The following is a 144,179-nucleotide window of genomic DNA, read 5'->3' as shown; positions in this document are numbered from 1 at the left end:
CAAATGTGCCTAAAATGCTCACAGGAGCATGCATATGATGAAACTAGCTGTTTTAAAGCATATCTAGCTCAGAAAAGCGTTTCTGAGAGAGAATTGCATATTTCAAGTGGCAATGTAACTTTTCATGCAAAAGTGAAAAAATGTGCCTAAAATGCTCACAGGAGCATGCATATGATGAAACTAGCTGTTTTAAAGCATATCTAGCTCAGAACAGCGTTTCTGAGTGATTTGTGCATATTTCAAGTGGCATTGTAACTTTTCATGCAAAAGTGACCATTTAGGCCTAAAATACTCACAGGAGCATGCAAAGGATGAAACTAGATGTTTTAAAGCATTTCTAGCCCAGAACAGCGTTTCTGAGTGAGAATTGCATATTTCAAGTGGCAAAGTAACTTTTCATGCAAAAGTGACCAAATGTGCCTAAAATGCTCCCAGGAGCATGCATATGATGAAACAAGTTGTTTTAAAGCAAATCTATCTCAGAACAGCGTTTCTGAGTAAGAATTGCATATTTCAAATGGCAATGTAACTTAATGCAAAAGTGACCAATTGTGCCTAAAATGCTCACAGGAGCATGCATATGATGAAACTAGTTGTTTTAAAGCATATCTAGCTCAGAAAAGCGTTTCTGGGTGATTTGTGCATATTTCAAGTGGCAATGTAACTTTTCATGCAAAAGTGACCAAATGTGCCTAAAATGCTCACAGAAGCATGCATATGATGAAACTATCTGTTTTAAAGCATATCTAGCTCAAAAAAAGCGTTTCTGAGTGAGAATTGCAGATTTCAAGTGGCAATGTAACTTTTCATGCAAAAGTGCCCAAATGTGCCTAAAATGTTCACAGGAGCATGCATATGATGAAACTAGCTGTTTTAAAGCATATCTAGCTCAGAAAAGCGTTTCTGAGTGATTTGTGCATATTTCAAGTGGCAATGTAACTTTTCATGCAAAAGTGCCCAAATGTGCCTAAAATGTTCACAGGAGCATGCATATGATGAAACTAGCTGTTTTAAAGCATATCTAGCTCAGAAAAGCATTTCTGAGTGAGAATTGCATATTTCAAGTGGCAATTTAACTTTTCATGCAAAAGTGACCATTTGGGCCTAAAAAACTCACAGGAGCATGCATATGATGAAATTGCATATTTCAAGTGGCAATGTAACTTTTCATGCAAAAGTGACCAAATGTGCCTAAAATGCTCACAGAAGCATGCATATGATGAAACTATCTTTTTTAAAGCATATCTAGCTCAGAACAGCGTTTCTGAGTGATTTGTGCATATTTCAAGTGGCAATGTAACTTTTCATGCAAAAGTGACCAAATGTGCCTAAAATGCTCACAGGAGCATGCATATGATGAAACTAGCTGTTTAAAGCATATCTAGCTCAGAACAGCGTTTCTGAGTTATTTGTGCATATTTCAAGTGGCAATGTAACTTTTCATGCAAAAGTGACCATTTGGGCCTAAAATGCTCACAGGAGCATGCATATGATGAAACTAGCTGTTTTAAAGCATATCTAGCTCAGAACAGTGTTTCTGAGTGATTTGTGCATATTTCAAGTGGTAATGTAACTTTTCATGCAAAAGTGACCATTGGGGCCTAAAAAACTCACAGGAGCATGCATATGATAAAACTTGCTGTTTTAAAGCATATCTAGCTCAGAACAGCCTTTCTGAGTGATTTGTGCATATTTCAAGCGGCATTGTAACTTTTCATGCGAAAGTGACCATTTGGGCCTAAAATACTCACAGGAGCATGCAAATGATGAAACTAGCTGTTTTAAAGCATATCTAGCTCAGAAAAGCGTTTCTGAGTGAGAATTGCATATTTCAAGTGGCAATGTAACTTTTCATGCAAAAGTGCCCAATTGTGCCTAAAATGCTCACAGGAGCATGCATATGATGAAACTAACTGTTTTAAAGTATATCTAGCTCAGAAAAACGTTTCTGAGTGAGAATAACATATTTCAAGTGGCAATGTAACATTTTATGCAAAAGTGACCATTTAGGCCAAAAATACTCACAGAAGCATGCATATGATGAAACTTGCTGTTTTAAAGCATATCTAGCTCAGAGCAGCGTATCTGAGTGATTTGTGCATATTTCAAGTGGCAATGTAACATTTCATGCAAAAGTGACCATTTGGGCCTAAAATGCTCACAGGAGCATGCATATGATGAAACTAGCTGTTTTAAAGCATATCTAGCTCAGAAAAGCGTTTCTGAGTGAGAATTGCATATTTCAAGTGGCAATGTAACTTTTCATGCAAAAGTGACCATTTGGGCCTAAAAAACTCACAGGAGCATGCATATGATGAAACTAGCTGTTTTAAAGCATATCTAGCTCAGGAAAGCGTTTCTGAGTGAGAATTGCATATTTCTAGTTGAATTGTAACTTTTCATGCAAAAGTAACCAAATGTGCCTAAAATGCTTACAGGAGCATGCATATGATGAAACTAGCTGTTTTAAAGCATTTCTAGCTCAGAAAAGCGTTTCTGAGTGATTTGTGCATATTTCAAGTGGGAATGTAACTTTTCATGCAAAAGTGACCATTTGGGCCTAAAATGCTCACAGGAGCATGCATATAATGAAACTAGCTGTTTTAAAGCATATCTAGCTCAGAACAGTGTTTCTGAGTGATTTGTGCATATTTCAAGTGGTAATGTAACTTTTCATGCAAAAGTGACCAAATGTGCCTAAAATGCTCACAGGAGCATGCATATGATGAAACTAGCTGTTTTAAAGCATATCTAGCTCAGAACAGCGTTTCTGAGAGAGAATTGCATATTTCAAGTGGCAATGTAACTTTTCATGCAAAAGTGACCAAATGTGCCTAAAATGCTCACAGGAGCATGCATATGATGAAACTAGCTGTTTTAAAGCATATCTAGCTCAGAACAGCGTTTCTGAGTGATTTGTGCATATTTCAAGTGGCATTGTAACTTTTCATGCAAAAGTGACCATTTAGGCCTAAAATACTCACAGGAGCGTGCAAAGGATGAAACTAGATGTTTTAAAGCATTTCTAGCCCAGAACAGCGTTTCTGAGTGAGAATTGCATATTTCAAGTGGCAAAGTAACTTTTCATGCAAAAGTGACCAAATGTGCCTAAAATGCTCCCAGGAGCATGCATATGATGAAACTAGTTGTTTTAAAGCAAATCTATCTCAGAACAGCGTTTCTGAGTATGAATTGCATATTTCAAATGGCAATGTAACTTAATGCAAAAGTGACCAATTGTGCCTAAAATGCTCACAGGAGCATGCATATGATGAAACTAGTTGTTTTAAAGCATATCTAGCTCAGAAAAGCGTTTCTGAGTGATTTGTGCATATTTCAAGTGGCAATGTAACTTTTCATGCAAAAGTGACCAAATGTGCCTAAAATGCTCACAGAAGCATGCATATGATGAAACTATCTGTTTTAAAGCATATCTAGCTCAGAACAGCGTTTCTGAGTGATTTGTGCATATTTCAAGTTGCAATGTAACATTTCATGCAAAAGTGACCAAATGTGCCTAAAATGCTCACAGAAGCATGCATATGATGATGAAACTAGCTGTTTTAAAGCATATCTAGCTCAAAAAAGCGTTTCTGAGTGAGAATTGCATATTTCAAGTGGAAATGTAACTTTTCATGCAAAAGTGCCCAAATGTGCCTAAAATGCTCACAGGAGCATGCATATGATGAAACTAGCTGTTTTAAAGCATATCTAGCTCAGAAAAGCGTTTCTGAGTGATTTGTGCATATTTCAAGTGGCAATGTAACATTTCATGCAAAAGTGACCAAATGTGCCTAAAATGCTCACAGAAGCATGCATATGATGAAACTAGCTGTTTTAAAGCATTTATATCTCAGAACAGCGTTTCTGAGTGAGAATTGCATCTTTTAAGTGGCAATGTAACTTTTCATGCAAAAGTGACCATTTGGGCATAAAATGCTCACAGGAGCATGCATATGATGAAACTAGCTGTTTTAAAACATTTCTAGCTCAGAACAGCGTTTCTGAGTGAGAATTTCATATTTCAAGTGGCAAAGTAACTTTTCATGCAAAAGTGACCAAATGTGCCTAAAATGCTCACAGGAGCATGCATATGATGAAACTAGCTGTTTTAAAGCATATCTAGCTCAGAAAAGCGTTTCTGAGTGATTTGTGCATATTTCAAGTGGGAATGTAACTTTTCATGCAAAAGTGACCATTTGGGCCTAAAATGCTCACAGGAGCATGCATATGATGAAACTAACTGTTTTAAAGTATATCTAGCTCAGAAAAACGTTTCTGAGTGAGAATAACATATTTCAAGTGGCAATGTAACATTTTATGCAAAAGTGACCATTTGGGCCAAAAATACTCACAGAAGCATGCATATGATGAAACTTGCTGTTTTAAAGCATATCTAGCTCAGAGCAGCGTATCTGAGTGATTTGTGCATTATTCAAGTGGCAATGTAACATTTCATGCAAAAGTGACCATTTGGGACTAAAATGCTCACAGGAGCATGCATATGATGAAACTAGCTGTTTTAAAGCATATCTAGCTCAGAAAAGCGTTTCTGAGTGAGAATTGCATATTTCAAGTGGCAATGTAACTTTTCATGCAAAAGTGACCATTTGGGCCTAAAAAACTCACAGGAGCATGCATATGATGAAATTGCATATTTCAAGTGGCAATGTAACTTTTCATGCAAACGTGACCAAATGTGCCTAAAATGCTCACAGAAGCATGCATATGATGAAACTATCTTTTTTAAAGCATATCTAGCTCAGAACAGCGTTTCTGAGTGATTTGTGCATATTTCAAGTGGCAATGTAACTTTTCATGCAAAAGTGACCAAATGTGCCTAAAATGCTCACAGGAGCATGCATATGATGAAACTAGCTGTTTTAAAGCATATCTAGCTCAGAACAGCGTTTCTGAGTGATTTGTGCATATTTCAAGTGGCAATGTAACTTTTCATGCAAAAGTGACCATTTAGGCCTAAAATACTCACAGGAGCATGCAAAGGATGAAACTAGATGTTTTAAAGCATTTCTAGCCCAGAACAGCGTTTCTGAGTGAGAATTGCATATTTCAAGTGGCAATGTAACTTTTCATGCAAAAATGCCCAATTGTGCCTAAAATGCTCACAGGAGCATGCATATGATGAAACTAGCTGTTTAAAGCATATCTAGCTCAGAACAGCGTTTCTGAGTGAGAATTGCATACTTCTAGTTGAATTGTAACTTTTCATGCAAAGTAACCAAATGTGCCTTAAAATGCTCACAGGAGCATGCATATGATGAAACTAGCTGTTTTAAAGCATTTCTAGCTCAGAAAAGCGTTTCTGAGTGATTTGTGCATATTTCAAGTGGGAATGTAACTTTTCATGCAAAAGTGACCATTTGGGCCTAAAATGCTCACAGGAGCATGCATATGATGAAACTAACTGTTTTAAAGTATATCTAGCTCAGAAAAACGTTTCTGAGTGAGAATAACATATTTCAAGTGGCAATGTAACATTTTATGCAAAAGTGACCATTTAGGCCAAAAATACTCACAGAAGCATGCGTATGATGAAACTTGCTGTTTTAAAGCATATCTAGCTCAGAGCAGCGTATCTGAGTGATTTGTGCATATTTCAAGTGGCAATGTAACATTTCATGCAAAAGTGACCATTTGGGCCTAAAATGCTAACAGGAGCATGCATATGATGAAACTAGCTGTTTTAAAGCATATCTAGCTCAGAAAAGCGTTTCTGAGTGAGAATTGCATATTTCAAGTGGCAATGTAACTTTTCATGCAAAAGTGACCATTTGGGCCTAAAAAACTCACAGGAGCATGCATATGATGAAACTAGCTGTTTTAAAGCATATCTAGCTCAGAAAAGCGTTTCTGAGTGAGAATTGCATATTTCTAGTTGAATTGTAACTTTTCATGCAAAAGTAACCAAATGTGCCTAAAATGCTTACAGGAGCATGCATATGATGAAACTAGCTGTTTTAAAGCATTTCTAGCTCAGAAAAGCGTTTCTGAGTGATTTGTGCATATTTCAAGTGGGAATGTAACTTTTCATGCAAAAGTGACCATTTGGGCCTAAAATGCTCACAGGAGCATGCATATAATGAAACTAGCTGTTTTAAAGCATATCTAGCTCAGAACAGTGTTTCTGAGTGATTTGTGCATATTTCAAGTGGTAATGTAACTTTTCATGCAAAAGTGACCAAATGTGCCTTTAAATGCTCACAGGAGCATGCATATGATGAAACTAGCTGTTTTAAAGCATATCTAGCTCAGAAAAGCGTTTCTGAGTGATTTGTGCATAGTTCAAGTGGGAATGTAACTTTTCATGCAAAAGTGACCAAATGTGCCTAAAATGCTCACAGGAGCATGCATATGATGAAACTAGCTGTTTTAAAGCATATCTAGCTCAGAAAAGCGTTTCTGAGTGAGAATTGCATATTTCAAGTGGCAATGTAACTTTTCATGCAAAAGTGACCAAATGTGCCTAAAATGCTCACAGGAGCATGCATATGATGAAACTAGCTGTTTTAAAGCATATCTAGCTCAGAACAGCGTTTCTGAGTGATTTGTGCATATTTCAAGTGGCAATGTAACTTTTCATGCAAAAGTGACCATTTAGGCCTAAAATACTCACAGGAGCATGCAAAGGATGAAACTAGATGTTTTAAAGCATTTCTAGCCCAGAACAGCGTTTCTGAGTGAAAATTGCATATTTTAAGTGGCAATGTAACTTTTCATGCAAAAGTGACCAAATGTGCCTAAAATGCTCACAGGAGCATGCATATGATGAAACTAGCTGTTTTAAAGCATATCTAGCTCAGAAATGCGTTTCTGAGTGAGAATTGCAAATTTCAAGTGGCAATGTAACTTTCATGCAAAAGTGACCATTTGGGCCTAAAAAACTCACAGGAGCATGCATATGATGAAACTTGCTGTTTTAAAGCATATCTAGCTCAGAACAGCGTTTCTTAGTGATTTGTGCATATTTCAAGTGGCAATGTATCATTTCATGCAAAAGTGACCATTTGGGCCTAAAATACTCACAGAAGCATGCATATGATGAAACTAGCTGTTTTAAATCATATCTAGGTCAGAAAAGCGTTTCTGAGTGAGAATTGCAAATTTCAAGTGGCAAAGTAACTTTTCATGCAAAAGTGACCAAATGTGCCTAAAATGCTCACAGGAGCATGCATATGATGAAACTAGCAGTTTTAAAGCATATCTAGCTCAGAACAGGGTTTCTGAGTGATTTGTGCATATTTCAAGTGGCAATGTAACTTAATGCAAAAGTGACCAAATGTGCCTAAAATGCTCACAGAAGCATGCATATCATGAAACTAGCTGTTTTAAAGCATATCTAGCTCAAAAAAGCGTCTCTGAGTGAGAATTGCATATTTCAAGTGGCAATGTAACTTTTCATGCAAAAGTGCCCAATTGTGCCTAAAATGCTCACAGAAGCATGCATATGATGAAACTATCTGTTTTAAAGCATATCTAGCTCAGAAAAGCGTTTCTGAGTGATTTGTGCATATTTCAAGTGGCAATGTAACTTTTCATGCAAAAGTGACCAAATGTGCCTAAAATGCTCACAGAAGCATGCATATGATGAAACTATCTGTTTTAAAGCATATCTAGCTCAGAACAGCGTTTCTGAGTGATTTGTGCATATTTCAAGTTGCAATGTAACATTTCATGCAAAAGTGACCAAATGTGCCTAAAATGCTCACAGAAGCATGCATATGATGAAACTAGCTGTTTTAAAAGCATAATTAGCTCAGAACAGCGTTTCTGAGTGATTTGTGCATATTTCAAGTGGCAATGTAACTTTTCATGCAAAAGTGACCATTTAGGCCTAAAATTAGGCCTAAATGTGCCTAAAATGCACAGGAGCATGCAAATGATGAAACTAGCTGTTTTAAAGCATATCTAGCTCAGAAAAGCGTTTCTGAGTGAGAATTGCATATTTCAAATGACAATGTAACTTTTCATGCAAAAGTGACCATTTGGGCATAAAATGCTCACAGGAGCATGCATATGATGAAACTAGCTGTTTTAAAGCATTTCTAGCTCAGAACAGCGTTTCTGAGTGAGAATTGCATATTTCAAGTGGCAATGTAATTTTTCATGCAAATGTGACCATTTGTGCCTAAAATACTCACAGGAGCATGCATATGATAAAACTAGTTGTTTTTAACCATATCTAGCTCAGAAAAGCGTTTCTGAGTGATTTGTGCATATTTCAAGTGGCAATGTAACTTTTCATGCAAAAGTGACCAAATGTGCCTAAAATGCTCACAGAAGCATGCATATGATAAAACTAGCTGTTTTAAAGCATATCTAGCTCAGAACAGCGTTTCTGAGTGATTTGTGCATATTTCAAGTGGCAATGTAACATTTCATGCAAAAGTAACCATTTGGGCCTAAAATACTCACAGGAGCATACATATGATGAAACTAGCTGTTTTAAAGCATTTCTAGCTCAGAGCAGCGTTTCTGAGTGAGAATTGCATATTTCAAGTGGCAATGTATTTTTTTCATGCAAAAGTGAACATTTGGGCCTGAAATGCTCACAGGAGCAGGCATATGATGAAACTAGCTGTTTTAAAGCATTTCTAGCTCAGAACAGCGTTTCTGAGTGAGAATTGCATATTTCAAGTGGCAATGTAAATTCATGCAAAAGTGACCATTTGGGCCTAAAATACTCACAGGAGCATGCATATGATGAAACTTGCTTTTTTAAAGCATTTCTAGTTCAGAACAGCGTTTCTGAGTGCTTTGTGCATATTTTAAGTGGGAATGTAACTTTTAATGCAAAAGTGACCAAATGTGCCTAAAATGCTCACAGGAGCATGCATATGATGAAACTAGCTGTTTTAAAGCATATCTAGCTCAGAACAGCGTTCCTGAGTGATTTGTGCATATTTCAAGTGGCAATGTAACTTTTCATGCAAAAGTGACCAAATGTGCCTAAAATGCTCACAGAAGCATGCATATGATGAAACTAGCTGTTTTAAAGCATTTCTATCTCAGAACAGCGGTTCTGAGTGAGAATTGCATATTTTAAGTGGCAATGTAACTTTTCATGCAAAAGTGACCATTTGGGCATAAAATGCTCACAGGAGCATGCATATTATAAAACTAGCTGTTTTAAAGCATTTCTAGCTCAGAACAGCGTTTCTGAGTGAGAATTGCATATTTCAAGTGGCAATGTAATTTTTCATGCAAATGTGACCATTTGTGCCTAAAATACTCACAGGAGCATGCATATGATAAAACTAGTTGTTTTTAAGCATATCTAGCTCAGAAAAGCGTTTCTGAGTGATTTGTGCATATTTCAAGTGGCAATGTAACTTTTCATGCAAAAGTGACCAAATGTGCCTAAAATGCTCACAGAAGCATGCATATGATGAAACTAGCTGTTTTAAAGCATATCTAGCTCAGAACAGCGTTTCTGAGTGATTTGTGCATATTTCAAGTGGCAATGTAACATTTCATGCAAAAGTAACCATTTGGGCCTAAAATACTCACAGGAGCATACATATGATGAAACTAGCTGTTTTAAAGCATTTCTAGCTCAGAGCAGCGTTTCTGAGTGAGAATTGCATATTTCAAGTGGCAATGTATTTTTTTCATGCAAAAGTGAACATTTGGGCCTAAAATGCTCACAGGAGCAGGCATATGATGAAACTAGCTGTTTTAAAGCATTTCTAGCTCAGAACAGCGTTTCTGAGTGAGAATTGCATATTTCAAGTGGCAATGTAAATTCATGCAAAAGTGACCATTTGGGCCTAAAATACTCACAGGAGCATGCATATGATGAAACTTGCTGTTTTAAAGCATTTCTAGTTCAGAACAGCGTTTCTGAGTGCTTTGTGCATATTTTAAGTGGGAATGTAACTTTTAATGCAAAAGTGACCAAATGTGCCTAAAATGCTCACAGGAGCATGCATATGATGAAACTAGCTGTTTTAAAGCATATCTAGCTCAGAACAGCGTTCCTGAGTGATTTGTGCATATTTCAAGTGGCAATGTAACTTTTCATGCAAAAGTGACCAAATGTGCCTAAAATGCTCACAGAAGCATGCATATGATGAAACTAGCTGTTTTAAAGCATATCTAGCTCAGAACAGCGTTTCTGAGTGATTTGTGCATATTTCAAGTGGCAATGTAACATTTCATGCAAAAGTAACCATTTGGGCCTAAAATACTCACAGGAGCATACATATGATGAAACTAGCTGTTTTAAAGCATTTCTAGCTCAGAGCAGCGTTTCTGAGTGAGAATTGCATATTTCAAGTGGCAATGTATTTTTTTCATGCAAAAGTGAACATTTGGGCCTAAAATGCTCACAGGAGCAGGCATATGATGAAACTAGCTGTTTTAAAGCATTTCTAGCTCAGAACAGCGTTTCTGAGTGAGAATTGCATATTTCAAGTGGCAATGTAAATTCATGCAAAAGTGACCATTTGGGCCTAAAATACTCACAGGAGCATGCATATGATGAAACTTGCTGTTTTAAAGCATTTCTAGTTCAGAACAGCGTTTCTGAGTGCTTTGTGCATATTTTAAGTGGGAATGTAACTTTTAATGCAAAAGTGACCAAATGTGCTTAAAATGCTCACAGGAGCATGCATATGATGAAACTAGCTGTTTTAAAGCATATCTAGCTCAGAACAGCGTTCCTGAGTGATTTGTGCATATTTCAAGTGGCAATGTAACTTTTCATGCAAAAGTGACCAAATGTGCCTAAAATGCTCACAGAAGCATGCATATGATGAAACTAGCTGTTTTAAAGCATTTCTATCTCAGAACAGCGTTTCTGAGTGAGAATTGCATATTTTAAGTGGCAATGTAACTTTTCATGCAAAAGTGACCATTTGGGCATAAAATGCTCACAGGAGCATGCATATGATGAAACTAGCTGTTTTAAAGCATTTCTAGCTCAGAAAAGCGTTTCTGAGTGATTTGTGCATATTTCAAGTGGGAATGTAACTTTTCATGCAAAAGTGACCATTTGGGCCTAAAATGCTCACAGGAGCATGCATATGATGAAACTAACTGTTTTAAAGTATATCTAGCTCAGAAAAACGTTTCTGAGTGAGAATAACATATTTCAAGTGGCAATGTAACATTTTATGCAAAAGTGAGCATTTGGGCCAAAAATACTCACAGAAGCATGCATATGATGAAACTTGCTGTTTTAAAGCATATCTAGCTCAGAGCAGCGTATCTGAGTGATTTGTGCATATTTCAAGTGGCAATGTAACATTTCATGCAAAAGTGACCATTTGGGACTAAAATGCTCACAGGAGCATGCATATGATGAAACTAGCTGTTTTAAAGCATATCTAGCTCAGAAAAGCGTTTCTGAGTGAGAATTGCATATTTCAAGTGGCAATGTAACTTTTCATGCAAAAGTGACCATTTGGGCCTAAAAAACTCACAGGAGCATGCATATGATGAAACTAGCTGTTTTAAAGCAAATCTAGCTCAGAACAGCGTTTCTGAGTGAGAATTTCATATTTCTAATTGAATTGTAACTTTTCATGCAAAAGTAACCAAATGTGCCTAAAATGCTCACAGGAGCATGCATATGATGAAACTAGCTGTTTTAAAGCATTTCTAGCTCAGAAAAGCGTTTCTGAGTGATTTGTGCATATTTCAAGTGGGAATGTAACTTTTCATGCAAAAGTGACCATTTGGGCCTAAAATGCTCACAGGAGCATGCATATAATGAAACTAGCTGTTTTAAAGCATATCTAGCTCAGAACAGTGTTTCTGAGTGATTTGTGCATATTTCAAGTTGCAATGTAACTTTTCATGCAAAAGTGACCAAATGTGCCTTTAAATGCTCACAGGAGCATGCATATGATGAAACTAGCTGTTTTAAAGCATATCTAGCTCAGAACAGCGTTTCTGAGTGATTTGTGCATATTTCAAGTGGCATTGTAACTTTTCATGCAAAAGTGATCATTTAGGCCTAAAATACTCACAGGAGCATGCAAAGGATGAAACTAGATGTTTTAAAGCATTTCTAGCCCAGAACAGCGTTTCTGAGTGATTTGTGCATATTTCAAGTGGTAATGTAACTTTTCATGCAAAAGTGACCATTGGGGCCTAAAAAACTCACAGGAGCATGCATATGATAAAACTTGCTGTTTTAAAGCATATCTAGCTCAGAAAAGCGTTTCTGAGTGATTTGTGCATAGTTCAAGTGGGAATGTAACTTTTCATGCAAAAGTGACCAAATGTGCCTAAAATGCTCACAGGAGCATGCATATGATGAAACTAGCTGTTTTAAAGCATATCTAGCTCAGAAAAGCGTTTCTGAGTGAGAATTGCATATTTCAAGTGGCAATGTAACTTTTCATGCAAAAGTGACCAAATGTGCCTAAAATGCTCACAGGAGCATGCATATGATGAAACTAGCTGTTTTAAAGCATATCTAGCTCAGAACAGCGTTTCTGAGTGATTTGTGCATATTTCAAGTGGCATTGTAACTTTTCATGCAAAAGTGACCATTTAGGCCTAAAATACTCACAGGAGCATGCAAAGGATGAAACTAGATGTTTTAAAGCATTTCTAGCCCAGAACAGCGTTTCTGAGTGAGAATTGCATATTTCAAGTGGCAAAGTAACTTTTCATGCAAAAGTGACCAAATGTGCCTAAAATGCTCCCAGGAGCATGCATATGATGAAACAAGTTGTTTTAAAGCAAATCTATCTCAGAACAGCGTTTCTGAGTAAGAATTGCATATTTCAAATGGCAATGTAACTTAATGCAAAAGTGACCAATTGTGCCTAAAATGCTCACAGGAGCATGCATATGATGAAACTAGTTGTTTTAAAGCATATCTAGCTCAGAAAAGCGTTTCTGGGTGATTTGTGCATATTTCAAGTGGCAATGTAACTTTTCATGCAAAAGTGACCAAATGTGCCTAAAATGCTCACAGAAGCATGCATATGATGAAACTATCTGTTTTAAAGCATATCTAGCTCAGAACAGCGTTTCTGAGTGAGAATTGCATATTTCAAGTGGCAATGTAACTTTTCATGCAAAAGTGACCAAATGTGCCTAAAATGCTCACAGAAGCATGCATATGATGAAACTAGCTGTTTTAAAGCATATCTAGCTTAAAAAAAGCGTTTCTGAGTGAGAATTGCAGATTTCAAGTGGCAATGTAACTTTTCATGCAAAAGTGCCCAAATGTGCCTAAAATGTTCACAGGAGCATGCATATGATGAAACTAGCTGTTTTAAAGCATATCTAGCTCAGAAAAGCGTTTCTGAGTGATTTGTGCATATTTCAAGTGGCAATGTAACTTTTCATGCAAAAGTGCCCAAATGTGCCTAAAATGTTCACAGGAGCATGCATATGATGAAACTAGCTGTTTTAAAGCATATCTAGCTCAGAAAAGCATTTCTGAGTGAGAATTGCATATTTCAAGTGGCAATTTAACTTTTCATGCAAAAGTGACCATTTGGGCCTAAAAAACTCACAGGAGCATGCATATGATGAAATTGCATATTTCAAGTGGCAATGTAACTTTTCATGCAAAAGTGACCAAATGTGCCTAAAATGCTCACAGAAGCATGCATATGATGAAACTATCTTTTTTAAAGCATATCTAGCTCAGAACAGCGTTTCTGAGTGATTTGTGCATATTTCAAGTGGCAATGTAACTTTTCATGCAAAAGTGACCAAATGTGCCTAAAATGCTCACAGGAGCATGCATATGATGAAACTAGCTGTTTTAAAGCATATCTAGCTCAGAACAGCGTTTCTGAGTTATTTGTGCATATTTCAAGTGGCAATGTAACTTTTCATGCAAAAGTGACCATTTAGGCCTAAAATACTCACAGGAGCATGCAAAGGATGAAACTAGATGTTTTAAAGCATTTCTAGCCCAGAACAGCGTTTCTGAGTGAGAATTGCATATTTCAAGTGGCAATGTAACTTTTCATGCAAAAATGCCCAATTGTGCCTAAAATGCTCACAGGAGCATGCATATGATGAAACTAGCTGTTTAAAGCATATCTAGCTCAGAACAGCGTTTCTGAGTGAGAATTGCATACTTCTAGTTGAATTGTAACTTTTCATGCAAAGTAACCAAATGTGCCTTAAAATGCTCACAGGAGCATGCATATGATGAAACTAGCTGTTTTAAAGCATTTCTAGCTCAGAAAAGCGTTTCTGAGTGATTTGTGCATATTTCAAGTGGGAATGTAACTTTTCATGCAAAAGTGACCATTTGGGCCTAAAATGCTCACAGGAGCATGCATATGATGAAACTAGCTGTTTTAAAGCATATCTAGCTCAGAACAGTGTTTCTGAGTGATTTGTGCATATTTCAAGTGGTAATGTAACTTTTCATGCAAAAGTGACCATTGGGGCCTAAAAAACTCACAGGAGCATGCATATGATAAAACTTGCTGTTTTAAAGCATATCTAGCTCAGAACAGCCTTTCTGAGTGATTTGTGCATATTTCAAGCGGCATTGTAACTTTTCATGCGAAAGTGACCATTTGGGCCTAAAATACTCACAGGAGCATGCAAATGATGAAACTAGCTGTTTTAAAGCATATCTAGCTCAGAAAAGCGTTTCTGAGTGAGAATTGCATATTTCAAGTGGCAATGTAACTTTTCATGCAAAAGTGACCAAATGTGCCTAAAATGCTCACAGGAGCATGCATATGATGAAACTAGCTGTTTTAAAGCATATCTAGCTCAGAACAGCGTTTCTGAGTGATTTGTGCATATTTCAAGTGGCATTGTAACTTTTCATGCAAAAGTGACCATTTAGGCCTAAAATACTCACAGGAGCATGCAAAGGATGAAACTAGATGTTTTAAAGCATTTCTAGCCCAGAACAGCGTTTCTGAGTGAGAATTGCATATTTCAAGTGGCAAAGTAACTTTTCATGCAAAAGTGACCAAATGTGCCTAAAATGCTCCCAGGAGCATGCATATGATGAAACAAGTTGTTTTAAAGCAAATCTATCTCAGAACAGCGTTTCTGAGTAAGAATTGCATATTTCAAATGGCAATGTAACTTAATGCAAAAGTGACCAATTGTGCCTAAAATGCTCACAGGAGCATGCATATGATGAAACTAGTTGTTTTAAAGCATATCTAGCTCAGAAAAGCGTTTCTGGGTGATTTGTGCATATTTCAAGTGGCAATGTAACTTTTCATGCAAAAGTGACCAAATGTGCCTAAAATGCTCACAGAAGCATGCATATGATGAAACTATCTGTTTTAAAGCATATCTAGCTCAAAAAAAGCGTTTCTGAGTGAGAATTGCAGATTTCAAGTGGCAATGTAACTTTTCATGCAAAAGTGCCCAAATGTGCCTAAAATGTTCACAGGAGCATGCATATGATGAAACTAGCTGTTTTAAAGCATATCTAGCTCAGAAAAGCGTTTCTGAGTGATTTGTGCATATTTCAAGTGGCAATGTAACTTTTCATGCAAAAGTGCCCAAATGTGCCTAAAATGTTCACAGGAGCATGCATATGATGAAACTAGCTGTTTTAAAGCATATCTAGCTCAGAAAAGCATTTCTGAGTGAGAATTGCATATTTCAAGTGGCAATTTAACTTTTCATGCAAAAGTGACCATTTGGGCCTAAAAAACTCACAGGAGCATGCATATGATGAAATTGCATATTTCAAGTGGCAATGTAACTTTTCATGCAAAAGTGACCAAATGTGCCTAAAATGCTCACAGAAGCATGCATATGATGAAACTATCTTTTTTAAAGCATATCTAGCTCAGAACAGCGTTTCTGAGTGATTTGTGCATATTTCAAGTGGCAATGTAACTTTTCATGCAAAAGTGACCAAATGTGCCTAAAATGCTCACAGGAGCATGCATATGATGAAACTAGCTGTTTAAAGCATATCTAGCTCAGAACAGCGTTTCTGAGTTATTTGTGCATATTTCAAGTGGCAATGTAACTTTTCATGCAAAAGTGACCATTTAGGCCTAAAATACTCACAGGAGCATGCAAAGGATGAAACTAGATGTTTTAAAGCATTTCTAGCTCAGAAAAGCGTTTCTGAGTGATTTGTGCATATTTCAAGTGGGAATGTAACTTTTCATGCAAAAGTGACCATTTGGGCCTAAAATGCTCACAGGAGCATGCATATGATGAAACTAGCTGTTTTAAAGCATATCTAGCTCAGAACAGTGTTTCTGAGTGATTTGTGCATATTTCAAGTGGTAATGTAACTTTTCATGCAAAAGTGACCATTGGGGCCTAAAAAACTCACAGGAGCATGCATATGATAAAACTTGCTGTTTTAAAGCATATCTAGCTCAGAACAGCCTTTCTGAGTGATTTGTGCATATTTCAAGCGGCATTGTAACTTTTCATGCGAAAGTGACCATTTGGGCCTAAAATACTCACAGGAGCATGCAAATGATGAAACTAGCTGTTTTAAAGCATATCTAGCTCAGAAAAGCGTTTCTGAGTGAGAATTGCATATTTCAAGTGGCAATGTAACTTTTCATGCAAAAGTGCCCAATTGTGCCTAAAATGCTCACAGGAGCATGCATATGATGAAACTAACTGTTTTAAAGTATATCTAGCTCAGAAAAACGTTTCTGAGTGAGAATAACATATTTCAAGTGGCAATGTAACATTTTATGCAAAAGTGACCATTTAGGCCAAAAATACTCACAGAAGCATGCATATGATGAAACTTGCTGTTTTAAAGCATATCTAGCTCAGAGCAGCGTATCTGAGTGATTTGTGCATATTTCAAGTGGCAATGTAACATTTCATGCAAAAGTGACCATTTGGGCCTAAAATGCTCACAGGAGCATGCATATGATGAAACTAGCTGTTTTAAAGCATATCTAGCTCAGAAAAGCGTTTCTGAGTGAGAATTGCATATTTCAAGTGGCAATGTAACTTTTCATGCAAAAGTGACCATTTGGGCCTAAAAAACTCACAGGAGCATGCATATGATGAAACTAGCTGTTTTAAAGCATATCTAGCTCAGGAAAGCGTTTCTGAGTGAGAATTGCATATTTCTAGTTGAATTGTAACTTTTCATGCAAAAGTAACCAAATGTGCCTAAAATGCTTACAGGAGCATGCATATGATGAAACTAGCTGTTTTAAAGCATTTCTAGCTCAGAAAAGCGTTTCTGAGTGATTTGTGCATATTTCAAGTGGGAATGTAACTTTTCATGCAAAAGTGACCATTTGGGCCTAAAATGCTCACAGGAGCATGCATATAATGAAACTAGCTGTTTTAAAGCATATCTAGCTCAGAACAGTGTTTCTGAGTGATTTGTGCATATTTCAAGTGGTAATGTAACTTTTCATGCAAAAGTGACCAAATGTGCCTAAAATGCTCACAGGAGCATGCATATGATGAAACTAGCTGTTTTAAAGCATATCTAGCTCAGAACAGCGTTTCTGAGAGAGAATTGCATATTTCAAGTGGCAATGTAACTTTTCATGCAAAAGTGACCAAATGTGCCTAAAATGCTCACAGGAGCATGCATATGATGAAACTAGCTGTTTTAAAGCATATCTAGCTCAGAACAGCGTTTCTGAGTGATTTGTGCATATTTCAAGTGGCATTGTAACTTTTCATGCAAAAGTGACCATTTAGGCCTAAAATACTCACAGGAGCGTGCAAAGGATGAAACTAGATGTTTTAAAGCATTTCTAGCCCAGAACAGCGTTTCTGAGTGAGAATTGCATATTTCAAGTGGCAAAGTAACTTTTCATGCAAAAGTGACCAAATGTGCCTAAAATGCTCCCAGGAGCATGCATATGATGAAACTAGTTGTTTTAAAGCAAATCTATCTCAGAACAGCGTTTCTGAGTATGAATTGCATATTTCAAATGGCAATGTAACTTAATGCAAAAGTGACCAATTGTGCCTAAAATGCTCACAGGAGCATGCATATGATGAAACTAGTTGTTTTAAAGCATATCTAGCTCAGAAAAGCGTTTCTGAGTGATTTGTGCATATTTCAAGTGGCAATGTAACTTTTCATGCAAAAGTGACCAAATGTGCCTAAAATGCTCACAGAAGCATGCATATGATGAAACTATCTGTTTTAAAGCATATCTAGCTCAGAACAGCGTTTCTGAGTGATTTGTGCATATTTCAAGTTGCAATGTAACATTTCATGCAAAAGTGACCAAATGTGCCTAAAATGCTCACAGAAGCATGCATATGATGATGAAACTAGCTGTTTTAAAGCATATCTAGCTCAAAAAAGCGTTTCTGAGTGAGAATTGCATATTTCAAGTGGAAATGTAACTTTTCATGCAAAAGTGCCCAAATGTGCCTAAAATGCTCACAGGAGCATGCATATGATGAAACTAGCTGTTTTAAAGCATATCTAGCTCAGAAAAGCGTTTCTGAGTGATTTGTGCATATTTCAAGTGGCAATGTAACATTTCATGCAAAAGTGACCAAATGTGCCTAAAATGCTCACAGAAGCATGCATATGATGAAACTAGCTGTTTTAAAGCATTTATATCTCAGAACAGCGTTTCTGAGTGAGAATTGCATCTTTTAAGTGGCAATGTAACTTTTCATGCAAAAGTGACCATTTGGGCATAAAATGCTCACAGGAGCATGCATATGATGAAACTAGCTGTTTTAAAACATTTCTAGCTCAGAACAGCGTTTCTGAGTGAGAATTTCATATTTCAAGTGGCAAAGTAACTTTTCATGCAAAAGTGACCAAATGTGCCTAAAATGCTCACAGGAGCATGCATATGATGAAACTAGCTGTTTTAAAGCATATCTAGCTCAGAAAAGCGTTTCTGAGTGATTTGTGCATATTTCAAGTGGGAATGTAACTTTTCATGCAAAAGTGACCATTTGGGCCTAAAATGCTCACAGGAGCATGCATATGATGAAACTAACTGTTTTAAAGTATATCTAGCTCAGAAAAACGTTTCTGAGTGAGAATAACATATTTCAAGTGGCAATGTAACATTTTATGCAAAAGTGACCATTTGGGCCAAAAATACTCACAGAAGCATGCATATGATGAAACTTGCTGTTTTAAAGCATATCTAGCTCAGAGCAGCGTATCTGAGTGATTTGTGCATTATTCAAGTGGCAATGTAACATTTCATGCAAAAGTGACCATTTGGGACTAAAATGCTCACAGGAGCATGCATATGATGAAACTAGCTGTTTTAAAGCATATCTAGCTCAGAAAAGCGTTTCTGAGTGAGAATTGCATATTTCAAGTGGCAATGTTACTTTTCATGCAAAAGTGACCATTTGGGCCTAAAAAACTCACAGGAGCATGCATATGATGAAATTGCATATTTCAAGTGGCAATGTAACTTTTCATGCAAACGTGACCAAATGTGCCTAAAATGCTCACAGAAGCATGCATATGATGAAACTATCTTTTTTAAAGCATATCTAGCTCAGAACAGCGTTTCTGAGTGATTTGTGCATATTTCAAGTGGCAATGTAACTTTTCATGCAAAAGTGACCAAATGTGCCTAAAATGCTCACAGGAGCATGCATATGATGAAACTAGCTGTTTTAAAGCATATCTAGCTCAGAACAGCGTTTCTGAGTGATTTGTGCATATTTCAAGTGGCAATGTAACTTTTCATGCAAAAGTGACCATTTAGGCCTAAAATACTCACAGGAGCATGCAAAGGATGAAACTAGATGTTTTAAAGCATTTCTAGCCCAGAACAGCGTTTCTGAGTGAGAATTGCATATTTCAAGTGGCAATGTAACTTTTCATGCAAAAATGCCCAATTGTGCCTAAAATGCTCACAGGAGCATGCATATGATGAAACTAGCTGTTTAAAGCATATCTAGCTCAGAACAGCGTTTCTGAGTGAGAATTGCATACTTCTAGTTGAATTGTAACTTTTCATGCAAAGTAACCAAATGTGCCTTAAAATGCTCACAGGAGCATGCATATGATGAAACTAGCTGTTTTAAAGCATTTCTAGCTCAGAAAAGCGTTTCTGAGTGATTTGTGCATATTTCAAGTGGGAATGTAACTTTTCATGCAAAAGTGACCATTTGGGCCTAAAATGCTCACAGGAGCATGCATATGATGAAACTAGCTGTTTTAAAGCATATCTAGCTCAGAACAGTGTTTCTGAGTGATTTGTGCATATTTCAAGTGGTAATGTAACTTTTCATGCAAAAGTGACCATTGGGGCCTAAAAAACTCACAGGAGCATGCATATGATAAAACTTGCTGTTTTAAAGCATATCTAGCTCAGAACAGCCTTTCTGAGTGATTTGTGCATATTTCAAGCGGCATTGTAACTTTTCATGCGAAAGTGACCATTTGGGCCTAAAATACTCACAGGAGCATGCAAATGATGAAACTAGCTGTTTTAAAGCATATCTAGCTCAGAAAAGCGTTTCTGAGTGAGAATTGCATATTTCAAGTGGCAATGTAACTTTTCATGCAAAAGTGCCCAATTGTGCCTAAAATGCTCACAGGAGCATGCATATGATGAAACTAACTGTTTTAAAGTATATCTAGCTCAGAAAAACGTTTCTGAGTGAGAATAACATATTTCAAGTGGCAATGTAACATTTTATGCAAAAGTGACCATTTAGGCCAAAAATACTCACAGAAGCATGCGTATGATGAAACTTGCTGTTTTAAAGCATATCTAGCTCAGAGCAGCGTATCTGAGTGATTTGTGCATATTTCAAGTGGCAATGTAACATTTCATGCAAAAGTGACCATTTGGGCCTAAAATGCTAACAGGAGCATGCATATGATGAAACTAGCTGTTTTAAAGCATATCTAGCTCAGAAAAGCGTTTCTGAGTGAGAATTGCATATTTCAAGTGGCAATGTAACTTTTCATGCAAAAGTGACCATTTGGGCCTAAAAAACTCACAGGAGCATGCATATGATGAAACTAGCTGTTTTAAAGCATATCTAGCTCAGAAAAGCGTTTCTGAGTGAGAATTGCATATTTCTAGTTGAATTGTAACTTTTCATGCAAAAGTAACCAAATGTGCCTAAAATGCTTACAGGAGCATGCATATGATGAAACTAGCTGTTTTAAAGCATTTCTAGCTCAGAAAAGCGTTTCTGAGTGATTTGTGCATATTTCAAGTGGGAATGTAACTTTTCATGCAAAAGTGACCATTTGGGCCTAAAATGCTCACAGGAGCATGCATATAATGAAACTAGCTGTTTTAAAGCATATCTAGCTCAGAACAGTGTTTCTGAGTGATTTGTGCATATTTCAAGTGGTAATGTAACTTTTCATGCAAAAGTGACCAAATGTGCCTTTAAATGCTCACAGGAGCATGCATATGATGAAACTAGCTGTTTTAAAGCATATCTAGCTCAGAAAAGCGTTTCTGAGTGATTTGTGCATAGTTCAAGTGGGAATGTAACTTTTCATGCAAAAGTGACCAAATGTGCCTAAAATGCTCACAGGAGCATGCATATGATGAAACTAGCTGTTTTAAAGCATATCTAGCTCAGAAAAGCGTTTCTGAGTGAGAATTGCATATTTCAAGTGGCAATGTAACTTTTCATGCAAAAGTGACCAAATGTGCCTAAAATGCTCACAGGAGCATGCATATGATGAAACTAGCTGTTTTAAAGCATATCTAGCTCAGAACAGCGTTTCTGAGTGATTTGTGCATATTTCAAGTGGCAATGTAACTTTTCATGCAAAAGTGACCATTTAGGCCTAAAATACTCACAGGAGCATGCAAAGGATGAAACTAGATGTTTTAAAGCATTTCTAGCCCAGAACAGCGTTTCTGAGTGAAAATTGCATATTTTAAGTGGCAATGTAACTTTTCATGCAAAAGTGACCATTTGGGCCTAAAAAACTCACAGGAGCATGCATATGATGAAACTTGCTGTTTTAAAGCATATCTAGCTCAGAACAGCGTTTCTTAGTGATTTGTGCATATTTCAAGTGGCAATGTATCATTTCATGCAAAAGTGACCATTTGGGCCTAAAATACTCACAGAAGCATGCATATGATGAAACTAGCTGTTTTAAATCATATCTAGGTCAGAAAAGCGTTTCTGAGTGAGAATTGCAAATTTCAAGTGGCAAAGTAACTTTTCATGCAAAAGTGACCAAATGTGCCTAAAATGCTCACAGGAGCATGCATATGATGAAACTAGCAGTTTTAAAGCATATCTAGCTCAGAACAGGGTTTCTGAGTGATTTGTGCATATTTCAAGTGGCAATGTAACTTAATGCAAAAGTGACCAAATGTGCCTAAAATGCTCACAGAAGCATGCATATCATGAAACTAGCTGTTTTAAAGCATATCTAGCTCAAAAAAGCGTCTCTGAGTGAGAATTGCATATTTCAAGTGGCAATGTAACTTTTCATGCAAAAGTGCCCAATTGTGCCTAAAATGCTCACAGAAGCATGCATATGATGAAACTATCTGTTTTAAAGCATATCTAGCTCAGAAAAGCGTTTCTGAGTGATTTGTGCATATTTCAAGTGGCAATGTAACTTTTCATGCAAAAGTGACCAAATGTGCCTAAAATGCTCACAGAAGCATGCATATGATGAAACTATCTGTTTTAAAGCATATCTAGCTCAGAACAGCGTTTCTGAGTGATTTGTGCATATTTCAAGTTGCAATGTAACATTTCATGCAAAAGTGACCAAATGTGCCTAAAATGCTCACAGAAGCATGCATATGATGAAACTAGCTGTTTTAAAAGCATAATTAGCTCAGAACAGCGTTTCTGAGTGATTTGTGCATATTTCAAGTGGCAATGTAACTTTTCATGCAAAAGTGACCATTTAGGCCTAAAATTAGGCCTAAATGTGCCTAAAATGCACAGGATCATGCAAATGATGAAACTAGCTGTTTTAAAGCATATCTAGCTCAGAAAAGCGTTTCTGAGTGAGAATTGCATATTTCAAATGACAATGTAACTTTTCATGCAAAAGTGACCATTTGGGCATAAAATGCTCACAGGAGCATGCATATGATGAAACTAGCTGTTTTAAAGCATTTCTAGCTCAGAACAGCGTTTCTGAGTGAGAATTGCATATTTCAAGTGGCAATGTAATTTTTCATGCAAATGTGACCATTTGTGCCTAAAATACTCACAGGAGCATGCATATGATAAAACTAGTTGTTTTTAACCATATCTAGCTCAGAAAAGCGTTTCTGAGTGATTTGTGCATATTTCAAGTGGCAATGTAACTTTTCATGCAAAAGTGACCAAATGTGCCTAAAATGCTCACAGAAGCATGCATATGATAAAACTAGCTGTTTTAAAGCATATCTAGCTCAGAACAGCGTTTCTGAGTGATTTGTGCATATTTCAAGTGGCAATGTAACATTTCATGCAAAAGTAACCATTTGGGCCTAAAATACTCACAGGAGCATACATATGATGAAACTAGCTGTTTTAAAGCATTTCTAGCTCAGAGCAGCGTTTCTGAGTGAGAATTGCATATTTCAAGTGGCAATGTATTTTTTTCATGCAAAAGTGAACATTTGGGCCTGAAATGCTCACAGGAGCAGGCATATGATGAAACTAGCTGTTTTAAAGCATTTCTAGCTCAGAACAGCGTTTCTGAGTGAGAATTGCATATTTCAAGTGGCAATGTAAATTCATGCAAAAGTGACCATTTGGGCCTAAAATACTCACAGGAGCATGCATATGATGAAACTTGCTTTTTTAAAGCATTTCTAGTTCAGAACAGCGTTTCTGAGTGCTTTGTGCATATTTTAAGTGGGAATGTAACTTTTAATGCAAAAGTGACCAAATGTGCCTAAAATGCTCACAGGAGCATGCATATGATGAAACTAGCTGTTTTAAAGCATATCTAGCTCAGAACAGCGTTCCTGAGTGATTTGTGCATATTTCAAGTGGCAATGTAACTTTTCATGCAAAAGTGACCAAATGTGCCTAAAATGCTCACAGAAGCATGCATATGATGAAACTAGCTGTTTTAAAGCATTTCTATCTCAGAACAGCGGTTCTGAGTGAGAATTGCATATTTTAAGTGGCAATGTAACTTTTCATGCAAAAGTGACCATTTGGGCATAAAATGCTCACAGGAGCATGCATATGATAAAACTAGCTGTTTTAAAGCATTTCTAGCTCAGAACAGCGTTTCTGAGTGAGAATTGCATATTTCAAGTGGCAATGTAATTTTTCATGCAAATGTGACCATTTGTGCCTAAAATACTCACAGGAGCATGCATATGATAAAACTAGTTGTTTTTAAGCATATCTAGCTCAGAAAAGCGTTTCTGAGTGATTTGTGCATATTTCAAGTGGCAATGTAACTTTTCATGCAAAAGTGACCAAATGTGCCTAAAATGCTCACAGAAGCATGCATATGATGAAACTAGCTGTTTTAAAGCATATCTAGCTCAGAACAGCGTTTCTGAGTGATTTGTGCATATTTCAAGTGGCAATGTAACATTTCATGCAAAAGTAACCATTTGGGCCTAAAATACTCACAGGAGCATACATATGATGAAACTAGCTGTTTTAAAGCATTTCTAGCTCAGAGCAGCGTTTCTGAGTGAGAATTGCATATTTCAAGTGGCAATGTATTTTTTTCATGCAAAAGTGAACATTTGGGCCTAAAATGCTCACAGGAGCAGGCATATGATGAAACTAGCTGTTTTAAAGCATTTCTAGCTCAGAACAGCGTTTCTGAGTGAGAATTGCATATTTCAAGTGGCAATGTAAATTCATGCAAAAGTGACCATTTGGGCCTAAAATACTCACAGGAGCATGCATATGATGAAACTTGCTGTTTTAAAGCATTTCTAGTTCAGAACAGCGTTTCTGAGTGCTTTGTGCATATTTTAAGTGGGAATGTAACTTTTAATGCAAAAGTGACCAAATGTGCCTAAAATGCTCACAGGAGCATGCATATGATGAAACTAGCTGTTTTAAAGCATATCTAGCTCAGAACAGCGTTCCTGAGTGATTTGTGCATATTTCAAGTGGCAATGTAACTTTTCATGCAAAAGTGACCAAATGTGCCTAAAATGCTCACAGAAGCATGCATATGATGAAACTAGCTGTTTTAAAGCATATCTAGCTCAGAACAGCGTTTCTGAGTGATTTGTGCATATTTCAAGTGGCAATGTAACATTTCATGCAAAAGTAACCATTTGGGCCTAAAATACTCACAGGAGCATACATATGATGAAACTAGCTGTTTTAAAGCATTTCTAGCTCAGAGCAGCGTTTCTGAGTGAGAATTGCATATTTCAAGTGGCAATGTATTTTTTTCATGCAAAAGTGAACATTTGGGCCTAAAATGCTCACAGGAGCAGGCATATGATGAAACTAGCTGTTTTAAAGCATTTCTAGCTCAGAACAGCGTTTCTGAGTGAGAATTGCATATTTCAAGTGGCAATGTAAATTCATGCAAAAGTGACCATTTGGGCCTAAAATACTCACAGGAGCATGCATATGATGAAACTTGCTGTTTTAAAGCATTTCTAGTTCAGAACAGCGTTTCTGAGTGCTTTGTGCATATTTTAAGTGGGAATGTAACTTTTAATGCAAAAGTGACCAAATGTGCCTAAAATGCTCACAGGAGCATGCATATGATGAAACTAGCTGTTTTAAAGCATATCTAGCTCAGAACAGCGTTCCTGAGTGATTTGTGCATATTTCAAGTGGCAATGTAACTTTTCATGCAAAAGTGACCAAATGTGCCTAAAATGCTCACAGAAGCATGCATATGATGAAACTAGCTGTTTTAAAACATTTCTAGCTCAGAACAGCGTTTCTGAGTGAGAATTGCATATTTCAAGTGGAAATGTAACTTTTCATGCAAAGTGACCATTTGGGCCTAAAATACTCACAGGAGCATGCATATGATGAAACTAGCTGTTTTAAAGCATATCTAGCTCAGAAAAGCGTTTCTGAGTAATTTGTGCATATTTCAAGTGGCAATGTAACATTTCATGCAAAAGTGACCTTTTGGGCCTAAAATACTCACAGGAGCATACATATGATGAAACTAGCTGTTTTAAAGCATTTCTATCTCAGACCAGCGTTTCTGAGTGAGAATTGCATATTTCAAGTGGCAATGTAACTTTTCATGCAAAAGTGACCATTTGGGCCTAAAATACTCACAGGAGCATGCATATGATGAAACTAGCTGTTTTAAAACATTTCTAGCTCAGAAATGCGTTTCTGAGTGAGAATTGCAAATTTCAAGTGGCAATGTAACTTTTCATGCAAAAGTGACCATTTGGGCCTAAAAAACTCACAGGAGAATGCATATGATGAAACTTGCTGTTTTAAAGCATATCTAGCTCAGAGCAGCGTTTCTGAGTGAGAATTGCATATTTCAAGTGGCAATGTAACATTTCTTGCAAAAGTGACCATTTGGGCCTAAAATAAAGCTAGCATAGTGCTAATACGAATTAGCATGAAGCTAGCATGATGCTAATACAAATTAGTATGAAGCTAGCATGACGCTAATACGAATTAGCATGAAGCTAGCATGGTGCTAATACAAATTAGCATGAAGCTAGCATGACGCTAATAAGAATTAGCATGAAGCTAGCATGATGTTAACATGATGCTAACATGAATTAACATAAAGATAGCATGATGCTAACATGAATTAGCATGAAGTTAGCATGATGCTAACATGAATTAGCATGAAGCTAGCATTATGTTAACATGAAATAGCATAAAGCTAGCATGATGATAACATGAATTAGCATGAAGCTAGCATGATGTTAACATGAATTAGCATGAAGCTAGCATGATGCTAACATGAATTAACATGAAGCTAACATGATGTTAATACGAATTAGCATGAAATTAACATAAAGCTAACATGAATTAGCATGAAGCTACCATGTTGCTAACATGAACTAGCATGAAGCTAGCATGATTTAACATGAAGTTAGCAAGATTTATTATGAAATTAGCATAAAGCTAGCATGAAACTAGCATGAAGCAAGTATGACTTAGCATGAAGCTAGCATTAAGCTAACATGACCCAAAGACCCAACCCCCATGTCTCTATGATGTTCAGATCTAGAGATAAAAGGCTTTGTTTATTATGTTGCTAGGGTGCTCATATTTGGTTGCTAGGGGTGTGGCTTAATACCTCAATAAGAATCCTAAGAGACTGATTGAATGCCTGAGTAAAATGAGCCCACACCCATGTCTCTATGACACTCTGGTGCAAAGATATCCATCTTGGCTTTATATAATGGTAGTCTATGGGAGATGTTGCTAGGGTACCCAAAATTGTTGCTAGGGGCGTGGCTTAATAGCTCTGGGACAACCCTGAGAGACTGATTGGATGACTGAGTAAAATGAGCCTACCCCCATGTCTCTACGACACTCTAAAGTGAAGATATTCCATCTGGGACGCTTTTATTCCCTTATATGGGCATGTTTCCTGCCCCATTATAAGTCAATGGGAGATTTTGGGGGCCCCTTACACCCCAGGGGTACAGCTTACACCCCAATGTGATGTATGTTCTTACACAGCCTGTCAGACTCCTTAGATGTGGTAAGTCACAAGTTTCTACAAGTTTCTCACTCGCAGCTATGACCCGCCAAAGTTTGTCTCAATGTTAAGTCAATGGGAATTTTGGGGTCTTTGAGCGCCCCGTTTAGGAATTCGGAAGGTCCCATCAGTTAGAAAAGATATAGCAACTCGAGTCAGATCAGACTGAAGGTCTGACCTGAGTTTGGAGTATGTAGAGTTAAAGCTCTAGGAGGAGTTAGAATTGGAAAATTTTGGATCAGAAGAATAATAATAACTAGATAGTAAAGTTTGAAGACAAACTTTAAGTTGGCTTGAGAAAGCCTGGCCTGAAAGTTTATGAAGCAAACATAAGCTAGCATGATTTAGCATGAAGCTAGCATGATTTTACATGAAGTTAGCATGATTTAACATGAAGCTAGCATGATAATTTAATATCAAGCTAGCATGATTTAGCATGAAGCTAGCATGATTTTACATGAAGTTAGCATGATTTAACATGAAGCTAGCATGATAATTTAACATCAAGCTAACATGATTTAGCAAAAAGCTAGCACAATTTAGCTAGCATGATTTAACATGAAGCTAACAAGATGTAACATGAAGTTAGCATGATGTTAGCATGATTAGCATGATGCTAGCATTATTAGCATGAAGCTAACATGATGTTAACATGATTAACATAAAGCTTACATGATGTTAGCATGATTAGCAAGAAGATAGCATGATATTAGCATGAAGTTAGCATGATGCTAGCATGATTAGCATGAAGCTAGCATGATGTTAACATGATTAACATGAAGCTAACATGAATTAGCATGAAGTTAGCATGATGCTAACATGAATTAGCATAAAGTTACAATGATGTTAACATGAATTAGCATGAAGCTAGAATGATGCTTACATGAATTAGCATGAAGCTAGCATGATGCTAACATGAATTAGCATGAAGCTAGCATGATGCTAACATGAATTAGCATGAAGCTAACATGATGCTAATACGAATTAGCATGAAGCTAACATGATTTTAACATGAAGCTAACATGAATTAGCATGAAGCTAACATGATGCTAACATGATGCTAACATGAATTGGCATGAAGCTAGCATGATGCTAACATGAATTAGCATGAAGCTAGCATGTTGCTAACATGAACTAGCATGAAGCTAGCATGATTTAACATGAAGTTAGCAAGATTTATTAAGAAATAAGCATAAAGCTAGCATGAAACTAGCATGAAGCAAGTATGACTTAGCATGAAGCTAGCATAAAGCTAACATGACCCAAAGACCCAACCCCACGATGTTCAGATCCAGAAATGTAAGGCTTTGTTTTTTTTATGTTGCTAGGGTGACCATATTTGGTTGCTAGGGGTGTGGCTTAATACCTCAATAAGAATCCTAAGAGATTGATTGGATGCCTGAGTAAAATGAGCCCACACCCATGTCTCTATGACACTCTGGTGCAAAGATATCCATCTTGGCTTTATATAATGGTAGTCTATGGGAGATGTTGCTAGGGTACCCAAAATTGTTGCTAGGGGCATGGCTTAATAGCTCTGGGACAACCCTGAGAGACTGATTGGATGACTGAGTAAAATGAGCCTACCCCCATGTCTCTACGACACTCTAAAGTGAAGATATTCCATCTGGGACGCTTTTATTCCCTTATATGGGCATGTTTCCTGCCCCATTATAAGTCAATGGGAGATTTTGGGGGCCCCTTACACCCCAGGGGTACAGCTTACACCCCATTGTGATGTATGTTCTTACACAGCCTGTCAGACTCCTTAGATGTGGTAAGTCACAAGTTTCTACAAGTTTCTCACTCGCAGCTATGACCCGTCAAAGTTTGTCTCAATGTTAAGTCAATGGGAATTTTGGGGTCTTTGAGCGCCCCGTTTAGGAATTCGGAAGGTCCCATCAGTTAGAAAAGATATAGCAACTCAAGTCAGACCAGTCTGAAGGTCTGACCTGAGTTTGGAGTATGTAGAGTTAAAGCTCTAGGAGGAGTTAGAGTCAGAAAATTTTGGATCAGAATAATAATAATAACTAGATATTAAAGTTTGAAGACAAACTTTATGTTGGCTTGAAAAAGCGTGGCCTGAACAGTTTCACAGGATAATCGTAAAGTTAAGACGTTCAATTTAGTGTAGCTGGTTGTATGCATGATTAAGAATGAATACAGCTTGATTTATCATGAAGTTAGCATGAAGTTAACATGATTAGCATGAAGCTAGCATGATCCTAGCATGATTATCATGAAGCTAGCATGATGCTAGCATGATTAGCATGAAGCTAGCATGATGCTAGCATGATTAGCATGAAGCTAGCATGATGCTAGCATGATTAGCATGAAGCTAACATGATGCTAGCATGATTAGCATGAAGCTAAGATGATGCTAGCATGATTAGCATGAAGCTAACATGATGCTAGCATGATTAGCATGAAGCTAGCATGATTAGCATGCAGCTAGCATGATTAGCATGAAGCTAGCATGATGCTAACATGATTAGCATGAAGCTAGCATGATGCTAGCATGATTAGCTTGAAGCTAACATGATGTTAGCATGAAGCTAGCATGATTAGCATGAAGCTAGCATGATGTTAGCATGATTAGCATGAAGCTAGCATGATTAGCATGAAGCTAGCATGATGCTAACATGATTAGCATGAAGCTAGCATGATGCTAGCATGATTAGCTTGAAGCTAACATGATGCTAGCATGAAGCTAGCATGATTAGCATGAAGCTAGCATGATGTTAGCATGATTAGCATGAAGCTAGCATGATTAGCATGAAGCTAGCATGATTAGCATGAAGCTAGCATGATTAGCATGAAGCTAGCATGATTAGCATGAAGCTAGCATGATGCTAGCATGATTAGCATGAAGCTAGCATGATGCTAGCATGATTAGCATGAAGCTAACATGATGCTAGCATGATTAGCATGAAGCTAGCATGATTAGCATGAAGCTAGCATGATGCTAGCATGATTAGCATGAAGCTAGCATGATGCTAGCATGATTAGCATGAAGCTAACATGATGCTAGCATGATTAGCATGAAGCTAGCATGATGCTAGCATGATTAGCATGAAGCATGATGCTAACATTATTAGCATGAAGCTAGCATGATGCTAACATGATTAGCATGAAGCTGGCATGATGCTAGCATGATTAGCATGAAGCTAACATGATGCTAGCATGATTAGCATGAAGCTAGCATGAGGCTAGCATGATTAGCATGAAGTAAGCATGAGGTTAGCATGATTAGCATAAAGCTAACATGATTTAACATGAAGTTAGCATGATTAGCATGATGCTAGCATGATTAGCATGAAGCTAACAAGATTTAACATGAAGCTAACATGATTTAGCATGATGTTAGCAAGCTATATCATGAAATTAGCATAAGGCTAGCATGAAACTAGCATGAAGCTAGTATGACTTAGCATGAAGCTAGCATGAAGCTAGCATGACCCAAAGACCCAACCCCCATGTCTCTATGATGTTCAGATCCAGAGATATAAGGCTTTGTTTATTATGTTGCTAGGGTGCTCATATTTGGTTGCTAGGGGCGTGGCTTAATACCTCAATAAGAATCCCATTGAGACTGATTGGATGCCTGAGTAATATGAGCCCACCCCTATGTCTCTATGACACGCTGGTGCAAAGATATGCATCTGTGCTTTTTATAATGGTAGTCTATGGGAGATGTTGCTAGGGTACCCAAAATTGTTGCTAGGGGCGTGGCTTAATAGCTCTGTGGTGATCCTAAGAGACTGATTGGTTGCCTGAGTAAAATGAGCCCACACCCATGTCTCTACGACACTCTAAAGTGAAGAAATTCCATCTGGGACGTTTTTATTCCCTTTTATGGGCATGTTTCCTGCCCCATTATAAGTCAATGGGAAATTTTGGGGGCCTCTTACACCCCAGGGGTACAGCTTACACCCCATTGTGAGGTATGTTCTTACACAGCCTGTCAGCCTCCTTAAATGTGGTAAGCCACAAGTTTCTACAAGTTTCTCACTCACAGCTATGACCCGTCAAAGTTTGTCTCAATGTTAAGTCAATGGAAATTTTGGGGTGTTCGAGCCCCCCGTTTAGGAATTCGGAAGGTCCCATCAGTTAGAAAAGATATAGCACACTAAGTCAGACCAGTCTGAAGGTCTGTGGAAAATTTGGTGCATGTAGCTTGAAAGCCCTAGGACGAGTTAGTGTCAGAAATTTGGGGTAGAATAATAATAATAATAACTAGATAGGTACATTTCCTGAAGAAAATGTGAAGTGGTGCTTGCCGTGGCAAATTTCGGGGGACAGTATATGTTTATACTCCATACCACAAGTAAAAACAATCCAACCCCCGTGTCTCTACGATGTTCTGATACGGAGTTATAAGGCTTTGTTTACTCTGTTGCTAGGGTACTGTATTTGGTTGCTAGGGAAAATATTGGCATCCACTAGTGATTACATGCCGAGTCACGAGTAAAACGGTCCAACCCCTGTGTCTCTACGATGTTCTGATGCGGAGATATAAGGCTTTGTTTACACTGTTGCTAGGGTACAGTATTTGGTTGCTAGGGAAAAAATTGGCATCCACTAGTGATTACATGCCGAGTCACGAGTAAAACGGTCCAACCCCCGTGTCTCTACGATGTTCTGATGCGGAGATATAAGGCTTTGTTTACACTGTTGCTAGGGTACTGTATTTGGTTGCTAGGGAAAAATTTGGCATCCCATAGTGATTTCACTCTGAGTCACGAGTCAAACGGTCCAACCCACGTGTCTCTACGATGTTCTGATGCGGAGATATAAGGCTTTGTTTACTCTGTTGCTAGGGTACTGTATTTGGTTGCTAAGGAAAAAAATGACATCCCATAGTGATTACACTCTGAGTCACGAGTCAAACGGTCCAACCCCCGTGTCTCTACGATGTTCCGATGCGGAGATATAATGCTTTGTTTATTCCGTTGCTAGGGTACAATATTTGGTTGCTAGGGAAAAAATTGGCATCCACTAGTGATTACACACAGAGTCACGAGTAAAACGGTCCAACCCCCGTGTCTCTACGATGTTCTGATGCGGAGATATAAGGCTTTGTTTACACTGTTTCTAGGGTACTGTATTTGGTTGCTAGGGAAAAATTTGGCATCCACTAGTGATTACATTCCGAGTCACGAGTAAAATAGTCCAAGCCCCGTGTCTCTACATTGTTCTGATGTGGAGATATAAGCCTTTGTTTACTCTGTTGCTAGGGTACTGTATTTGGTTGCTAGGGAAAAAATGGCATCCACTAGTATTACATGCCAAGTCACGAGTAAAATAGTCCAAACCCCGTGTCTCTACGATTTTCTGATGCAGAGATATAAGGCTTTGTTTACTATGTTGCTAGGGTACTGTATTTGGTTGCTAGGGAAAAAAATGGCATCCACTAGTGATTACATGCCAAGTCACGAGTAAAATAGTCCAAACCCCGTGTCTCTACATTGTTCTGATGTGAAGATATAAGCCTTTGTTTACTCTGTTGCTAGGGTACTGTATTTGGTTGCTAGGGAAAAAATGGCATCCACTAGTATTACATGCCAAGTCACGAGTAAAATAGTCCAAACCCCGTGTCTCTACGATTTTCTGATGCAGAGATATAAGGCTTTGTTTACTATGTTGCTAGGGTACTGTATTTGGTTGCTAGGGAAAAAATTGGCATCCACTAGTGATTACATGTCGAGTCATAAGTAAAATAGTCCAACCCCCGTGTCTCTACGATGTTCTGATGCGGAGATATAAGGCTTTGTTTACTCTGTTGCTAGGGTACTGTATTTGGTTGCTAGGGGGAAAATTGGCATCCCATAGTGATTACACTCTGAGTCACGAGTCAAACGGTCCAACCCCCGTGTCTCTACGATTTTCTGATGCAGAGATATAAGGCTTTGTTTACTCTGTTGCTAGGGTACTGTATTTGGTTGCTAGGGAAAAAATTGGCATCCCATAGTGATTACACTATGAGTCACGAGTCAAACGGTCCAACCCCCGTGTCTCTACGATGTTCTGATGCGGAGATATAAGGCTTTGTTTACTCTGTTGCTAGGGTACTGTATTTGGTTGCTAGGGAAAAAATTGGCATCCCATAGTGATTACACTCTGAGTCACGAGTCAAACGGTCCAACCCCCGTGTCTCTACAATGTTCTGATGCTGAGATATAAGGCTTTGTTTACTCTGTTGCTAGGGTACTGTATTTGGTTGCTAGGGAAAAAATTGGCATCCCATAGTGATTACACTCTGAGTCACGAGTCAAACGGTCCAACCCCCGTGTCTCTACGATGTTCTGATGCGGAGATATAAGGCTTTGTTTACTCTGTTGCTAGGGTACTGTATTTGGTTGCTAAGGAAAAAATTGGCATCCACTAGTGATTACACTCTGAGTCACGAGTCAAACGGTCCAACCCCCGTGTCTCTACGATGTTCTGATGCGGAGATATAAGGCTTTGTTTACTCTGTTGCTAGGGTACTGTATTTGGTTGCTAGGGAAAAAATTGGCATCCCATAATGATTACACTCAGAGTCACGAGTCAAACGGTCCAACCCCCGTGTCTCTACGATGTTCTGATGCGGAGATATAAGGCTTTGTTTACTCTGTTGCTAGGGTACTGTATTTGGTTGCTAGGGAAAAAATTGGCATCCCATAATGATTACACTCTGAGTCATGAGTCAAACGGTCCAACCCCCGTGTCTCTACGATGTTCAGATGCCGAGATATAACTGTTTGAATTTTGTGTTGCTAGGGTGCTCAAAAGTGGTTGCTAGGGGCGTGGCTTATACCTATGTAAGTATCCTGAGAGACTGATTGGATGTCTGAGTAAAATGAGTCCACCCCCATGTCTCTATGACACTGTGGTGCAAAGATATCCATCTGGGCATTTTATAATGGCAGTCTATGGGAGATGTTGCTAGGGTGCCCAAAAGTGGTTGCTAGGGGCGTGGCTTAATAGCTCTGGGATGATCCTGAGAGACTGATTGGATGCCCGAGTAAAATGAGCCCACCCACTTATCTCTACGACACTGTAAAGCAAAGATATCCATCTGGAACTGTTTTGTTCCCTTATATGGGCATGTTTCCTGCCCCATTATAAGTCAATGGGAATTTTCGGGTGCCTCTTACACCCCAGGGGTACAACTTACACCCCAATGTGATGTATGTTCTTACAGAGTCTACCACCCTCTTCAAATGTTATAACCCACATGTTTCTACAAAATCCTCGAGCGGAGCTATGACCCGTCAAAGTTGGGCGCAATGTTAAGTCAATGGGATTTTTCGGGTGGTTTTTCGCCCCCCTTTCGGAAATCCTGCACCCGATCGCTTATAAAAGTCATAGCAGACGTGTCCTCAATAAGCCGGTCGTTTTGAGCCCTGTTTCATTGGTCTACGACAAACCGTGCGGGACGAGTTACGCGCCGAAAAAGTGTCCAGATATAAGAATAAATAAATAAATAATAACTAGATAGAAAAGTTTGTTGACAAACTTTATGTTGGCTTGACAAAGCCTGGCCTGAACGTTTAAAACGGTTTGACAGAAGTTTAGTTTAGTAGGCTATCTGGCTGTTAGTATATTTAAGTATGAAGCTAGCCTGATTTAGCATGAAGCTAGCATGATTAGCCTGAAGCTAGCAGGAAGCTAACATGATTAGCATGAAGCTAGCATCAAGTTAGCATGATTAGCATGAAGCTAGCATGATGCTAACATGAATTAGCATGAAGCTAGCATGATGCTAACATGAAATAGCATGATGCTAACATGATGCTAACATGAATTAGCATGAATTAGCATGAAGCTAGCATGAAGCTAACATGAATTAGCATGAAGCTAGCATGATGCTAACATGAATTAGCATGAAGCTAGCATGATGCTAACATGAGTTAGCATGGAGCTAGCATGATGCTAACATGAATTAGCATGAAGCTAACATGATGCTAACATGAATTAGAATGAAGTTAGCATGACGCTAGCATGATGCTAACATGAATTAGCATGAAGCTAGCATGATGCTAACATGAATTAGCATGAAGCTAGCATGATGCTAACATGAATTAGCATGAAGTTAGCATGAAGCTAACATGATGCTAACATGAATTAGCATGAAGCTAGCATGATGCTAACATGAATTAGCATGAAGCTAGCATGATGCTAACATGAATTAGCATGAAGCTAGCATGATGCTAACATGAATTAGCATGAAGTTAGCATGATGCTAACATGAATTAGCATGAAGCTAGCATGATGCTAACATGAATTAGCATGAAGCTAGCATGATGCTAACATGAATTAGCATGAAGCTAGCATGATGCTAACATGAATTAGCATGAAGCTAGCATGATGCTAACATGAATTAACATGATGCTAACATCAATTAACATGAAGCTAGCATGATGCTAACATGAATTAGCATGAAGCTAGCATGATGCTAACATGAATTAGCATGAAGCTAGCATGAAGCTAACATGATGTTAACATGAATTAGCATGAAGCTAGCATGATGCTAACATGAATTAGCATGAAGCTAGCATGATGCTAACATGAATTAGCATGAAGCTAGCATGATGCTAACATGAATTAGCATGAAGCTAGCATGATGCTAACATGAATTAGCATGAAGCTAGCATGATGCTAACATGAATTAGCATGAAGCTAACATGATGCTAACATGAATAAGCATGAAGTTAGCAAGATTTATTATGAAATTAGCATAAAGCTAGCATGAAACTAGCATGAAGCTAGTATGACTTAGCATGAAGCTAGCATGAAGCTAACATGACCAAAAGACCCAACCCCCATGTCTCTATGATGTTTGGATCCAGAGATATAAGGCTTTGTTTATTATGTTGCTAGGGTGCTCATATTTGGTTGCTAGGGGCGTGGCTTAATACCTCAATAAAATCCTTAGAGACTGATTGGATGCCTGAGTAAAATGAGCCCACCCCCATGTCTCTGTGACACTGTGCTGCAAAGATATCCATCTGGGCATTTTATAATGGCAGTCTATGGGAGATGTTGCTAGGGTGCACACAAATGGTTGCTAGGGGCGTGGCTTAATAGCTATGGGACGATCCAGAGAGACTGATTGGATGCCTGAGTAAAATGAGCCCACCCACATATCTCTACGACACTCTAAAGTAAAGATATTCCATCTGGGACGCTTTTATTCCCTTATATGGGCATGTTTCCTGCCCCATTATAAGTCAATGGGGAAATTTGGGTGCCTCTTACACCCCAGGGGTGAAACTTACACCCCAATGTGATGTATGTTCTTACAGAGCCTGCCAGCCTCTTCAACTGTGATAACCCACAAGTTTCTACAAATTTCTCGCTTGCAGCTATGACCTGTCAAAGTTTGTCGCATAAGTATGAGCAATAGTAATAGTGATGCTTTGCATAAATGCAAGCACCACTAATAATAAGTATGAGGAATAATAATAGTGATGCCTTGCATAAATGCAAGCACCACTAATAAGTTTAAATACAATATCAGTATGTTGGCTTTGTCAAGCCAACATAATAATAATAAGTTTAAATACAATATCAGTATGTTGGCTTTGTCAAGCCAACATAATAAGTTTAACTACAATAACAGTATGTTTGCTTTGTCAAGCCAACATAATAATAATAATATCCCTGAGCAATAATAATAGTGATGCCTTGCATAAATGCAAGCACCACTAATAAGATATAAGTTTAATAGCAATAACAATATATTGGCTTTTTCAAAGCCAACATAACTAGATAGGTACATTTCCTGAAGAAAATGTGAAGTGGTGCTTGCCGTGGCAAATTTCGGGGAACAATATATGATTATACTCTAAGTCACGAGTAAAATAGTCCAACCCCTGTGTCTCTACAATGTTCTGATGCGGAGATATAAGGCTTTGTTTACTCTGTTGCTAGGGTATTGTATTTGGTTGCTAGGGAGAAAATTGGCATCCACTAGTGATTACACTCCGAGTCACAAGTCAAAAGGTCCAACCCCCATGTCTCTAAGATTTTCTAATGCGGAGATATAACGATTTGTTTATTCCGTTGCTAGGGTGCTCATATTTGGTTGCTAGGGGTGTGGCTTAATACCACTTGGCATCCACTAGTATTATTAGTTAATGTTAACTTATGTTATACAATGAACTTTTTAAAGTGTTACCAAAAACTCTATACAAGAGTGGATTAGAACCCGTACTCTCTTGCATGCTAAACAAAAATGTTACCTCCCACCCATGTGGGCACATGGCTTCTGTTGGCGGATTGATGTGTTTAATGACTCACTGACGTGAAGAATCGCGAGACTTGCAATATATAAAATATATTACATTAAAAGTAATAAGATTTCTTATCATTTATTGACACCTCAGTCATAGGTCTGCAACAAATCATGTATAAGTGTTGTCTATTATTAGTACATGTTAACTATTGTTATACAATGAACATTTTAAAGTGTCACGAAAAACTCTATACAAGGGTGGATTCGAACTCTTACCCTCCTGCATGCTAAACAAAAATGTTACCTCCCACCCATGTGAACACATGGCTTCAATTGGCGGATTTATGTATTTAATGACTCACTGACGTGAAGAATCGCGAGCCTTGCAATATATTTAATATATTACATTAAAAGTATAAAGATTTCTTATAATTCTTTGTGATATAAATTTGTTATATGTTCTAAAAAAACATTATGTAACATGAGGAAAAACACTTGGAAAAATGCGCTTCATTTGAATGAATGGGTGGCTCTTAAAAGAGCCGTTGGTGTGGTGAACATTTGATGGCTTCATCTTCGAAGTTCTGCCTGCAGAGCTTCTCTGATGTTGCGCAGCAAAAGCTCATTGCCGCCTGGGCTCAGGTGGGTTCCGTCCCTGGTCAGATGGGCCAGGTTGATATTGCCGTGGCGAATGCAGCACATCCTTCTCTCTGCCAAGAAGCTTTCAATAGAACGGTTGATCCACCGCCGGCTCCGTTCGATGCCGTATGCGCTCCTAGCAGTCTGCCCTCGCCAGTTCCGACGGGGAAGAATAAATGAAAACAGAACCCTGGTCCTGGGGAAGGTTCTGAAGACTTCGGCCAGGTCAGTCTTCATTTCCCTAAGGAAATCCAGGCGGTTGCGGCCCTCCCGACAAAGACTGTTTCCACCGAGGTGGATAACCAGGATATCAGGAGCTGGAGCTGTGGCCTTGAGAGACCGCAGTACTGGAAGCAACTGCTCCCAGAGTCTGCCTCCTCTGCCCTCCCAAGTAACCCTGCAGCAAATGCTGAGATTCCTGTCGAGCCCCTCCTCACAAATGTGACCATACAGCCTTTTAATTATAGAGCTCCCAACTATCCATACACGAGGTACACGTTCGTCCGCCATCATTGTTCGAATTATGTCAAAGTTTATGGGGAGGGGTCCCGTAACTACTCCGTGCGTGCGTTATGTATGTGCGTCTGTGTAGCAGTCTGTACGGCGTGCACACAGAAAACAGCTCACTTTAACATTTTCTTTCGCTCAGATTGTTTTAAATTGCTTGCATGTCAACATTTGCACGGTTTAGACACACATTGAAAAAAATAAACTTTCTATAAAAAGTTGTTTTTTTCTGAACGATGCATATTTAAGCAATTAGTATTAAAAAAAATAATTATTTATTCGTGATTTCTTCTGCTTTCTCAATAAGTGTCTCTTCTGACTGTGTGGACCCACTGTCAATCTGAGTGTAGCCTCGCCAGTGAGTAAAATAATTGTTTGAGAATCATTTTTAAAAAACCCTAACCCTAAAGATTACTAAAGATTTTTACCATCTATGAGGTGAAAATAATCCACGCAGAGACATTGACTCGTCTGTCAATTCCTCTAGAAAGCAGCGTGGGGTGCACTTGAGTTTGTTTATTTCAGACAGTAGTCTGTTGTTTATTGCGAAATTGGGACAAATAATAGTCAGTATCGCCCTGTGGCGGTGCAGGACAAGAATTATAAATTCATGTAGCATCTTAATTTTAATAAAAAACAAGTGACCACCCTTATTTATATTTTGTAGCAGCTCAATTTAAAAAAAAAAAAAAGATTCCCTGTGTATTTTGGTCGTTTATAATTAAAAAACACATATGTTTAATTTCTCACCTGGTCATTACTGATATTTTTACACAATAAACGCTTAAAAAAAATGCATTACTAACTTTCCACTTAACTTACCTCTAGGATAGGCCCCATTTGCCTCCTAAACTGACTTTTTCTATATTTTAATCTTTAAATACATTTAATCAAAATAATATTAAAAAAATAGAAAAACGTGCAATAATGATAAAATGAACAACTATTTTATTGTAAAATAGTGCAAATACTGACTTTATTATAAAGAAGATTACTTGAACAGTTGTATAAAATAAATAATTGGATTTACTTTTTTGGAAGGTTGATTTTGTCGCCACCACTTTTTAAAAACATCTCGTGGTACGAATGAATATTATAGAAATGCCAGCCTATCTCCAGTTGGTCATCCGGTGCAGGAATGTGTTTCTGAAATCGTGCAGGGTCTTCCTTTCTTGATGCTCGTGGTTGCTGAGCAATGACACGCCACTTGAGCAATCTCTATTTGTTTCGGTGAAATCACAAAATAAAATTCACACAAATATGTTTGCACTGTTGATATACAATCACCAACTTACTATAAACCACTATAAACTAAAACATACTATACATGGCAACTTCGAATGAACCTCTTGCATGCTACCCACAGCCCATATGTAAATGCAGGTTTTTGTGGCAAATTTTTGTATTAACTGCCGTAAAGAGTCGAAAGCATAATAAACATACTACAGCAGATCTGATGCTTTTAACAGCAGTTTCCTTGTCAATAAATTAAACTCATGTATTATTATTTTTTTTGCAATCATTAGTTCCTGCGATTAAATTAAATGAAAAATATGCACATACAAATACATATATGTGAGGGTAAGTTAACCTTGCTTTCTGGAGTACCCCTTGGACATTCTGTGAAGTTCACAAGAACACATTTTTAATGTGCCATTGAAGAGGTTTCAATAAAGACAAAAACACTTGATGTGCCAATTCAACAAATTTATTAAAAGATTTAGAAAACGCCTGTTGTGCCAAATCCCACCTAAATGCACAGCTAGATCCTAAAATGTTGTAATAGCTCACATTTAAATATAATTTTTACATTTAAATATACATTTTACCAATTTTTACTACGTGTGAAAAAGGAACAATTACTTTGCAGTGGCAACAATATATTTTTACTAGTAGAAAATGATATACCTATATATGTGTGGTAACTAACTTATTTGTTAACTTCTTTAACATAATAATAATTTTGCTTTAAATTCTTCAATTTCTAATACTTTACTGTTGAAATAATACAATGTACACAGAGAAAAATTATATACCTATATGTGTAGTAACCACCTTATTTGTTAACTTGTTTAACACAATAATTTTTGCTTTAAATTCTTTTTTCAAAACTCAAATTTTTTTCACTTTCAAAAATTCTAACACAAGTTCTTATTTTGGGATAATATCGGTAAAAATTTGTTGGGATTATTGTTAACCTTCTGCATGTTGTTTTCAAAAATATTCTGTTCACGATTTGGTTTATTACAACGCAGGTATTTATAAGAGTAATAAGAGTAAAGTCCTGTCATTTCAGAAAACCAGAGGGGCTTTTAACATGATTACATTTTTATTTATAATTAATTGTGGGGCCCTGGTTATTTATATTTTTATAATTTCAATTAATAAATAAATATTTGTATCGACTTGCAAACTGTTGTTTTGAAAACCCTAGTTGTCAGAGACATGACAGGGACACAGGATTTGGCACAACACCCCCAGTGAGCAAGCCTGTGGCGACAGTGGCAAGGAAAAAACCAAAAAGGAAATAAAAAAACCTTGAGAGGAACCAGACTCAGCAGGGGGCTGCCCATCCTCTTCTGGCATGGCGTACACATTATTAATAACATTCCTATTTTAACTAATATTTTAAATTTTACTATACTTTACTATATATATATATATATATATATATATATATATATATATATATATATATATATATATATATAGAGAGAGAGAGAGAGAGAGAGAGAGAGACCAATTATTATATTAAACTAATATTTTATATTTTAATATCTATATATCTATATCTTGAAACCAATTATTATATTAAACTAATATTTTATATTTTAATATCTATATATCTATATATTGAAACTAATTATTATATTAAACTAATATTTTATATTTTAATATCTATATATCTATATATTGAAACCAATTATTATATTAAACTAATATTTTATATTTTAATATCTATATATCTATACATAGAAACCAATTATTTAATATGATAAAACTAAATTTTAAGTAAATGAAATTAATTAATGCAATGAGCGGTGTAGTGAAGCAGCTCCCGACATCTAGCCGCTGGATCTGACATTGCATACAGGCTGGACACCCTGAGGTAGAGGAGGTAAAACAGAGAGGCTCATATTAGTGTATTTATTTCAATTGTTTTGATTCTGCAAAACTGACAGAGCATTAAGTTCAGGTCAGATACGTGTCTTGCAAGAAACATTTAGCCACTCTTTCTTCTGAGAACCATTATACACTTTAACACTGTCTTGGTTTTCACATCAAAGCACATGCCTTTAAACAAAACATTGTATGATAAAATGCACTGAAACACTAGACTTTACCAGTAGTATTGACACTTACCTCTACTGCTTCAATGTGGTTCTTAATTTGCTTCTTTAGTCTTCAGTATTGTCCTACATGCCAAATGGGTTTGGTCACATTATCTAGCCATGAAACCAATAAATTAATAATGGGGTCACAAAATACACATATACTAACAAACAAACAAAACAAATAAATAAATGTTACAACTTACTAAAAGAAATCCAGCTTTACAATGTATCCTGCTTGTCATTATCGGTGTTGTAGCACACTTGATCTTCTCCGACATTCTGACCTGGCGGTTCCTGAAAAACATCAGAATCAGAATTAAAATAAAATATTCCTCCAAAAGTAGTTATGATGTGCAGTAGTACAGTGACTGAAGCAAGTTCTTAAAACACTTAGCTTTAGATGGTATATTGCACACTCATATCCATTGTTGGGCATGACTGCTATCGTCTCAAAATTCTTCATGCAACTTTACAGAAGAGCACATTTTAATAATAACAGAACAGCAGGGGACTGCAAATAAAAAATCTAGTACACATTGTCACAAATTGAACACAAAGCAAATACATCACAACAGTGTCTTACTACTTCTAACTTTACCTTACTGTAATTTATGACTTACTGCCGCTGTTACTCTCACTGTCTGTGTCCTCCCTGGAGTTGCCACACTAATCCTCACTGCATCCTGTATGCTGCTGCCGTCGCCTTTACTTCCTAGTGTCCTCCCTCGAGCTGCCACATTACTACTTCGTCCTTCAGCCACTCTTTCTTCTGAAAACCATGATACACTTTAACAATTGATTTTCACATCAAAGCACATGCCTTTGAACAACACATTGTATGAAAAATGCACTGAAACACTAGACTTTACCAGTAGTATTGACACTTACCTGAGACTGCTCCTTCCTTTGCTTCTTTAGTCTTCAGTATTGTCCTCAATGCCAAATGGGTTTGGTCACATTATCTAGCCATGAAATCAACAATTGAATAATGGGGTCACTAAATACACATATACTAACAAACAAACAAAACAAATAAATAAAAGTTACAACTTACTGAAATCCAGCTTTCCAATGTATCCTGCTTGTCATCATGGGTGTTGTAGCACACTTGATCTTCTCAGACATTCTGACCTGGCAGTTCCTGAAAAACATCAGAATCAGAATTAGAATAAAACATTCCTCCAAAAGTAGTTACAATGTGCATTAGTACAGTGACTGAAGCAAGTTCTTAAAACACTTAGCTTTAGATGGTATATTGCACACTCATATCCATTGTTGGACAGGGCTGCTATCGTCTCAAAATTCTTCCTGCAACTTTACAAAAGAGCACATTTTAATAATAACAGAACAGCGGGGGACTGCAAATAAAAAATCTATGACACATTTTCACAAATTGAACACAAAGCAAATACATCACAACAGTGTCTTATTACTTCTAACTTTACCTTACTATCATTTATGACTTACTGCTGCTGTTGCTCTCACTGTCTGTGTCCTCCCTGGAGTTGCCACACTAATCCTCACTGCATCCTGTATGCTGCTGCCGCCGCCTTTACTTCCTAGTGTCCTCCCTCGAGCTGCCACATTACTCCTTCATCCTTCCTGTTGCTGTACCTGCTTTGTAGCTCACTGCCATAACACTGTTAAATGACCATAGATGCCAAAATCTCATTGCAACACGACCATACGCAACAACCCGTTGGCTAAGGCTGTCAATGAGCCCCCACTGTCGTCGTTAATGCAGGTTCAGTGGCCCCCGGTTTTGTATGGCATGACAACACAACGCAAGACAACAAAACAACACGACCATACGCAACAACCCGTTGGCTAAGGCTGTCAATGAGCCCCCACTGTCGTCGTTAATGCAGGTTCAGTGGCCCCCGGTTTTGTATGGCATGACAACACAACGCAAGACAACAAAACAACACGACCATACGCACCAACCCGTTGGCTAAGGCTGTCAATGAGCCCCCACTGTCGTCGTTAATGCAGGTTCAGTGGCCCCCGGTTTTGTATGGCATAACAACACAACCATTAGTGCACAACCATTCAAGTCAACTCATTGGCTAAGGCTGTCAGAGCCCTATTGCCACTGTTAATGCTTACTGCCCATCGTTCCATTTGTCGAAACACCACAACCATAACCACCTACCCATTGGCTAAGGCCATCAAAGTCCCACTGGTATAACCATACACGCCAAACCGTTGGCTGAGGCCATCCAAGACCCGAAGCATGCTTCTTACCTTCCGCAGCCATGATAGCACCAAAAATCCAACCAGCGCTGCGTCTCCAGCTCCTCCGATTACACCTCCAGCACGACACAGCCTAAAGAAAGTTGATGCATGCTAACCGACATTTGCTGGTACCTTCTCCATCCCTAATAGCACCAGAAACCCAACCAGCGCTGCGTCTCCAGCTCCTCCGATTGCACGTCCAGAAGAAAGTTAATGCGTAGTCGGTGCCCACGATTCCGTATGGCAAAAAACACAACAATATCCGCCAACCACAGAATGTCATTTTCGCAATATACAGTACACAGGATTGTGGTAACTGTAATAGCTCTGTAACACACCTGACTGTAGACACAAGTCCGGATGTGAGATGTATATGTGATCCAGTAGTGTGTGCTTCTCAGTTGTAGCTGATGTGATTAGCTGTGTATATCCCTTGGATTGAAACATCTCCAGTATAGCCTTTCTTCCAGCAGATAAGAGGTCCTCATTAAAGTCTCCACTGATGATTACAGGATGGTTGTCTACGATGTCCAGATAATCAAGTAGGCCCCTTAAATTTGGCAAGAATTTTTCAAGACTGTAGTTTGGTGGCCTGTACACTGCAGCAATTGTTGCACACATTGGGGTGTCGATTTTGATGACAACAAACTCCAGGTCTGTGACACTTTGGATGTACTGTCTGGACTGAGCTTGAATATCTTCTTTGCAAAATATTGCAACTCCACCACCGTCTTTCTTTGCCATTTCTGCATGGGTTGAGTAGGAGACATGTCTATTCCGTGCAAACATCTTGTATCCTTCCAACTGGAGATGTTGTGGAATACATGAGCCAGACAAGTGACTTTCCGTTACGCAAAGAATATCCGATAAAAGTAGCTCATGATGGCATCTGATATCCTCGATGTGAGATGACAGTCCTTCCGTGTTGTGGTGAACTATTTTAAGTGTTTGGTCCTGGTTGATTTCCCTTATGTGTTGCAAAAGTGGCATGATTCCTTCGAATGTCACTTTTCTCATGTTCTGCAACGATGCTGTGATTTCAGGATCAGCATAAATCTTCTTTTCAATGAAGTCTGTAATATGTAATCCAGAAAGCGACGTCGTTCGGCTGAGGGCAACATAGGCCATTCCAGGTTCGAAAATCTTCTTCAGTGACACTACGGCAGACTGCATTGTCATACCTTGAACTTTGTGAGCTGTGCAGGCATAAGCGAGCTTGATGGGAAATTGACGACGAACTGTTCCTTTCCTCAGACTTTCTTCAGATCTCTCAATATATACAGAGTTGTCATCTTCACCTTCCACTCTTCTGCGGTGTTTCAGACCTGCATTTGGATTGTCGAGCTGAAGTCCTAGCATGTGTACAGTGGAGATTCCATCTCTTGTTTTAGTGACAATGTTAACAATCTGACCAAAACATCCATTTACAATTCCATCTTCAACATCCAGATTCCTTGTCACCATTATACGAGCTCCCACTGCAACTTGTATAGAATCCAGCAAGTCATCCTTCTTTCCGGTGACAGGTTTCTTTTGTCTTTTCATCACTCCTGTTCTTGGGTCTTTCCTGTAGTCTTCGGCATCAATGGTTATGATGTCAGTGTGAATAGCCTGTATTGTTTTAGTATTGTGCATGTGAACTTCCTTGTTGGTTGCAAATATGTGCAGAGCATCATGAGGGCAGTCTTCTGGGTTCTTTACAGCTTGGAGTAACAGAACTCGGTCTTCTTCTCTAAGAACATCAGTCTTCTGCCTCACTCGCAGTCGATTTAAAAGCTCAGCAAAGGCAAGGTCCTCCTTTTGACGCATGATCTCTGTAAGGGTAATTATTTGAAAACTGTCCTTCCAGAAGTCCAGAACATCATCTTCATACACACAGAGCGGTTTGGCTTTACCGAGAGGTGGTAGTTGGAAAAAGTCTCCTACAGCGAGAACAGAGATTCCTCCAAATGCTTTCTTGCTGCCTCTGATCTGTTGAAGTCTCCAGTTTACATAGGCGAAAAGATCCTTCGAAATCATGGACACTTCATCAATGATGAGAATTTCCACACTGCATAATTCTGCTCGTACTTCATCTAGAGCATTTCCAAGTCCTTGATAAGGTGGCTTTAAGTTCCTTGGCAGTTTTAAAATGGAATGCAGTGTTTTACCAGATATATTGAATGCTGCTGTTCCTGTAAATGCACTCAAAATCACTGTAGGCACAGAGAGATCCCCTTCCTCCTGAAGTCGAGGCAATTGTCTTAGAATCTTGGTTGCTTCCATATATATGCACTTAATGACATGTGATTTTCCACAACCAGCACCACCTGACACGAAGTAAAAAAACTGTTCCGGATTATGACCCCAGACACGCTTCTGACACCACTGACGGACAATGTAGAATATTGCTGCCTGTGTCTCATTTAGACTTTGAAACATCTTCCTGACAAAGTCAACACTCATCTGTGGTGCCTTTATCAGAGGAACGACTCCATCTCCATCTTCAAGAAGAATCTGGTATTCCGGTACATCATCTTGCTCATCCTCTTCATCATGATTGACATCTTCTCGTTCTGCAATGCACTCCAAATTATCCACTTCAGCTTCAGGGGCAAAAGCTGTCCAAGCATTCTCAGATGGGCCTTGTTGCTGCAACTGTTCAATTGCTTTGTCCACTTCTTCACTGTGTTTTTCGAATTTCTCCTGGTGTGCTTTCACTATTGCGCATACAGGCATTCGGACACCAGGGTGGGAAGGAAGTTCCACAAATGCACTTTTGTAAAACTGCTCATACGTTGGAAATGTTGGAGGTTTTAGCTGGGCATTGAAACGATGTGGCACATAAAGTTTCACTAATCTTCCGTAAAACTTTTCCGGTTGTTTCTCCTCCGAAAACCGTGCATATCGAATAACGGCAGCCTTACCGACAGATCTTTTCTGAACAAATCCCATATCATTGAGCAGACGTTGTACATTCTTTCCCTTAGTTTGCTGACCGTACACAATGCGGTAATTTGACACAAAGTCTGCCAGACATATCTTTTCAAACTCCGGTGTTTGAGGCCTTGCTCTGTATTTATCTATTATTCCCGACATCCAAACATCCTCTGAATCTGGATTTTTATGCAGTAGGACACTAAGGGGCAGACTCATCTTCAGAGCATCGTCATCCGTCGGTATAAACACAACACTTCGCGAACACTTCTTCATTGGTAGGCTGCACGTTCGTGCAACAGACTCCTGCGAGCTCACTTGTCTGTGCTTCGAATAGGCTTGCATAATGTGCTTCATTTCATCCTCTTCGTTCACATCTGTTTCACGCACTGCTTTGATCACGTTCTTCAGCATCTCGTTCATTTCATGCTCTGGCTTGGAAATGTAGGACAACATATACATGATGCAACTGTAAGGGTCAAGTATATACTGAATGTCCATGTTAGCATTCCATGCCCTCAGCAAATCTGGATTGTATCCATTCACCCAAACCTCCTTTGGATCACGCTTTAGCAAGATCACACTTGAAGTGGACAACTCCCTGGTGTACTTCATGTAATCCTCCATGGACAAATTACATTTTGACAGTAGTTCAGGCAAGTTTTCAAAGGTGGCTTGGGGATCATTCAGCAAATCCCACAAAGGTTTGAGTTTCGTCCTAGCATCACTCATTGCTTTTCGAACAGCATCTGACCTTGAGCTTCTTCTGTCTTGATGGCTATCCTCTTTAGTTTCCTCTTCTTCAGGTCGCTGTGGTCGTGGACGAGTTATTGTGGTGTCAGACATTGGTAATTTAGGGAACCCAAACCTACACAACACATTTCCTTTCTTGCATGACTTGGAGTGTTTTCTGCTGTGAAGCTGAACCTCTGTAACAATCTGATGAAGTTCAGGATCAGTCGTGGAATCAGGGAGCCTGCATGTTATGTAGCGATCAATAAAGCCACAAACAACTTCATCAGAATCACTTTCGAACTCGGGTGCATCCTTTACCCATGCAAGCAGATGTATATGTGGGCTTCCTCTTGCTTGAAACTCAACTCTGTAAAAGTAATCTTCAACCTTACCAATGGGTTGGGCAGGTGACAAAAGCAGGTGAGTCATTAGCGCATCCACTCGTTTCTCAAACATCCGCATGACAGTAACAGGGTTACTTCGAAGGATTTCACATTTTGTCATCCAGTCAAGCTCTGAAAAATCGACGTCTTCCCCTTGCTGAGCCTTGATTGCCGTAATTACTTCAGGCCATCGCATTTCGGCCGCACTGAATGTGCAAAAGAAAGTTGGTGTTCCCAACTGCCTGATCATGGCTTGTAGATCTCTTAGTGTTTTCTCCCAGTAAGATGGCGAACCTCTCAGGGGTTGCATGAACCGTGTGGCATCTTTGTTGTGCACCAGTCTTTCAACCTCATGGTTATCTTGAAGCAACCTGTTGGAAATTCTTCTGCCATCTCTTGTTATAGGTTTGCCTTTCCGCAACTGGACAGTCATGCTGTTCCTGGCCAGATGTGTTTCTGTCGCAAACTGTGCAAAGAAAAGGTAACTCTGGTCTCTTGCAAACCGTGTATCCACAGAGAACAATCTCGCATTGAAATACATACTTGGTGACAATGCTTTTTCTCTTGCCTCATCAATAGTGTTATGTCCAGTAGGGAACTGAACAGGGAACGCCATGGCTTCCAGCTTTGGGATTTTGAAAAATCCAACAGGTTTTTTTCCCTGAGCAGGTGCAATGCTGAATATTCCCTCGCCATATGATAAAATCTCCTGGCCGATGTCAGGTGGCTGCATACATGTGTCCAAGGTGAGGCCAGGTCTAAGTTCATCCTGTTCCTCTTCACTCACATGTTGCTCATTCTCCTCAGCAACACTGACGTCTTGTTGCTGTTCTGTCTCAATTTCCTCATCAAGGTGACTTTCAAGTATTGAATTTTCACTTATGGAGATATCCTTGTATTCGGAGTGAATCGCTTTTAGCTTTAATAAAGCTGCAACGACATTGTGCATATTCACAGTGTGAAAATGCTGGTATCCTTTAAATTGGACGTGTCTTTTAAGCTTCACCTGTAGGAGTTGCGACTCATTGCTATGTCTTGGTAGACAATTCACCGTCTTTTCCACCTCAGACGGCACACACACAACCGCCCCATGCACTGCTCTTTGTTGTCCTTTAGGCAGTGCAACAATTTTTGCAAACGGTACAATTTTGGCGATGAGTTGACGTTCGAGCACATTTAATTCCAGTAATTCTGCAGGGATGTGTGCCAATTCAAGTTTGTTTGCCACAGCAATTGAAGACATGCTTCCTCTCTTCAGATGGCTATCACAAGTATGGCAAATCCATTCCTTTCTTCTTTGTTCTGAAACCACACAAGAATCTCTGCAGCTACGGTCACAAATGTGAACATATTGCCCGGTTAAGCAAGATGCCACAATATGTGGATTTTTAATGTAACTCCTTCTGTTACAGACTCTGACTTGATTTGGAAACATAGCTCTGTGACAGACTGTGCAGACATGTGTGGGGCCTTGCTGAATGTTACATCTGAATGCATCTATGGCACTTTGCATTACTTTGCTGACCACAGGCTGAGGTGTTTCTGGTCTGTAACTGATGTGAAGTTTATATTTCCTTTTGATTCGAAGTGCACATTGCAATTTATGATAAACATGGTATGCAACATCACTGACACATTTCTTTCTTTTGAACAAGGTACATCTTAAGATGTGACGCGTTCTAAACTGTGGGTCATCTGCATATCTCTTGACCATGTACTCTTTCATCTTCTTCTGAAAAACAGTATCCTTGTTGTACCTCCTCACCATGTACTCTTTCATCTTCTTCTGAAAAGCAGTATCCTTGTTGTACCTCCTCACCATGTACTCTTTCATCTTTTTCTGAAAAGCAGTATCCTTGTTGTACCTCCTCACTACATACTCTTTCATCTTCTTCTGAAAAGCAGTATCCTTGTTGTACCTCCTCACCATGTACTCTTTCATCTTTGTCTGAGTATCAGCACATGTGTTGTACCTTCTCTTCATATAGTGTTGAATTTTCTTCCTGAATTGAGGATCTTGGTTATATCGCTTCTTCACACGCTCCTTTATAACCTCCCTTTTCTCTAGTCGATATTTTAAACAGGTGACATATCGCTCTTTTTCATATTCCCTTTTTTTCAATTTTCTGACTTCCTGAGATGTAGTTTTGTCCTTGAGTTGTAACTGTTGTACAGATATTTTTCTCTTTACTTTTCTTCTCCGCTGCTTACTCGTTTTCATCACTTGCTGGTTTTCATCTCCTTTAAAAACAAGAATTTCTGGGGTTTGGGCTTGGGGTGGGTTTCTTGACTTTGGAAGAGCCAAATTCATTTGTGAGACTGGTGATGGTGCTGACTGTTTGTCAGATTGCTGCTCCATTTCAAATGACACAGGCAAAAATTCATAACTGGCCACATCAGGGTGGTCCTGGAAGATCCTGAGAATTCTGTCTATCATGTCACTTAGGTGTGTAAAAGTTAACATGACAGCAGTTCCAGCACCAGTGGGATGGCGCAAACCTTCAGCAGTCCTTGAGTGTGAATCAAAGAATCCATATCTTCCAGATCTGTCTCTGAACACTGCAAGACATTCTAAAGAAACGATGAGAAGTGCGTGACTAACAGTGGTTGAAAGACACTGAAGTCTTTCAGTAAGAGGAATATACCATTCTTCTGTGCCAGAGTCCCCTCTGGCTCTGAGGAATCCCATCTTGAGCTCAGACTTCTGCACACGGTATGCTTGGGTGAATGTTGAAACGTTCAGTGGTACCTCCTCCACAGCCAGATGGTCCTGAATAAATCTTTGTTCATCCATAAGCTGCATTTTAACAGCAATATACAAAGCATCCCCCTCCTCTAAAACTCTATCAAGTTCAGACATCCCAAACTGAACCCCTTCACTGTGGTTGGCCAAGAATATTAATCCTACACATGTGCACTGATGATTCCTTGAGAAAACATCATACCGTATATCACCCTGGCAATGGGACGCCTGCACAGACAAAACTCTGGGTGCACTATCACAGTCTTCTACGTGTAATCTGTCAGATACCTGAGCTACAGCAGTAGGGATGCTTGCCTGTTCAACCTGTAAAGAATAATTAATAGAATAATTAAAAAGTCTTCATATACTCAAATCATTCTCAACTGTGAATCACTCATAAATCTTATAATAGTTCAATGTTTTCGGTTTCACCAAATATAAATTATAGGAAAAAAATTACTTTAAGATGATGCAAACTTTTTTGTCTTTAGAAAGATCTTTTCATACACTTATTGTATGAGACATACAGCTTGCTTGATAATGTGGACCAACTATTTTAAGTAGGTTTCCCTTTAATTAAGATCTCCCTGCAAACTACTGAATACACCTGTCTGAAATTCATACCAGTTAACTAAAAAGACATAAAACAAATAAAACAAAAAGCAAGTTCTTTAAAACCTGAATGTTCTTTTACTAAAATCTTACTGGTATGTGACACACATAATTTAGAACAGATTGTTTTTTCATCAAAGCATTGTATAGGTCTCATTTAAAGTAGGGTTGGACAAATATTTCTATATCAATATATTTCGCGGTATAGTTTTTCCAACAACAGTTATATGGTTTCTAAACACATTTATGATATTACAATATATTACAGCGTCCCGTGGCAGTTCACGTCATTTCTAAAAACTAGGGATGCTCCAATCGATCAGTATTGGCCGATAATGGCATTAAATGACTCGATCGGTACTCGCTAAATTCGCCAATCTCATAAACCGATCTTTCTGTTTACTTTTGTCATCATTCATTTTGTCATTTAGGGATCCTGAATGTGGCTGCAATTAGAGTAAATTTTTTACGTAGTGCGAGCATTTTGATAACCCGTTTCTCGTGTGTAGATTTGGATTTCTCTCTCTGCCTTTACAGAAATACGTGTATATTTTCTATGAGGACGCGCCTTCACATCCCCATCAAACAGCGTATACAACACATCTATTGCGGACAATTGCATCCTCATGCAGAAAGTTTATTATTAATTATTATTATTAAGTTTTGATTGTTTAAACTTTTTTCCTCACAGCCGCATACACAGCAGCCTGTCATTAGCGGTACACGTGAACAGAGTGATCTCTCTCAAGTCTTAAAGCTACGGTAACCTAATTCATCTCTCAATAAATTCACTCTCTGCTCTTGACTAAAGAACTGTTATACTTCATACGACTGCGTGTATATTTAATTCATACAGTACAGTAAAGACTGTGAAGTGTTTAATTTTCATTACTTTTAAGAGACATAAACCTTTTTAAAGAGATATTAAATATCTCTTTGCAAAAGAAATATTTGTTGTGCTTATTTATTTGATTCTCTATTAAAACGATAATATGCCAAATTACTTCAAGTAATAACAAACACAACATCTGTGGTATTACTTTATCTAGAAAAAATATTAACAGTTACAGTCATCAAAGAGTTGCATATCATCTAAAAAAAATGTTATCGCAATCCGCCGATCACGAAGATAACAAATCGGTATTGGCTGCAAAAATCCTGATCAGATTCATTTTCTTTTCTATTGAATTATTTTATTCATTCTTTTCAATTTATTTCACTAACACACATATTTATGCTTTATTTTGTTGAAATTAAATGAATCCACTATTTCAGTTAAATTTGGCAGACTGTCATAAATTTTATCATAACCTCAGAATGGTATCATTTTGTCCAGAAGCATGTTATTATCCCAAACAAATAGGTCAATAGTACCTTGTTAGTCCTGGAAAGTCTGGTCTGGTCATTTTCCAGGTCCACCTTTCTCCAACGCGTCTTCTGAGCCTGAGATCTCTTTCCCTTCCGTGGCATCCTTTACATTATCAAGAGATAAGAAAAAGAATCATTTCTAATTCATCACTAGTCTGACTTAACGAAGTAACTTCTAAAAGTAAAACTTTAATCTAAAGTCTTAAAAATAAGCCATGGGTCTCTTCCTAATCATCAAAATGAATTCAGGTAAAATGCAGAGAAATTTAATTGTGCAGTCAAATTTATTTCAACAGGACACTCCAATATGCACATACTTTCCCCCGATGTATGTTCCCTGTTGAGCCTGCAAAGATAAAACCTGTAGAGTAGTCTAAAGAAGAGAAAACAGTTTAACAACAATGCAAGAGAGTATGTATAAATATAAATTCTAAAATGCAATTGTAAAATACAATAAACAATTTTTTTTAAGAACAATAAAATTAAAGTAAAAATGGAATGTAAAACAAAAAGCACAAAAAAGTCTACAAGATATCTATAAACTAATCTAAACCTAATCTATAATCTAATATAATCTATCTATGTATCTATGTATCTATCTATCTATGTATCTATCTATCTATAAACTAAAAATTGGCAGAAGGCAACACAGAAAAAGTGCAAAGTAACAGCCTATATATGAACTGCTCTCTGTAGAAAAGCCAAAACACAAGGAACCTGAAAAATAAAGAGACATAATAAGCCACAGGAACCACAATCATGGTGGTGATCTCTTTAAAAGTGTATAATACTGCTTAAAAATTAAACATTTAAAACACTGACCAGTGTAAGAAATGCAACAATTGTAGTCTGATCAGTGAAGCTGAAAAACAAACAATGATAACATCATGAAAACAAGACAACTCAAATCAACTATGCATAACATCCATGTCAAACATAAATTTTATATTTCATTTCTATGTAAAAAATGTCTATATACAAGACAAGTGCCAAACATGTCTTGGATTGGGTGGACTGGCCATTGATCCAGGTCACAGCAAGAAACCTGGGAGAAGAGTCAGCATCCCCTTATATACTACAAGTGGTTTGAAGAATGGTTGATGATTGTGATATTTATTATTTGTAGTATAAATAACAGTTTTGAATAGTTTATATAGTTCTGATCACTTTCATTAACATAACACCGGTTTTAAACAAGCAAAATCTGAAGCTATCACAAATTAGTTTATTACCTCAAATGCAGGAATGAAAGCTCATGAATCAGTATTCTAAAACAGAAAAAAAGAGTTGCACATAAGACTCAAATGCAGCCATAATGAGTAGACAAAAATATACAGAAAGCGAACAAAGAGCTGTTTCTAGGCATATGGAGTCCCTAAGCTATATTAATTTGTGTGGCCCCTCACCCCCTCTAATCTTTAGAATAAAAAGTGTTTTTCTTACACTATAAGAAATTATTTAAACACCAAAATTGCAGACATGATTTACTATCATTATTAGTAGTATTGCAGTCATTTATTTAAAAACCCACATACTTTTCGGATAACAGTGAGAACATTTTACACTGCAAACAAAATACTATAGATGAACATAATGGGCCAGTTTCCCAGACAGGTTATAGACTGCTGTGCATTTTATAAAATATGTCACTGCAAGCTGTTTTCAATTCACACAAACATGCATTTTAGTCTGTGACTACACTTAACCACTGTCTGTGAAACTACCCCTTTATTAATGAACATCAGTTTCACTTATTATTTTTGTCACTTATCTGGGTATGATCAGGATTCATCATCAATTAACCAGTTTACAGTATTATCTGTACTGTAGGCTATGTATATATTATATATTGCAATACCATACATATGCAACATATAGCCTACACAAATCTGCTACTACTGAAAGTAAAACAGACTAACTGCTAAGAGGATAATAAAACAATCTATTCTAAAATGATGCTAAACCATAGAACAAGTTCAATTTATTTTCATAATGCATTACAATCGATTCAGAATACCAGCATCACTCGCTGCACTGTCTTTGTTTGCATGTTGAGTAACTTGGGCTGCAGCGGTTCAAATTACTCATGGTTTGGTGTGTGTCACAGTTTCGGTAAGGTTCGATGCATGTGTGTATGTTTACAGGGACAAAAGCCTACTGTCAAATTAAAAAAAAAAAATTATTTATTGGGTAACAAACACCGACCTAACACTTTGGTCAAAATAGGCTTTTTTAAACCTGACCAGTGTTTAACCTCTGCCAAAATCAACATTTTAACTTAAGAGTACTTGCATTATTATACTACATGAACAAACATTCAGTGCACTTCAAAATGAACAAAAAATAGCTTAGAACACTGGATTACTTTTTATATTCAATGCCACAATCTTCACATTTTTTGCATGAAGATTAGTTTGTTAACATTTAAACACAAAAGGCAATGTGTTCTGTTTCGGTTTCACTTTCTATCACCTGATGATGATGGCGCAATAAGTGACTCGTCATATTAGATGTATTGCCTTGAGCAATTTACACGCAGTGACAGTTTTGTACACATTTTGTTTTACCATCACTGCTGCAGCAGTCTTAAATGAAGCTGGTGGTGGCTCTACTAGCGTTTTTTCTCATTCGATTGCCATGCTAAACGTCAGCAACACAGAACACACACACAGACCGAGGAACTGTGAAGTTAGCATCCGATTTGCATAGTTGACTGGACATGTAGTCTCATGTAAACACACACAAAACACATTTATCAGATCTTGCTCATCCAACTTCCACTCCGTTAAATCCATGTCAGTAATGAACGTGCTTGCAGCGAACATCACCAGAAACAACTTCTCGTTTATTTTTGATTGCCTGCTATGCAGTGTGTGAACGACTTCATGAGGCGCTGCAAAAACGTCAAGTGGATGACATCAGAGTAACGCGAGAGCGACATGAAATCAGCCTCCTTCACAAGATTTCTCGCGGTACCCTGATGTCATCTGCGGGTCGTTTTTGCGGCGCTGCGTAAAGTTGAGCACACTTAGAAACTCGAAGGCAGCAGCACAACTCGACAGAACTGCCCTGCGCCTGAAATACAAGATGTGGCGTTTGAACTGACTGAAATGCGTGTGTCTTACGGTCAATGAGTGAGACTTGAGGGCCCTGCCTTAAGTCAAACAACCTGAATGCAATGCCACGCTACAATCTGTACTTATTATTTTCATATTTCACATTTGTCTCTAAGTTTATGTAACGTAAAATACAAAAACGGCGAATGCAGCTTAATTTTTTTCTTAACTCGCACAACTTTAGTATTACATCGTGAATCTCTAAAATAGGAACCAAAATGCAGGGGCGTGCACAGGAATTTTTAGGGGCAGTTGCTCTGTCCTAAAAAAGGGCACCCCCCCTGAAAAAAAATGTACGGCCTATATGAAGGACTGAGAATAACAGGGTCTTTATTAAAATCAGCAAACATGTTTGCCTAATGCCTACCAAAAAATAGTAGCCTAGGCTGCTTGTCTGCAAGCTATGATAGCTAGCTGCTATCTGTCTGATTATTTAGGCTAACATGGCAAACTCAGCCTGGATTTATGAAGATTTTAACAGAGGTGAAAAGAGTAGCCAAAAACTTTACTTAAGTAAAAGTACAAGTGAGTAAAGAAATAATTACTCAAGTAGAAGTAAAAAGTATGCAATGAAAATAATACTCAAGTAGCGAGTTACTAGTTACTCAAGAAAAAATAAATCTAGGTATACATACATGCACACGCACACACACCCACAATACAGTGCCCTCCACAAGTATCAGAACAGTAAAGACAACCTTTTTCTTTTTGCTTTGGAGACCAGATATTGGTAAGATAAATATCAGTGTGTCAGAAGTTTAGAATGTCACATTTTATTAATCTTTGAGTTTCAACACATTCATGCTTTAACAACAAAGAACAACAGCATTAAATGCTGATTTATGTGTGTTATACCCAAATGCATTTAAATGAATCAAACTGATCCTACACATTTTATGCTTTTCATGTGTAAACAATCAGGACACAGCTCAGTGCCCATTAAAAAAAATAATGTGACAGATTCTGTACTTTTGTATAATGTTCATCTTTTAATGTTTAGACATTTCTTAACTCCACAGCAAACAGAGGAATAGTTATGAAGGGCACTTCTACAGTATGTGTAAAACTGCAACATACACAAACAGTACAGAAAAAAGAATACAAACACAGAATAGACAAGCATTACAAATGAACTCTAGTCTCAATGTTGATGTAGCTTATAGCTGAAATATCAGACAAGTAAACTGACAAAGAGTTTTGCATTCATTATGTATAAAGTTAGAATCACCTAAGATGTTCTGAGGACATTGACAGTTTACACTTACACAAACTGATTTTAGACAAAACTCATGTTTTCTTATGTTGACATGTCCCGTGTGTTTTGTGAGAATCACTTAAATCATACAGTACAGTATAGGCTACAGCGATTCAGACGTCAATCATCGATAGATTTTCTTCATTCTGTGCTACAATGCTTCTGGCTGCGCGCGTTTAACTGTGTTTGACGACGAACAGGTCGCGGGTATGTAATGGCGGGTACATGTGTGAAGTTTTGCTTTTAGTTAAAAGATTGGTAACGTTAAATTCATATCCACGTAACCCAAAACTGTTTATATTCTGCGTGTTTCTACATAGGCTACGAGTAAAACAGCATCAAACGATTCCGTTTTAGCAGCGATCTGAACAATTCATTCAAACTGATTCGTGAATCAATTCAAAACTTTTGCCCATTTGCTTTGTAAAGAATCAATTCAAAAGACTCATTTATTTGCAACACTTTGTAAGGAATCGACTCAAACGAGTCATCAATTCGCGAATGCCTCAGAAACACGAGACAGCAATTTAAAAATAAAAGATAAATTTCGTAATTAATTAAAATAAAGTAACAAATGAACGCTGCACAATGTAAACGAAGTAAAAGTAAAAAATTTTCCACCTCGGAAGGGCAACTTGAGTCGTGAAGGGCAAATGGGCAGTTGCCCGGGCAACCTGAGCAACCCCCCTGTTCACGTCCCTGCCAAAATGAATAAATGTTCGACGTTTCTCCTAATCTTACGACATATAACATAAACTTAACACTCCACATGCCTAAAACCATTGAAATAATATCAATTAAACACAGATTTTACAAAAAAATGGTGGCTAGTAGTAGATAATGCCTATCGCACATGATTACATAGCAGGCCTTAAATTCATCACACGAAACTACACACCAAATAATAATACAAACAATATTACCTAGATTGACAAAAATATATTAACTAAGACAAAGAGCTATTTGACATGATAAGAGCATAGTTGAATAACAACCGTCTGTAACCTACCTCAGGAGGAGAATGAGTCCCTTGGCAACCAATAGGCAAAAACTCTCCAACCAGCATTAGCAAGGCCAATCAGCAGCCAGCATTTACTGACGCTATAATGAGCCAATGTTCACTGTGATTTTTGTGTTTGTTAATTTATAATAATTTTGCACATTCATTTAATCACGTGCACTATATTACAATGGCATTCAATTTAAAAATAAATAAAAATAAATGTGTGGGTATTACATTCAGGTTTTGGGAACGTCCCTCTAACATTGTGCAACCGTAACTAAACCCTAAACCAACTTTTTTTAGTTAATGATCTGTAAAAATGATGCCTTATTAGTGCTGTTCATTGATTTTAGAAAACTTTTTGACATTTAGATATAAAGTGTTTCATACTACAATATATGGTGTAAAAACGTCTGAGTGCTGCCCTCTTCAGGTTGAACGGTGGCTACTGCAGTTGAATTTTCCTATTGGTTGGGTCCAAAAAACACCTCGTGACGTAAGCAGGTTCAAGCTCACCACGCCCTTGTTACGATCTCACCACACATTTGGTATGAGCTTAGTTCGTCCCCTCTATCTCTGTTGGGATCTGCCCACTTTTCTTGCATTTTTCAAATATTGTCAGTGGGTGGAGTCAGGCTCTGACCAGAGGTTTAGTTACGCTTAGGGGAACGTTGCACAAACGTTACCTTAAGGTTCTGATAACGTCACCTTAACCTCTAAGTTGTAATATGCCTGAATGCAAATAATCAGACTAAAATAATGTGATAAACAGTGTTTATTGTTTAAAGATTAACTGGAGCTAATTTTTATTAAAAAAATACCTCAGCATCACATATTGTATTTAGATAACATTGTATTTATAAAATATATAAATAATGACTTCAAAGCATTTATAGACCTTTACAAATTAACCATGTTATTACAGTTAAAACAAAAAACAAAATGGTTTTGACAACCATCCCAGCAAACACAGAACGTTCCCATTTGTTTTTTTTGGTAACCAAATAAGAACGTTTTGGGGACATTCCCTGTAGGTTACATGTATAATAATCTAAAGAGAACATTCCGAGAACGTTCCCTGCAGGTTAATTTTAGGTTTAATTGTATAACATAAAGAGAACCTTCACAGAACGTTCCCTTCCCTGTAGGTTATTGTTAGTTTTATTTTTATAACTGAGAGAGAACATTCCCAGAAGGTTCCCTGAAGGGTATTTAAGATAAAATGAATAACACTTTTTTGGATGGCGTTTACTAAGGCAACTTTGTTAAGCTCCCAGGGTAGCGCAAGGGGCATTCACTACGGTGTGTTCACTACTAATGCTAAGCATAAGATTTTTTTAGGAAACTAAGTGAAAACCTCATTAAAAAAATATTCCTTTATTAGTGCGCAACTCTGATGTGCACGCTCCACTGCTGCAGCACAGGCTTGCTACTTGTCATTTAATTTTACTTCGGAGACGAACATTATTTTACAGATTTCATTTCTCTCTTTTGTCATATAGTAACTAAATATGAAAGAACAAATATATATTTGAGTGTTTTTTTGTTGATTTTGAATTCTATATGAACAGAATATTAAAAGGTTTTGATTGATGTAAAAACAAAGATAGATGCATCTAAACTGCTGTGGTAAGATCCGTTAAAAAGAATGAAATATTCAATTCAATTCAATTCAATTTTATTTATATAGCGCTTTTCACAAGTGTTAATTGTTGCAAAGCAGCTTTACATGAGAAGATGTAGAGGAGAACACAGAAAATCAATACATAATATAAGAAGTAGAGAAAGCGGTTAAACCGTACAAGAGAGCATATTAATAATGTGACGTATACAGTAAAGTGCTAAGTTAAGCCAAAGTTGGCTGACTCTCCCTGGGACTAAAAACCCTCTTGGAAAAAACCCAATGGGAAAAAGTCCTAGAAGGACAAAAACCCTTGGGAGGAATTAATATATATTTATATATATATATATAGAAACGGTAGGGATAGGAGGCGGGTAAGCGAATTAAACTGGTTTAGCCGGTGGTCGTTGGTCGGGCATCGGCTGGTCATCACGTTGAAGGACAGCCAGTGGATCAGTGATGCAATGATCTTCACAGCAACCGGAACTGGGTCTGTTTGTCTCATGGTCCTCGTGGTCGAGGACGAGACAGGGAGAGAAAAACAGAATTCTATTAGCGTAGGGGCCGTTCGCATGCAATGCAAGTGTCAAACATTATAGTGGTTCAAGTCAGCTCGGTTCCAGACAGGCTAACTATTGCGGCAATAGTATATTACCCATATGAGGTATGTGAGTGCTTTGTTCTAGACAAACTAACTACTGCGGGAAATGTACATTTACTGGACATTTTATGTGAATGCTTTGTTAAAGAAGAATGTCTTAAGTTTAGATTTAAATTGATCGACTGTGTCTGTTACTCGCACATTATTTGGTAAATCATTCCAGAGCTTAGGGGCTAAGTAGGAAAAGGATCTACCACCTTTAGACACTTTTGATATTCTAGGGATAATAGAGCGCAGTTTACGTGATGGATTGTATTCTGATAGTAGTTCTTTAATATACGAGGGCGCTAGGCCATTTAAGGCTTTGTAGGTGATTAGTAATATTTTAAATTGTATGCGATATTTAACTGGTAGCCAGTGTAAAGATGCCAGAATTGGACTGATGTGGTCATACTTTTTAGATCGAGTAAGCACTCTTGCGGCGACGTTTTGAACCAGCTGTAGCTTGTTTACCTGATTTGCATGGCATCCCCCGAGTAACAAGTTACAATAGTCTATTCTAGAGGTCATAAAAGCATGGATAAGCTTTTCTGCGTCTGATGCAGACAGCATATGGCGTATTTTTGAGATATTTCTAAGATGGAAATATTTAATTTGTCATTTGGTTTTACCTCAAAATACATTATTTTAGCAAATTATTTTATCTCTTTCTTCATTTATTAACGTTATCTTAAATATGTGTGAACAGAAATGTATTTTAATGATTTTTGATCAATTTGACACGTCTTATAAAAAGAATATGATTTAAGGGAGGAACTTTTGGTAATGTTGTATCTAAAACAGATTGGCAACTAACCTCAATGGTAAGATCTAAATTGGCATCCACTAGTGATTACACTCCACATCACAAGTCAAATGGTGCAACCCCCGTGTCTCTACAATGTTCTGATGCGGAGATATAAGGCTTTGTTTACTCTATTGCTAGGGTGTTCATATTTGGTTGCTAGGGGCGGAGCTTAACACCTCTTGACACTCCAAGTCACAAGTCAAATGTTCAACCCCCGTGTCTCTACGATGTTCTGATGCGGAGATATAAGGCTGTGTTTACTCTGTTGCTAGGGTGATCATATTTGGTTGCTAGGGGCGGATCTTAACACCTATTGACACTCCAAGTCACAAGTCAAACGGTTCAACCCCCGTGTCTCTACGATGTTCTGATGCGGAGATATAAGGCTTTGTTTACTCTGTTGCTAGGGTGTTCATATTTGGTTGCTAGGGGCGGAGCTTAACACCTCTTCACACTCCAAGTCACAGGTCAAACGGTTCAACCCCCGTGTCTCTACTATGTTCTGATGCGGAGATATAAGGCTTTGTTTACTCTGTTGCTAGGGTAATGTATTTGGTTGCTAGGGAAAATTTGGCATCCAATAGTGATTACATGCCGAGTCACAAGTCAAAAGGTCCAACCCCCGTGTCTCTACGATGTTCTGATGCGGAGATATAAGGCTGTGTTTACTCTGTTGCTAGGGTGTTCATATTTGGTTGCTAGGGGCGGAGCTTAACACCTCTTGACACTCCAAGTCACAAGTCAAACGGTCCAACCCCCGTGTCTCTACGATGTTCTGATGCGGAGATATAAGGCTGTGTTTACTCTGTTGCTAGGGTGTTCATATTTGGTTGCTAGGGGCGGAGCTTAACACCTCTTGACACTCCAAGTCACAAGTCAAACGGTTCAACCCCCGTGTCTCTACGATGTTCTGATGCGGAGATATAAGGCTGTGTTTACTCTGTTGCTAGGGTGTTCATATTTGGTTGCTAGGGGCGGAGCTTAACACCTCTTGACACTCCAAGTCACAAGTCAAACGGTTCAACCCCCGTGTCTCTACGATGTTCTGATGCGGAGATATAAGGCTTTGTTTACTCTGTTGCTAGGGTAATGTATTTGGTTGCTAGGGAGAAAATTGGCATCCACCAGTGATTACACTCCAAGTCACAAGTCAAACGGTCCAACCCCTGTGTCTCTACGATGTTCTGATGCAGAGATATAAGGCTTTGTTTACTCTGTTGCTAGGGTACTGTATTTGGTTGCTAGGGGGAAAATTGGCATCCACCAGTGATTACACTCCAAGTCACAAGTCAAACGGTCCAACCCCTGTGTCTCTACGATGTTCTGATGCAGAGATATAAGGCTTTGTTTACTCTGTTGCTAGGGTACTGTATTTGGTTGCTAGGGAGAAAATTGGCATCCACTAGTGATTACCCTCCGAGTCACGAGTAAAACGGTCAAACCCCCGTTTCTCTACGATGTTCTGATGCGGAGATATAAGGCTTTGTTTACTCTGTTGCTAGGGTGTTCATATTTGGTTGCTAGGGGCGGGGCTTAACACCTCTTGGCATCCACTAGTGATTACCCTCCGAGTCACGAGTAAAACGGTCCAACCCCCGTGTCTCTACGATGTTCTGATGCGGAGATATAAGGCTTTTTTTATTTGGTTGCTAGGGTACTGTATTTGGTTGCTAGGGGGTAAATTGACATCCAAAAATGATTACAGTCCGAGTCACGAGTCAAGTGGTCCAACCCCCGTCTCTCTACTATGTTCTGATGCAGAGATATAAGGCTTTGTTTATTCGGTTGCTAAGGTACTGTATTTGGTTGCTAGGGAAAAAATTGGCATCCACTAGTGATTACACTCCCAGTTACGAGTCAAACGGTCCAACCCCCTTGTCTCTACGATGTTCTGATGCGGAGATATAAGGCTTTGTTTACTCTGTTGCTAGGGTTCTGTATTTGGTTGCTAGGGAGAAAATTGGCATCCACTAGTGATTACCCTCCGAGTCACGAGTAAAACTGTCCAACCCCCGTGTCGCTACGATGTTCTGATGCGGAGATATAAGGCTTTGTTTACTCTGTTGCTAGGGTACTGTATTTGGTTGCTAGGGAAAAAATTGGCATCCAATAGTGATTACACTCTGAGTCACGAGTCAAACGGTCCGACCCCCGTGTCTCTACGATGTTCTGATGCGGAGATATAAGGCTTTGTTTACTCTGTTGCTAGGGTACTGTATTTGGTTGCTAGGGAAAAAAATGGCATCCCATAGTGATTACACACTGAGTCATGAATCAAACTGTCCAACCCCAGTGTCTCTACGACATTCTGATGCGGAGATATAAGGCTTTGTTTACTCTGTTGCTAGGGTACTGTATTTGGTTGCTATGGAAAAAATTGGCACCCCATATTGATCACACTCTGAGTCACGAGTCAAATGGTCCAACCCCCGTGTCTTTATGATGTTCTAATGCCGAGATATAACTGTTTGAATTTTATGTTGCTAGGGTGCTCAAAAGTGGTTGCTAGGGGCGTGGCTTAATACCTATGTAAGGATCCTGAGAGACTGATTGGATGCCTGAGTAAAATGAGCCCACCCCCATGTCTCTATGACACTGTGGTGCAAAGATATCCATCTGGGCATTTTATAATGGCAGTCTATGGGAGATGTTGCTAGGGTGCTCAAAAGTGGTTGCTAGGGGCGTGGCTTAATACCTATGTAAGGATCCTGAGAGACTGGTTGGATGCCTGAGTAAAATGAGCCCACCCCTTTGTCCCTACGACGGTTTAATGCGAAGATATCCCATCTGGAAATGTTTTATTCCCTTATATGGGCGTGTTTCCTGCCCCGTTATAAGTCAATGGGAAATTTCGGGCTCCTCTTACATCCCAGGGGTACAACTTATACCCCATTGTGATGTATGTTCTTACAGAGTCTACCACCCTCTTCAAATAATGTAACCCACACGTTTCTACAAAATCCTCGAGCGGAGCTATGACCCGTCAAAGTTCGGCGCAATGTTAAGTCAATGGGATTTTTTGGGTGATTTTTCGCCCCCCTTTCGGACACCCTGCACCTGATCGCTTATAAAAGTCATAGCACGCCTCTCCTCAATAATCCGGTCGATTTGAGCCCTCTTTCATGGGTCTATGACAAATCGTGCGGGACGAGTTACGCGCCGAAATTTTGTCCAGATATAAAAATAATAATAACTAGATAGGTACATTTCCTGAAGAAAATGTGAGTGGTGCTTGCCGTGGCAAAATTCAGGGGACCATATATGATTATACTCCGAGTCACAATTCAAATGGTCCAACCCCCGTGTCTCTACCATGTTCTGATGCGGAGATATAAGGCTTTGTTTACTCTGTTGCTAGGGTACTGTATTTGGTTGCTAGGGAAAAAATTGGTATCCACTAGTGATTACATGCCGAGTCACAAGTCAAACGGTCCAACCCCCGTGTCTCTACGATGTTCTGATGCGGCGATATAAGGCTTTGTTTACTCTGTTGCTAGGGTACTGTATTTGGTTGCTAGGGGAAAAAATGGCATCCACTAGTGATTACCCTCCGAGTCACAAGTCAAATGGTCCAACCCCGTGTCTCTACCATGTTCTGATGCGGAGATATAAGGCTTTGTTTACGCTGTTGCTATGGTACTGTATTTGGTTGCTAGGGAAAAAATTGGCATCCACTAGTGATTACCCGCCGAGTCACAAGTCAAACGGTCCAACCCCCGTGTCTCTACGATGTTCTGATGCGGAGATATAAGGCTTTGTTTACTCTGTTGCTAGGGTACTGTATTTGGTTGCTAGGGAAAAAAATGTCATCCACTAGTGTTTACACTCCGAGTCACAATACAAACGTTCCAACCCCCGTGTCTCTACCATGTTCTGATGCGGAGATATAAGGCTTTGTTTACTCTGTTGCTAGGGTACTGTATTTGGTTGCTAGGGAAAAAATGGCATCCACTAGTGATTAACCTCCAAGTCACGAGTCAAACGGTCCAACCCCCGTGTCTCTACGATGTTCTGATGTGGAGATATAAGGCTTTGTTTATTCGGTTGCTAGGGTTCTCAAATTTGGTTGCTAGGGGCGTGGCTTGGGAGTGGCCATTGATGTGCCCAATTGTTACACCCCTAGTCACAAGTAAAACGGTCCAACCCCCGTGTCTCTACGATGTTCTGATGCCGAGATATAACTGTTTGAATTTTATGTTGCTAGGGTGCTCAAAAGTGGTTGCTAGGGGCGTGGCTTAGTAAGTATTCAAAGATCCTGAGAGAGTGATTGGATGCCTGAGTAAAATGAGCCCACCCCCATGTCTCTGTGACACTGTGGTGCAAAGATATCCATCTAGGCATTTTATAATGGCAGTCTATGGGATAGGTTGCTAGGGTGCCCAAAATGGTTGCTAGGGTAACCTTACACCCCATTGTGGGGTACGTCCTGAAAGAGTCTAGCACCCTCTTCAAATGTTGTGACCCACATGTTTCTACGAAATCCTTGCTCAGACCTATGACCCGTCAAAGTTTTTCCCAATGTTAAGTCTATGGGATTTTCGCCCATTGACTTTTCATTGGGCATTTTTGGGCACCTCTTACACCCCAGAGGTACAACTTACACCCCATTGTGATCCATGTTCTTACAGAGCCTACCACCCTCTTCAAATGTTGTAACCCACATGTTTCTACAAAATCCTCGAGCGGAGCTATGACTCGTCAAAGTTGGGCGCAATGTTAAGTCAATGGGATTTTTCGGGTGGTTTTTCGCCCCCCTTTCGGAAATCCTGCACCCGATTGCTTATAAAAGTCATAGCACACCTCTCCTCAATAAACCAGTCGATTTGAGCCCGCTTTCATGGGACTACGGCAAAGCGTGCGGGACGAGTTACGCGCCGAAAAAACGTGCAGACATAAGAATAAGATATAATAATAAGTATGAGGAATAGTAATAGTGATGCCTTGCATAAATGCAAGCACCACTAACTAGATAGGTACATTTCCTGAAGAAAATGTGAAGTGGTGCTTGCCGTGGCAAAATTCTGGGGGCAATGTATGATTATACTCCGAGTCACGAGTCAAACGGTCCAACCCCGGTGTCTCTACGATGTTCTGATGTGGAGATATAAGGCTTTGTTTATTGAAGGTAGTATGATTAGCATGATGTTAGCATAATTAACGTGAAGGTAGTATGATGTTAACATGATTAGCATGAAGCTAGCATAAAGCGAACATCATTAGCATGAAGCTAACATGATGTTAATATGATTAGCATGAAGTTAGCATGATGTTAGCATGATTATCAGGAAGTTGGCATGATGATAGCATGATTAGCATGAAGTTAGCATGAAGTTAGCATGAAGCTAGCATGATGTTAACATGAGTAGCATGAAGCTAGCATGAAGCTAACATGATTAGCATGAAGTTAGCATGAAGCTAGCATTAAGCTAGCATGATTAGCATGAAGCTAGCATGATTAGCATGAAGCTAGCATGATTAGCATGATGTTAGCATGATTAGCATGATTAGCATGATGTTAGCATGATTAGCATGAAGTTAGCATGAAGCTAGCATGATGTTAACATGATTAGCATGAAGCTAGCATGAAGCTAACATGATTAGCATAAAGTTAGCATGATTAGCATGATGTTAGCATGATGTTAGCATGATTAGCATGAAGTTAGCATGAAGCTAGCATGAGGCTAGCATGATTAGCATGAAGCTAGCATGAAGCTAACATGATTAGCATGAAGTTAGCATGATGTTAGCATGATTATCAGGAAGTTGGCATGATGTTAGCATGATTAGCATGAAGTTAGCATGAAGCTAGCATGATGTTAACATGATTAGCATGAAGCTAGCATGAAGCTAACATGATTAGCATGAAGCTAGCATTAAGCTAGCATGATTAGCATGAAGCTAGCATGAAGCTAGCATGATTAGCATGATTAGCATGAAGCTAGCATGATTAGCATGATGTTAGCATGATTAGCATGATGTTAGCAGGATTAGCATGAAGCTAGCATGAAGCTAGCATGATTAGCATGAAGCTAGCATGAAGCTAACATGATTCGCATGAAGTTAGCATGATTAGCATGAAGCTAGCATGATGTTAGCATGATGATAGCAGGATTAACATGATGTTAGCATGAAGCTAACATGAAGCTAGCATGAAGCTAGCATGATTAGCATGAAGCTAACATGATTAGCATGAGGCTAGCATGATTAGCATCAAGCTAGCATGATGTTAGCATGATTAGCATGAAGTTAGCATTATGTTAGAATGATTAGCATAAAGATAGCATGATGTTAGCATGATTAGCATGAAGCTAGCATGATGTTAGCATGATTAGCAAGAAGTTTACATGAAGTTAGCATGAAGCTAGCATGATTTAACGTGAAGTTAGCAAGATTTATTATGAAATTAGCATTAAGCTAGCATGAAGCTAGTATGACTTAGCATTAAGCTAGCATGAAGCTAACATGACCCAAAGACCCATTCCCCATGTCTCTATGATGTTCGGATCCAGAGATATAAGGCTTTGTTTATTATGTTGCTAGGGTGCTCTTATTTGGTTGTTAGGGGCGTGGCTTGGGAGTGGCCAATAATGTGGCCAGTTATTACACTCTGAGTCACAAGTAAAATGGTCCAACCCCCGTGCCTCTACGATGTTCTGATGCGAAGATATAAGGCTTTGTTTATTGGGTTGCTAGGGTGCTCATATTTGGTTGCTAGGGGCGTGGCTTGGGAGTGGCCAATGATGTGGCCAGTGATTACATTCCGAGTCACAAGTAAAACGGTCCAACCCCCGTGTCTCTACGATGTTCTGATGCCGAGATATAACTGTTTCAATGTTATGTTGCTAGGGTGCTCAAAAGTGGTTGCTAGGGGCGTGGCTTAATACCTCAATAAGGATCCTGAGAGACTGATTGGATGTCTGGGTAAAATGAGCCCACCCCCAAGTCTCTATGACACTGTGCTGCAAAGATATCCATCCTGGCATTTTATAATGGCAGTCTATGGGAGATGTTGCTAGGGTGCCCAAAATTGTTGCTAGGGGCGTGGCTTAATAACTCTGGGAGGATCCTGAGAGACTGATTGGATGCCCAAGTAAAATGAGCCCACCCACGTATCTCTACGACACTGTAAAGCAAAGATATCCCATCTGGAACGGTTTTATTCCCTTATATGGGCGTGTTTCCTGGCCCATTATAAGTCAATGGGGCACTTTTGGGCACCTCTTACACCCCAGGGGTACAATTTACACCCCATTGTGATCCATGTTCTTACAGAGCCTACCACCCTCTTCAAATGTTGTAACCCACATGTTTCTACAAAATTCTCGAGCGGAGCTATGACCCGTCAAAGTTGGGCGCAATGTTAAGTCAATGGGATTTTTCGGGTGGTTTTTCGCCCCCCTTTCGGAAATCCTGCACCCGATCGCTTATAAAAGTCATAGCACACCTCTCCTCAATAAACCGGTCAATTTGAGCCCTCTTTCGTGTGTCTACGACAAACCGCGCGGGACGAGTTACGCGCCGAAAAAACGTGCAGACATAAGAATAAGATATAATAATAATAACTAGATAGGTACATTTCCTGAAGAAAATGTGAAGTGGTGCTTGCCGTGGCAAAATTCTGGGGACCATATATGATTATACTCCAAGCCAAAAGTAAAACGATCCAACTCCCGTGTCTCTATGATGTTCTGATGCGGAGATATAAGGCTTTGTTTACTCTGTTGCTAGGGTACTGTATTTGGTTGCTAGGAAAAAAACGGCATCAACTAGTGATTACCCTCCGAGTCACAAGTCAAACGGTCCAACCCCCGTGTCTCTACGATGTTCTGATGCGGAGATATAAGGCTTTGTTTACTCTGTTGCTAGGGTACTGTATTTGGTTGCTAGGGAAAAAATTGGCATACCATAATGATTACACTCTGAGTCATGAGTCAAACGGTCCAACCCCCGTGTCTCTACGATGTTCTGATGCGGAGATATAAGGCTTTGTTTACTCTGTTGCTAGGGTACTGTATTTGGTTGCTAGGGAAAAATTGGCATCCCATAATGATTACACTCCGAGTCACGAGTCAAACGGTCCAACCCCCGTGTCTCTACGATGTTCTGATGCGGAGATATAAGGCTTTGTTTACTCTGTTGCTAGGGTACTGTATTTGGTTGCTAGGGAAAAAATTGGCATCCCATAATGATTACACTCTGAGTCACGAGTCAAACGGTCCAACCCTAGTGTCTCTACGATGTTCTGATGCCGAGATATAAGGCTTTGTTTACTCTGTTGCTAGGGTACTGTATTTGGTTGCTAGGGAAAAAAGTGGCATCCCATAATGATTACACTCCGAGTCACGAGTCAAACGGTCCAACCCCCTTGTCTCTACGATGTTCTGATGCGGAGATATAAGTCTTTGTTTACTCTGTTGCTAGGGTACTGTATTTGGTTGCTAGGGAAAAAATTGGCATCCCATAATGATTACACTCCGAGTCACGAGTCAAACGGTCCAACCCCCGTGTCTCTACGATGTTCTGATGCGGAGATATAAGGCTTTGTTTACTCGGTTGCTAGGGTACGTTATTTTGTTGCTATGGAAAAAATTGGCATCCCATAATGATTACACTCTGAGTCACGAGTCAAACGGTCCAACCCCCTTGTCTCTACGATGTTCTGATGCCGAGATTTAAGGCTTTGTTTACTCTGTTGCTAGGGTACTGTATTTGGTTGCTAGGGAAAAAATTGGCATCCCATAATGATTACACTCTGAGTCACGAGTCAAACGGTCCAACCCCCGTGTCTCTACGATGTTCTGATGCCGAGATATAAGGCTTTGTTTACTCTGTTGCTAGGGTACTGTATTTGGTTGCTAGGGAAAAAATTGGCATCCCATAATGATTACACTCCGAGTCACGAGTCAAACGGTCCAACCCCCGTGTCTCTACGATGTTCTGATGCGGAGATATAAGGCTTTGTTTACTCTGTTGCTAGGGTACTGTATTTGGTTGCTAGGGAAAAAATTGGCATCCCATAATGATTACACTCCGAGTCACGAGTCAAACGGTCCAACCCCCGTGTCTCTACGATGTTCTGATGCGGAGATATAAGGCTTTGTTTACTCTGTTGCTAGGGTACTGTATTTGGTTGCTAGGGAAAAAATTGGCATCCCATAATGATTACACTCTGAGTCACGAGTCAAACGGTCCAACCCCCGTGTCTTTAGGATGTTCTGATGCCGTGATATAAGGCTTTGTTTACTCTGTTGCTAGGGTACTGTATTTGGTTGCTAGGGAAAAAAATGACATCCCATAGTGATTACACTCTGAGTCACGAGTCAAACGGTCCAACCCCCGTGTCTCTACAATGTTCTGATGCCAAGGTATAACTGTTTGAATTTTATGTTGCTAGGGTGCTTAAAAGTGGTTGCTAGGGGCGTGGCTTAATACCTATGTAAGGATCCTGAGAGACTGATTGGATGCCTGAGTAAAATGAGCCCCCCCCATGTCTCTATGACACTGTGGTGCAAAGATATCCATCTGGGCATTTTATAATGGCAGTCTATGGGAGATGTTGCTAGGGTGCCCAAAATTGTTGCTAGGGGCGTGGCTTAATAGCTCTGAGATGATCCTGAGAGACTGATTGGATGCCCGAGTGAAATGAGCCCACCCACTTATCTCTACGACACTGTAAAGCAAAGATATCCCATCTGGAACTGTTTTATTCCCTTATATGGGCATGTTTCCTGCCCCATTATAAGTCAATGGGAATTTTCGGGTGCCTCTTACACCCCAGGGGTACAACTTACACCCCAATGTCATGTATGTTCTTACATAGCCTACCACCCTCTTCAAATTTAGTAACCCACATGTTTCTATGAAATCCTCGCTCGGACCTATGACCCGTCAAAATTTTTGCAATGTTAAGTCTATGGGATTTTGCCCCATTGACTTTTCATTGGGCACTTTTGGGCACCTCTTACACCCCAGGGGTACAACTTACACCCCATTGTGGTCCATGTTCTTACAGAGCCTACCACCCTCTTCAAATGTTGTAACCCACATGTTTCTATAAAATCCTCGAGCGGAGCTATGACTCGTCAAAGTTGGGCGCAATGTTAAGTCAATGGGATTTTTCGGGTGGTTTTTTGCCCCCCTTTCAGAAATCCTGCACCCGATCGCTTATAAAAGTCATAGCACACCTCTCCTCAATAATACGGTCGATTTGAGCCCTCTTTCATGGGACTACGTTAAACCGTGCGGGACTAGTTACGCGCCGAAAAAGTGTCCAGAAAAAGAAGAATAATAACTAGATAGGTACATTTCCTGAAGAAAATGTGAAGTGGTGCTTGCCGTGACAAAATTCTGGGGGCAATGTATGATTATACTCCGAGTCACGAATCAAACGGTCCAACCCCCGTGTCTCTACGATGTTCTGATGTGGAGATATAAGGCTTTGTTTATTGAAGGTAGTATGATTACCATGAAGCTAGCATGATGTTAGCATAAATAACGTGAAGGTAGTATGATGTTAACATGATTAGCATGAAGCTAGCATAAAGCGAACATCATTAGCATGAAGCTAACATGATGTTAATATGATTAGCATGAAGCTAGCATGAAGCTAACATGAAGCTAGCATGATTAGCATGAAGCTAGCATGAAGCTAACATGATTAGCATGAGGCTAGCATGATTAGCATGAAGCTAGCATGATTAGCATCAAGCTAGCATGATGTTAGCATGATGTTAGCATGATTAGCATGAAGTTAGCATGATGTTAGCATGATAAGCATGATGTTATCATGATTAGCATTATGTTAGCATGATTAGCATGAAGTTAGCATGATTAGCATGAAGCTAGCATGATGTTAACATGATGTTAGCATGATTAGCATGAAGCTAGCATGAAGCTAGCATGAAGCTAGCATGAAGCTAACATGATTAGCATGAGGCTAGCATGATTAGCATGAAGCTAGCATGATTAGCATCAAGCTAGCATGATGTTAGCATGATGTTAGCATGATTAGCATGAAGCTAACATGATTAGCATGAAGCTAGCATGGTTAGCATGAAGCTAGCATGATGTTAGCATGAAGCTAACATGATTAGCATGATGATAGCATGAAGCTAGCATGATGTTAGCATGATGTTAGCATGATAAGCATGATGTTATCATGATTAGCATGATGATAGCATGAAGCTAGCATGATGTTAGCATGAAGTTAGCATGATGTTAGCATGATAAGCATGATGTTATCATGATTAGCATTATGTTAGCATGATTAGCATGAAGTTAGCCTGATGTTAGCATGATTAGCATGATGTTAGCATGATTAGCATGAAGTTAGCATGATGTTAGAATGATTAGCATAAAGATAGCATGATGTTAGCATGATTAGCATGAAGCTAGCATGATGTTAGCATGATTAGCAAGAAGTTAACATGAAGTTAGCATGAAGCTAGCATGATTTAACGTGAAGTTAGCAAGGTTTATTATGAAATTAGCATTAAGCTAGCATGAAACTAGCATGAAGCTAGTATGACTTAGCATTAAGCTAGCATGAAGCTAACATGACTCAAAGACCCAACCCCCATGTCTCTATGATGTTCGGATCCAGAGATATGACGCTTTGTTTATTATGTTGCTAAGGTGCTCATATTTGGTTGTTAGGGGTGTGGCTTGGGAGTGGCCAACAATGTGGCCAGTTACTACACTCTGAGTCACAAGTAAAATGGTCCAACCCCCGTGTCTCTACGATGTTCTGATGCGGAGATATAAGGCTTTGTTTATTCGGTTGCTAGGGTGCTCATATTTGGTTGCTAGGGGCGTGGCTTGGGCGTGGCCAATGATGTGGCCAGTTATTACACTCCGAGTCACAAGTAAAACGGTCCAACCCCCGTGTCTCTATGATGTTCTGATGTCGAGATATAACTGTTTAAATGTTATGTTGCTAGGGTGCTCAAAAGTGGTTGCTAGGGGCGTGGCTTAATACCTCAATAAGGATCCTGAGAGACTGATTGGATGTCTGGGTAAAATGAGCCCACCCCCAAGGCTCTATGACACTGTGCTGCAAAGATATCCATCCTGGCATTTTAAAATGGCAGTCTATGGGAGATGTTGCTAGGGTGCCCAAAATTGTTGCTAGGGGCGTGGCTTAATAGCTCTGGGATGATTCTGAGAGACTGATTGGATGCCCGAGTAAAATGAGCCCACCCACGTATCTCTACGACACTGTAAAGCAAAGATATCCCATCTGGAACGGTTTTATTCCCTTATATGGGCGTGTTTCCTGCCCCATTATAAGTCAATGGGGCACTTTTGGGCACCTCTTACACCCCAGGGGTACAACTTACACCCCATTGTGATCCATGTTCTTACAGAGCCTAACACCCTCTTCAAATGTTGTAACCCACATGTTTCTACAAAATTCTCGAGCGGAGCTATGACTCTTCAAAGTTGGGCGCAATGTTAAGTCAATGGGATTTTTCGGGTGGTTTTTCGCCCCCCTTTCGGAAATCCTGCACCCGATCGCTTATAAAAGTCATAGCACACCTCTCCTCAATAAACTGGTCAATTTGAGCCCTCTTTCATGGGACTACGGCAAACCGTGCGGGACGAGTTAGGTGCCGAAAAAGTGTCCAGATATAAGAAGAATAATAATAACCGAAAGCAATAATAATAGTGATGCTTTGCATAAATGCAAGCACCACTAACTAGATAGGTACATTTCCTGAAGAAAATGTGAAGTGGTGCTTGCCGTGGCAAATTTCGGGCGACAGTATATGATTATACTCCAAATCAAAAGTAAAAAGATCCAACTCCAGTGTCTCTACGATGTTCTGATGCGGAGATATAAGGCTTTGTTTACTCTGTTGCTAGGGTACTGTATTTGGTTGCTAGGGAAAAAATTGCCATCCACTAATGATTACATGCCGAGTCACAAGTGAAATGGTCCAACCCCTGTGTCCCTACAATGTTCTGATGTGGAGATATAAGGCTTTGTTTACTCTGTTGCTAGGGTACTGTATTTGGTTGCTAGGGAAAAAATTGGCATCCACTAGTGATTACATGCCGAGTCACAAGTCAAACGGTCCAACCCCCGTGTCTCTACGATGTTCTGATGCGGAGATATAAGGCTTTGTTTACTCTGTTGCTAGGGTACTGTATTTGGTTGCTAGGGGAAAAATTGGCATCCACTAGTGATTACACTCTGAGTCACAAGTCAAACGGTCCAACCCCCGTGTCTCTACGATGTTCTAATGCGGAGATATAAGGCTTTGTTTACTCTGTTGCTAGGGTACTGTATTTGGTTGCTAGGGGGGAAATTAGCATCCACTAGTGATTACATGCCGAGTCACAAGTAAAACGGTCCAACCCCCGTGTCTCTACGATGTTCTGCTGCGGAGATATAAGGCTTTGTTTACACTGTTGCTAGGGTACTATATTTGGTTGCTAGGGGAAAAAATGGCATCCACTAGTGATTACCCTCCGAGTCACGAGTCTAACGGTCCAACCCCCGTGTCTCTACGATGTTCTGATGCGGAGATATAAGGCTTTGTTTATTCTGTTGCTAGGGTACTGTATTTGGTTGCTAGGGAAAAAAATTGCATCCACTAGTGATTACCCTCCAAGTCACGAGTCAAACGGTCCAACCCCCGTGTCTCTACGATGTTCTGATGCGGAGATATAAGGCTTTGTTTACTCTGTTGCTAGGGTACTGTATTTGGTTGCTAGGGAAAAAATTGGCATCCCATAATGATTACACTCCGAGTCACGAGTCAAACGGTCCAACCCCCGTGTCTCTACGATGTTCTGATGCGGAGATATAAGGCTTTGTTTACTCTGTTGCTAGGGTACTGTATTTGGTTGCTAGGGAAAAAATTGCCATCCCATAATGATTACACTCCGAGTCACGAGTCAAACGGTCCAACCCCCGTGTCTCTACGATGTTCTGATGCGGAGATATAACTGTTTGAATTCTATGTTGCTAGGGTGCTCAAAAGTGGTTGCTAGGGGCGTGGCTTAATATGTATGTAAGGATCCTGAGAGACTGATTGAATGCCTGAGTAAAATGAGCCCACCCCCATGTCTCTATGACACTGTGCTGCAAAGATATCCATCGGGGCATTTTATAATGGCAGTCTATGGGAGATGTTGCTAGGGTGCCCAAAATTGTTGCTAGGGGCGTGGCTTAATAGCTCTGGGATGATCCTGAGAGACTGATTGGATGCCCGAGTGAAATGAACCCACCCACTTATCTCTACGACACTGTAAAGCAAAGATATCCCATCTGGAACTGTTTTATTCCCTTATATGGGCATGTTTCCTGCCCCATTATAAGTCAATGGTAATTTTCGGGTGCCTCTTACACCCCAGGGGTACAACTTACACCCCAATGTCATGTATGTTCTTACATAGCCTACCACTCTCTTCAAATTTAGTAACCCACATGTCTCTACAAAATCCTCACTCGTACCTATGACCCGTCAAAGTTTTTGCAATGTTAAGTCTATGGGATTTTGCCCCATTGACTTTTCATTAGGGCACTTTTGGGAGCCTCTTACACCCCAGGGGTACAGCTTACACCCCAATGTGATGTATGTTCTTACAAAGCCTACCACCCTCTTTAAATGTTATAACCCACATGTTTCTACAAAATCCTTGAGAGGAGCTATGACCCGTCAAAGTTGGGCCCAATGTTAAGTCAATGGGATTTTTCGGGTGGTTTTACGCCCCCCTTTCGGAAATCCTGCACCCGATCCCTTATAAAAGTCATAGCACACCTCTCCTCAATAATCCGGTCGATTTGAGCCCTCTTTCATGGGTCTACGACAAACCGTGTGGGACGAGTTACGTGCCGAAAAAAGTGTCCGGATGTAAAAAGAAGAAGAAGAAGAAGAATATCCCTGACGAATAATAATAGTGATGCCTTGCATAAATGCAAGCACCACTAATAACTAGATAGGTACATTTCCTGAAGAAAATGTGAGTGGTGCTTGCCGTGGCAAAATTCTGGGGAACATATATGATTATACTCCAAGCCAAAAGTAAAACGATCCAACTCCCGTGTCTCTACGATGTTCTGATGCGGAGATATAAGGCTTTGTTTACTTTGTTGCTAGGGTACTGTATTTGGTTGCTAGGGAAAAAATTGCCATCCACTAGTGATTACCCTCCAAGTCACGAGTCAAACGGTCCAACCCCCGTGTCTCTACGATGTTCTGGTGCGGAGATTTAAGGCTTTGTTTACTCTGTTGCTAGGGTACTGTATTTGGTTGCTAGGGAAAAAAATGGCAACCACTAGTGATTACCCTCCGAGTCACGAGTCAAACGGTCCAACCCCCGTGTCTCTACGATGTTCTGATGCGGAGATATAAGGCTTTGTTTACTCTGTTGCTAGGGTGCTGTATTTGGTTGCTAGGGAAAAAAATGGCATCCACTAGTGATTACCCCCCGAGTCACAAGTCAAACGGTTCAACCCCCGTGTCTCTACGATGTTCTGATGCGGAGTTATAAGGCTTTGTTTACTCTGTTGCTAGGGTACTGTATTTGGTTGCTAGGGAAAAAATTGGCATCCCATAATGATTACACTCCGAGTCACAAGTCAAACGGTCCAACCCCCGTGTCTCTACGATGTTCTGATGCGGAGATATAAGGCTTTGTTTACTCTGTTGCTAGGGTACTGTATTTGGTTGCTAGGGAAAAAATTGGCATCCCATAATGATTACACACAGAGTCACAAGTCAAACGGTCCAACCCCCGTGTCTCTACGATGTTCTGATGCGGAGATATAAGGCTTTGTTTACTCTGTTGCTAGGGTACTGTATTTGGTTGCTAGGGAAAAAATTGGCATCCCATAATGATTACACTCCGAGTCACAAGTCAAACGGTCCAACCCCCGTGTCTCTACGATGTTCTTATGCGGAGATATAAGGCTTTGTTTACTCTGTTGCTAGGGTACTGTATTTGGTTGCTAGGGAAAAAAATGGCATCCCATAATGATTACACGCCGAGTCACAAGTCAAACGGTCCAACCCCCGTGTCTCTACGATGTTCTGATGCGGAGATATAAGGCTTTGTTTACTCTGTTGCTAGGGTACTGTATTTGGTTGCTAGGGAAAAAATTGGCATCCCATAATGATTACACTCCGAGTCACGAGTCAAACGGTCCAACCCCCGTGTCTCTACGATGTTCTGATGCGGAGATATAACTGTTTGAATTTTATGTTGCTAGGGTGCTCAAAAGTGGTTGCTAGGGGCGTGGCTTAATACCTATGTAAGGATCCTGAGAGACTGATTGGATGCCTGAGTAAAATGAGCCCACCCCCATGTCTCTATGACACTGTGGTGCAAAGATATCCATCTGGGCATTTTATAATGGCAGTCTATGGGAGATGTTGCTAGGGTGCCCAAAATTGTTGCTAGGGGCGTGGCTTAATAGCTCTGGGATGATCCTGAGAGACGGATTGGATGCCCGAGTGAAATGAGCCCACCCACTTATCTCTACAACACTGTAAAGCAAAGATATCCCATCTGGAACTGTTTTATTCCCTTATATGGGCATGTTTCCTGCCCCATTATAAGTCAATGGGAATTTTCGGGCTCCTCTTACACCCCAGGGGTACAACTTACACCCCAATGTCATGTATGTTCTTACAGAGCCTACCACCCTCTTCAAATAATGTAACCCACATGTTTCTACAAAATCCTCGAGCGGAGCTATGACCCGTCAAAGTTCGGCGCAATGTTAAGTCAATGGGATTTTTTGGGTGATTTTTTGCCCCCCTTTCGGAAATCCTGCACCCGATCCCTTATAAAAGTCATAGCACACCTCTCCTCAATAAACCGGTCGATTTGAGCCCGCTTTCATGGGACTACGGCAAACCATGCGGGACGAGTTACGCGCCGAAATTTTGTCCAGATATAAAAATAATAATAACTAGATAGGTACATTTCCTGAAGAAAATGTGAGTGGTGCTTGCCGTGGCAAAATTCTGGGGAACATATATGATTATACTCCAAGCCAAAAGTAAAACGATCCAACTCCCGTGTCTCTACGATGTTCTGATGCGGAGATATAAGGCTTTGTTTACTCTGTTGCTAGGGTACTGTATTTGGTTGATAGGGAAAAAATGGCATACACTAGTTATTACCCTCCGAGTCACAAGTCAAACGGTCCAACCCCCGTGTCTCTACGATGTTCTGATGCGGAGATATAAGGCTTTGTTTACTCTGTTGCTAGGGTACTGTATTTGGTTGCTAGGGAAAAAAACGGCATCCACTAGTGATTACCCTCCGAGTCACGAGTCAAACGGTCCAACCCCCGTGTCTCTACGATGTTCTGATGCGGAGATATAAGGCTTTGTTTACTCTGTTGCTAGGGTACTGTATCTGGTTGCTAGGGAAAAAAACGGCATCCACTAGTGATTACCCTCCGAGTCACGAGTCAAACGGTCCAACCCCCGTGTCTCTACGATGTTCTGATGCGGAGATATAAGGCTTTGTTTACTCTGTTGCTAGGGTACTGTATTTGGTTGCTAGGGAAAAAATTGCCATCCACTAGAGATTCCACTCTGAGTCACGAGTAAAACGGTCCAACTCCCGTGTCTCTACGATGTTCTGATGCGGAGATATAAGGCTTTGTTTACTCTGTTGCTAGGGTACTGTATTTGGTTGCTAGGGAAAAAATTGCCATCCACTAGTGATTACAGGCCGAGTCACGAGTAAAACGGTCCAACTCCTATGTCTCTACGATGTTCTGATGCGGAGATATAAGGCTTTGTTTACTCTGTTGCTAGGGTACTGTATTTGGTTGCTAGGGAAAAAAATGCCATCCACTAGAGATTACACTCTGAGTCATGAGTCAAACGGTCCAACCCCCGTGTCTCTACGATGTTCTGATGCGGAGATATAAGGCTTTGTTTACTCTGTTGCTAGGGAGCTGTATTTGGTTGCTAGGGAAAAAAATGGCAACCCATAATGATTACACTCCGAGTCACGAGTCAAACGGTCCAACCCCCGTTTCTCTACGATGTTCTGATGCGGAGATATAATGCTTTGTTTACTCTGTTGCTAGGGTACTGTATTTGGTTGCTAGGGAAAAAATTGGCATCCCATAATGATTACACTCTGAGTCACGAGTCAAACGGTCCAACCCCCGTGTCTCTACGATGTTCGGATGTCGAGATATAACTGTTTGAATTTTATGTTGCTAGGTAGCTCAAAAGTGGTTGCTAGGGGCGTGGCCTGGGAGTGGCCAGTGATGTGCCCAATTGTTACATACCTAGTCACAAGTAAAACGGTCCAACCCCTGTGTCTCTACGATGTTCTGATGCCGAGATATAACTGTTTGAATTTTATGTTGCTAGGGTGCTCAAAAGTGGTTGCTAGGGGCGTGGCTTAATAGCTCTGATACTATCCTGATAGACTGATTGGATGTCTGAATAAAATGAGCCCACCCCCTTGTCTCTACGACATTGTAAAGCGAAGATATCCCATCTGGAACATTTTTACTTCCTTATATGGGCATGTTTCCTGCCCCATTATAAGTCAATGGGGCACTTTTGGGCGCCTCTTACACCCCAGGGGTACAACTTACACCCCAATGTAATGTATGTTCTTACAGAGCCTACCACCCTCTTCAAATAATGTAACCCACATGTTTCTACAAAATCCACGAGCGGAGCTATGACCCGTCAAAGTTTGGCGCAATGTTAAGTCAATGGGATTTTTCGGGTGGTTTTTCGCCCCCCTTTCGGAAATCCTGCACCCGATCCCTTATAAAAGTCATAGCCACCATCTCCTCAATAATGCGGTCAATTTGAGCCCTCTTTCATGGGACTACGGCAAACCGTGCGGGACGAGTTACGCGCCGAAAAAGTGTGCAGACATAAGAATAATAACTAGATATTAAAGTTTGAAGACAAACTTTATGTTGGCTTGAAAAAGCGTAGCTTGAACGTTTAAAACGGTTTGACAGAAGTTTAGTTTAGTAGGCTATCTGGCTGTTAGAATGTTTAAGTATGAAGGTAGCATGATTAGCATGAAGTTAGCCTGATGTTAGCATGATTAGCATGAAGCTAGCATGATGCTAGCATGATTAGCATGAAGCTAGCATGATGCTAGCATGATTAGCATGAAGCTAGCATGATGCTAGCATGATTAGCATGAAGCTAGCATGATGCTAGCATGATTAGCATGAAGCTAGCATGAAGCTAGCATGATGCTAGCATGATTAGCATGAAGCTAGCATGATGCTAGCATGATTAGCATGAAGCTAGCATGATGCTAGCATGATTAGCATGAAGCTAGCATGATGCTAGCATGATTAGCATGAAGCTAGCATGATGCTAGCATGATTAGCATGAAGCTAGCATGATATTAGCATGATTAGCATGAAGCTAGCATGATGCTAACATGATTAGCATGAAGATAGCATGATGCTAGCATGATTAGCATGAAGATAGCATGATGCTAGCATGATTAGCATGAAGCTAGCATGATGCTAGCATGATTAGCATGAAGATAGCATGATGTTAGCATGATTAGCATGAAGCTAGCATGATGCTAGCATGATTAGCATGAAGCTAGCATGATGCTAGCATGATTAGCATGAAGCTAGCATGATGCTAGCATGATTAGCATGAAGCTAGCATGATGCTAGCATGATTAGCATGATGCTAGCATGATTAGCATGAAGATAGCATGATGCTAGCATGATTAGCATGAAGCCAGCATGATGTTAGCATGAAACTAGCATGATTCTAGCATGATTAGCATGAAGCTAGCATGATTAGCATGAAGCTAGCATGATGCTAGCATGATTAGCATGAAGCTAGCATGATGCTAGCATGATTAGCATGAAGCTAGCATGATGCTAGCATGATTAGCATGAAGCTAGCGTGCAGCTAACAAGATTTAACATGAAGTTAGCATGATTTAGCATGAAGTTAGCAAGATTTATTATGAAATTAGCATAAAGCTAGCATGAAACTAGCATGAAGCTAGTATGACTTAGCATGGAGCTAGCATGAAGCTAGCATGACCCAAAGACCCAACCCCCATGTCTCTATGATGTTCAGACCAAGAGATATAAGGCTTTGTTTATTATGTTGCTAGGGTGCTCAAATTTGGTTGCTAGGGGCGTGGCTTAATGCCTCAATAAGAATCCTATTAAGACTGATTGGATGCCTGAGTAAAATGAGCCCACCCCTATGTCTCTATGACACTCTGGTGTAAAGATATCCATCTGGGCTTTTTATAATGGTAGTCTATGGGAGATGTTGCTAGGGTACCCAAAATTGTTGCTAGGGGCGTGGCTAAATAGCTTTGGGGCAATCCTAAGAGACTGATTGGATGACTGAGTAAAATGAGCCCACCCCCATGTCTCTACGACACTCTAAAGTAAAGATATTCCATCTGGGACGCGTTTATTCCCTTATAAGGGCATGTTTCCTGCCCCATTATAAGTCAATGGGAAATTTTGGGGGCCTCTTACACCCCAGGGGTACAGCTTACACCCCATTGTGATGTATGTTCTTACAGAGCCTGTCAGCCTCCTTAAATGTGGTAAGCCACAAGTTTCTACAAGTTTCTCACTCACAGCTATGACCCGTCAAAGTTTGTCTCAATGTTAAGTCAATGGAAATTTTGGGGTGTTCGAGACCCCCGTTTAGGAATTCGGAAGGTCCCATCAGTTAGAAAAGATATAGCACACTAAGTCAGACCAGTCTGAAGGTCTGTGGAAAATTTGGTGCATGTAGCTTGAAAGCCCTAGGACGAGTTAGTTGCCGAAATTTTGGGGGGAGAAAAAGAATAATAATAACTAGATATTAAAGTTTGAAGACAAACTTTATGTTGGCTTGAAAAAGCGTAGCTTGAACGTTTAAAACGGTTTGACAGAAGTTTAGTTTAGTAGGCTGGCTGTTAGAATGTTAGAATGTTTAAGTATGAAGGTAGCATGATTTAGCATGATGCTAACATGATAAGCATGAATCTATCATGATGCTAGCATGATTAGCATGAAGCTATCATGATGCTAGAATGATTAGCATGAAGCTATCATGATGCTAGCATGATTAGCATGAAGCTATCATGATGCTAGCATGATTAGCATGAAGCTAGCATGATGCTAGCATGATTAGCATGAAGCTAGCATGATGCTAGCATGATTAGCATGAAGCTAGCATGATGCTAGCATGATTAACATGAAGCTAGCATGATTAACATGAAGCTAGCATGATAAGCATGAAGCTAGCATGATGCTACCATGATTAACATGAAGCTAGCATGATGCTAGCATGATTAGCATGAAGCTAGCATGATGCTAACATGATTAGCATGAAGCTAGCATGATGATAGCATGATTAGCATGATGCTAGCATGAAGCTAGCATGATTAACATGAAGATAGCATGATGTTAGCATGATTAACATGAAGATAGCATGAAGCTAGCATGATGCTAGCATGATTAGCATGAAGCTAGCATGATGCTACCATGATTAGCAGGAGGCTAGCATGATGCTAGCATGATTAGCATGAAGCTAGCATGATGTAAGCATGATTAGCATGAAGCTAGCATGATGTAAGCATGATTAGCATGAAGCTAGCATGATGTTAACATGATTAGCATAAAGCTAGCATGATGATTAGCATGAAGCTAGCATGATGCTAGCATGATTAGCATGAAGCTATCATGATGCTAGCATGATTAGCATGAAGCTAGCATGATGCTAGCATGATTAGCATGAAGCTAGCATGATGCTAGGATGATTAGCATGAAGCTAGCATGATGTTAGCATGATTAGCATGAAGTTAGCATGATGCTAGCATGATTAGCATGATGCTAGCATGATTAGCATGGTGCTAGCATGATTAGCATGATGCTAGCATGAAGCTAGCATGATGATTAGCATGAAGCTAGCATGATGCTAGCATGATTAGCATGAAGCAAGCATGATGCTAGCATAATTAGCATGAAGCTAGCATGATTAGCATGAAGCTAGCATGATTTTAGCATGATTAGCATGAAGCTAGCATGATTCTAGCATGATTAGCATGAAGCTAGCATGATTTTAACATGATTAGCATGAAGCTAGCATGATTCTAGCATGATTAGCATGAAGCTACCATGTTGTTAGCATGATTACCATGAAGCTAACATGATGCTAGCATGATTAGCATGAAGCTAGCATGATTAGCATGAAGCTAGCATGATTTTAGCATGATTAGCATGAAGCTAGCATGATTCTAGCATGATTAGCATGAAGCTAGCATGATTTTAACATGATTAGCATGAAGCTAGCATGATTCTAGCATGATTAGCATGAAGCTACCATGTTGTTAGCATGATTACCATGAAGCTACCATGTTGTTAGCATGATTACCATGAAGCTAGCATGAGGCTAGCATGATTAGCATGAAGTAAACATGAAGTTAGCATGATTAGCGTGAAGCTAACATGATTTAACGTGAAGTTAGCATGATTAGCATGATGCTAGCATGAAGCTAGCACTATTTAGCGTGAAGCTAACAAGATTTAACATGAAGCTAGCATGATTTAGCATGAACTTAGCAAGCTACAATATGAAATTAGCATAAAGCTAGCATGAAACTAGCATGAAGCTAGTATGACTTAGCATGGAGCTAGCATGAAGCTAACATGACCCAAAGACCCAACCCCCATGTCTCTATGATGTTCAGATCCAAAGATATAAGGCTTTGTTTATTATGTTGCTAGGGTGCTCATATTTGGTTGCTAGGGGCGTGGCTTAACACCACAATAAGAATCCTATTAAGACTGATTGGATGCCCGAGTAAAATGAGTCCACCCCTATGTCTCTATGACACTCTGGTGCAAAGATATCCATCTGGGCTTTTTATAATGGTAGTCTATGGGAGATGTTGCTAGGGTACCCAAAATTGTTGCTAGGGGCGTGGCTTAATAGCTCTGGGGCGAGCTTAAAAGACTAATTGGATGACTGAGTAAAATGAGCCCACCCCCATGTCTCTACGACACTCTAAAGTGAAGATATTCCATCTGGGACGCTTTTATTCCCTTATATGGGCATGTTTCCTGCCCCATTATAAGTCAATGGGAAATTTTGGAGGCCTCTTACACCCCAGGGGTACAGCTTACACCCCATTTTAATGTATGTTCTTACAGAGCCTGTCAGCCTCCTTAAATGTGGTAAGCCACAAGTTTCTACAAGTTTCTCACTCGCAGCTATGACCCGTCAAAGTTTGTCTCCATGTTAAGTCAATGGGAATTTTGGGGTGTTCGAGCCCCCCGTTTAGGAATTCGGAAGGTCCCATCAGTTAGAAAAGATATAGCACACTAAGTCAGACCAGTCTGAAGGTCTGTGGAAAATTTGGTGCATGTAGCTTGAAAGCCCTAGGACGAGTTAGTTGCCGAAATTTTGGGGGGAGAAAAAGAATAATAATAACTAGATAGGTACATTTCCTGAAGAAAATGTGAAGTGGTGCTTGCCGTGGCAAATTTCGGGAGACAGTATATGTTTACACTCCATACCACAAGAAAAACAATCCAACCACCGTGTCTCTACAATGTTCTGATGCGGAGTTATAAGGCTTTGTTTACTCTGTTGCTAGGGTACTGTATTTGGTTGCTAGGGGAAAAAATGGCATCCACTAATGATTACACTCCGAGTCACGAGTCAAACGGTCCAACCCCGTGTCTCTACAATGTTCTGATGCAGAGATATAAGGGTTTGTTTACTCTGTTGCTAGGGTACTGTATTTGGTTGCTAGGGAAAATATTGGCATCCACTAGTGATTACATGCCGAGTCTCGAGTAAAACAGTCCTACCCCTGTGTCTCTACGATGTTCTGATGCGGAGATATAAGGCTTTGTTTACACTGTTGCTAGGGTACTGTATTTGGTTGCTAGGGAAAAAATTGGCATTGCATAATGATTACACTCCGAGTCACGAGTCAAACGGTCCAACCTCCGTGTCTCTACGATGTTCTGATGCGGAGATATAAGGCTTTGTTTACTCTGTTGCTAGGGGACTGTATTTGGTTGCTAGGGAAAAAATTGGCATTCCATAATGATTACACTCCGAGTCACGAGTCAAACGGTCCAACCCCCGTGTCTCTACGATGTTCTGATGCGGAGATATAAGGCTTTGTTTACTCTGTTGCTAGGGTACTGTATTTGGTTGCTAGGGAAAAAATTGGCATCCCATAATGATTACACCACGAGTCACGAGTCAAACGGTCCAACCCCCGTGTCTCTACGATGTTCTGAGGCGGAGATATAAGGCTTTGTTTACTCTGTTGCTAGGGTACTGTATTTGGTTGCTAGGGAAAAAAATGGCATCCCATAGTGATTACACTCTGAGTCACGAGTCAAACGGTCCAACCCCCGTGTCTCTACGATGTTCTGATGCGGAGATATAAGGCTTTGTTTACTCTGTTGCTAGGGTACTGTATTTGGTTGCTAGGGAAAAAAATGGCATCCCATAATGATTACACTCCGAGTCACGAGTCAAACGGTCCAACCCCCCGTGTCTCTACGATGTTCTGATGCGGAGATATAAGGCTTTGTTTACTCTGTTGCTAGGGTACTGTATTTGGTTGCTAGGGAAAAAATTGGCATCCCATAATGATTACACTCCGAGTCACGAGTCAAACGGTCCAACCCCCGTGTCTCTACGATGTTCTGATGCGGAGATATAAGGCTTTGTTTACTCTGTTGCTAGGGTACTGTATTTGGTTGCTAGGGAAAAAATTGGCATCCCATAATGATTACACTCTGAGTCACTAGTCAAACGGTCCAACCCCCGTGTCTCTACGATGTTCTGATGCGGAGATATAAGGCTTTGTTTACTCTGTTGCTAGGGTACTGTATTTGGTTGCTAGGGAAAAAATTGGCATCCCATAATGATTACACCACGAGTCACGAGTCAAACGGTCCAACCCCCATGTCTCTACGATGTTCTGAGGCGGAGATATAAGGCTTTGTTTACTCTGTTGCTAGGGTACTGTATTTGGTTGCTAGGGAAAAAAATGGCATCCCATAGTGATTACACTCTGAGTCACGAGTCAAACGGTCCAACCCCCGTGTCTCTACGATGTTCTGATGCGGAGATATAAGGCTTTGTTTACTCTGTTGCTAGGGTACTGTATTTGGTTGCTAGGGAAAAAAATGGCATCCCATAATGATTACACTCCGAGTCACGAGTCAAACGGTACAACCCCCGTGTCTCTACGATGTTCTGATGCGGAGATATAAGGCTTTGTTTACTCTGTTGCTAGGGTACTGTATTTGGTTGCTAGGGAAAAAATTGGCATCCCATAATGATTACACTCCGAGTCACTAGTCAAACAGTCCAACCCCGTGTCTCTACGATGTTCTGAGGCGGAGATATAAGGCTTTGTTTACTCTGTTGCTAGGGTACTGTATTTGGTTGCTAGGGAAAAAATTGGCATCCCATAATGATTACACTCTGAGTCAAGAGTCAAACGGTCCAACCCCCGTGTCTCTACGATGTTCTGATGCGGAGATATAACTGTTTGAATTTTATGTTGCTAGGCTGCTCAAAAGTGGTTGCTAGGGGCGTGGCTTAATACCTATGTAAGGATCATGAGAGACTGATTGGATGCCTGAGTAAAATGAGCCCACCCCCATGTCTCTATGACACTGTGGTGCAAAGATATCCATCTGGGCATTTTATAATGGCAGTCTATGGGAGATGTTGCTAGGGTGCCCAAAATTGTTGCTAGGGGCGTGGCTTAATAGCTCTGGGATGATCCTGAGAGACTGATTGGATGCCTGAGTGAAATGAGCCCACCCACTTATCTCTACGACACTGTAAAGCAAAGATATCCCATCTGGAACTGTTTTAGTCCCTTATATGGGCATGTTTCCTGCCCCATTATAAGTCAATGGGAATTTTCGGGTGCCTCTTACACCCCAGGGGTACAACTTACACCCCAATGTCATGTATGTTCTTACATAGCCTACCACCCTCTTCCAATTTGGTAACCCACATGTTTCTATGAAATCCTCACTCGTACCTATGACCCGTCAAAATTTTTGCAATGTTAAGTCTATGGGATTTTCCCCCATTGACTTTTCATTGGGGCACTTTTGGGCGCCTCTTACACCCCAGGGGTACAACTTACACCCCAATGTGATGGATGTTCTTACAGAGCCTACCACCCTCTTCAAATGTTGTAACCCACATGTTTCTACAAAATCCTCGAGGGGAGCTATGACTTGTCAAAGTTGGGCGCAATGTTAAGTCAATGGGATTTTTCGGGTGGTTTTTCGCCCCCCTTTCGAAAATCCTGCACCCGATCGCTTATAAAAGTCATAGCACACCTCTCCTCATTAATCCGGTCGATTTGAGCCCTCTTTCATGGGTCTACGACAAAGCGTGCGAGACGAGTTACGCGCCGAAAAAAGTGTCCGGATGTAAGAAGAAGAAGAAGAAGAAAAATATCCCTGAGGAATAGTAATAGTGATGCTTTGCATAAATGCAAGCACCACTAATAATTATTACTAGATAGGTACATTTCCTGAAGAAAATGTGAAGTGGTGCTTGCCGTGGCAAATTTCGGGCGACAGTATATGATTATACTCCAAATCAAAAGTCAAAAGATCCAACTCCCGTGTCTCTACGATGTTCTGATGCGGAGATATAAAGCTTTGTTTACTCTGTTGCTAGGGTACTGTATTTGGTTGCTAGGGAAAAAAATGGCATCCACTAGTGATTACACTCCAAGGCACAAGTCAAACGGTCCAACCCCCGTGTCTCTACGATGTTCTGATACAGAGATATAAGGCTTTGTTTACTCTGTTGCTAGGGTACTGTATTTGGTTGCTAGGGGAAAAATTGGCATCCACTAGTGATTACACTCTGAGTAACGAGTCAAACGGTCCAACCCCCATGTCTCTACGATGTTCTGATGCGGAGATATAAGGCTTTGTTTACTCTGTTGCTAGGGTACTGTATTTGGTTGCTAGGGGGAAAATTGGCATCCACTGGTGATTACCCTCTGAGTTATGAGTCAAACGGTCCAACCCCCGTGTCTGTACAATGTTCTGATGCAGAGATATAAGGCTTTGTTTACTCTGTTGCTAGGGTACTGTATTTGGTTGCTAGGGAAAAAAATGGCATCCACTAGTGATTACACTCTGAGTCACGAGTCAAACGGTCCAACCCCCGTGTCTCTACGATGTTCTGATGCGGAGATATATGGCTTTGTTTACTCTGTTGCTAGGGTATTGTATTTGGTTGCTAGGGAAAAAATTGGCATCCCATAATGATTACACTCTGAGTCACGAGTCAAACGGTCCAACCCCCGTGTCTCTAAGATGTTCTGATGCGGAGATATAAGGCTTTATTTACTCTGTTGCTAGGGTACTGTATTTGGTTGCTAGGGGAAAAAATGGCATCCCATAATGATTACACTCCGAGTCACGAGTCAAACGGTCCAACCCCCATGTCTCTACGATGTTCTGATGCGGAGATATAAGGCTTTGTTTACTCTGTTGCTAGGGTACTGTATTTGGTTGCTAGGGAAAAAATGGGCATCCCATAATGATTACACGCCGAGTCACGAGTCAAACGGTCCAACCCCCGTGTCTCTACGATGTTCTGATGCGGAGATATAAGGCTTTGTTTACTCTGTTGCTAGGGTACTGTATTTGGTTGCTAGGGAAAAAATTGGCATCCCATAATGATTACACTCTGAGTCACGAGTCAAACGGTCCAACCCCCGTGTCTCTACGATGTTCGGATGCTGAGATATAACTGTTTGAATTTTATGTTGCTAGGGTGCTGAAAAGTGGTTGCTAGGGGCGTGGCTTAGTAAGCCTTTAAGGATCCTGAGAAACTGATTGGATGCCTGAGTAAAATGAGCCCACCCCCATGTCTCTATGACACTCTGGTGCAAAGATATCCATCTGGGCATTTTATAATGGCAGTCTATGGGAGATGTTGCTAGGGTGCCCAAAATTGTTGCTAAGGGCGTGGCTTAATAGCTCTGAGATGATCCTGAGAGACTGATTGGATGCCCGAGTGAAATGAGCCCACCCACTTGTCTGTAGGACATTGTAAAGCGAAGATATCCCAGCTGGAACTTTTTTATTTCCTTATATGGGCATGTTTCCTGCCCCATTATAAGTCAATGGGGCACTTTTGGGTGCCTCTTACACCCCAGGGGTACAACTTACACCCCAATGTCATGTATGTTTTTACAGAGTCTACCACCCTCTTCAAATGTTGTAACCCACATATTTCTACAAAATCCTCGAGCGGAGCTATGACTCGTCAAAGTTCGACGCAATGTTAAGTCAATGGGATTTTTTGGGTGATTTTTTGCCCCCCTTTCGGAAATCCTGCACCCGATCCCTTATAAAAGTCATAGCACACCTCTCCTCAATAAACCGGTCGATTTGAGCCATCTTTCATGGGACTACGGCAAACCGTGCGGGACGAGTTACGTGCCGAAAAAACGTGCAGACATAAGAATAAAATATAATAATAAGAATAATATCCCTGAGGAATAGTAATAGTGATGCCTTGCATAAATGCAAGCACCACTAATAATAAGTTTAATAGCAATAACAATATATTGGCTTTTTCAAAGCCAACATAATAATAAGTTTAATAGCAATAACAATATATTGGCTTTTTCAAAGCCAACATAATAATAATATCCCTGAGCAATAATAATAGTGATGCCTTGCATAAATGCAAGCACCACTAATAAGTATGAGCAATAGTAATAGTGATGCTTTGCATAAATGCAAGCACCACTAATAAGTATGGGGAATAGTAATAGTGATGCCTTGCATAAATGCAAGCACCACTAATAATAAGTATGAGGAATAATAATAGTGATGCCTTGCGTAAATGCAAGCACCACTAATAAGTTTAAATACAATATCAGTATGTTGGCTTTGTCAAGCCAACATAATAATAATAAGTTTAAATACAATATCAGTATGTTGGCTTTGTCAAGCCAACATAATAAGTTTAACTACAATAACAGTATGTTTGCTTTGTCAAGCCAACATAATAATAATAATATCCCTGAGCAATAATAATAGTGATGCCTTGCATAAATGCAAGCACCACTAATAAGATATAAGTTTAATAGCAATAACAATATATTGGCTTTTTCAAAGCCAACATAACTAGATAGGTACATTTCCTGAAGAAAATGTGAAGTGGTGCTTGCCGTGGCAAATTTCGGGGAACAATATATGATTATACTCTAAGTCACGAGTAAAATAGTCCAACCCCTGTGTCTCTACAATGTTCTGATGCGGAGATATAAGGCTTTGTTTACTCTGTTGCTAGGGTATTGTATTTGGTTGCTAGGGAGAAAATTGGCATCCACTAGTGATTACACTCCGAGTCACAAGTCAAAAGGTCCAACCCCCATGTCTCTAAGATTTTCTAATGCGGAGATATAACGATTTGTTTATTCCGTTGCTAGGGTGCTCATATTTGGTTGCTAGGGGTGTGGCTTAATACCACTTGGCATCCACTAGTATTATTAGTTAATGTTAACTTATGTTATACAATGAACTTTTTAAAGTGTTACCAAAAACTCTATACAAGAGTGGATTAGAACCCGTACTCTCTTGCATGCTAAACAAAAATGTTACCTCCCACCCATGTGGGCACATGGCTTCTGTTGGCGGATTGATGTGTTTAATGACTCACTGACGTGAAGAATCGCGAGACTTGCAATATATAAAATATATTACATTAAAAGTAATAAGATTTCTTATCATTTATTGACACCTCAGTCATAGGTCTGCAACAAATCATGTATAAGTGTTGTCTATTATTAGTACATGTTAACTATTGTTATACAATGAACATTTTAAAGTGTCACGAAAAACTCTATACAAGGGTGGATTCGAACTCTTACCCTCCTGCATGCTAAACAAAAATGTTACCTCCCACCCATGTGAACACATGGCTTCAATTGGCGGATTTATGTATTTAATGACTCACTGACGTGAAGAATCGCGAGCCTTGCAATATATTTAATATATTACATTAAAAGTATAAAGATTTCTTATAATTCTTTGTGATATAAATTTGTTATATGTTCTAAAAAAACATTATGTAACATGAGGAAAAACACTTGGAAAAATGCGCTTCATTTGAATGAATGGGTGGCTCTTAAAAGAGCCGTTGGTGTGGTGAACATTTGATGGCTTCATCTTCGAAGTTCTGCCTGCAGAGCTTCTCTGATGTTGCGCAGCAAAAGCTCATTGCCGCCTGGGCTCAGGTGGGTTCCGTCCCTGGTCAGATGGGCCAGGTTGATATTGCCGTGGCGAATGCAGCACATCCTTCTCTCTGCCAAGAAGCTTTCAATAGAACGGTTGATCCACCGCCGGCTCCGTTCGATGCCGTATGCGCTCCTAGCAGTCTGCCCTCGCCAGTTCCGACGGGGAAGAATAAATGAAAACAGAACCCTGTTCCTGGGGAAGGTTCTGAAGACTTCGGCCAGGTCAGTCTTCATTTCCCTAAGGAAATCCAGGCGGTTGCGGCCCTCCCGACAAAGACTGTTTCCACCGAGGTGGATAACCAGGATATCAGGAGCTGGAGCTGTGGCCTTGAGAGACCGCAGTACTGGAAGCAACTGCTCCCTGAGTCTTCCTCCTCTGCCCTCCCAAGTAACCCTGCAGCAAATGCTGAGATTCCTGTCGAGCCCCTCCTCACAAATGTGACCATACAGACTTTTAATTATAGAGCTCCCAACTATCCATACACGAGGTACACGTTCGTCCGCCATCATTGTTCGAATTATGTCAAAGTTTATGGGGAGGGGTCCCGTAACTACTCCGTGCGTGCGTTATGTATGTGCGTCTGTGTAGCAGTCTGTACGGCGTGCACACAGAAAACAGCTCACTTTAACATTTTCTTTCGCTCAGATTGTTTTAAATTGCTTGCATGTCAACATTTGCACGGTTTAGACACACATTGAAAAAAATAAACTTTCTATAAACAGTTGTTTTTTTCTGAACGATGCATATTTAAGCAATTAGTATTAAAAAAAATAATTATTTATTCGTGATTTCTTCTGCTTTCTCAATAAGTGTCTCTTCTGACTGTGTGGACCCACTGTCAATCTGAGTGTAGCCTCGCCAGTGAGTAAAATAATTGTTTGAGAATCATTTTTAAAAAACCCTAACCCTAAAGATTACTAAAGATTTTTACCATCTATGAGGTGAAAATAATCCACGCAGAGACATTGACTCGTCTGTCAATTCCTCTAGAAAGCAGCGTGGGGTGCACTTGAGTTTGTTTATTTCAGACAGTAGTCTGTTGTTTATTGCGAAATTGGGACAAATAATAGTCAGTATCGCCCTGTGGCGGTGCAGGACAAGAATTATAAATTCATGTAGCATCTTAATTTTAATAAAAAACAAGTGACCACCCTTATTTATATTTTGTAGCAGCTCAATTTAAAAAAAAAAAAAAGATTCCCTGTGTATTTTGGTCGTTTATAATTAAAAAACACATATGTTTAATTTCTCACCTGGTCATTACTGATATTTTTACACAATAAACGCTTAAAAAAAATGCATTACTAACTTTCCACTTAACTTACCTCTAGGATAGGCCCCATTTGCCTCCTAAACTGACTTTTTCTATATTTTAATCTTTAAATACATTTAATCAAAATAATATTAAAAAAATAGAAAAACGTGCAATAATGATAAAATGAACAACTATTTTATTGTAAAATAGTGCAAATACTGACTTTATTATAAAGAAGATTACTTGAACAGTTGTATAAAATAAATAATTGGATTTACTTTTTTGGAAGGTTGATTTTGTCGCCACCACTTTTTAAAAACATCTCGTGGTACGAATGAATATTATAGAAATGCCAGCCTATCTCCAGTTGGTCATCCGGTGCAGGAATGTGTTTCTGAAATCGTGCAGGGTCTTCCTTTCTTGATGCTCGTGGTTGCTGAGCAATGACACGCCACTTGAGCAATCTCTATTTGTTTCGGTGAAATCACAAAATAAAATTCACACAAATATGTTTGCACTGTTGATATACAATCACCAACTTACTATAAACCACTATAAACTAAAACATACTATACATGGCAACTTCGAATGAACCTCTTGCATGCTACCCACAGCCCATATGTAAATGCAGGTTTTTGTGGCAAATTTTTGTATTAACTGCCGTAAAGAGTCGAAAGCATAATAAACATACTACAGCAGATCTGATGCTTTTAACAGCAGTTTCCTTGTCAATAAATTAAACTCATGTATTATTATTTTTTTTGCAATCATTAGTTCCTGCGATTAAATTAAATGAAAAATATGCACATACAAATACATATATGTGAGGGTAAGTTAACCTTGCTTTCTGGAGTACCCCTTGGACATTCTGTGAAGTTCACAAGAACACATTTTTAATGTGCCATTGAAGAGGTTTCAATAAAGACAAAAACACTTGATGTGCCAATTCAACAAATTTATTAAAAGATTTAGAAAACGCCTGTTGTGCCAAATCCCACCTAAATGCACAGCTAGATCCTAAAATGTTGTAATAGCTCACATTTAAATATAATTTTTACATTTAAATATACATTTTACCAATTTTTACTACGTGTGAAAAAGGAACAATTACTTTGCAGTGGCAACAATATATTTTTACTAGTAGAAAATGATATACCTATATATGTGTGGTAACTAACTTATTTGTCTTCTTTAACAGAATAATAATTTTGCTTTAAATTCTTCAATTTCTAATACTTTACTGTTGAAATAATACAATGTACACAGAGAAAAATTATATACCTATATGTGTAGTAACCACCTTATTTGTTAACTTGTTTAACACAATAATTTTTGCTTTAAATTCTTTTTTCAAAACTCAAATTTTTTTCACTTTCAAAAATTCTAACACAAGTTCTTATTTTGGGATAATATCGGTAAAAATTTGTTGGGATTATTGTTAACCTTCTGCATGTTGTTTTCAAAAATATTCTGTTCACGATTTGGTTTATTACAACGCAGGTATTTATAAGAGTAATAAGAGTAAAGTCCTGTCATTTCAGAAAACCAGAGGGGCTTTTAACATGATTACATTTTTATTTATAATTAATTGTGGGGCCCTGGTTATTTATATTTTTATAATTTCAATTAATAAATAAATATTTGTATCGACTTGCAAACTGTTGTTTTGAAAACCCTAGTTGTCAGAGACATGAGAGGGACACAGGATTTGGCACAACACCCCCAGTGAGCAAGCCTGTGGCGACAGTGGCAAGGAAAAAACCAAAAAGGAAATAAAAAAACCTTGAGAGGAACCAGACTCAGCAGGGGGCTGCCCATCCTCTTCTGGCATGGCGTACACATTATTAATAACATTCCTATTTTAACTAATATTTTAAATTTTACTATACTTTACTATATATATATATATATATATATATATATATATATATATATATATATATATAGAGAGAGAGAGAGAGAGAGAGAGAGAGAGACCAATTATTATATTAAACTAATATTTTATATTTTAATATCTATATATCTATATCTTGAAACCAATTATTATATTAAACTAATATTTTATATTTTAATATCTATATATCTATATATTGAAACTAATTATTATATTAAACTAATATTTTATATTTTAATATCTATATATCTATATATTGAAACCAATTATTATATTAAACTAATATTTTATATTTTAATATCTATATATCTATACATAGAAACCAATTATTTAATATGATAAAACTAAATTTTAAGTAAATGAAATTAATTAATGCAATGAGCGGTGTAGTGAAGCAGCTCCCGACATCTAGCCGCTGGATCTGACATTGCATACAGGCTGGACACCCTGAGGTAGAGGAGGTAAAACAGAGAGGCTCATATTAGTGTATTTATTTCAATTGTTTTGATTCTGCAAAACTGACAGAGCATTAAGTTCAGGTCAGATACGTGTCTTGCAAGAAACATTTAGCCACTCTTTCTTCTGAGAACCATTATACACTTTAACACTGTCTTGGTTTTCACATCAAAGCACATGCCTTTAAACAAAACATTGTATGATAAAATGCACTGAAACACTAGACTTTACCAGTAGTATTGACACTTACCTCTACTGCTTCAATGTGGTTCTTAATTTGCTTCTTTAGTCTTCAGTATTGTCCTACATGCCAAATGGGTTTGGTCACATTATCTAGCCATGAAACCAATAAATTAATAATGGGGTCACAAAATACACATATACTAACAAACAAACAAAACAAATAAATAAATGTTACAACTTACTAAAAGAAATCCAGCTTTCCAATGTATCCTGCTTGTCATTATCGGTGTTGTAGCACACTTGATCTTCTCAGACATTCTGACCTGCCGGTTCCTGAAAAACATCAGAATCAGAATTAAAATAAAATATTCCTCCAAAAGTAGTTATGATGTGCAGTAGTACAGTGACTGAAGCAAGGTCTTAAAACACTGAGCTTTAGATGGTATATTGCACACTCATATCCATTGTTGGGCATGACTGCTATCGTCTCAAAATTCTTCATGCAACTTTACAGAAGAGCACATTTTAATAATAACAGAACAGCAGGGGACTGCAAATAAAAAATCTAGTACACATTGTCACAAATTGAACACAAAGCAAATACATCACAACAGTGTCTTACTACTTCTAACTTTACCTTACTGTAATTTATGACTTAGTGCCGCTGTTACTCTCACTGTCTGTGTCCTCCCTGGAGTTGCCACACTAATCCTCACTGCATCCTGTATGCTGCTGCCATCGCCTTTACTTCCTAGTGTCCTCCCTCGAGCTGCCACATTACTACTTCGTCCTTCAGCCACTCTTTCTTCTGAAAACCATGATACACTTTAACAATTGATTTTCACATCAAAGCACATGCCTTTGAACAACACATTGTATGAAAAATGCACTGAAACACTAGACTTTACCAGTAGTATTGACACTTACCTGAGACTGCTCCTTCCTTTGCTTCTTTAGTCTTCAGTATTGTCCTCAATGCCAAATGGGTTTGGTCACATTATCTAGCCATGAAATCAACAATTGAATAATGGGGTCACTAAATACACATATACTAACAAACAAACAAAACAAATAAATAAAAGTTACAACTTACTGAAATCCAGCTTTCCAATGTATCCTGCTTGTCATCATGGGTGTTGTAGCACACTTGATCTTCTCAGACATTCTGACCTGGCAGTTCCTGAAAAACATCAGAATCAAAATTAGAATAAAACATTCCTCCAAAAGTAGTTACAATGTGCAGTAGTACAGTGACTGAAGAAAGTTCTTAAAACACTTAGCTTTAGATGGTATATTGCACACTCATATCCATTGTTGGACAGGGCTGCTATCGTCTCAAAATTCTTCCTGCAACTTTACAAAAGAGCACATTTTAATAATAACAGAACAGCGGGGGACTGCAAATAAAAAATCTATGACACATTTTCACAAATTGAACACAAAGCAAATACATCACAACAGTGTCTTATTACTTCTAACTTTACCTTACTATCATTTATGACTTACTGCTGCTGTTGCTCTCACTGTCTGTGTCCTCCCTGGAGTTGCCACACTAATCCTCACTGCATCCTGTATGCTGCTGCCGCCGCCTTTACTTCCTAGTGTCCTCCCTCGAGCTGCCACATTACTCCTTCATCCTTCCTGTTGCTGTACCTGCTTTGTAGCTCACTGCCATAACACTGTTAAATGACCATAGATGCCAAAATCTCATTGCAACACGACCATACGCAACAACCCGTTGGCTAAGGCTGTCAATGAGCCCCCACTGTCGTCGTTAATGCAGGTTCAGTGGCCCCCGGTTTTGTATGGCATGACAACACAACGCAAGACAACAAAACAACACGACCATACGCACCAACCCGTTGGCTAAGGCTGTCAATGAGCCCCCACTGTCGTCGTTAATGCAGGTTCAGTGGCCCCCGGTTTCGTATGGCATAACAACACAACCATTAGTGCACAACCATTCAAGTCAACTCATTGGCTAAGGCTGTCAGAGCCCTATTGCCACTGTTAATGCTTACTGCCCATCGTTCCATTTGTCGAAACACCACAACCATAACCACCTACCCATTGGCTAAGGCCATCAAAGTCCCACTGGTATAACCATACACGCCAAACCGTTGGCTGAGGCCATCCAAGACCCGAAGCATGCTTCTTACCTTCCGCAGCCATGATAGCACCAAAAATCCAACCAGCGCTGCGTCTCCAGCTCCTCCGATTACACCTCCAGCACGACACAGCCTAAAGAAAGTTGATGCATGCTAACCGACATTTGCTGGTACCTTCTCCATCCCTAATAGCACCAGAAACCCAACCAGCGCTGCGTCTCCAGCTCCTCCGATTGCACGTCCAGAAGAAAGTTAATGCGTAGTCGGTGCCCACGATTCCGTATGGCAAAAAACACAACAATATCCGCCAACCACAGAATGTCATTTTCGCAATATACAGTACACAGGATTGTGGTAACTGTAATAGCTCTGTAACACACCTGACTGTAGACACAAGTCCGGATGTGAGATGTATATGTGATCCAGTAGTGTGTGCTTCTCAGTTGTAGCTGATGTGATTAGCTGTGTATATCCCTTGGATTGAAACATCTCCAGTATAGCCTTTCTTCCAGCAGATAAGAGGTCCTCATTAAAGTCTCCACTGATGATTACAGGATGGTTGTCTACGATGTCCAGATAATCAAGTAGGCCCCTTAAATTTGGCAAGAATTTTTCAAGACTGTAGTTTGGTGGCCTGTACACTGCAGCAATTGTTGCACACATTGGGGTGTCGATTTTGATGACAACAAACTCCAGGTCTGTGACACTTTGGATGTACTGTCTGGACTGAGCTTGAATATCTTCTTTGCAAAATATTGCAACTCCACCACCGTCTTTCTTTGCCATTTCTGCATGGGTTGAGTAGGAGACATGTCTATTCCGTGCAAACATCTTGTATCCTTCCAACTGGAGATGTTGTGGAATACATGAGCCAGACAAGTGACTTTCCGTTACGCAAAGAATATCCGATAAAAGTAGCTCATGATGGCATCTGATATCCTCGATGTGAGATGACAGTCCTTCCGTGTTGTGGTGAACTATTTTAAGTGTTTGGTCCTGGTTGATTTCCCTTATGTGTTGCAAAAGTGGCATGATTCCTTCGAATGTCACTTTTCTCATGTTCTGCAACGATGCTGTGATTTCAGGATCAGCATAAATCTTCTTTTCAATGAAGTCTGTAATATGTAATCCAGAAAGCGACGTCGTTCGGCTGAGGGCAACATAGGCCATTCCAGGTTCGAAAATCTTCTTCAGTGACACTACGGCAGACTGCATTGTCATACCTTGAACTTTGTGAGCTGTGCAGGCATAAGCGAGCTTGATGGGAAATTGACGACGAACTGTTCCTTTCCTCAGACTTTCTTCAGATCTCTCAATATATACAGAGTTGTCATCTTCACCTTCCACTCTTCTGCGGTGTTTCAGACCTGCATTTGGATTGTCGAGCTGAAGTCCTAGCATGTGTACAGTGGAGATTCCATCTCTTGTTTTAGTGACAATGTTAACAATCTGACCAAAACATCCATTTACAATTCCATCTTCAACATCCAGATTCCTTGTCACCATTATACGAGCTCCCACTGCAACTTGTATAGAATCCAGCAAGTCATCCTTCTTTCCGGTGACAGGTTTCTTTTGTCTTTTCATCACTCCTGTTCTTGGGTCTTTCCTGTAGTCTTCGGCATCAATGGTTATGATGTCAGTGTGAATAGCCTGTATTGTTTTAGTATTGTGCATGTGAACTTCCTTGTTGGTTGCAAATATGTGCAGAGCATCATGAGGGCAGTCTTCTGGGTTCTTTACAGCTTGGAGTAACAGAACTCGGTCTTCTTCTCTAAGAACATCAGTCTTCTGCCTCACTCGCAGTCGATTTAAAAGCTCAGCAAAGGCAAGGTCCTCCTTTTGACGCATGATCTCTGTAAGGGTAATTATTTGAAAACTGTCCTTCCAGAAGTCCAGAACATCATCTTCATACACACAGAGCGGTTTGGCTTTACCGAGAGGTGGTAGTTGGAAAAAGTCTCCTACAGCGAGAACAGAGATTCCTCCAAATGCTTTCTTGCTGCCTCTGATCTGTTGAAGTCTCCAGTTTACATAGGCGAAAAGATCCTTCGAAATCATGGACACTTCATCAATGATGAGAATTTCCACACTGCATAATTCTGCTCGTACTTCATCTAGAGCATTTCCAAGTCCTTGATAAGGTGGCTTTAAGTTCCTTGGCAGTTTTAAAATGGAATGCAGTGTTTTACCAGATATATTGAATGCTGCTGTTCCTGTAAATGCACTCAAAATCACTGTAGGCACAGAGAGATCCCCTTCCTCCTGAAGTCGAGGCAATTGTCTTAGAATCTTGGTTGCTTCCGTATATATGCACTTAATGACATGTGATTTTCCACAACCAGCACCACCTGACACGAAGTAAAAAAACTGTTCCGGATTATGACCCCAGACACGCTTCTGACACCACTGACGGACAATGTAGAATATTGCTGCCTGTGTCTCATTTAGACTTTGAAACATCTTCCTGACAAAGTCAACACTCATCTGTGGTGCCTTTATCAGAGGAACGACTCCATCTCCATCTTCAAGAAGAATCTGGTATTCCGGTACATCATCTTGCTCATCCTCTTCATCATGATTGACATCTTCTCGTTCTGCAATGCACTCCAAATTATCCACTTCAGCTTCAGGGGCAAAAGCTGTCCAAGCATTCTCAGATGGGCCTTGTTGCTGCAACTGTTCAATTGCTTTGTCCACTTCTTCACTGTGTTTTTCGAATTTCTCCTGGTGTGCTTTCACTATTGCGCATACAGGCATTCGGACACCAGGGTGGGAAGGAAGTTCCACAAATGCACTTTTGTAAAACTGCTCATACGTTGGAAATGTTGGAGGTTTTAGCTGGGCATTGAAACGATGTGGCACATAAAGTTTCACTAATCTTCCGTAAAACTTTTCCGGTTGTTTCTCCTCCGAAAACCGTGCATATCGAATAACGGCAGCCTTACCGACAGATCTTTTCTGAACAAATCCCATATCATTGAGCAGACGTTGTACATTCTTTCCCTTAGTTTGCTGACCGTACACAATGCGGTAATTTGACACAAAGTCTGCCAGACATATCTTTTCAAACTCCGGTGTTTGAGGCCTTGCTCTGTATTTATCTATTATTCCCGACATCCAAACATCCTCTGAATCTGGATTTTTATGCAGTAGGACACTAAGGAGCAGACTCATCTTCAGAGCATCGTCATCCGTCGGTATAAACACAACACTTCGCGAACACTTCTTCATTGGTAGGCTGCACGTTCGTGCAACAGACTCCTGCGAGCTCACTTGTCTGTGCTTCGAATAGGCTTGCATAATGTGCTTCATTTCATCCTCTTCGTTCACATCTGTTTCACGCACTGCTTTGATCACGTTCTTCAGCATCTCGTTCATTTCATGCTCTGGCTTGGAAATGTAGGACAACATATACATGATGCAACTGTAAGGGTCAAGTATATACTGAATGTCCATGTTAGCATTCCATGCCCTCAGCAAATCTGGATTGTATCCATTCACCCAAACCTCCTTTGGATCACGCTTTAGCAAGATCACACTTGAAGTGGACAACTCCCTGGTGTACTTCATGTAATCCTCCATGGACAAATTACATTTTGACAGTAGTTCAGGCAAGTTTTCAAAGGTGGCTTGGGGATCATTCAGCAAATCCCACAAAGGTTTGAGTTTCGTCCTAGCATCACTCATTGCTTTTTGAAAAGCATCTGATCGTGACTTTCTTCTGTCTTGATGGTTATCCTCTTTGGTTTCCTCTTCTTCAGGTCGCTGTGGTCGTGGACGAGTTATTGTGGTGTCAGACATTGGTAATTTAGGGAACCCAAACCTACACAACACATTTCCTTTCTTGCATGACTTGGAGTGTTTTCTGCTGTGAAGCTGAACCTCTGTAACAATCTGATGAAGTTCAGGATCAGTCGTGGAATCAGGGAGCCTGCATGTTATGTAGCGATCAATAAAGCCACAAACAACTTCATCAGAATCACTTTCGAACTCGGGTGCATCCTTTACCCATGCAAGCAGATGTATATGTGGACTTCCTCTTGCTTGAAACTCAACTCTGTAAAAGTAATCCTCGACCTTACCAATGGGTTGGGCAGGTGACAAAAGCAGGTGAGTCATTAGCGCATCCACTCGTTTCTCAAACATGCGCATGACAGTAACAGGGTTACTTCGAAGGATTTCACATTTTGTCATCCAGTCAAGCTCTGAAAAATCGACATCTTCCCCTTGCTGAGCCTTGATTGCCGTAATTACTTCAGGCCATCGCATTTCGGCCGCACTGAATGTGCAGAAGAAAGTTGGTGTTCCCAACTGCCTGATCATGGCTTGTAGATCTCTTAGTGTTTTCTCCCAGTAAGATGGCGAACCTCTCAGGGGTTGCATGAACCGTGTGGCATCTTTGTTGTGCACCAGTCTTTCAACCTCATGGTTATCTTGAAGCAACCTGTTGGAAATTCTTCTGCCATCTCTTGTTATAGGTTTGCCTTTCCGCAACTGGACAGTCATGCTGTTCCTGGCCAGATGTGTTTCTGTCGCAAACTGTGCAAAGAAAAGGTAACTCTGGTCTCTTGCAAACCGTGTATCCACAGAGAACAATCTCGCATTGAAATACATACTTGGTGACAATGCTTTTTCTCTTGCCTCATCAATAGTGTTATGTCCAGTAGGGAACTGAACAGGGAACGCCATGGCTTCCAGCTTTGGGATTTTGAAAAATCCAACAGGTTTTTTTCCCTGAGCAGGTGCAATGCTGAATATTCCCTCGCCATATGATAAAATCTCCTGGCCGATGTCAGGTGGCTGCATACATGTGTCCAAGGTGAGGCCAGGTCTAAGTTCATCCTGTTCCTCTTCACTCACATGTTGCTCATTCTCCTCAGCAACACTGACGTCTTGTTGCTGTTCTGTCTCAATTTCCTCATCAAGGTGACTTTCAAGTATTGAATTTTCACTTATGGAGATATCCTTGTATTCGGAGTGAATCGCTTTTAGCTTTAATAAAGCTGCAACGACATTGTGCATATTCACAGTGTGAAAATGCTGGTATCCTTTAAATTGGACGTGTCTTTTAAGCTTCACCTGTAGGAGTTGCGACTCATTGCTATGTCTTGGTAGACAATTCACCGTCTTTTCCACCTCAGACGGCACACAAACAACCGCCCCATGCACTGCTCTTTGTTGTCCTTTAGGCAGTGCAACAATTTTTGCAAACGGTACAATTTTGGCGATGAGTTGACGTTCGAGCACATTTAATTCCAGTAATTCTGCAGGGATGTGTGCCAATTCAAGTTTGTTTGCCACAGCAATTGAAGACATGATTCCTCTCTTCAGATGGCTATCACAAGTATGGCAAATCCATTCCTTTCTTCTTTGTTCTGAAACCACACAAGAATCTCTGCAGCTACGGTCACAACTGTGAACATATTGCCCGGTTAAGCAAGATGCCACAATATGTGGATTTTTAATGTAACTCCTTCTGTTACAGACTCTGACTTGATTTGGAAACATAGCTCTGTGACAGACTGTGCAGACATGTGTGGGGCCTTGCTGAATGTTACATCTGAATGCATCTCTGGCACTTTGCATTACTTTGCTGACCACAGGCTGAGGTGTTTCTGGTCTGTAACTGATGTGAAGTTTATATTTCCTTTTGATTCGAAGTGCACATTGCAATTTATGATAAACATGGTATGCAACATCACTGACACATTTCTTTCTTTTGAACAAGGTACATCTTAAGATGTGACGCGTTCTAAACTGTGGGTCATCTGCATATCTCTTGACCATGTACTCTTTCATCTTCTTCTGAAAAACAGTATCCTTGTTGTACCTCCTCACCATGTACTCTTTCATCTTCTTCTGAAAAGCAGTATCCTTGTTGTACCTCCTCACCATGTACTCTTTCATCTTTTTCTGAAAAGCAGTATCCTTGTTGTACCTCCTCACTACATACTCTTTCATCTTCTTCTGAAAAGCAGTATCCTTGTTGTACCTCCTCACCATGTACTCTTTCATCTTTGTCTGAGTATCAGCACATGTGTTGTACCTTCTCTTCATATAATGTTGAATTTTCTTCCTGAATTGAGGATCTTGATTATATCGCTCCTTCATACGCTCCTTCATAGTCTCCTTTCTCTTCAGTCGATAATTTAAACAGGTAACATATCTCTCTTTTTCATATTCCCTTTTTTTTAATTTTCTGACTTCCTGAGATGTAGTTTTGTCCTTGAGTTGTAACTGTTGTACAGATATTTTTCTCTTTACTTTTCTTCTCCGCTGCTTACTCGTTTTCATCACTTGCTGGTTTTCATCTCCTTTAAAAACAAGAATTTCTGGGGTTTGGGCTTGGGGTGGGTTTCTTGACTTTGGAAGAGCCAAATTCATTTGTGAGACTGGTGATGGTGCTGACTGTTTGTCAGATTGCTGCTCCATTTCAAATGACACAGGCAAAAATTCATAACTGGCCACATCAGGGTGGTCCTGGAAGATCCTGAGAATTCTGTCTATCATGTCACTTAGGTGTGTAAAAGTTAACATGACAGCAGTTCCAGCACCAGTGGGATGGCGCAAACCTTCAGCAGTCCTTGAGTGTGAATCAAAGAATCCATATCTTCCAGATCTGTCTCTGAACACTGCAAGACATTCTAAAGAAACAATGAGAAGTGCGTGACTAACAGTGGTTGAAAGACACTGAAGTCTTTCAGTAAGAGGAATATACCATTCTTCTGTGCCAGAGTCCCCTCTGGCTCTGAGGAATCCCATCTTGAGCTCAGACTTCTGCACACGGTATGCTTGGGTGAATGTTGAAACGTTCAGTGGTACCTCCTCCACAGCCAGATGGTCCTGAAGAAATCTTTGTTCATCCATAAGCTGCATTTTAACAGCAACATACAAAGCATCCCCCTCCTCTAAAACTCTATCAAGTTCAGACATCCCAAACTGAACCCCTTCACTGTGGTTGGCCAAGAATATTAATCCTACACATGTGCACTGATGATTCCTTGAGAAAACATCATACCGTATATCACCCTGGCAATGGGAAGCCTGCACAGACAAAACTCTGGGTGCACTATCACAGTCTTCTACGTGTAATCTGTCAGATACCTGAGCTACAGCAGTAGGGATGCTTGCCTGTTCAACCTGTAAAGAATAATTAATAGAATAATTAAAAAGTCTTCATATACTCAAATCATTCTCAACTGTGAATCACTCATAAATCTTATAATAGTTCAATGTTTTCGGTTTCACCAAATATAAATTATAGGAAAAAAATTACTTTAAGATGATGCAAACTTTTTTGTCTTTAGAAAGATCTTTTCATACACTTATTGTATGAGACATACAGCTTGCTTGATAATGTGGACCAACTATTTTAAGTAGGTTTCCCTTTAATTAAGATCTCCCTGCAAACTACTGAATACACCTGTCTGAAATTCATACCAGTTAACTAAAAAGACATAAAACAAATAAAACAAAAAGCAAGTTCTTTAAAACCTGAATGTTCTTTTACTAAAATCTTACTGGTATGTGACACACATAATTTAGAACAGATTGTTTTTTCATCAAAGCATTGTATAGGTCTCATTTAAAGTAGGGTTGGACAAATATTTCTATATCAATATATTTCGCGGTATAGTTTTTCCAACAACAGTTATTTGGTTTCTAAACACATTTATGATATTACAATATATTACAGCGTCCCGTGGCAGTTCACGTCATTTCTAAAAACTAGGGATGCTCCAATCGATCAGTATTGGCCGATAATGGCATTAAATGACTCGATCGGTACTCGCTAAATTCGCCAATCTCATAAACCGATCTTTCTGTTTACTTTTGTCATCATTCATTTTGTCATTTAGGGATCCTGAATGTGGCTGCAATTAGAGTAAATTTTTTACGTAGTGCGAGCATTTTGATAACCCGTTTCTCGTGTGTAGATTTGGATTTCTCTCTCTGCCTTTACAGAAATACGTGTATATTTTCTATGAGGACGCGCCTTCACATCCCCATCAAACAGCGTATACAACACATCTATTGCGGACAATTGCATCCTCATGCAGAAAGTTTATTATTAATTATTATTATTAAGTTTTGATTGTTTAAACTTTTTTCCTCACAGCCGCATACACAGCAGCCTGTCATTAGCGGTACACGTGAACAGAGTGATCTCTCTCAAGTCTTAAAGCTACGGTAACCTAATTCATCTCTCAATAAATTCACTCTCTGCTCTTGACTAAAGAACTGTTATACTTCATACGACTGCGTGTATATTTAATTCATACAGTACAGTAAAGACTGTGAAGTGTTTAATTTTCATTACTTTTAAGAGACATAAACCTTTTTAAAGAGATATTAAATATCTCTTTGCAAAAGAAATATTTGTTGTGCTTATTTATTTGATTCTCTATTAAAACGATAATATGCCAAATTACTTCAAGTAATAACAAACACAACATCTGTGGTATTACTTTATCTAGAAAAAATATTAACAGTTACAGTCATCAAAGAGTTGCATATCATCTAAAAAAAATGTTATCGCAATCCGCCGATCACGAAGATAACAAATCGGTATTGGCTGCAAAAATCCTGATCAGATTCATTTTCTTTTCTATTGAATTATTTTATTCATTCTTTTCAATTTATTTCACTAACACACATATTTATGCTTTATTTTGTTGAAATTAAATGAATCCACTATTTCAGTTAAATTTGGCAGACTGTCATAAATTTTATCATAACCTCAGAATGGTATCATTTTGTCCAGAAGCATGTTATTATCCCAAACAAATAGGTCAATAGTACCTTGTTAGTCCTGGAAAGTCTGGTCTGGTCATTTTCCAGGTCCACCCTACTCCAACGTGTCTTCTGAGCCTGAGATCTCTTTCCTTTCCGTGGCATCCTTTACATTATCAAGAGATAAGAAAAAGAATCATTTCTAATTCATCACTAGTCTGACTTAACGAAGTAACTTCTAAAAGTAAAACTTTAATCTAAAGTCTTAAAAATAAGCCATGGGTCTCTTCCTAATCATCAAAATGAATTCAGGTAAAATGCAGAGAAATTTAATTGTGCAGTCAAATTTATTTCAACAGGACACTCCAATATGCACATACTTTCCCCCGGTGTATGTTCCCTGTTAAGCCTGCAAAGATAAAACCTGTAGAGTAGCCTAAAGAAGAGAAAACAGTTTAACAACAATGCAAGAGAGTATGTATAAATATAAATTCTAAAATGCAATTGTAAAATACAATAAACAATTTTTTTTAAGAACAATAAAATTAAAGTAAAAATGGAATGTAAAACAAAAAGCACAAAAAAGTCTACAAGATATCTATAAACTAATCTAAACCTAATCTATAATCTAATATAATCTATCTATGTATCTATGTATCTATCTATCTATGTATCTATCTATCTATAAACTAAAAATTGGCAGAAGGCAACACAGAAAAAGTGCAAAGTAACAGCCTATATATGAACTGCTCTCTGTAGAAAAGCCAAAACACAAGGAACCTGAAAAATAAAGAGACATAATAAGCCACAGGAACCACAATCATGGTGGTGATCTCTTTAAAAGTGTATAATACTGCTTAAAAATTAAACATTTAAAACACTGACCAGTGTAAGAAATGCAACAATTGTAGTCTGATCAGTGAAGCTGAAAAACAAACAATGATAACATCATGAAAACAAGACAACTCAAATCAACTATGCATAACATCCATGTCAAACATAAATTTTATATTTCATTTCTATGTAAAAAATGTCTATATACAAGACAAGTGCCAAACATGTCTTGGATTGGGTGGACTGGCCATTGATCCAGGTCACAGCAAGAAACCTGGGAGAAGAGTCAGCATCCCCTTATATACTACAAGTGGTTTGAAGAATGGTTGATGATTGTGATATTTATTATTTGTAGTATAAATAACAGTTTTGAATACTTTATATAGTTCTGATCACTTTCATTAACATAATACTGGTTTTAAACAAGCAAAATCTGAAGCTATCACAAATTAGTTTATTACCTCAAATGCAGGAATGAAAGCTCATGAATCAGTATTCTAAAACAGAAAAAAAGAGTTGCACATAAGACTCAAATGCAGCCATAATGAGTAGACAAAAATATACAGAAAGCGAACAAAGAGCTGTTTCTAGGCATATGGAGTCCCTAAGCTATATTAATTTGTGTGGCCCCTCACCCCCTCTAATCTTTAGAATAAAAAGTGTTTTTCTTACACTATAAGAAATTATTTAAACACCAAAATTGCAGACATGATTTACTATCATTATTAGTAGTATTGCAGTCATTTATTTAAAAACCCACATACTTTTCGGATAACAGTGAGAACATTTTACACTGCAAACAAAATACTATAGATGAACATAATGGGCCAGTTTCCCAGACAGGTTATAGACTGCTGTGCATTTTATAAAATATGTCACTGCAAGCTGTTTTCAATTCACACAAACATGCATTTTAGTCTGTGACTACACTTAACCACTGTCTGTGAAACTACCCCTTTATTAATGAACATCAGTTTCACTTATTATTTTTGTCACTTATCTGGGTATGATCAGGATTCATCATCAATTAACCAGTTTACAGTATTATCTGTACTGTAGGCTATGTATATATTATATATTGCAATACCATACATATGCAACATATAGCCTACACAAATCTGCTACTACTGAAAGTAAAACAGACTAACTGCTAAGAGGATAATAAAACAATCTATTCTAAAATGATGCTAAACCATAGAACAAGTTCAATTTATTTTCATAATGCATTACAATCGATTCAGAATACCAGCATCACTCGCTGCACTGTCTTTGTTTGCATGTTGAGTAACTTGGGCTGCAGCGGTTCAAATTACTCATGGTTTGGTGTGTGTCACAGTTTCGGTAAGGTTCGATGCATGTGTGTATGTTTACAGGGACAAAAGCCTACTGTCAAATTAAAAAAAAAAAATTATTTATTGGGTAACAAACACCGACCTAACACTTTGGTCAAAATAGGCTTTTTTAAACCTGACCAGTGTTTAACCTCTGCCAAAATCAACATTTTAACTTAAGAGTACTTGCATTATTATACTACATGAACAAACATTCAGTGCACTTCAAAATGAACAAAAAATAGCTTAGAACACTGGATTACTTTTTATATTCAATGCCACAATCTTCACATTTTTTGCATGAAGATTAGTTTGTTAACATTTAAACACAAAAGGCAATGTGTTCTGTTTCGGTTTCACTTTCTATCACCTGATGATGATGGCGCAATAAGTGACTCGTCATATTAGATGTATTGCCTTGAGCAATTTACACGCAGTGACAGTTTTGTACACATTTTGTTTTACCATCACTGCTGCAGCAGTCTTAAATGAAGCTGGTGGTGGCTCTACTAGCGTTTTTTCTCATTCGATTGCCATGCTAAACGTCAGCAACACAGAACACACACACAGACCGAGGAACTGTGAAGTTAGCATCCGATTTGCATAGTTGACTGGACATGTAGTCTCATGTAAACACACACAAAACACATTTATCAGATCTTGCTCATCCAACTTCCACTCCGTTAAATCCATGTCAGTAATGAACGTGCTTGCAGCGAACATCACCAGAAACAACTTCTCGTTTATTTTTGATTGCCTGCTATGCAGTGTGTGAACGACTTCATGAGGCGCTGCAAAAACGTCAAGTGGATGACATCAGAGTAACGCGAGAGCGACATGAAATCAGCCTCCTTCACAAGATTTCTCGCGGTACCCTGATGTCATCTGCGGGTCGTTTTTGCGGCGCTGCGTAAAGTTGAGCACACTTAGAAACTCGAAGGCAGCAGCACAACTCGACAGAACTGCCCTGCGCCTGAAATACAAGATGTGGCGTTTGAACTGACTGAAATGCGTGTGTCTTACGGTCAATGAGTGAGACTTGAGGGCCCTGCCTTAAGTCAAACAACCTGAATGCAATGCCACGCTACAATCTGTACTTATTATTTTCATATTTCACATTTGTCTCTAAGTTTATGTAACGTAAAATACAAAAACGGCGAATGCAGCTTAATTTTTTTCTTAACTCGCACAACTTTAGTATTACATCGTGAATCTCTAAAATAGGAACCAAAATGCAGGGGCGTGCACAGGAATTTTTAGGGGCAGTTGCTCTGTCCTAAAAAAGGGCACCCCCCCTGAAAAAAAATGTACGGCCTATATGAAGGACTGAGAATAACAGGGTCTTTATTAAAATCACCAAACATGTTTGCCTAATGCCTACCAAAAAATAGTAGCCTAGGCTGCTTGTCTGCAAGCTATGATAGCTAGCTGCTATCTGTCTGATTATTTAGGCTAACATGGCAAACTCAGCCTGGATTTATGAAGATTTTAACAGAGGTGAAAAGAGTAGCCAAAAACTTTACTTAAGTAAAAGTACAAGTGAGTAAAGAAATAATTACTCAAGTAGAAGTAAAAAGTATGCAATGAAAATAATACTCAAGTAGCGAGTTACTAGTTACTCAAGAAAAAATAAATCTAGGTATACATACATGCACACGCACACACACCCACAATACAGTGCCCTCCACAAGTATCAGAACAGTAAAGACAACCTTTTTCTTTTTGCTTTGGAGACCAGATATTGGTAAGATAAATATCAGTGTGTCAGAAGTTTAGAATGTCACATTTTATTAATCTTTGAGTTTCAACACATTCATGCTTTAACAACAAAGAACAACAGCATTAAATGCTGATTTATGTGTGTTATACCCAAATGCATTTAAATGAATCAAACTGATCCTACACATTTTATGCTTTTCATGTGTAAACAATCAGGACACAGCTCAGTGCCCATTAAAAAAAATAATGTGACAGATTCTGTACTTTTGTATAATGTTCATCTTTTAATGTTTAGACATTTCTTAACTCCACAGCAAACAGAGGAATAGTTATGAAGGGCACTTCTACAGTATGTGTAAAACTGCAACATACACAAACAGTACAGAAAAAAGAATACAAACACAGAATAGACAAGCATTACAAATGAACTCTAGTCTCAATGTTGATGTAGCTTATAGCTGAAATATCAGACAAGTAAACTGACAAAGAGTTTTGCATTCATTATGTATAAAGTTAGAATCACCTAAGATGTTCTGAGGACATTGACAGTTTACACTTACACAAACTGATTTTAGACAAAACTCATGTTTTCTTATGTTGACATGTCCCGTGTGTTTTGTGAGAATCACTTAAATCATACAGTACAGTATAGGCTACAGCGATTCAGACGTCAATCATCGATAGATTTTCTTCATTCTGTGCTACAATGCTTCTGGCTGCGCGCGTTTAACTGTGTTTGACGACGAACAGGTCGCGGGTATGTAATGGCGGGTACATGTGTGAAGTTTTGCTTTTAGTTAAAAGATTGGTAACGTTAAATTCATATCCACGTAACCCAAAACTGTTTATATTCTGCGTGTTTCTACATAGGCTACGAGTAAAACAGCATCAAACGATTCCGTTTTAGCAGCGATCTGAACAATTCATTCAAACTGATTCGTGAATCAATTCAAAACTTTTGCCCATTTGCTTTGTAAAGAATCAATTCAAAAGACTCATTTATTTGCAACACTTTGTAAGGAATCGACTCAAACGAGTCATCAATTCGCGAATGCCTCAGAAACACGAGACAGCAATTTAAAAATAAAAGATAAATTTCGTAATTAATTAAAATAAAGTAACAAATGAACGCTGCACAATGTAAACGAAGTAAAAGTAAACAATTTTCCACCTCGGAAGGGCAACTTGAGTCGTGAAGGGCAAATGGGCAGTTGCCCGGGCAACCTGAGCAACCCCCCTGTTCACGTCCCTGCCAAAATGAATAAATGTTCGACGTTTCTCCTAATCTTACGACATATAACATAAACTTAACACTCCACATGCCTAAAACCATTGAAATAATATCAATTAAACACAGATTTTACAAAAAAATGGTGGCTAGTAGTAGATAATGCCTATCGCACATGATTACATAGCAGGCCTTAAATTCATCACACGAAACTACACACCAAATAATAATACAAACAATATTACCTAGATTGACAAAAATATATTAACTAAGACAAAGAGCTATTTGACATGATAAGAGCATAGTTGAATAACAACCGTCTGTAACCTACCTCAGGAGGAGAATGAGTCCCTTGGCAACCAATAGGCAAAAACTCTCCAACCAGCATTAGCAAGGCCAATCAGCAGCCAGCATTTACTGACGCTATAATGAGCCAATGTTCACTGTGATTTTTGTGTTTGTTAATTTATAATAATTTTGCACATTCATTTAATCACGTGCACTATATTACAATGGCATTCAATTTAAAAATAAATAAAAATAAATGTGTGGGTATTACATTCAGGTTTTGGGAACGTCCCTCTAACATTGTGCAACCGTAACTAAACCCTAAACCAACTTTTTTTAGTTAATGATCTGTAAAAATGATGCCTTATTAGTGCTGTTCATTGATTTTAGAAAACTTTTTGACATTTAGATATAAAGTGTTTCATACTACAATATATGGTGTAAAAACGTCTGAGTGCTGCCCTCTTCAGGTTGAACGGTGGCTACTGCAGTTGAATTTTCCTATTGGTTGGGTCCAAAAAACACCTCGTGACGTAAGCAGGTTCAAGCTCACCACGCCCTTGTTACGATCTCACCACACATTTGGTATGAGCTTAGTTCGTCCCCTCTATCTCTGTTGGGATCTGCCCACTTTTCTTGCATTTTTCAAATATTGTCAGTGGGTGGAGTCAGGCTCTGACCAGAGGTTTAGTTACGCTTAGGGGAACGTTGCACAAACGTTACCTTAAGGTTCTGATAACGTCACCTTAACCTCTAAGTTGTAATATGCCTGAATGCAAATAATCAGACTAAAATAATGTGATAAACAGTGTTTATTGTTTAAAGATTAACTGGAGCTAATTTTTATTAAAAAAATACCTCAGCATCACATATTGTATTTAGATAACATTGTATTTATAAAATATATAAATAATGACTTCAAAGCATTTATAGACCTTTACAAATTAACCATGTTATTACAGTTAAAACAAAAAACAAAATGGTTTTGACAACCATCCCAGCAAACACAGAACGTTCCCATTTGTTTTTTTTGGTAACCAAATAAGAACGTTTTGGGGACATTCCCTGTAGGTTACATGTATAATAATCTAAAGAGAACATTCCGAGAACGTTCCCTGCAGGTTAATTTTAGGTTTAATTTTATAACATAAAGAGAACCTTCACAGAACGTTCCCTTCCCTGTAGGTTATTGTTAGTTTTATTTTTATAACTGAGAGAGAACATTCCCAGAAGGTTCCCTGAAGGGTATTTAAGATAAAATGAATAACACTTTTTTGGATGGCGTTTACTAAGGCAACTTTGTTAAGCTCCCAGGGTAGCGCAAGGGGCATTCACTACGGTGTGTTCACTACTAATGCTAAGCATAAGATTTTTTTAGGAAACTAAGTGAAAACCTCATTAAAAAAATATTCCTTTATTAGTGCGCAACTCTGATGTGCACGCTCCACTGCTGCAGCACAGGCTTGCTACTTGTCATTTAATTTTACTTCGGAGACGAACATTATTTTACAGATTTCATTTCTCTCTTTTGTCATATAGTAACTAAATATGAAAGAACAAATATATATTTGAGTGTTTTTTTGTTGATTTTGAAGTCTATATGAACAGAATATTAAAAGGTTTTGATTGATGTAAAAACAAAGATAGATGCATCTAAACTGCTGTGGTAAGATCCGTTAAAAAGAATGAAATATTCAATTCAATTCAATTCAATTTTATTTATATAGCGCTTTTCACAAGTGTTAATTGTTGCAAAGCAGCTTTACATGAGAAGATGTAGAGGAGAACACAGAAAATCAATACATAATATAAGAAGTAGAGAAAGCGGTTAAACCGTACAAGAGAGCATATTAATAATGTAACGTATACAGTAAAGTGCTAAGTTAAGCCAAAGTTGGCTGACTCTCCCTGGGACTAAAAACCCTCTTGGAAAAAACCCAATGGGAAAAAGTCCTAGAAGGACAAAAACCCTTGGGAGGAATTAATATATATTTATATATACTGTATATAGAAACGGTAGGGATAGGAGGCGGGTAAGCGAATTAAACTGGTTTAGCCGGTGGTCGTTGGTCGGGCATCGGCTGGTCATCACGTTGAAGGACAGCCAGTGGATCAGTGATGCAATGATCTTCACAGCAACCGGAACTGGGTCTGTTTGTCTCATGGTCCTCGTGGTCGAGGACGAGACAGGGAGAGAAAAACAGAATTCTATTAGCGTAGGGGCCGTTCGCATGCAATGCAAGTGTCAAACATTATAGTGGTTCAAGTCAGCTCGGTTCCAGACAGGCTAACTATTGCGGCAAGAGTATATGACCCATATGAGGTATGTGAGTGCTTTGTTCTAGACAAACTAACTACTGCGGGAAATGTACATTTACTGGACATTTTATGTGAATGCTTTGTTAAAGAAGAATGTCTTAAGTTTAGATTTAAATTGATCGATTGTGTCTGTTACTCGCACATTATTTGGTAAATCATTCCAGAGCTTAGGGGCTAAGTAGGAAAAGGATCTACCACCTTTAGACACTTTTGATATTCTAGGGATAATAGAGCGCAGTTTACGTGATGGATTGTATTCTGATAGTAGTTCTTTAATATACGAGGGCGCTAGGCCATTTAAGGCTTTGTAGGTGATTAGTAATATTTTAAATTGTATGCGATATTTAACTGGTAGCCAGTGTAAAGATGCCAGAATTGGACTGATGTGGTCATACTTTTTAGATCGAGTAAGCACTCTTGCGGCGACGTTTTGAACCAGCTGTAGCTTGTTTACCTGATTTGCATGGCATCCCCCGAGTAACAAGTTACAATAGTCTATTCTAGAGGTCATAAAAGCATGGATAAGCTTTTCTGCGTCTGATGCAGACAGCATATGGCGTATTTTTGAGATATTTCTAAGATGGAAATATTTAATTTGTCATTTGGTTTTACCTCAAAATACATTATTTTAGCAAATTATTTTATCTCTTTCTTCATTTATTAACGTTATCTTAAATATGTGTGAACAAAAATGTATTTTAATGATTTTTGATCAATTTGACACGTCTTATAAAAAGAATATGATTTAAGGGAGGAACTTTTGGTAATGTTGTATCTAAAACAGATTGGCAACTAACCTCAATGGTAAGATCTAAATTGGCATCCACTAGTGATTACACTCCACATCACAAGTCAAATGGTCCAACCCCCGTGTCTCTACAATGTTCTGATGCGGAGATATAAGGCTTTGTTTACTCTATTGCTAGGGTGTTCATATTTGGTTGCTAGGGGCGGAGCTTAACACCTCTTGACACTCCAAGTCACAAGTCAAATGTTCAACCCCCGTGTCTCTACGATGTTCTGATGCGGAGATATAAGGCTGTGTTTACTCTGTTGCTAGGGTGTTCATATTTGGTTGCTAGGGGCGGAGCTTAACACCTCTTGACACTCCAAGTCACAAGTCAAACGGTTCAACCCCCGTGTCTCTACGATGTTCTGATGCGGAGATATAAGGCTTTGTTTACTCTGTTGCTAGGGTGTTCATATTTGGTTGCTAGGGAGAAAATTGGCATCCACCAGTGATTACACTCCAAGTCACAAGTCAAACGGTCCAACCCCTGTGTCTCTACGATGTTCTGATGCAGAGATATAAGGCTTTGTTTACTCTGTTGCTAGGGTACTGTATTTGGTTGCTAGGGGGAAAATTGGCATCCACCAGTGATTACACTCCAAGTCACAAGTCAAACGGTCCAACCCCTGTGTCTCTACGATGTTCTGATGCGGAGATATAAGGCTTTGTTTACTCTGTTGCTAGGGTACTGTATTTGGTTGCTAGGGAGAAAATTGGCATCCACTAGTGATTACCCTCCGAGTCACGAGTAAAACGGTCAAACCCCCGTTTCTCTACGATGTTCTGATGCGGAGATATAAGGCTTTGTTTACTCTGTTGCTAGGGTGTTCATATTTGGTTGCTAGGGGCGGGGCTTAACACCTCTTGGCATCCACTAGTGATTACCCTCCGAGTCACGAGTAAAACGGTCCAACCCCCGTGTCTCTACGATGTTCTGATGCGGAGATATAAGGCTTTTTTTATTTGGTTGCTAGGGTACTGTATTTGGTTGCTAGGGGGTAAATTGACATCCAAAAATGATTACAGTCCGAGTCACGAGTCAAGTGGTCCAACCCCCGTCTCTCTACTATGTTCTGATGCAGAGATATAAGGCTTTGTTTATTCGGTTGCTAAGGTACTGTATTTGGTTGCTAGGGAAAAAATTGGCATCCACTAGTGATTACACTCCCAGTTACGAGTCAAACGGTCCAACCCCCTTGTCTCTACGATGTTCTGATGCGGAGATATAAGGCTTTGTTTACTCTGTTGCTAGGGTTCTGTATTTGGTTGCTAGGGAGAAAATTGGCATCCACTAGTGATTACCCTCCGAGTCACGAGTAAAACGGTCCAACCCCCGTGTCTCTACGATGTTCTGATGCGGAGATATAAGGCTTTGTTTACTCTGTTGCTAGGGTACTGTATTTGGTTGCTAGGGAAAAAATTGGCATCCACTAGTGGCGACGTTTTGAACCAGCTGTAGCTTGTTTACCTGATTTGCATGGCATCCCCCGAGTAACAAGTTACAATAGTCTATTCTAGAGGTCATAAAAGCATGGATAAGCTTTTCTGCGTCTGATGCAGACAGCATATGGCGTATTTTTGAGATATTTCTAAGATGGAAATATTTAATTTGTCATTTGGTTTTACCTCAAAATACATTATTTTAGCAAATTATTTTATCTCTTTCTTCATTTATTAACGTTATCTTAAATATGTGTGAACAAAAATGTATTTTAATGATTTTTGATCAATTTGACACGTCTTATAAAAAGAATATGATTTAAGGGAGGAACTTTTGGTAATGTTGTATCTAAAACAGATTGGCAACTAACCTCAATGGTAAGATCTAAATTGGCATCCACTAGTGATTACACTCCACATCACAAGTCAAATGGTCCAACCCCCGTGTCTCTACAATGTTCTGATGCGGAGATATAAGGCTTTGTTTACTCTATTGCTAGGGTGTTCATATTTGGTTGCTAGGGGCGGAGCTTAACACCTCTTGACACTCCAAGTCACAAGTCAAATGTTCAACCCCCGTGTCTCTACGATGTTCTGATGCGGAGATATAAGGCTGTGTTTACTCTGTTGCTAGGGTGTTCATATTTGGTTGCTAGGGGCGGAGCTTAACACCTCTTGACACTCCAAGTCACAAGTCAAACGGTTCAACCCCCGTGTCTCTACGATGTTCTGATGCGGAGATATAAGGCTTTGTTTACTCTGTTGCTAGGGTGTTCATATTTGGTTGCTAGGGGCGGAGCTTAACACCTCTTGACACTCCAAGTCACAGGTCAAACGGTTCAACCCCCGTGTCTCTACGATGTTCTGATGCGGAGATATAAGGCTTTGTTTACTCTGTTGCTAGGGTAATGTATTTGGTTGCTAGGGAAAATTTGGCATCCAATAGTGATTACATGCCGAGTCACAAGTCAAACGGTCCAACCCCCGTGTCTCTACGATGTTCTGATGCGGAGATATAAGGCTGTGTTTACTCTGTTGCTAGGGTGTTCATATTTGGTTGCTAGGGGCGGAGCTTAACACCTCTTGACACTCCAAGTCACAAGTCAAACGGTCCAACCCCCGTGTCTCTACGATGTTCTGATGCGGAGATATAAGGCTGTGTTTACTCTGTTGCTAGGGTGTTCATATTTGGTTGCTAGGGGCGGAGCTTAACACCTCTTGACACTCCAAGTCACAAGTCAAACGGTTCAACCCCCGTGTCTCTACGATGTTCTGATGCGGAGATATAAGGCTGTGTTTACTCTGTTGCTAGGGTGTTCATATTTGGTTGCTAGGGGCGGAGCTTAACACCTCTTGACACACCAAGTCACAAGTGAAACGGTTCAACCCCCGTGTCTCTACGATGTTCTGATGCGGAGATATAAGGCTTTGTTTACTCTGTTGCTGGGGTAATGTATTTGGTTGCTAGGGAAAATTTGGCATCCAATAGTGATTACATGCCGAGTCACAAGTCAAACGGTCCAACCCCCGTGTCTCTACGACGTTCTGATGCGGAGATATAAGGCTTTGTTTACTCTGTTGCTAGGGTACTGTATTTGGTTGCTATGGAAAAAATTGGCACCCCATATTGATCACACTCTGAGTCACGAGTCAAATGGTCCAACCCCCGTGTCTTTATGATGTTCTAATGCCGAGATATAACTGTTTGAATTTTATGTTGCTAGGGTGCTCAAAAGTGGTTGCTAGGGGCGTGGCTTAATACCTATGTAAGGATCCTGAGAGACTGATTGGATGCCTGAGTAAAATGAGCCCACCCCCATGTCTCTATGACACTGTGGTGCAAAGATATCCATCTGGGCATTTTATAATGGCAGTCTATGGGAGATGTTGCTAGGGTGCTCAAAAGTGGTTGCTAGGGGCGTGGCTTAATACCTATGTAAGGATCCTGAGAGACTGGTTGGATGCCTGAGTAAAATGAGCCCACCCCTTTGTCCCTACGACGGTTTAATGCGAAGATATCCCATCTGGAAATGTTTTATTCCCTTATATGGGCGTGTTTCCTGCCCCGTTATAAGTCAATGGGAAATTTCGGGCTCCTCTTACATCCCAGGGGTACAACTTATACCCCATTGTGATGTATGTTCTTACAGAGTCTACCACCCTCTTCAAATAATGTAACCCACACGTTTCTACAAAATCCTCGAGCGGAGCTATGACCCGTCAAAGTTCGGCGCAATGTTAAGTCAATGGGATTTTTTGGGTGATTTTTCGCCCCCCTTTCGGACACCCTGCACCTGATCGCTTATAAAAGTCATAGCACGCCTCTCCTCAATAATCCGGTCGATTTGAGCCCTCTTTCATGGGTCTATGACAAATCGTGCGGGACGAGTTACGCGCCGAAATTTTGTCCAGATATAAAAATAATAATAATAACTAGATAGGTACATTTCCTGAAGAAAATGTGAGTGGTGCTTGCCGTGGCAAAATTTTGGGGAACATATATGATTATACTCCAAGCCAAAAGTAAAACGATCCAACTCCCGTGTCTCTACGATGTTCTGATGCGGAGATATAAGGCTTTGTTTACTCTGTTGCTAGGGTACTGTATTTGGTTGCTATGGAAAAAATTGCCATCCACTAGTGATTACCCTCCAAGTCACGAGTCAAACGGTCCAACCCCCGTGTCTCTACGATGTTCTGATGCGGAGATATAAGGCTTTGTTTACTCTGTTGCTAGGGTACTGTATTTGGTTGCTAGGGAAAAAAATGGCATCCACTAGTGATTACCCTCCGAGTCACGAGTCAAACGGTCCAACCCCCGTGTCTCTACGATGTTCTGATGCGGAGATATAAGGCTTTGTTTACTCTGTTGCTAGGGTACTGTATTTGGTTGCTAGGGAAAAAATTGGCATCCCATAATGATTACCCGCCAAGTCACGAGTCAAACGGTCCAACCCCCATGTCTCTACGATGTTCTGATGCGGAGATATAAGGCTTTGTTTACTCTGTTGCTAGGGTACTGTATTTGGTTGCTAGGGAAAAAATTGGCATCCCATAATGATTACACTCCGAGTCACAAGTCAAAAGGTCCAACCCCGTGTCTCTACGATGTTCTGATGCGGAGTTATAAGGCTTTGTTTACTCTGTTGCTAGGGTACTGTATTTGGTTGCTAGGGAAAAAATTGGCATCCCATAATGATTACACTCCGAGTCACGAGTCAAACGGTCCAACCCCCGTGTCTCTACGATGTTCTGATGCGGAGATATAACTGTTTGAATTTTATGTTGCTAGGGTGCTCAAAAGTGGTTGCTAGGGGCGTGGCTTAATACCTATGTAAGGATCCTGAGAGACTGATTGGATGTCTGAGTAAAATGAGCCCACCCCCATGTCTCTATGACACTGTGGTGCAAAGATATCCATCTGGGCATTTTATAATGGCAGTCTATGGGAGATGTTGCTAGGGTGCCCAAAATTGTTGCTAGGGGCGTGGCTTAATAGCTCTGGGATGATCCTGAGAGACTGATTGGATGCCCGAGTGAAATGAGCCCACCCACTTATCTCTACGACACTGTAAAGCAAAGATATCCCATCTGGAACTGTTTTATTCCCTTATATGGGCATGTTTCCTGCCCCATTATAAGTCAATGGGAATTTTCGGGCTCCTCTTACACCCCAGGGGTACAACTTACACCCCAATGTCATGTGTGTTCTTAAAGAGTCTACCACCCTCTTCAAATGTTATAACCCACATGTTTCTACAAAATCCTCGAGTGGAGCTATGACCCGTCAAAGTTCGGCACAATGTTAAGTCAATGGGATTTTTTGGGTGATTTTTTGCCCCCCTTTCGGAAATCCTGCACCCGATCCCTTATAAAAGTCATAGCACACCTCTCCTCAATAAACCGGTCGATTTGAGCCCGCTTTCATGGGAGTACGGCAAACCGTGCGGGACGAGTTACGCGCCGAAAAAACGTGCAGACATAAGAATAATAAGATATAATAATAAGTATGAGGAATAGTAATAGTGATGCTTTGCATAAATGCAAGCACCACTAATAAGTATGAGCAATAGTAATAGTGATGCTTTGCATAAATGCAAGCACCACTAATAATAAGTATGAGCAATAGTAATAGTGATGCTTTGCATAAATGCAAGCACCACTAATAATAAGTTTAAATAGCATTTCAATAAGTTGGCTTTCTCAAGCCAACTTAATAATAAGTTTAAATAGCATTTCAATAAGTTGGCTTTCTCAAGCCAACTTAACTAGATAGTAAAGTTTGAAGACAAACTTTAAGTTGGCTTGAGAAAGCCTGGCCTGAAAGTTTATGAAGCAAACATAAGCTAGCATGATTTAGCATGAAGCTAGCATGATTTTACATGAAGTTAGCATGATTTAACATGAAGCTAGCATGATAATTTAACATCAAGCTAGCATGATTTAGCATGAAGCTAGCATGATTTTACATGAAGTTAGCATGATTTAACATGAAGCTAGCATGATAATTTAACATCAAGCTAGCATGATTTAGCAAAAAGCTAGCACAATTTAGCTAACATGATTTAACATGAAGCTAACAAGATGTAACATGAAGTTAGCATGATGTTAGCATGATTAGCATGATGCTAGCATTATTAGCATGAAGCTAGCATGATGTTAACATGATTAACATAAAGCTAACATGATGTTAACATGATTAGCAAGAAGATAGCATGATATTAGCATGAAGTTAGCATGATGCTAGCATGATTAGCATGAAGCTAGCATGATGTTAACATGATTAACATGAAGCTAAAATGAATTAGCATGAAGTTAGCATGATGCTAACATGAATTAGCATGAAGTTACAATGATGTTAACATGAATTAGCATGAAGCTAGAATGATGCTTACATGAATTAGCATGAAGCTAGCATGATGCTAACATGAATTAGCATGAAGCTAGCATGATGCTAACATGAATTAGCATGAAGCTAACATGATGCTAATACGAATTAGCATGAAGTTAACATGATTTTAACATGAAGCTAACATGAATTAGCATGAAGCTAACATGATGCTAACATGATGCTAACATGAATTGGCATGAAGCTAGCATGATGCTAACATGAATTAGCATATAGCTAGCATGATGCTAACATGAATTAGCATGAAGCTAGCATGATGCTAATACGAATTAGCATGAAGCTAGCATGATGCTAATACAAATTAGCATGAAGCTAACATGACGCTAATACGAATTAGCATGAAGCTAGCATGATGCTAACACGAATTAGCATGAAGTTAGCATGATGCTAACATGAATTAGCATGAAGCTAGCATGATGCTAACACGAATTAGCATGAAGCTAGCATGATTCTAACATGAATTAGCATGAAGCTAGCATGATGCTAACATTGATTAGCATGAAGCTAGCATGATGCTAACATGAATTAGCATGAAGCTAGCATGATTTAACATGAAGTTAGCAAGATTTATTATAAAATTAGCATAAAGCTAGCATGAAACTAGCATGAAGCTAGCATGACTTGGCATGAAGCTAACATGACCCAAAGACCCAACCCCCATGTCTCTATGATGTTCAGATCCAGAGATATAAGGCTTTGTTTATTATGTTGCTAGGGTGCTCATATTTGGTTGCTAGGGGCGTGGCTTAATACCTCGATAAGAATCCTCAGAGACTGATTGGATGCCTGAGTAAAATAAGCCCACACCTATGTCTCTATGACACTCTGGTGCAAAGATATCCATCTGGGCTTTTTATAATGGTAGTCTATGGGAGATGTTGCTAGGGTACCCAAAGTTGTTGCTAGGGGCGTGGCTTAATAGCTCTGGGACGATCCTAAGAGACTGATTTGATGACTGAGTAAAATGAGCCCACCCCCATGTCTCCACGACACTCTAAAGTGAAGATATTCCATCTGGGACGCTTTTATTCCCTTATATGGCCATGTTTCCTGCCCCATTATAAGTCAATGGGAAATTTTGGGGGCCTCTTACACCCCAGGGGTACAGCTTACACCCCATTGTGAGGTATGTTCTGACACAGCCTGCCAGCTTCTTCAAATGTGGAAGTGCACATGTTTCTACGAAATCGAGACTCAGAGTTATGACCTTTCAAAGTTTGTTGCAATGTTAAGTCAATGGGAATTTTGGGAAGTTTGATCCCAATTTTTAGGAATTCCGTAAGTCTGATCCCTTAGAAAAGATATAGCAACTCAAGTCAGATAAGACTGAAGGTCTGACCTGAGTTTGGAGTATGTAGAGTTAAAGCTCTAGGAGGAGTGATGCGGCTTTCACATAGGATGCGGTGTGCGCTGCGCTGCGCTATGAAACCCATTCATTTCAATGGCTTGCGCCGCGCGAGGGCGGTTTTTTGTTGCGCCGAGCAAAGCGCGAGCGCAGGTCAAAGTTCATAATAGTTTAACTTTTGCGATGCGCTAAGTGGCGATTAGCGGCGCGGCGAATAGAACCGGGGCATCCAAACAAGCAAAATGGACGAAAGCTGATACTCGGGATTCTAAGGGCTTTATTATACAAGTTTATGCTCCTACAGAGACATCGGAAGGAAAGCCGTCTCATGGAAACACGTAGCAATTCAAGTTGGCATGTCAGGTGTGTTTTAAGTCAAGCAGCTTGTTGTAGGTATGCTTAAAGTTACGTGAAATGGAGACGAGCAACATCAGTCTCTGTATTCCTCGTCGACTAATTAACTCAAATATAAACACTGGAGTAATTTATTGAAAACCCCGCCTACTTTGGTCTGGCCATCAGAGCACAAATCGCTTGGCTGCGCCGAACCCAGCGGCGAGCGCAGCGCACACCGCATCCTATGTGAAAGCCGCATTAGAGTCAGAAAATTTTGGATCGGAATAATAATAATAAGTTTAAATAGCATTTCAGTAAGTTGGCTTTCACAAGCCAACTTAACTAGATAGTAAAGTTTGAAGACAAACTTTAAGTTGGCTTGAGAAAGCCTGGCCTGAAAGTTTAAAACAGCTAGCATGATTTAGCATGAAGCAAACATAAGCTAGCATGAGTTAGCATGAAGCTAGCATGATTTTACATGAAGTTAGCATGATTTAACATGACGCTAGCATGATAATTTAACATCAAGCTAGCATGATTTAGCATAAAGCTAGCACAATTTAGCTAACATGATTTAACATGAAACTAACAAGATGTAACATGAAGTTAGAATGATGTTAGCATGATTAGCATGAAGCTAGCATAATGCTAACATGAATTACCATGAAGCTAGCATGATGCTAACATGAATTAGCATGAGGCTAACATGAATTACCATGAAGCTAACATGAATTAGCATGATACTAGCATGATTTAGCATAAAGCTAGCATGATGCTAACATGAATTAGCATGAAGCTAGCATAATGCTAACATGAATTAGCATGATGCTAACATGAGTTAGCATGAAGCTAGCATGATGCTAACATGAATTAACATGAAGCTAGCATAATGCTAACACGAATTAGCATGAAGCTAGCATGATGCTAACATGAATTAGCATGATGCTAACATGAATTAGCATGAAGCTAGCATGATGCTAACATGAATTAGCATGAAGCTAGCATGATGCTAACATGAATTAGCATGAAGCTAGCATGATGTTAATACAAATTAATATGAAGCTAGCATGATGTTAACATGATGCTAACATGAATTAGCATGAAGCTAGCATGATGCTAACATAAATTAGCATGAAGCTAGCATGATGCTAATACAAATTACTATGAAGCTAGCATGACGCTAATACGAATTAGCATGAAGCTAGCATGGTGCAAATACAAATAAGCATGAAGCTAGCATGACGCTAATACGAATTAGCATGAAGCTAGCATGGTGCTTATACGAATTAGCATGAAGCTAGCATAATGCTAACATGAATTAGCATGAAGCTAGCATGATGCTAATACAAATTAGCATGAAGCTAGCATGACGCTAATACGAATTAGCATTAAACTAGCATGGTGCTAATACGAATTAGCATGAAGCTAGCATGATGTTAACATGATGCTAACATGAATTAGCATGAAGCTAGCATGATGCTAACATGAATTAGCATGAGGCTAACATGAATTAGCATGATGCTACCATGATGCTAACATGAATTAGCATGAAGCTAGAATGATGCTAACATGAATTAGCATGAAGCTAGCATGATGCTAACATGAATTAGCATGAAGCTAGCATGAAGCTAATAAAAATTAGCATGAAGCTAGCATGACGCTAATACGAATTAGCATGAAGCTAGCATGGTGCTAATACGAATTAGCATGAAGCTAGCATGATGTTAACATGATGCTAACATCAATTAACATTAAGATAGCATGATGCTAACATGAATTAGCATGAAGCTAGCATGATGCTAACATGAATTAGCATGAAGCTAGCATGATGCTAATACGAATTAGCATGAAGCTAGAATGATGTTAACATGATGCTAACATGAATTAGCATGAAGCTAGCATGATGTTAACATGAATTAGCATGAAGCTAGCATGATGCTAACATGAATTAACATGAAGCTACCATGATGCTAATACGATTTAGCATGAAGCTAACATAACGCTAACACGAATTAGCATGAAGCTAGCATGATGCTAATACGAATTAGCATGAAGCTAGCATGATGTTAACATGATGCTAACATGAATTAACATAAAGATAGCATGATGCTAACATGAATTAGCATGAAGCTAGCATGATGCTAACATGAATTAGCATGAAGCTAGCATGATGTTAACATGAATTAACATAAAGATAGCATGATGCTAACATGAATTAGCATGAAGCTAGCATGATGATAACATGAATTAGCATGAAGCTAGCATGATGTTAACATGAATTAGCATGAAGCTAGCATGATGCTAACATGAATTAGCATGAAGCTAGCATGATGCTAACATGAATTAACATGAAGCTAGCATGATGCTAACATGAATTAGCATGAAGCTAGCATGATGTTAATACGAATTAGCATGAAATTAGCATATAGCTAACATGAATTAGCATGAAGCTACCATGTTGCTAACATGAACTAGCATGAAGCTAGCATGATTTAACATGAAGTTAGCAAGATTTATTATGAAATTAGCATAAAGCTAGCATGAAACTAGCATGAAGCAAGTATGACTTAGCATGAAGCTAGCATTAAGCTAACATGACCCAAAGACCCAACCCCCATGTCTCTATGATGTTCAGATCCAGAGATATAAGGCTTTGTTTATTATGTTGCTAGGGTGCTCATATTTGGTTGCTAGGGGCGTGGCTTAATACCTTGATAAGAATCCTCAGAGACTGATTGTATGCCTGAGTAAAATGAGCCCACCCCCATGTCTCTGTGACACTTTGCTGCAAAGATATTCATCTGGGCATTTTATAATGGCAGTCTATGGGATATGTTGCTAGGGTGCCCAAAAATTGTTGCTAGGGGCGTGGCTTAATAGCTATGGGATGATCCTGAGAGACTGATTGGATGCATGAGTAAAATTAGCCCACCCCAATATCTCTACGACACTCTAAAGTGAAGATATTCCATCTGGGACGCTTTTATTCCCTTATATGGGCATGTTTCCTGCCCCATTATAAGTCAATGGGAAATTTTGGGGGCCTCTTACACCCCAGGGGTACAGCTTACACCCCATTTTAATGTATGTTCTTACAGAGCCTGTCAGCCTCCTTAAATGTGGTAAGCCACAAGTTTCTACCAGTTTCTCACTCGCAGCTATGACCCGTCAAAGTTTGTCTCCATGTTAAGTCAATGGGAATTTTGGGGTGTTCGAGCGCCCCGTTTAGGAATTCGGAAGGTCCCATCAGTTAGAAAAGATATAGCACACTAAGTCAGACCAGTCTGAAGGTCTGTGGAAAATTTGGTGAATGTAGCTTGAAAGCTCTAGGACGAGTTAGTGTCAGAAACTTTTTCAAAGCCAACATAATAAGCTTAGATCGAAGAACAGTATGTTGGCTTTGTCAAGCCAACATAATAATATCCCTGAGCAATAGTAATAGTGATGCCTTGCATAAATGCAAGAACCACTAATTATAATTTATGGATGATTTCTTCTGCTTTCTCAATAAGTGTCGCTTCTGACTGGGTGGACCCACCATCAATCTGAGTGTAGTCTCGCCACTGGTGTGAAATAATTTTTGAGAATCATTTTTAAAAACCCCTAACCCTAAAGATTACTTAAGATTCTTACTGTCAATGATGTGAAAATAATCCACGCAGAGACATTGACTCTCAGTCTGTCAATTCCTCTAGAATGCAGCGTGGGGCGCACTTGAGAGTTTATATTTATTTCAGACAGAAATCTTTTTGATTTGTTTATTGCAAAATTGGGACAAATAATAGTCAGTATCGCCTTGTGGCATGAGAATTATAAATTCATGTAGCATTTTATTTTTAATAAAAACAGGGGACCCCACTAATTTATATTTACAGATGAAACAATGAATATCGTACATTTATGCCAAGAGATTGCTTATGAACTTATGTTTATAATTCATAACAATCTTAACTTTCAGTGTTTTTATGGTAATATATCTTATACTGTTACAAGAGTTACATAAGTTACTTTTATCTCCTTAATCTGAAATCAAATTAGCAGACTAATTTCAAAATAAGAGTCACGTTGTATTTCGGTCTTGTTTATAATAAACCCACCAAAAAAGATGCATTACCAACTTTCCACTTAACTCACCTCCCCACTGCACCTTTTTCAATAAAGGATAATTGCCTCCTAAACTGACTTTTTCCATATTTTAATCTTTAAATACATTTGCAAAAGTAATATCAACAAAAAATAGATAAACGTGCAATGATGATAAAATGAACAACTATTTTATTGTAAAATAGTGCAAATACTGACTATATTGTAAAGAACATCACTTGAACAGTTGTACAAAATAAATGATTGGATTTACTTTTTAGGAAGTTCGATTTTGTCCCCGCCACTTTTTTAAAACATCTCTTGGCCCGAATGAATATATTAGAAAAGCCAGCCTATCTCCAGTTGGTCATCCGGTGCAGGATGTGTTTCTGAAATCATACAGGGTCTTCCTTTCTTGAAGTTTCTGCTCCGTCAAGGAGAGCGCAGCTCGTGGTTGCTGAGCAATGAAACACGCCACTTGAGCACTCTCATTTTTTTCGGTGAAATCACAAAATAAAATGCCCACAAACATGTTCCTACTGTTGATATACAATCACCAACTTACTATAAACTACTATAAACTAAAACATACTATACACTGGCTACTTCGAATGAACCTCTTTTGCATGCTACCCACAGCCCATACGGGAATGCAGGTTTTTGTGGCAAATTTTTGTATTAACTGCCGTAAAGAGTCGTGAGCTTAATAAACATACTACAGTAGATCTGATGCTTTTAACAGCAGTTCTTTGTCAATAAATTAAACTCATGTACTAATTTTTTTGCAATCATTAGTTCCTGCCATTAAAATTTATGAAAAGTATGCAAATACAAATACATATATGTGAGGGTTAGTTAACATTGCTTTCTGGACTACCCGCTGGAACTTCTGTGAAGCTCACAAGAACACATTTTTAATGTACCATTGAAGAGGTTTCAATAAAGACAAAAACACTTGATGTGCCAATTCAACAAATTTATTAAAAGATTTAGAAAACGCCTGTTGTGCCAAATCCCATCCATATGCACAGCTAGATCGTAAAATGTTGTAATTAGGGATGCACCGAATCCAGGATTCGGATTCGGCCGAATACTGGGCTTTTTGACGGGGTTCGGGTTCGGCCGAATCCTAGATTTTTTTTCCACCGAACCCTAGGCATGCGCTACGCTGGTCGACGTCACGCGGCCGTTGATTACACACATCGGGTGCTGACGTGGAGATGAGCTTTTTCTTTCGGTGAGCCTTAGAGGCTGGACACACCAAAACTTTTAAACACGGCTGAAAACGCCTTGAGGACGCCAAATGCCAGCTGTTTTTCAGCCGAGCGCTTGGTCGCAGTGATGCTTCAGCTGTGAGCCGGTTGGTTGCTGTGGTAATGTCCCGCCCCTCCTCCACTGTAATTGGACGGCCGTGTGAAGACTGTGACATTGACGAGCGGAGCTTCTAACTCAAAGTATATAGTTTTCAGCGCGGAGCTGCTTGCTTATTGGAAAAACGAGAGTGTCGCAACGCATCGCTTTTATTATGTATAGGCTTATGGTAATTGTCAAAATAGTTTTCCAACTTGTCATCCTGGCATAATGTACAGTTAAAATTAAATAAAATGAAAAATACACTGCTGTGGACGTTGTTTACTTCATTAATGTGCTTTACTGTGTTAATGGAATAAGGATGCGAGTGGATTCGGTATTCGGTTTCGGCCGAATCTTAAACGGTGGATTCGGGATTCGGCCGAACCTAAAAAATCTGGATTCGATGCATCCCTAGTGCAAAGTTTGGTGGCTGTAGCTTAAAAGCTCTAGGAGGAGTTAGAATTAGAAATTTCGCTCGGAAGAATAAGAATAATAAGTTTAAGTGCAACAACAGTATGTTGGCTTTCTCAAGCCAACATAATAATAATAAGTATGCAAGATAATAATAGTGATGCCCCACTAATAATAATAAGTTTAACTACAATAACAGTATGTTGGCTTTGTCAAGCCAACATAATAACTAGATAGGTACATTTCCTGAAGAAAATGTGAAGTGGTGCTTGCCGTGGCAAATTTCGGGGGACAGTATATGATTATACTTCAAGCCACAAGTAAAACAATCCAACCCCCATGTCCCTACATTGTTCTGATGCGGAGATATAAGGCTTTGTTTATTCGGTTGCTAGTGTAACCCCTCAGGGCTTATCTAAATCTAAATGTCTGTTCCTCTAAGTTCGTTCAAGGAGCTTTTAGGGCACGTGTCAATTAAGTCAAATACTCTGATTCTCAAAGAACACGTAAAAACACCATAAATGGAAATATAAAAAAATCAATGTCACACACGAAGAACAATTAGCCAGGAATATATATATTGTGGCAATTTAGGTGAATGCCCCCCCCCCCTTTTTTTTGTTCTGGCACTTCAAAAACACTCAAGTAATGAAAATAAATTGACAATTAGATTGAAACAAATATAAACAGTATAACTATAACCCAAGTATGTCAAAAAGCGTATCCCCAATATTTAAATGTTCAGTTTTTCCTTCTCCTTAGGATGCAGAAGACCAGTGTTTCCCCTACCATTATATAAGGGGGGCGCCCCGCCCTCCTAACGGCTCGACCCGCCCCCTTGAAGGTCAAGTTAATTTGATTTGATTATCTTTATAGTGCCAGAGAACAATTTGTTATTTTATTAAACGAACTAAATAGGCCTCAAGTAATATGTTATTTATCTTATTTCTACGATGGCATGTCTTTTTTGTCTGTGTTTGCGCCTTTAAAATTATCCAATTGAGTGCACACATTTATATTTTACTGTCCGGCTTAATTCACTGCACGCGCGCTCTGTCATGTTGCGTGCAGCGCACGCCTCATAACTGATAAGGTGACAGTGTTTTCAAAGTCTGTTCCTCCGTATAGTTTCTTATTTGCGTAAACATCAACAGTCACGGATGGTACTGACAGAAGAGACGAAAGGATAGCATTAGTGTTTCCCACACACACACGCGCATTCTCTGCCTCCCTATCATGCTGTACAGTATGCCCGCACCACGCACGTGTTTTGTAGTAACTCTGTGTAACAGTTACAGTGTATGCTGTCATATTTCTGAATTTGCACCAAATTGTCTGCGCTATTACGCGACCAGGGCTTGACATTAAAGCCTAGTTTATGGTCGCCGCGTCCGCAAGAGCGCGTTGGTGCGCGCGGCAAAAATGACGTCAACGCGGAGTGGGCGGTCGCGCACGTTTGGTGGGCGAGACCCCATTTCGCGTGGCGCTGTGCACGGCATTTTTTGTAACTTTCCGCGCGGCTCCGCATCAGAAAATGACCGAACTCGAGGCGATTCTGTCCGAGCAGGCAAGCCTGTGACGTATCTCTTTGATAAATCCAAGCAAAACAATGTATATATTTATCTGACACTCTGGAAGTAAAGTATGGAAACTTTGCAGTTTAAAACACGAATTATTTTACATGAATCAGAATCTTTGGCTTATATTTGTATTGAATGAACCACTGGATGAGGAATAAAATATAAACCTTAAGATGTCTGTACTGTTTGTTTAATAAAAACGTTAATGAAATGATAATGTTTAATAAAGACATATTTAAAAGATTGTTGTTTTATTCATGTTCTCATATTTATATATATCAAACTCTAATGTTAAAAGCAGTAGGGTTGTTCCAGCGGACGACTTCTTCTATCCTCTTCTTTGTGTTTGTTTTTGACTTTATTGCTCGCGTCGCCGCCTGGTGGTTAAAAAAATAGTGCAACGGCGAGCGCGTTAACTATAAACGCCTCGTCCGTTTGGTGAGACGCGCGCGCGATCCGCGGAGGCTTGCGTTGCAGACCAAAGCGCGAGTATAACCAGCCCTTAACACCCGCCAATTGCGGGTAGATTTCGGCTGTGGCGGGTAAGACCGTCAATCCCACTAGCCACTTTGGCTGGTTGAATATATTTTTTTAATTGTAGTTTTCTTAAAAGTTATGCGAAATTATAAACAATGTGCAATGACACTGGGAAACTACAACTCCCATGAGCACTCCCTGCACCCAGCGCAACGTACTGAGACGTGCGCGCGATGCAGCGGAGGCTCGCGTTGCGGACCAAGCGCCAACTTTTTACCAGCGAGAGCGCAAAAGCTGATGGATTTGCGAATGCATACGTACACTTTGGGAAAGATAAAACAATTGCATGGAAGTGACTGAAGAGATTTAAAGTGCATGCACACTCTCTGGGCAAGAGTGGAGAGAAATTCATAGCGCATACCTGAATGCACACGTCCCAGTTTTGTCCGAAATCAAAGGAAACCCACAAGAGGAGAGGTTCGCGCATCATTTTAATGTATTCTCCTTTGTGCAAAAATAATACCCTCGACATTTGCCATTTAAAGTCTTAAATAACTTTTAACAGAAACCATGATTAAGCATATACAGTTTACTGCTGTTGTTAAAGGAATAGTCTACTCATTTTCAATTTTAAAATATGTTATTACCTTAACTAAGAATTGTTGATACATCCCTCTATCATCTGTGTGCATGCACATAAGTGCTGGAGCGCGCTGCGACGCTTCGATAGCATTTAGCTTAGCCCCATTCATTCAATGGTACCATTTAGAGATAAAGTTAGAAGTGACCAAACACATCAACGTTTTTCCTATTTAAGACGAGTAGTTATACGAGCAAGTTTGGTGGTACAAAATAAAACGTAGCGCTTTTCTAAGCGGATTTAAAAGATGAACTATAATGTATGGCGTAATAGCACTTATGGGAGTACTTTCGACTCGGCGCAGTAACACCCTCCCTCTCCCATTATGAGAGGGAGAAGGGGAGCGGACTTTTCAGGCGAGTCAAAGTACTCCCAAAAGTGCTATTACGCCATAAAATATAGTTCCTCTTTTAAATCCACTTAGAAAAGCGCTACGTTTCCTGTCAGGTAGGCCCACCCACCTGCCTATCCAGTAAAGCCTTTTAGTTATCCTAATGAGTAAATTATGTTGCAATTATACTTGACCTATAAAATAAAAAAAAGTAAACTCTTGTTTGCTATTATAATAAGGAATAAGTTAATTTTGTAAATAGTAGTGCAATAAGTAGCGCATTTCGAACAGCCTCCTCGCCCCTCCTACACCCCAGATCATAGAAATGAACACCAGGTTGGCTGACACGTAAGGAATAATGAGAGCTGCGCTGCTTCATTGTCTTAGAATGAAGGTCACGAAGACCTTCGGTGAGAACTGAGAAGACTTTATTACAGCTTGATGGTGTACCCTTTAACATTACCGTTGAGGATTCTGAACATGACGTGTTGATTCAGCAGCTAGAAAAGTCTTTGCCGATAACATTTGCGCCCACTTTTGCGCCCATGAGCCTTCTGGTCTGAAAGCATTGTTGGTGAGTTGCTATTTTGAAGCAAATAAAATAGACTACGTCACTGACCAACTAAAACCTGCTCTTAAGTCAATGGAGCAATATTGCTTTTGTTATTTAATGAGTGCGTTAGTAATATGCACCTACGGGACGACAACGCGCATTTGCTTATCACATGGATGCGCTGCAGCACACAAATGTTTAAAATATGAAAAAAATCAAAGGATTAAAATGTTAAAATGTTTAAAAACATTATTATTGAGTGTCTTGACTTTATGAGGACCGAGTATGAGACGTTAGAAGGCGTATAAATCTGCTTCACCTGTAGCCTGGTAAGTAATTAAATGTTTTGCTTTAAACAAATGCAAATATTGCATTTATTTAAAAAAAAATTATGCTACCCCACATAATTATTATATATGATGACTTTGTACCTGTGAATATGATGAGCTGAGAACCGTTTTTATGTTATGCTTAAATTTTAAAACACCCGGCGCTGTTCTAGTGCTGAAACGGCACGTTTGTAAATTATTGATCTCCTGTTCATTACAAATAAACTATTTTTAAAGTACAAACCTTTTCTTGCATATTTGTAAATTATTCTTTGAGATTACACCGATAATGCTCTCCATACATTTACAACAATTAAAAGCCTGCTATTTTTACTTCCATGACTGAAAAAAAAAAACTAATTTAAAAAGTTTAAATGAAGAATTTCGTTGCAAAACAATATAACTACGTTTTTAACATTTTTGTCAAATTATTATTATGTTATCTGGTTATTATTTTGTTTTATAGTGATACTTAGCTGTATTTTTTAAGTTATGAAGGTTTAAATCAAAACAAACCAACTGCAGTTGAATTGATATTAATTGGAATGCACAACCAAAAAACGAGATTTCTGAAAAAAAAGCGGAATTGTCTATTTTTGCAACGAAACTCTTCAAATACCAACAAATTAGGCTTCTATTTAAAGTATTTTTAAAGTACAAAGCTTTTCTTGCATATTTGTAAAATATTCTTTGAGATAAGACTGATCATCTGGGCTATCAATACATTTACAGCAACGAAAAGACTGCTATTTTTACTTCCATGACTGAAAGAAAACAACTTTAACAAGTTTAAATGAAGAATTTCGTTGCAAAACAATATAACTACATTTTAAACATTTTTGTCAATTATTATGTTATCAGGTTATTATTTTGTTTTATAGTGATACTTAGCTGTATTTTTTAAGTTATGAAGGTTTAAATCAAAACAAACCAACTGCAGTTGAATAGATATTAATTGGAATGCAACCAAAAAACGAGATTGCTGAAAAAAGCGGAATTATCTCTTTTTGCAACGAAACTTTTTAAATACCAACAAATTAGGCTTCTACTTAAAGTATTTTTTAAAGTACAAAGCTTTTCTTGCATATTTGTGAAATATTCTTTGAGGTAAGACTGATCATCTGGGCTATCAATACATTTACAGCAATGAAAATCCTGCTATTTTTACTTCCATGACTGAAAGAAAATGACTTTAAAAAGTTTAAATTAAGAATTTCGTTGCAAAACAATATAACTACATTTTTAACATTTTTGTCAAATTATTATTATGTTATCAGGTTATTTTTTTGTTTTATAGTGATACTTAGGTGTATTTTTTAAGTTATGAAGGTTTAAATCAAAACAAACCAACTGCAGTTGAATAGATATTAATTGGAATGCACAACCAAAAAACGAGATTTCTGAAAAAAAGCGGAATTATCTCTTTTTGCAACGAAACTCTTCAAATACCAACAAATTAGGCTACTATTTAAAGTATTTTTAAAATACAAAGCTTTTCTTGCATATTTGTAAAATATTATTTGAGATAAGACTGATCATCTGGGCTATCAATACATTTACAGCAATGAAAAGCCTGCTATGTTTACTTCCATGACTGAAAGAAAACGACTTTTAAAGGTTCTAATACCAAAAACTAACAATTTCATTACAAATACAAACAACTCAATTTTTTAATATCAATCTTAAACTGGTGGTCTTCTTTCTCTGCTTAGTTTTTTTTTAGTTTACAAATTCTGCCAAAATATGGAATCGGGATGGCGCCACCAACTGGCTTTTAAATGAGATGAGACTCTTATTGGTTTATTGCACATTGCGCTTAGATTGTTAAAATAGGGCCCATACAGGCTTTTGTTCTTAATAAACGGTGATATATTGAAGCTGGTGTAGTTATGTGTTTGTATATTTTGATAACAGATGCATTTTGGGTTAAGGCCAGGGGCGTTTCTAGACATGAAGCTCTACTGGGGCACAGGCCCCCCAATACATTTTCTATGTTTCTTGGAAAACTGCTGCGTGCATGAAGTGTGCACAATACACTCTACACATTTCCCTTGCTTAACCCACTATTCCTACACTGCAAGTACTGAGAAAGGCAAAAATGTATGTAAACATATTTATTAAATTATCCTCTACATATTTAACATGAACATTAATAACATGTTGTATGCATAAATAACATGCATGTATAAAAAATAAAAGCAGAGAGAAAAAATTCTACTGCATTTTTGCATTCTTCTACGTTACATTCTACAAAATTATAATAACAAATAATTAAATATTTTACAAGATTTACAAAATTTCAACTTGGCTGCAAGTTGAAATAAAGACAAAAAAACAAGGTATTCTCCCACTTTGCAGCTAAATCCAAACTTAGTTTTTGAGCATTAAACTGTACAGCCTATTCTTCATTTTGGCAAAACGGTCAATCACCTGACTCTGACTCAATTTACAAAGTTCTTCCCTTTCAACCGACAAGACAGCAAGATGGTGAAGCCTGTCTTGTCCCATTGAGCACCTCAGCCAAGTGTGGAGCCGTCTCAGCACACTGAACGACCGTTCACAACTACAGCTATTGACTGGAATTGTCAGAGAGATCTGCATAACCTGTGTCAAGCTTGGGAACATAACTTTATCCAGCAAGTTGAAAACACATTGTATATCTTTAATGGAAAGGCTTTCCTTTTTGTGAGCCAGATAGTTTTTAGCCACTAAAACCTCCTCTGTTCTTAGATCCACATTGTAATGATCTGCAAGGCCTCTGAGATGCTCCAAACAAAGAAAGCTATCTGATCCAGGATTACAGGCCTGAAGACCTTTCAAAATTTGTTCATTAAGAGATGAAAAACGTTGATCCATCTCACCAACCATTCTGTCAAGGCAGGGTAGATACAGGTTCCTTTTCAGCTTCTCTGCATCACTGAGGTCACTTACTGTACCACAACTAGAGTCCACTACATAAACCTCCATGCGTTTCTGTTTCTGCCTTTGTCTAGTAGCAGTACATGGCTCTGGAACCTGATTAGCTGCACAAATGGTCCTGACAGTGTCATACAGCATAACAGCTTTCTCATCTGTGCGCATCTGCCTTAAAGTGTCACACACAGCTCCTTTGTACTCAGCAGCTTTAGCAAGGTCTATTGTTTCACTCTGCAAATATATGTGTAGATTCTCAGTTACAGAAAGAAAATTTTTGAACATCATCAGTAGGTAAATTGTGGAAAATCTGCTAAGTTTGGCATGGAGCCCTACTGCCATGGAGTTGTTGATGCTGGAAAGACACTGAAGAACTGCAGGGAGATTCTTTAAGATAGCATTTACAGACCGCAGCTGACTTGACCATCGGGTCTTTGAAAGCTGCACAAGTTCCGATGGCTGTAGCCCCAATTGATTTTGAACATCTTTAAATTTTTGATGATTTACAAGTGAAACACTAAAAAATGAGTTCACACTCTGAAGCAGGTCAAAGAGATCCTTGGCCTCCGGTATGGCCTGACAAGTATGACATAAAACTAGGTTAAGTTGATGTGCATAGCAATGCACATAAACGGCCTCTGGATGGTTTGCTTTAAATCTGGCTTGTACGCCACCAACAGCCCCACTCATAACTGCCGCGCCATCATATGACTGTGCTACACACTTAAGCTTATCTAGACCATGAAACACTAGCTCCTCTTCTATAGCAGTAGTAATGCATTCTGCATCAAATTCCTTAAGAGTTTTCATTGCAAGCAAGCACTCCTTCACTACACTTTCTGCAACATAGCGGACACATATGGCCAACTGCTCAGTATTCCCATCTCTGGCTTCATCTGCCATAACTGAAAACATCCCTGCCTCTTTTACCTCCCTTACAATATTTGCTGTAACCTCTTCAGCACAACTTTCAATTATCTCATTTTGAGATGCAGGTGATAAATAAGTGCTGTTTGAACGGGCTGAATAGGACTGCAAAAACGGGTCAAACTGTTTTAAGAGATTCAGACACTCCAGAAAATTCCCCTGGTTGTGGCTGGAGCTTCCTTCTTCATGACCATGGAAGGGAATATTTTGCTTGGCCAGGAATTGTGTCACAGCAACAATACGGGTAAGGTACTCCCGTCTGTCTTTTATTTCAGATTCATTTGCTGAGTGCAACTGTTCAATTACTGTGCCATGAGCAGCACTGGATTTAAAGCTATGCCATGAAAGCATGCTTGCTTTATGGGCAGGTGCTTTCTCGTGCTCTCTAAAGAGATCAAGAGCTTTTTCCAATTTGTTAAGCCAGTGCTAACAAAGGTGTCATGTTTCACATTTTTACCAAACATCCTACATGAAAAACAAAAAGCTGCATCTTTAGATATAGAATATTCCAGCCAGGGAAAACTTTCAAACCACTTTGAATTAAAAGATCGCTTTTTTAACCCACAGTTGTGCTGAGGATATTGGGACAATTTAGCCTGTTTTGGGCCACAATGTTTTTCTCCAAGGTCACTAATTTTACCCTCTTTATTGTGACCTGTAGTTTTTGCCCTTGCCCCTATTCTAATGTTCTCTGCTGCCACTGTGCTAATCTCTCCCTCATTGTCGTCTTCGGGGTTCTCCTGTCTTTCGTCTGTCTCTTGCCTGTCCTTCTCCACTCTCTCACTTTGGTCTACTTCAGACTGTTCATCCAGCTCCATCTCTCTTCCTTCACTTTCACCTACAGCTGAAAATGCATCATGATCTGAGAAAAACCTCTGTAAAGTCTATAAACGGCATTATTCAACTGCTACTGGATAAAATAAATGTTACCACATCTGTCTCTTATGATCATTAAGCATGGTTTAACCATAGCATGGACAGATGTTTTGGTTTTATTTGTAAAAAAAATAATTAAAAACACAAAATGTACCATTGTCTTTCTATTGTAACCATAAATAATAGTTTATTTTTCATACTGTAAGTGATGTGCATGGCAATTTATGCCTTGAATTTATTCCAAATTGAGTTTAATCCTATGCTGTAAAAAACTGTTTTTATTAATTCTTTCCCTGCCATAGAAGAGATAACTTGTAAATTAAGAGAAAACACTTCCCTGCCAAGGACGAGAATTTTGGCTCTCCGAAATACCGCTATTATCCACCAGGTGGCGCACTTCCGCAACTTATACAACCCGGAAGTAGGGCCTCACGTGAAAGAACTCCGTGTATGTTTTAAAGATCGCTCTGCATCTGATCTCTATCAAAAGTCCTTCACAAAAATGGAATTATCTCTGCTTTTTGCTCAAAATTGGGTGTTTTTGAAGAAACCTACCCATATTTGAGAGGTGATAAAAGAGGACTAATGAAGGTAGGATGAAACGTTTTTTTTTTGTTTGAAAGCCGAGGGTCTATTCTTTCATTTGATATATTGTTTGTTTATATACTTAAAGAAGAACATTTTCTGTAAGGCATTAAACTTTTGTGAAAATCATGAAAAATGCTGGTGCTGGCTGGCAACTTTTTTTAAAAAACGCTGGCGGGGAAAGAGTTAATACACACTGTTATATAAAAAACACTAAAATACACGTGTATATTCACCTGAGCTGTATTTTGCCTACCCAGCTCTAGTCAACTAAGAACTTACTTTTGAGGATGTAGTTTGTTTATGAAGTCTTACCTCCCTCAAACTCATCATCTTTACTTTCTGCTTTCCTCTCCCTCCTTTTCACAAAAAACTTTCTGATGTCCATCTACAGGAGCCAATAAAAAGTCAAAACACGATTCTCAATATAATTTAGAACATACATTAGTTTCATTATGCTTTATCCTACCCTCAGTCGACTGCTATCACATGAACTTCAGTGTGCGCGGCTGCATGATGCATTTGGGAAACACACAGACGTGCGCAGTGCCGCGGTCATGGATCTACGTGCATACGTCACTATGTACTTTGCATTTAGAGTGCGATTGCATCTTTTACGAGCGTAAATTATATTACTGCGTCTGCTTTGCACCATATACACTGTTTTGCCGCGATTGATTATGTAAATAAAAACAATAAAAAATAAAGTTTATTATTAAAACTGAAACTTAGGATTAATACTGGGGCACAGCAGATTTACACTGGGGCACGTGCCCCAGTAAAAGTGGTCTAGCGACGCCCCTGGTTAAGGCCCACCTGATTTTCTCTGGGCCCACCCACATTGTGAATCCTGGCTACGCTAGTGGTCTTAACTAAGGTGGTCAGTCTGCATTTGAAAGTCAATCTGCATCTAATCTAGCTAAATCGAGTACAATTACACAAATTTAAGTCATTTTAGGATGCCAAAGTCAAGTTTAATCATATACAATAAATTTAACAGCAACAAAATTGTGGCCAGTGAAAGTGAGTGGGTAGTAACTTTGGAAAACAACTAGCCACTTTGGCTGGTGAGCAAAATAAAGTTATTGTCAAGCCCTGTACGCGACATACAATAAAACTCACATTTGACATAAAAAGGTCATAACACATCAAGACATGATGAGAAAAGCAAGAGCAGTAAGGCTTCAATGTTAATGTATGGTTATTTTGTCAGACAATTATAAATCGAGTTTATATATCAGGATTTCAGCAGAGTTAAAGGAACAGCTGGTTGGATTAAACACAAGGTGTTACTGGATCGTGTTTACTCACTACTTTATAGTCTACTCGTTTTATGTCTGACAACAGAACAGATCATTAAAAAAACAGGATTATTCTCTCCAACAAATGCATCATTTAAAATTTGTTTATCATATAAATGTATTAACTATGACAAACAATGAATGAGCAATATATTTATGTATATATATATATATATATATATATATATATATATATATATATATATATATATATACACACACACACACCCAACCCCCCCCCCCCCAAAGCTGTAAACCTAGGGGAAACACTGCTATGTAAGAAAAAAATGTCTCAGTCCCGGGCAACGTGTATGAAATAATGTCTCAGTCCTACCGCTTCCCAGAAATAACACTCCAGGTTCTCAAGAACAGAAGAACAAGAGCGGAAGAGTTGAAACGCAAGGCAAGATGACAAAGAAATATCCAGAAGAATCCACTCAGATGATTCAGGGGTCAATCACATCATCCAACAATTTGTCCAGGAACCAAAAACCAGTCTGCACAACATACATTTTAAATTGATTAAATCAACACATTATAACACTTAAACCATCCCTAAGAAGAGAGATTACATGTCTTTAACAGTAATTTTTTTTTCCTTCTTTGATAAAGTTTATAAAACAAAACCTTATCTTTTAACAATCTTTAACAGTTTGGACACTGATAACACACTTTTACATCATGTCTCAGTAAACAATCACAGAAAGCAACAAGTGCTTTTCGACTTCAGCACTCTTCCACAGTGTTTCATTTCAACTTCACAGCAAGCATGTAAAACAATAAACCAGCTATTTAACTTAAATTTGCAATATACAAGCTCATTTTAATCGAACAAGTCAGCATTACTCACATTGTATGCGTTCTCTCCCTACTGTTTACACATACACTCTGCTTTGCAGCGTGCACGCACTCTCTGCGCGAGCTCACACTTAAAGGGGCAGTACACATTTTTAAAGTAGTGCTTACTAAGTGTTCGTTTGGGATAAAAATTAAAGGGGTTACACTCTTCCCCTCTAACCCGCATGAGTCCCTGCATGCGTATTGACAGGAAGACTAGCTGAGAGAATGCTTCCCAGGGAATCAAAAAAAGCAGTAAGTGCAAGCAATATGGGCTTTCCCATTTCCTCCTATTCTAATGTCTTTGGTGGGCGTCTTTTCCGCCCTGAACATCTGAGGGGAATGGTTTCAGTGTCAACTGAACTGTGGAATAATTCCTGAGGTTCTGCCCCTGCATCTGGTACCATCTCTGGGATCTCAATGGCTATATAATCTGGGGCATCCTCAACAGACTCTGAAACCAAATTGACTGGCGTACTCTCAGTACCATCCTCAGATTCTTCATGTGTAGGTTCAGTCATAAGCTCAACAGACTCTGTCATTGGGATAGCCGAAACATGTGGAGAGAACTCAGCTGCGTGAGGGTTCAATAACCCAGGAGTTTTCCCTGAATTAGCACAAGAGGTAAGTGGCCCACCATTCACTTGTGTAACAAGGGGATCTCTGGTAAACACTTCAGGAATGGGTATTTGGAAGTAACCTTCTTTCTCATCACTGGACAGCACCTCATAATCTTCACCCTCCCGCATTTCAGTATTAATTCTTGTTTGCACCCCACACTTCCTGTTAGCTTTCTGACTTGTTTCAGAACCTTGCTCTTCTGAGCTCACAGGCAAAAAACCACAAGACAACAAAAGATCCCTGTGAAGGGTACGATGTGGACCATCACCCTTTTCTGGCTTCACTATGTATACAGGGCTATTCGAAATTCTCTTGACCACAGTATGCACAGTTCTTTCCCATCTGTCTGCAAGCTTGTGCTTCCCCCTCACACTCAAATTTCTCACGAGGACCTGGTCACCAGACATCAGTTCAGCTGCTCTGACTTTTAAATCAAACCTTGCTTTGTTCTTTGCGTTCATTTTGCGAGAGTTTGCAACAGCCAAATCATAGCTCTCTTGAAGATGCTCTCGTAGCTTCTGCACATACTCAGAGTGTGTTTTGTGTGTTTCACTTGAAGGGCTGATGCCAAAAACAAGATCAATTGGTAACTTTGCTTGCCGCCCAAACATTAATTAATATGGGGAATAACCGGTGGTGTCATTCCGTGTACAATTGTACGCATGTACAAGGGGTTTTACAAAGTCTCCCCTAGTGAAAAAATAATATACTTAAGTACAATTTATTCATATGTACTTTAGTATAACTAAATGTATTTGTTGAACACTATATATTGGTATACTTAAAGTCTGCTAAATTGGAACAACTAATTTTGTACTTAATGCACTTTAGTTGTGTGAAAGTAGTGCTGGGGTCCAACTTAAGTTGTACTTAAGTATACTTTGAATAGTTCCACTTTAGCACAAAAAAGTATATTTAACACAATTTAAGTATCTACCCTAATTTTGGACAATATACAGAATAGAACATTCAATGTGCACTTGAAATTTATTTTGATAACATTACAATTGCAACTAAATTACATTTTAATTATTTTACTATTAGTGACATTCAAACACATTTGAAGTATAATAAAATTGTATTGTAATAAAACTTTGAGTGAGATGTAGTATGCTTAAGACATGTTTAAAATTGCTGGCAAAGACATTGGAACTACCTTCAACTCAGACTTCTAGTGTATTTTAGGTAATATTAAAATGTGCTTAAAGTGCAATTTAATTGAACTTAAAGTGTCATTAAAATACACTTCATGAGGCTAGGACTTCTGTTTAATAGTACCTTGAGAGCACTGAAAAAATTTTAGCATTCCTTCATTATCTATTTAAAGTGATTTATACACCAGGATTGAACATTTGCTTTACACTGACACTTCATACAAACCACTTTGTATACAAATCTTGTGCTTGTCTGGATTTGAACCCGGGTCCCCCCCCCCGTACTGTCTTTACCAACTGCGCCACCATACAATTGCAGTGAAAACTGAATACCAACATAGTGTCTGCCTTGGCACAACAAGACAACTTGCCTCTCTCTGGCTAGACCAGGGGTGTCCAAAGTTGGTCCTGGAGGGCCTGTGTCCTGCAGAGTTTAGCTAAAACTTCCCTCAACACACCTGCCTCAAAGTATCTAGTCTGCCTAGTAAGACCTTGATTAGCTGGATCAGGTGTGTTTGATTAGGGTTGGAATAAAACTCTACAGAGACACCGGCCCACCAGGAGCAGGAGTGGACACCCCTGGGCTAGACAGTAAGCACCATGACAAAGACTGGTATATAGGCACAAAAAAACAGTATTGTTAATAAAGAGCTGCTTGCTATTACAGTTTTTCTCGATTGCTAAAACACTATAACCAGCCTTTTGAACTAAAATTTCCAAAACCATAATGTAATTTTTCAAGAAGCACAATCATTTTGCTGAACAATTACCAAGGTGGAAACACTAAGAGTCAAAATTGAACACACATCAATCAGATCCTTCAATAGATAGATAAAAGGGCCTGAATCAGTTCACTGAGCTTTGGAACAATGGATCCACAGAGAAATAAAGGAATAGGTGGAGGAAGAGTAGGAGGAGGAAGACGAGGAGGGAGAGGAAGAGGAGGAGGCAGAGGAAGAGGAGGAGGCGGAGGGAAAAGTAGGGCAAGGTGACAAGCAGTCTCAGATGAAATTCAAGCCCCTCTAGCTGACCATGTCCTTGTCCATGGTATGACTATGAGGGAGGCTGAGCAATGAGTAAAGCCTAATTTGAGTCACTTCACTGTTGACTCCATCTTCAGAGCCTTCAGGGAGGAAAACAGATAATCACAGATACTTGACAGAGGATTTGAAGAAGTGATATTTGTCAGGAGACAACTTCAAACCGCACTCTTTCAGACGAGCCAACACTTTTATGAGCCGGGCTTCATGTTCCTCAAGTGTTTTAGAAAGTACAATGAAATCATCCAGAAACACGAGTACTTCATTCAAATGCAAATCTCCTACACACTTCTCCATAAGCCTCTGGAAGGTGCTAGGTGCATTTGTGACACCCTGAGGCAAACGGTTAAATTCAAAGAATCCTAGAGGACAAACGAAAGCTGTTTTATGTTTATCTTCTTCGGCTACTTCGACTTGATAATATCCTGATTTAAGATCCATGACAAAGAACCATCTAGCTCCATTTGTCACTTAAAGGAGAAATAGCTGCACTGAAAAAACAAGTTACAGTTACTCTTGTCAGTTTTATTTTCCCCTGTTAGTCTGTGCTCTCTGCTACCCGTAGATTTTGGAAGCCTGTCACCTAGATCATCTGCTGTTCTCTGCTCTCTCTCGCTGCATTAAAGACTGCCTTCTCCATCAGCGAGTTGAGGATTCTCGCCGCGGCTTTGCCGCTGTCCACCGGGGCGGTCCCACGCCGCGGGAGCTGTCCAGCTTCCCCTGTCAGCTCTTAGCACCACTAACGCTGTCTCTCTCTCTGCCCGCCTCAGGATCATCTTGCTCGTCTGCCGAGCTGGCGTTGTGCCCAAGTGAGCTGTGGATCTCTCTCGCTGTGTCGTGTGTTCTCCTCCCTCTCTCCCACCGTTCGCCTGAGTGTGGCAGTAGCCCGGACGTGTGCGGTCTTTCTCTCAAGCCCAGCGTGTGTGTGTGGTGTCTGTTTTGCCGTCTGCCTCGGAGTGGCCTTTGCGCCCAGACGTGCTACTGACATTATTAATATTATTATTTAAATAAATATTTCTGTTTATCTGCTCTGGGATCTCTCTGTGTGTTTCTCACCGTAACACATATTAATAGTGTACTTTTCATATT

General features: G+C 39.3%; 3 protein-coding genes across 6 annotated transcripts; all 3 read right to left on the bottom strand.

The window, feature by feature from the left end:
• Positions 1–43,093: 43,093 nt before the first annotated feature.
• Positions 43,094–100,970, bottom strand: LOC141365940 (uncharacterized). 4 transcript variants are annotated; one of them, XM_073870952.1, is made up of 7 exons: positions 97,203–100,970; positions 96,786–97,049; positions 96,624–96,697; positions 96,334–96,504; positions 95,935–96,202; positions 95,764–95,846; positions 94,098–95,504 (listed from the first exon to the last, which is right to left on the bottom strand). In XM_073870952.1, the coding sequence occupies exon 1, from the start codon at positions 100,922–100,924 to the stop codon at positions 98,126–98,128; it is 2,799 nt and encodes a 932-aa protein (XP_073727053.1). In that variant the 5' UTR covers positions 100,925–100,970; the 3' UTR covers positions 94,098–95,504; positions 95,764–95,846; positions 95,935–96,202; positions 96,334–96,504; positions 96,624–96,697; positions 96,786–97,049; positions 97,203–98,125. The 4 variants fall into 4 exon arrangements, with proteins under 4 accessions (XP_073727052.1, XP_073727053.1, XP_073727050.1 ...); XM_073870949.1 differs by having other exon boundaries at positions 95,939–96,202; XM_073870950.1 differs by having other exon boundaries at positions 95,939–96,029; positions 96,339–96,504.
• On the bottom strand, positions 43,267–50,373 carry LOC141365939 (uncharacterized). Its single transcript, XM_073870948.1, has 2 exons — positions 43,673–50,373; positions 43,267–43,519 (listed from the first exon to the last, which is right to left on the bottom strand). Exon 1 carries the CDS (start codon positions 50,360–50,362, stop codon positions 44,720–44,722), a length of 5,643 nt encoding a protein of 1,880 aa, XP_073727049.1. The 5' UTR covers positions 50,363–50,373; the 3' UTR covers positions 43,267–43,519; positions 43,673–44,719.
• Positions 100,971–135,206: 34,236 nt separating the features above from the next.
• Positions 135,207–137,027, bottom strand: LOC141365610 (zinc finger MYM-type protein 1-like). Its single transcript, XM_073870095.1, has one exon. It carries the CDS (start codon positions 137,025–137,027, stop codon positions 135,207–135,209), a length of 1,821 nt encoding a protein of 606 aa, XP_073726196.1.
• Positions 137,028–144,179: the final 7,152 nt, after the last annotated feature.

The sequence above is a fragment of the Misgurnus anguillicaudatus genome, chromosome 8 (genome assembly GCF_027580225.2).
Source record: "Misgurnus anguillicaudatus chromosome 8, ASM2758022v2, whole genome shotgun sequence".
NCBI lineage: Eukaryota > Metazoa > Chordata > Actinopteri > Cypriniformes > Cobitidae > Misgurnus > Misgurnus anguillicaudatus.
The sequence above is the reverse complement of the archived record's forward strand: the minus strand, read 5'-3'. Positions and strand labels throughout refer to the sequence as shown.

Bases quoted from the DNA above. Each gene is read 5' to 3' on its own strand.
- LOC141365939 (XM_073870948.1), bottom strand. From the start codon at position 50,362: ATGAAAGAGTATGTAGTGAGGAGGTACAACAAGGATACTGCTTTTCAG.
- LOC141365940 (XM_073870951.1), bottom strand. From the start codon at position 100,924: ATGTCGGGAATAATAGATAAATACAGAGCAAGGCCTCAAACACCGGAG.
- LOC141365610 (XM_073870095.1), bottom strand. From the start codon at position 137,027: ATGCTTTCATGGCATAGCTTTAAATCCAGTGCTGCTCATGGCACAGTA.